The sequence below is a fragment of the Ictidomys tridecemlineatus genome, chromosome 6 (assembly GCF_052094955.1).
Source record: "Ictidomys tridecemlineatus isolate mIctTri1 chromosome 6, mIctTri1.hap1, whole genome shotgun sequence".
In the NCBI taxonomy this organism is placed as follows: domain Eukaryota; kingdom Metazoa; phylum Chordata; class Mammalia; order Rodentia; family Sciuridae; genus Ictidomys; species Ictidomys tridecemlineatus.
Window position 1 is genome coordinate 61,920,527 of NC_135482.1, and position 120,729 is coordinate 62,041,255.

At 46.8% G+C, this 120,729-nt stretch overlaps 6 protein-coding genes across 37 annotated transcripts; 3 read left to right on the forward strand and 3 right to left on the reverse strand.

Annotated features, from left to right (window-relative positions):
• Positions 1–2,901: 2,901 nt before the first annotated feature.
• Positions 2,902–25,343, forward strand: Rarg (retinoic acid receptor gamma). 4 transcript variants are annotated; one of them, XM_078014600.1, is made up of 10 exons: positions 2,902–3,165; positions 3,856–3,922; positions 8,761–9,086; positions 19,715–19,863; positions 20,047–20,188; positions 20,854–21,014; positions 21,210–21,386; positions 21,979–22,183; positions 22,646–22,804; positions 24,060–25,343. In XM_078014600.1, exons 3-10 carry the CDS (start codon positions 8,903–8,905, stop codon positions 24,257–24,259), a joined length of 1,377 nt encoding a protein of 458 aa, XP_077870726.1. In that variant the 5' UTR covers positions 2,902–3,165; positions 3,856–3,922; positions 8,761–8,902; the 3' UTR covers positions 24,260–25,343. The 4 variants fall into 4 exon arrangements, with proteins under 4 accessions (XP_077870726.1, XP_077870727.1, XP_077870728.1 ...); XM_078014601.1 differs by lacking the exon at positions 8,761–9,086 and having other exon boundaries at positions 2,903–3,165; XM_078014602.1 differs by lacking the exons at positions 2,902–3,165; positions 3,856–3,922; positions 8,761–9,086 and adding an exon at positions 9,176–9,546.
• A 153-nt stretch (positions 25,344–25,496) lies between these two features.
• Positions 25,497–49,948, forward strand: Itgb7 (integrin subunit beta 7). 5 transcript variants are annotated; one of them, XM_078014588.1, is made up of 17 exons: positions 25,497–27,246; positions 27,427–27,543; positions 33,420–33,467; positions 33,838–34,041; positions 36,102–36,303; positions 36,392–36,562; positions 37,240–37,481; positions 38,357–38,515; positions 38,841–38,936; positions 39,097–39,186; positions 40,788–40,934; positions 41,164–41,357; positions 41,650–41,873; positions 42,096–42,315; positions 42,459–42,667; positions 42,982–43,142; positions 49,482–49,948. In XM_078014588.1, the coding sequence occupies exons 4-17, from the start codon at positions 33,841–33,843 to the stop codon at positions 49,488–49,490; spliced, it is 2,325 nt and encodes a 774-aa protein (XP_077870714.1). In that variant the 5' UTR covers positions 25,497–27,246; positions 27,427–27,543; positions 33,420–33,467; positions 33,838–33,840; the 3' UTR covers positions 49,491–49,948. The 5 variants fall into 5 exon arrangements, with proteins under 5 accessions (XP_077870714.1, XP_077870712.1, XP_077870713.1 ...); XM_078014586.1 differs by lacking the exon at positions 49,482–49,948 and adding an exon at positions 43,383–43,704; XM_078014587.1 differs by lacking the exon at positions 49,482–49,948 and adding an exon at positions 43,383–43,704 and having other exon boundaries at positions 25,497–25,678.
• Znf740 (zinc finger protein 740) lies at positions 44,033–54,116 on the reverse strand. Of its 8 annotated transcripts, none has more exons than XM_005325016.5 (7): positions 53,836–53,974; positions 52,683–52,997; positions 49,571–49,720; positions 49,138–49,227; positions 48,546–48,669; positions 48,137–48,255; positions 46,921–47,152 (listed from the first exon to the last, which is right to left on the reverse strand). In XM_005325016.5, exons 2-7 carry the CDS (start codon positions 52,689–52,691, stop codon positions 47,063–47,065), a joined length of 582 nt encoding a protein of 193 aa, XP_005325073.1. In that variant the 5' UTR covers positions 52,692–52,997; positions 53,836–53,974; the 3' UTR covers positions 46,921–47,062. The 8 variants fall into 8 exon arrangements, with proteins under 8 accessions (XP_077870732.1, XP_077870730.1, XP_077870731.1 ...); XM_013358433.4 differs by having other exon boundaries at positions 52,485–52,997; XM_078014607.1 differs by having other exon boundaries at positions 47,089–47,864.
• Csad (cysteine sulfinic acid decarboxylase) lies at positions 53,295–80,751 on the forward strand. 15 transcript variants are annotated; one of them, XM_078014594.1, is made up of 18 exons: positions 53,295–53,453; positions 68,614–68,700; positions 69,439–69,489; positions 69,623–69,664; positions 69,744–69,879; positions 70,201–70,327; positions 70,413–70,503; positions 70,863–70,969; positions 71,400–71,515; positions 71,998–72,077; positions 72,371–72,425; positions 77,397–77,513; positions 77,596–77,660; positions 77,938–78,019; positions 78,412–78,611; positions 78,711–78,816; positions 78,956–79,045; positions 80,144–80,751. In XM_078014594.1, exons 5-18 carry the CDS (start codon positions 69,754–69,756, stop codon positions 80,315–80,317), a joined length of 1,536 nt encoding a protein of 511 aa, XP_077870720.1. In that variant the 5' UTR covers positions 53,295–53,453; positions 68,614–68,700; positions 69,439–69,489; positions 69,623–69,664; positions 69,744–69,753; the 3' UTR covers positions 80,318–80,751. The 15 variants fall into 15 exon arrangements, with proteins under 15 accessions (XP_077870720.1, XP_077870721.1, XP_013213881.1 ...); XM_078014595.1 differs by having other exon boundaries at positions 69,462–69,489; XM_078014598.1 differs by lacking the exon at positions 53,295–53,453 and adding an exon at positions 53,810–53,945 and having other exon boundaries at positions 68,618–68,700; positions 69,462–69,489.
• Positions 80,752–96,999: 16,248 nt separating this feature from the next.
• On the reverse strand, positions 97,000–108,332 carry Soat2 (sterol O-acyltransferase 2). Of its 4 annotated transcripts, none has more exons than XM_078014610.1 (16): positions 108,069–108,332; positions 107,301–107,907; positions 106,774–106,829; positions 105,759–105,895; positions 105,399–105,458; positions 104,973–105,080; positions 102,757–103,033; positions 102,243–102,312; positions 101,604–101,688; positions 101,111–101,156; positions 100,800–100,929; positions 99,332–99,429; positions 98,886–98,984; positions 98,231–98,366; positions 97,649–97,794; positions 97,000–97,460 (listed from the first exon to the last, which is right to left on the reverse strand). In XM_078014610.1, exons 2-16 carry the CDS (start codon positions 107,374–107,376, stop codon positions 97,410–97,412), a joined length of 1,575 nt encoding a protein of 524 aa, XP_077870736.1. In that variant the 5' UTR covers positions 107,377–107,907; positions 108,069–108,332; the 3' UTR covers positions 97,000–97,409. The 4 variants fall into 4 exon arrangements, with proteins under 4 accessions (XP_077870736.1, XP_077870737.1, XP_077870738.1 ...); XM_078014611.1 differs by having other exon boundaries at positions 107,301–107,910; XM_078014612.1 differs by having other exon boundaries at positions 107,301–107,511; positions 107,631–108,332.
• A 192-nt stretch (positions 108,333–108,524) lies between these two features.
• Positions 108,525–113,291, reverse strand: Igfbp6 (insulin like growth factor binding protein 6). Its single transcript, XM_005325010.5, has 4 exons — positions 112,795–113,291; positions 109,748–109,884; positions 109,480–109,599; positions 108,525–108,861 (listed from the first exon to the last, which is right to left on the reverse strand). The coding sequence occupies exons 1-4, from the start codon at positions 113,120–113,122 to the stop codon at positions 108,739–108,741; spliced, it is 708 nt and encodes a 235-aa protein (XP_005325067.1). The 5' UTR covers positions 113,123–113,291; the 3' UTR covers positions 108,525–108,738.
• Positions 113,292–120,729: the final 7,438 nt, after the last annotated feature.

Sequence of the window (120,729 nt, forward strand, 5' to 3'; positions counted from 1 at the left end):
AGGGAGGAGGGACATGGAGAGGCCACGTGCTGTACAAAACATGTTTTCATCTCACTCTCCCTGAGTGCCTTAGTCTCCAAGCCCCTGCAGCACTTCTGTGCCTTAATGATGTCCTTGGAGGTTATAACATAGCTCCCCCCACCCCCCAGACATCTGCCAGTCGCCTCTAAGCATGGCATGGGACATCTTGTAGGACCAGATTAGGCATGGGAAAATGACCTAGTCAGTGTCCTGATGTTGATGGGAAAGGGGCAAGGGTGAAAAGCAGGTGGGGCAATAGGGCAAAGTCAGGGCAGTGGGGCAGATTCCCTCTCCTTACAGTCTCTCCTTTTGCTCTTTACTCTGTGATGAGGGAAGCAAAGGAAGCCTGGTCCTAGGGTACCCAAGATATCATTTCTCCAAGTTGCCAGGGTGACAGAGTGGAGCAGCCACAAACATCAAAGCCTAGAAACAGGCATAACCCCAAGGAAAGAGAAATGCCGACAGCCCCATCCACCAGTTTCCAGAGTGGGAAGCTTCCTCTTCCCAAACCTCCTCCTGGAGTCCCTGGACAGAAAGCTGGTTCTTCTGCAAGATGCGGGTGGAGGGAGGGGAGAAAAATTTGAACCCCTCTTCCCTGCTCCCCGACCTGCTGTGGCTATTTGATTGACTGTCAAACTGCCACAGCACACAGACCCCACTTGTGGGTCTTGAGGAGGGGCGGCAGAACTGTCGGGACGGGGTGGAGCGTTGCGATCCCAAGGGAAGGGGCCCATATAGGGCGGGTCTTCCTGGGCATCGCCCCCTGGATGCTGTCATTGGCTGGGGACAAGGAGATCACCAGAAGGGAGGAGCTACAGTTACCCAGACGGATGGATGGACAAACGCTCATCGCTCATCAGAGACAAAGACAGAGGCAGACAAATTGACAAACCAAGACAAAGGAGAAGCCAGAGACAAATGGAATTCTACAACTCACTCTCCCCTTGGAATCTACACCAAGAGTTTTGTGCCCTGTTTTAGCTTCTCTGTCCCCATCTTTTACCCCAGTCACATAGTCTCAGCTCTAGTTCTTGGTATCTAGGACCAGTCTCTAAACTCCTCTAAAGAAGGGGAAAAGAAAAGTGAAGAGAGGTGATACCCAGTGGAGACTGTCATGGGGGTGGTGCCTGGGTTTGTGTCAGAATGCCCGTTCACGGAGGGAGTGGTGCATTTGCCTGGTTCATGAGGACAGGAGACTCATTCACTGCAAACCAAGTTCAGATGTACTGGGCAGGGATGGGGGTGGGGGGATTAGGGCCACATTCCCAAACCACAACTGGGCCCGCCCTCCTTCCCCCAGGCACCATCAGGACAAGGCAGGAGGGGTTAACTTTACAGTCTTTTGGCAGGATCCCTTCGACACAGGCAGGGTGCCATCCCACCCCAGCCTGGACACCAGGGTCCAACTCCCTGACAGCCGCCCTTCCCACATTGCTAAGAGCTGCTCCCAGGGTAACCAGCAAAGTCAACAGGAGCCAGGCCACCTGGGGACGGGACCCTGGAGTACCTATTCCCAGCTCTCCTCAGCTCTGGAGTGAAAGGGAGGGCTTGTCTTCACCCCTAATGACATCTCTGGTCTCCTGAGATAGACATAGCATGCTTCTTCTTTTCCTCTCTCCTTCACCTAACTCTGGCTACCAAAAGTGGCCTTTCCCAGGAGGGAGGATACTTGGTCCCCAAGGAAGAAGTGAGGACAGAGCAGAGTAATTCCTGTATGGAAAATGTGACGTGACCCAGGAGCCCATGCTCCAGGTGTTGGCCACCCTGGGAGTGTTGCTGGGGAAGGTTCCTTTGGGCTAGAACCTAGACTAGCCCCTTTAAAGTTTCCTTTCTCCTCTTCCTCTCTCCCAACCTCAGTCCCTGTGGGAGCCTTTAGGGTCTGTGCACAGACCTTGGGCTTCAGATCCCTTCTTTTCTCTGGTTCTGTGCTCAGCAGAATACAATGAAACTGCTGGGTTCCCACTCTAGGTGAAGAGTTAGTCTGTGATGGTCAGTTGAAGTCTCACGTGTGTCCCATCAGACACAGACACTGACTCTGGGCTTCCAGAGACCCAGAGTCAACAATATTCGTGGCGCATCTACCAGGCAGCCAGGCAGGCCTGGAGGGCTGAGGCAGACACGCCCTCAGCCTGGGCTTTCTCCCTCACACCCAACCCAAGGCTCCTCCCACTCCCAGCTACAGATCATCCTGCCTCTCTCCCACTGCTCCAAACCAAATCCTAAAGGTGGGGACAATATCAGCAGCAAGGGACCCAAGTGCTCCAACTTCTGAAGTTTATTTCAGGCAGGGTGAGAAGGAGGAGGTCTATGAACCCATGTCTCAGTACCCCTACAACCCTCACTAGTTAAACCAGTTCTCTCCTGGGGCAAAGGACTGCGGAGGCAAGGGGGAGACCTGCAGGTGGAGGATAAGCAAAGGGTAAGGATATCAGCTTCAGCTCCAGCATACTTCTGCCCCATCACTCACTCCACCCTTAGGAGGACGTGGACACGGTCCCCATTGCTTATCCTGGGAGGTACTAGACACTGGCCTTTCAGAACACAGCCCGGCCAAAGACAACTCATCTAGTCCCCCCAAATGGCAGAAGGGGGAAAAGCGCCAGAGAGAAAGGGCTGGCATCATGGGGTTGAGGACACCGACCTCCTCTGCCAGCCTTGCCCGGCCTCCTTGGGGATGGAGCCAGGGAAGCCCAGCAAATGGGAGGGGCACAGACCCAGGCGTCCAGGGCCGCCCCGCCCAGCCCCCTCACCCAACCCCCGCCCCCCAGCCCCAGGGCACCGAGGAGGGAGCTGGGCAAGGGCAGGCGGCAGGGGAGGGAGGAGCGAGGGCGGGAGGAGGAGGAGGGAGCCGGGCAGGGAGGGAGGTGGGGGGGCAGGGAGGGAGAAAAAGAAAGAAAATATTTTCCGTGTCCCCGCCTGCAGAGTCAGTGTGCGGTTTGGGAGAAAATGTGTCGGATATTTTGGGGCGGTCACGTGGGCGGGCGGGCTCCAAGAGGCCCCGGGACAGTCCCAGCCTAGAGCCGTGCCCCCCCTGGCGCCCCCCATTACTGCGAGCCCCTGACACCGCGACGCTCCTTCCCGGAGACCGCCCGACGCCGGGACCTCGGGGCTCCGCGGCCTCCCTTCCCCGCCCTCCCCCTCCAGGTGAGTCAGGCGGGGAAGCCGGCTCGCCCGCCCGCCCGCCCGCGGACGCCCGGGTCCTCCGCTGAGGTGGGCTGGGGGCGGCGGCGCTGCGCAGCCACGCTGGTCCCTTCCTTGCCGGGGCTGGCCAAGCTGTCTGTAGGACTTGCGGGGCCTTTCTGCCCCGACTGGGGTCAGCTGTGATGTGAGAAAGGAATGGGAAGATTTTAGAGAGGCTGGGGATGGGATGGGTTATCTGCCCTTGAATTGGGTGAGTAGTGCGGGGAGAGAGTTTGGGGAAGAGTCTGCAGGCAGAGGGGCATCTGCCCTTCTCTTGTGCTTGGAATGTGAGAGAAGACTGGGATTCCCTCCAGTGGGAAGAGACAGAGGCCCTCCGGGCTCTAAGGGGTGGATTTGATGGTTCAAGCTGGTGAGTTCCTCCTTCCCCAGTAGAATGGCACAGCTTGGACATCAGAAGGGCAAAGAAAGGTTGGCTTAGCAAGTGGTCTTGGCTGCCTGGGTCTAGGAGTTGGAGGGAGGAGAGGGGCCTGTGAAATTTCCTTGAACTGCCAGTGCAGGATTCCGTGTAACAAAGTGGGGGATCCTCTGCAGTAAGGGGAGCCCAAATGGAACAAAAGAAGAGCAGGAATACTGGAACAGGGAGCCAGGAGTCCTAGTCTTGGAGTCCCATTGACGCTGCCTTTCTGTCTTCAGCACTTACAGCCCAGTCCCCTCAACCTGACCCAATATGTAGGAGGGAATCTCTACAGGTGGCCAGAGGGTAAGAATATACACGCTTGGTGATGATGGTTGGGACTGGGCAGGGAAGCCTGAGGAGGGGTCTATATGGCAAGAAGCTGAAATATTTGTCCCATTTTAGGACTTATGTCCTGGGCAGCTGGGATACAGTCCTGAAATCTGAGGTAGCAGCCCTTAAGATCACTCCTTAAATGTTGGGTTGGGGTTGAGGACCACAGCCAGTGTCCCATATCCTTGAGGGAAGTAGAGAGAAGACAGGGGAAAAGGTGGGGTGGAAAGTGTGTGCAGGGTGCCTGGAACTTGGGTATCCCAAATAGACAGTCAGACACACACACACACACACACACACACACACACACACACACACACACAGTGGCTTAGAGCCTGGTAGGCAGTACAGGGCACTCCCCCCAAACCCGGCACACCCCCACCCCTGGCTCAGAAAGCCACCTAACTGGCACCTCCAGTTCCCCCCCTGCCCCACCCTGCCCGTGCCCTCCGATGCCCACACACATTCCACTGGCATTGCCTGCCTGCCTCCTAGGCACTGCCCCTCCCTGGGGCCAGTGGGGTGGAGGGAGGGCACCTGGGGATGAGAGGTGGAGACTCAAGGGTCTGGACTCCCCCAAGAGTGGCATAGGGCCAAGGAAACTAGGCCCACTGCTGCCTCCTGGTGAGTAGACAGAAGGCCCCAGCTAAAGCAAAGGATGCCTGGGTTCTTTGCCCAGCCTGGAGATGGGGTCATGGAAAAAGGTGGTCGTGTTTATACAGAGGGGAGGGGGGCAGCGGGTGGAGAGCAGCCGACAAGAGCAGCTTTGTTCCAGGCTCTGGAGCGGGCAGGGCAACAAGGAGACGCCCCCTTCCATCCGGCAGCCCCCTTCATCCATGCCCTCCCCTCAACTCCACCTCAGCCCTAAGAGGCAGCATTGTAAGAGCCCCTTTCTCCTAGTCAGTTGCCCCTCCCTCTATCTGAGGTGGCATCTGGAGAAGAGAAGTTTTCTCTCCTTTCCACAGGTCCCCCAAAGAACCAAGCATCTAGGGCCCTTGTTTAGGATTTCCTTTTACTTTGCACTGTCTTTAATTCCTTGCTGTCTTCCTCTACCCTAATTGAAGACCTTCCCTTCCCTTCCCAGCCTAGGTAGATAGACTGATGCTCAAAGAGGGGAGGATTCTCTGTCTCCTTCTTCTATTCAGTGGATTCCCAGGGCATTCTCTGAGGTAGTATAGGAGGAAGTCCAGGGAGAGTCGGCTTGTCCTTTGCTCTTTTATAGCCTCCTTCCTTGGTGAGAACTAGGAGTCTGAGCATCCCTCTGTGGGACCCCCTGCTGAAGTTTTCTATCCTACTTTTAAGGTCTGTTTCCAATCTCTAGGTGAGTGACAAAGATAATGGGAGTTGAAGCAGAGAGCCCCATCCCTAGTCTAAGCAGAGGCTGGGGCAGCTGGCAGAGGAGGGTGGGTGGGTGCTCTGCTAGCCTCTTACCCTTGGCATTGGAGGGGTTAATCCACCTGGAATGCGGCCCAGCCTGTTGAGCTATGGCCCAGGGGCCTCAGGGGCCCAGGACTCCTGGCTCCACCTGGGCTTAACCAGGGATGAGGACCTTATGGAATTGGGAAGGAAAAGGAGGGGGAGCCTAGGGGCTCAGAGCTCAGACTTTTAGGGCCTGATGAAACACTGGCTAAAGAGTTGAAGGGTCCTGGGGGTATGGGTCGTGCCTGGTGAGAAACAGGGTCTGCTTAAGCTGGATAGGATAATGGTGTTGGAGGCTGAGTTCCTGTAACCTCCATCACAATTTACTTAGGGCTTGAAGGCCAAGGTAGACAGAGAAGGAAAGAAAGAAAAAGAGCAGAGGTATAAACTAGAACTGAGATGTATTGGTACTAGAAGCAAATACAGATGGAAATAGATGCAGAAAAGCCTCTTGCCTACCTCTGTGCCTGCCACCCCATGGGCTCTGTGTGTTTCATTCTCTTGGTCCTTCTCTGTCTTTCTTCCTGTTATTCTATTATAGTTCTGGCTGGTAGAGTTACCTAGGCTGGGGTGACTCTCCCTCCCCAGCTCTTCAACTCCCTTGAGTAGTAGGTGGTTCTAGGGCTCCTGGGAAAGCCAGCCTTTCCCCTTCCAGAGCATCAGGAGAGGAACCACCTGCCAATCCTGAGATTCCCATTTCTCCCTCTCCCTGCTTTTCTTCCTATTTCCTGGGTTCAGGTTAAAAAACTTCTTGAGCTGGGCCAGAGTAACTAAAACGCCTGTAATCCCAACAACGGCTTAGAAGGCTGAGGCAGGAGGATCGGGAATGTGAGTTCAAAGTCAGCCTCAGCAGTTTAGCAAGGCTTTAAGCAACTCAGTGAGACCCTGTCTCTAAATAAAATACAAAAAGAGACTGGGGATGTGGCTCAGTGGTTAAGTGCGCTGAGTTCAATCCCGAGTACCAAAAAAAAAAAAAGAGAGAGAGAGAAAAAAAAAGTGTTGGGGATGTAACTCAGTGGCAAAGAACTTGTTTGGCATTAGCAAAGCCCAGGGTACAATCCCCAGTACTTCAAAACAAATAAACAAAAACAAAAAAATTTAGGTGAAAAGCTATGTTTGAGGGAGAAGGTGCAGAGAGAGCTTTCAGAAATAGGCAGCCCAGAGATAAGAATGAAAAGGAGGTGGAGCCGGGCTAGGTGGTACCCCCCTGTATTCCCAGCTGTAATCCCAGCGGCTCACTGGCTCACAGGCTGAAGCAGGAAGATCCCAAGTTCAAAGCCAGCTTCAGCAAAAGCCATGCACTAAGCAATTTAGTGAGACCCTGTCTCTAAATAAAAAAAAAGATACAAAATAGGGCTGGAAATGTGGCTTAGTGGTTGAGTGCCCCTCCTTGAGTTCAATCCCTGCTACCAAAAAAAAAAAAAGAGAGATGGAGAAGCAAAGTAAACTGAGGACAAGGAATTTTTTATTTTGTCTTGGCAGTGCTGGGGCCTTGTGCAAGCACTCTGTCCACTGAGCTATACCCAGGACAAGGAGTTTTGGGGCATCATAGTTGTCACATAGTTGTGGTCCTTCAATATCCATGATTTGAAGGAGAGTGTACAAGAGAAAGCTTAAGGATTGAGCAATGATTGGAGACAGAGAAAGATTTAGGAGAGGAAGGAAGAAGGAATATTGAGGAAGCTAGAGAAGGAAGGAAATGATTGAAAGAAAAGTATGGAGGAAGAGAAGATTCTAAGATAAATGATATATTTGCATAGCCCTTAGAATGTGCTCTGTATTATCCTAAGCATTCTATACATGTTAAATTGTTGAATCCTCACAATAACCTTATTGTGGCTGGCCTCTGTTTTTATTCCCAATGGCATATGAGGAAACTGAGGCAGAGAGATTAACTAACTCATCCAAAGCCCCACAGCTAGCAAGTGGTAGGGATGTCAGTTCAGTAGTCTGGCTCCAGAGTCTGGGCTCCTAGCCAGGCACAGTGGTACACAACTGTAATTCCAGTGACTATGGAGACTGAGGCAGGAGAATCACAAGTCTGAGGCCAGCCTCAGCAATTTACAGAGACCCTGCCTCAAAATAAAAAAATTAAAAAAAGGGCTGGAGATGTAGCTCAGTGCTAAAGGGTTCTATCCCCAGTACCAAAAAATAAAAATAATAATTTAAAAACAGAATTCAGGGGTTGTATAGCTCAGTGGTTGAGCGCTTGCTTTGTATGTGTAAGACACTGGTTTCCATTCTCAGCACCACATAAAAAAATAAATAAAACAAAGATATTATGTCCATCTACAATTTTAAAAAATTAAAAAATAAAAACAAAACAGAGTCTGTGTTTTATTGAACCCAGGGGTGCTTAACCACTAAACATATCCCCAGACTTTTTAATATAAAAAATATGGAATATTGAGGCTGGGTCTTACTGAGTTGCTGAGGCTGATCTCAAACTTGTGATCTCCCTTGTCTCAGGCTGCCCAAGTCACTGGGATTATAGGCATGCACCACCGTGCCCAGCTAAACTCAGTCATTTTTGGTGGGGGAGGTTCTAGGGATTGAACTCGGGGACATTCAACGACTGAGCCACATCCCCAGTCCTATTTTGTATTTATTTAGAGACAGGATCTCACTGAGTTGCCTAGCACCTCACTTTTTCTGAGGCTAGCTTTGAACTCGACATTCTCCTCAGCTTCCTGAATGGCTAGGATTATAGGTGTGTGCTACTGCACCCTGGCTAAGCCCAGCCATTTTTAAAAAATGATATTTCGGTTAGGTAACACAAGCCTGTAAACCCAACAATTCAGGAGGCTGAGGCGGGAGGATCACCATATTCTTCTCTAGAAAGGTGAGGTGTAGGGCCCCAAAGTTACAACAGAGATATGTTTGTGTGTTTTTTTGTTTGTTTGTTTGTTTTGTTGTGCTGGGGATGGAACCTAGAGTCTCATAGATACTAGGCAAGTACTGTACCTCTGATCTATAACTTCTGGCCTGAAAGTTTAAATCTCTGTGCCACCACTTATAGCCATGTGACCTTAAGCCAGTTATTTAACCTCAGTTTCTCATCTCTAAAATGGGAATCATAATTCCTACTTCATGGAATTAGTGTGGTATGAGGGTTAAGTCAGATGTCTAGCCCAGCTGTGTGTTTTATGATCACTTCTCAGTCAAGGAGGCCTCTTCACCAGAAGTCCTCAGACTGTCAATTCACCTTACAACCTGTTTACTCCTCCCTGGAACTAATCTGAAGAGTTTCTCAGAGCCTGTACAATTCCCTCCCTTCCCTCTCGACCACACAAAAGGGCCCTGAGCTAGGGCAGTGTAGGCACTGCACTGAGGGCGGGCCATGGGGCTTGGGACCTCAGAGTGATCACTCTCTCATCTTTCTTTCTCTTTAGGATCCTTGGAGACCCAGTGGGCAGGCCAGGCAGGGTGGGCACGGAGCCTCCCAGGCCAGGGCAGTGGGCATGGGCGGGGGCTGTGGCTGAAGACCACCCCCGCCCACTGCAGACCCCGGGGGATTCCCACATCGCAGCTGCCATGGCTACCAATAAGGAGCGACTCTTTGTGGCTGGTGCCTTGGGGCCTGGATCTGGCTACCCAGGGGCAGGCTTCCCCTTTGCCTTCCCAGGGGCACTCAGGGGGTCTCCACCATTCGAGATGCTGAGCCCTACTTTCCGGGGCCTGGGCCAGCCTGACCTCCCCAAGGAGATGGCCTCTCTGTGTGAGTCTCAGGGATGTGGGGGGATAAGGGCAAATGGAAACAAGAGGGTATCTGGAGGGTGGAAGATGTAGAACACTGGCATCCCTGTTAGGAAGGTGGGCGGGGACCTAGAGAGAGGGAGCTGGGTGAGAAGGTGGAGGTGTGGTCTAAAGCAGTAGTGGAAAGCAGTGAAGAGCAGTAGTGGTGGTGAGGAGGGAGTTTGGATGTGGACTGAAGGGAAATGTTTGCAAATGAGAGTTCTTCTGTTCAAACAGGATGGTGAAGTAGCAGGCCTAAAATCAAGAGGTCTAAACATGGCCCCTGTCTGTCATCTAGCAGACGGAGCACCTTTGTGTGGACAGCCCCTGGTGCAGTCTAGTGTAGTCTGAGGCTGCTGCCTGCATGCAGTTGGAAGGATGAGGGACCACACTGGGAAGTCAGGGGATCTGGGAGGCCAGTCAGTTGGCTCTGTGATCAAGAGGTAAGATTGTTTGGAGGCTGCAAAGGGAGGAAAGAAACCTAGTCACAGATGCCTAAAGATGTGTGGTATCAGGAGACTCTTCTGTTAGGTTCTGGAGAAATTAGAATCAGCCATGAAAAAAGGTGTACCATAAGCCATCCAGAGAGATGGAGGGGGTGTTCCAGAAGTATCCTCTCCTCCAGCCACATGGTTCTGGACTCCTCCTCTCCCTCCAGGTCTGGCATGGTGCCTGCGTGCTGTGCAGATCTCTACTTGTCCCCCAGGCTTGCCTTCTTTGGGTTAAGCCTTTGAGTGCTGACAGCAGGCAAGGCTTGGGCTTCCCCTGCTTCCTCAGGGACCCCTCTCTGCCCACTTGGTCATTGTTCCTCTTGGCCAGACCATTACAGGTGAAGGTGCCCATGAGCTGGAGGGTGGGCTACAGTTCTGAGGGGTAAAAAGTCAGCAGGTAAGCTAGTGAAGAGAAGACCTCAGTTGGAGAGAGGGGAAGGTGACTGGAGGAGAGAGAAAGAGAAAGGGAGGCAGGTGAGAAGAGACACAGCCTTTATAGCTGTATAAGCTTAATAAGCTCAGAGGCTGAAGTGGAAGAAAAAGGTCCTGCCCTCAGGAGGGGGCACTGAGAGGATTGTGTATGCACTAGACTGGACTGACAGCTCCTCTGGAGTGTGCTCATTTGGAGAAGATGTGTGTATCCCCAACCATATGTAGTTGTGTGTGTGCAGCATCTCCCTGAGACTCTGCTCATGTACAGAATTCCAGTATGTGCAACAAAGAGTCAGTGTGAGGAGAGAGGAGGTATTTAATATGGCCGCTGACGGTGTGTCTGGTGTTTGGTGAGGTCTGCCAGTGGCATGTCTGTAGTCCAACAGGGCTTATTGAGTAGCATGCAGGTGAATGAGAGAGCACAAAGCCTCCTTTTTGGAAACTTCAACTGGGCTTTCCCCTACCTTATTTTCACCCCATGAATCTGTCCTAGGGATTGGGGGAAGTGGAAAGAAACCACCCTCTCTCCCTGTGAATGTACTTGTAGAAAACCATAGAACTATATCTCTGGGGACTTGATTTTTCCACATTTTGGGAGAGGCAACTAAAGGAATTGAGGTAAAGGGGGAGAGGAGAAAGAAAAAGAGTGGGAAGAATGCTGAGAGTCAATGGCCAGTCCCCAGTGACGTTGACTGTTGACTTTTGTCTCTGTGTCCTGAACACATGGAGGCCAAGGTCAGGATATAAAGGGAGATCAAGGTAGGGGAAGGGGCACCAACCCCAAAGGCTTCTCTGAAGTAGTGGGGCTGAAGGGAGAAGTCTGAGGGAGGAGCCACAACCAGGGCAGGTAGCTGGGGAGGGTGCGGCCTGCAAGGAGGGACAGGCCTGGGCAGGGAGGTCGCAGGTGGGGTAGGGAAGAGAGGAAGGCTTGGGTCCAGACAGCTTGTGTGGGGGTGGAACACACAGATTCTAGTGCTAGTACAAGGGAGATGATGGTATTTGGGCTCTCATAAACCTCCCATGGGAGATTAACTGAAGGGCAAGAGTGCCATCTCTCATTTCTCTGACATGCTGTCCCTTTTGGCTAGGGCAATCTAATAGGGAGGGATTAGAATGCTAAATCTGATGCCCAAACCATCCTTACCTTGAGTCTGCCTCTCTCATCACTCTTTTACCCTCTGGACCACCCTCTCTCTCACATAGAATGAGGAAGGAGCCTGAAACTTCTCCCTAGGGCTGACTCTCAGATCTTTTTGTAGAATCTCCCTGCACCTCGGGACATCCTTGTTGAGTCTTGCTTCCCTTCTTGGGGCTCTCTTCTGGCCTCAGTGGGTGAAAGAGAACTTAGAACTGTACAGTGGAGGAGGGGAAAGGTGAGGGGAGCATGTACTGCTGAGATAGAGGCAAGCATGGGCCTGTGTGCATGGAAAACAGAAGGCTGTGTGTGCGCATGCGTACCATACATGCATATGCATGAAATGCATGGTGTCCATTCCCCGTGTATCTCTCTGTTTGTGGACATTGTGTGTTGTATATTTGCTTTATCAGGACTACAGGGAACAGAGTGTGCTAGGAGGGAAAGTAGGGAAGGGAAGCATTGCTCTCCTTCCTGTCTTGAGATAATTGTGGTACTGGGAACCTGGATATTTTTCCTTTGAACCTGGTGATAATTGCCCTAGCCATGGGATCACTATCCCTGGGGAAGGGTGCCCAGACTTCACCACATGTGGGGAAACTGAGGGCAAACTGGAACAGAGAGAAAAGGAGTCCTACTGAAAAAGGAACTGAAGAAGGACCCCCAGACCAAAACAAGATGAAGGGCAGCTACACAGGCAGAAAAGTTGAGGGTCAGAGAGAGCCAGGCACTTGGAGAAGGAGCAAGGAGAGCAAGCGGGTGGGTAAAGGTGGCGAGAGGCTAGGCGGCAGCAAGGCCTCCTCCAGGAAAAACCCCAGTGACTGCCTCCTTCCCCTCCCCTACTGGTCTCTCCTCCTCCGGCTCAGGCTCCAGCTTCAGGCCGACACAAACGGGGCTTTGATTGCAACAGGAAACCTCTCTGGCGGGGGGAGCTGGGCAAGCCGCCGCTGCTGGGGCCCAGGCTGCACCCCCCTCTCCTGGCCCCCTACCCAGTCCCAGCCCCCATCCTGCCCAGCGCTCCTCACATCCTTGCTTTGGGCCTCGTCCCTTATTCACACCTCCCTATCCCCTCCTTTTTCTGCTGCTCCCTCCTCCTTCAAAGACCCCTCCCATTGCCCTTCAGGTGGGACTCCACTGTTAGGACTTACCCTTCTGGGTGGAGCCTGCTTCCCTTTGAAATGCCCCTTCTTTGGTTTTTTGAGGGAGGATTTTGGAAGAAAAGGAAAATTTAGCATGAGGGATTCATAGCCAGTGATCCTCAAGCCTCAACCAGAAGGTGGCAGGGTGGGCAGGGGTAGGGATGTATATGGAGTTAGTTGTCCTGGGTTCTTCCCCAATCTTGGCCAAACTTGTCTTTCCCAGGGTGGTAGGGCTGATGGGGAGACCTTGCTAGGGTCTGAGTGCAAAGGGCCTTGTAAGTGTGTGAGGGGTATACTGTCTTTGCCTCTGGGGCAGGCCTTTGTGGGTATCTAGCTAGGAGTGGGGGTGCCCTGGTGGTGGGGATCATAGGAAAGGGGTGAGTCAGGCAGCAGCCCCCCCTCATACTTCCAACAGACTGGCGGAGAACATCTGGTTCCCATGAAATGCTAGAAGGCTAATGGGTCTAATTGCTGCAATAAGGGGCTGGGGAAACCATGGGGAAAAGAGGGGGCACTAGATCCCCCCATCTTGCCTTCTACCCAAGGCTATACTGCCTATCCAGAATAGGGGGTTGGGGTTGATGAGAAGAATGTGCCTGACACCCTAAATAGCCTAGATCTAAGGCCCCTTCTCCCTGCAATGTCTGGGTAGCACACACAGATGGGGTGGTGAGGAGTGGGTGCATTTGGTGAGGAAAAAGGGGGGCTGTAGAGGACTCATGGCTTCCAGGAGCCCTCCTCCCCCTCCTCCGGTGCCCTCCTCCCTCCCTCCCTCCCTCCCTGTGGCCTGGCCACTTCTGGTTCTAATTACCAACCAGGCAGGCCTGACTTAATTGGGACCTTTCAGATTTCTGAGGGGAAAAGGGGGGCGGGAGGGACAGCTGACAGCCTTAAGTTGACTAAGCAGGGCTCTTTCCCCTTGTTTTGGGGGTACCCCCCATTTTGCACTTTTTTTTTGCGCTGGCAATATCCTGATTCAGAAGCCCATCCCCTCTTTTTTCTTTTTCATTGTGGGGATGGACTCAGAAATGGGGTGTTTGAGGTTGAAGCATGAAGGGGGAAGCTCACCCTGGGTTGGAAGAGCCCCGCATTCCCTCTCCATTCCTGCTTCAAGCCGCGCCCCCCACCCTCGTCAGCCGTGCCATCTCAGCCCCCCCTCCACAATTCAGGCCCTACTTCACAGCCCTGCCCCCCTCAGTCCCTGGCAGCCACCCGGGCCCCTCCCCCGCTCCCGCCTTCCTTGCCTACTCTGGCACCCCTTCCTGTTCTTTATTCTTCCAACAGGCGCCCCACTCCTGCAGCACCCCAGTGCGTCCCCCCCACCCGGTACAACAGATTCTTGGAAAAACGTGCCCCGCCCTTGCCCAGCCACAGCCGCCAGGCGGGGGAAGGGGTCGGGCCGGGTGCCGCTCCCGCTCCCCCGGCGCTCCCCGTGTGAGCGGCGCTGACAGAGCCGGCTGGGCCGGCCCGCCGGGCGGCCGGGCGGCCGGCGGGCGGGGCGCGGGGGAGGGGGTGGTTTCCGGGAGTCGCCGCCGCTGGCGCTGTCCCGGGGCCAGGGTCCCCGATTCGGCCCGGCCCAGCAAGGGCAAACTTCTGACGTGGCCAAACCCCCGCCCCCTAGTCCCCTTCTCTGTCCGGCGGGAGCGCCCAGTGCCGGAAGGGGCGACTAAGGGAACAGTGAGGCGGCCCTTGAAACTCAGAAGGGCACTTAGTGTGGCGCTGAAGGGAGGAGGGGGCAGTTACTGTCTATGGTAGGGGAATAAATGACCCTGAAAATAATGATCAACAGCGTAGGGGGCATTGACCCTTTGGGCACCTGGCACGTTAGAAACTTGGGGGGATTGGCATTTAGGGGGCAGTTTCATCTAAGGCGCAGTTGGCCCGGTATGGACAATTTTGGGGTAGTTTTGGGCTCTGAAAGTGAAGTTAGATTCTAAAAGAGGGCATTGAGAGAGGCAGTGGAGGCGCTCAGGGAGTGTCAGTCGCGGGATGGGGCTTCGGGGACTTGAAGGGAGTCGGCCCAGGACGCAGCAGAGGGAGGACAGCTTAGGCTTGGAAGGGTGGACTCTCCGCTGTGCTGGAGGGGGCGGGGGGGGGGGGACTCCGCAGCGGCTCTGGCGACGGCCTGGGCGGGGCGGGGCGGGGCGGGGCCGGGTCAGAAGGAGGTGAGCGCGCCCGGCCACCCGCCCCGAGGGGGGTTCCCGGAGAGTTCACGGCGGGAGCGCGCTCCGGCCCTTGGACCGGGGGTGGGGTGAACGGGAAGGAAGGAGGAGGCAGCGCGCGCCGAGCCGCAGGAATGTACGGTTCGGCCCTGTAGTGCGCGCGCGGAGGGAGAGGGAGGAGCCAGGCCTGGGAATGAGGGGGGTGGAAGTAGTGCAGGTCCTCTGGAGAGCTGCAGCGCGCGGAGGATCTCCACGTTCTCCTCTCCCAGTCATCCTTAACACCCCTGCCTGTATTAACTTGTGTGAAAAAGGAAGGGTTGAGGAAAGCGGGAGAATCCTATGAAAGGAAATGCGTGTGCTTGGTTTCTCCACTCCTTCCCCCAACCCCGACCTGGGCACGCGTGCAAATGCGTGCAAATGCGTGCAAAGCTTCCAGGCTGTGGAGAAAGAATATTTACAAGCATTCTCCCGAGCCACATGGGTTTGCACAAACGTGTGCACCTATGAATTTGTGTGCGTGCAGACATGCATGTGAGCTATTGCATTTTTGCAAATGCGTGCTGCCTGCCAAGATAAATGCATGAGTGGATGGCTGTAGGTCTGAGCAAGGGCGCGCGCAGCGCAGCGAGTATAGTATGTGTATGTGTGAGCGCTCCTAGTTCTGCTCATCTTGGTGCCCGGCCCCCTTCGCTCTCCAAGCCCCACCCCCCACCCTTCCAGGCTTTGCTTTTACAAAAGGTCTCCCCAGTACTAGCTGCTGAGACGCCCAGAGTGAGCGGGACCCAGCTGAAGCGGCAGCCCGGGCTTTGTGCCCCGCCCAGTCCCTTACCCTTGCTGGGGATCCCCCTCTTCCCCGCCCTCCCCTTACCCCCCATGCAGCCCAGCGCCCTATGCTAGCCTTTCCCCCTCCCCCCCTCCAGGAGCGGGGCGCCGCCGGGGGAGGAGGGGGAATCGGCTGCGGGTCCTTGGTGTTCTAGCACCCAGCTTCCCTCCAAGCCGGGTCGCGATGTACGACTGCATGGAATCGTTTGCCCCGGGTCCGCGACGGCTGTATGGAGCGGCCGGGCCCGGGGCCGGCTTGCTGCGCAGAGCCACCGGCAGCTCCTGTTTCGCCGGACTTGAGTCTTTTGCCTGGCCGCAACCCGCCAGTCTGCAATGTAGGTACTCGAGCCCGGAGGTTGGGTTTGGGGTGCAAGAAAATTTGAGGCTTACCCTTTCCGTGTGTGAAGGTTGGAACTGGGGTGCAAGTGGAGATTCTGGTCCTTTCTATGTGAAGTACTGTCCCTTTAAATGCGGGGGCTTCAGCGTCTTCTTTGCGTGTGTGCAGTAGTGTTTAGAATGTGTGTGGTTTATATGGTGGGTGATTAGCTAGGACTTGTCGTTGATGCACTCCAGAGTTCCTGGAGATAGGGAGAGACCGAGGTGTGTTGGTAGTTTGTGCCTCCAGGTTCTGGTCCCGGTTGGATATGGCACCTAAAACCATGGATGGCATTTATAATGTCCATGTGCGAAGTTGGAAGTGTAAATAATATTACTTGCAGAGCGTGTGACTCCCTGGTGTGCGCCTTGCGTTGGTAATGTGGGTGTGGGAGTAGGGGGTCTCAGCGCACTGTCGCTCTCAGACTGTGTTGGCAGATCTGCATGGCCCTGTGTGGGGATGTTTGTGGCGTGAGGCTGGGAGGGTGTGTGCCCCTGTGTGGCTGCGGGGGCGGTTTTGGAAAGTGCTGTGTCCCAGAGTGCATCCTGTGTGCCCTGCGTGTGGAGTGCTAGGGGTTATGCACGTAAGAGGGTAGGAGGTGGGCTCTGCCCCCACACACACACATACACACACACACACACACACACACACACACACACAGCTTTTAAAAAGAAAAAAAGCTTGAAAACGTTTATTGGGTTGTATGAGAGAAATAACTTTTTCAATGACTCCAACACACAGCAGGAAGCGAAAAGTTTAAAGCAAAGTCTGGGTGTGTGATGGGGGGGTGGCCTGGAGATGACAGTAGCAGGAGAATGGCACGACTAGAGTCCCCAAATATCCACCTTCCCCCTCTGTGAAATGGAAGATGCCAGGCGTGGGGCCCTGGAACCCCTTTCCAGAGCGGTAATAAAAAGCTGGGGACTGAGAGGCAGTAAAAAATGAAGTCCAGATGAGAGGCGGCTTTGAAGCCTGGGCCGCAATGCCTGGCGGGGGTAGGGCGTGGAGAGGGGCCGGGAGGGGAGCCTGGAGCACCCCCCAATTTACCTGGGGCTGGGACTGCGCTCGCAGTCCGGGTGCGCTGGGCTGGGGGACCTGGGGCTTGGGGGCACGCTGGAAAGGGGCGGGCAGCAGGCGGGGCGGGGCGGCTGGCGCAGGGGGAGTGCGCACGCCGGGTCAACGAGCCCCCGCCAACGCGCCTCGCTCCTTGGCACTCGGCTGCGCTGTTTACAAGTTCAGATTTTTTTTTCTTTCGTCTTTTGGTTCCAGGGCAGAGCTGCTCAGATTTAGCAACTGGGAAACTGGAAGAGGGAGGTGGCAAACAGGAGACCGTACTTTGGGTGGGGCGGGGCAAGAATTAAAGAGTGCCATTTAAAGGGTGGAGAAAGCATGGAACTATTGCTTTGCACCAAAGCTTTGTGAATTCTTAATCTTCTCATTGTCCAATGGGATGGGGAATTGGGATATGTTGAGGGGAATGTTTTGAGGGGCAAAGAATCTTCCAGGAGGGATTTGGAGGGATGGGGGCTGGGCAGAGGACCCAATCCTTATTCAGGCCCCTGAAAGCCCCTTGGACTACGCAGGCAGGGTGTTGTTGCATTCAATTTGGACTAATAATTTTGACCTCTGGGATCCTGGTGGGCTTACAAAGCCAGTCTTAGGCCTGTCTCCACGCAACTTTCAGAGAGGGTTTAGAGAGGGGAGCACTGTGTCTTTGTGCAAGCTTCCAGGCTTTGGTGTCCTGGTGCTGTGCTGGCAGGCTGCTGTGTTTGGTGGTAGAGCTGTGCACTTGTAAATGTGTAGCCAAGTGCTGGGTGTTGTGTGTCAGCCTTGTGACTTGTCATCCACTCCACGGTATGACTGGAGTTAGTGCCTGAATGCGGGTTTGTGAGTTCCTCTGTGCCAGGATTGGGGCGGGGTTAAAGGAGCCTTTGTTAATATGTCTGCCTCTGTGCCCTGTGTGGTGTTGGCCTGTGAGAATGTGTATGTCTTCTAGGAGGTGTGTGCTAGATTGGGAGTCTAGGCTACTCAACTTTGGGCCTCGCAGCTGGGAGCATTTACAGCCGGTTATAAAGAGTTTGTTTGAAGCTCCGCTCAGCCTGGCCAGGAATTTCCTCAATTTCAGCAATTTGGGCTTTAAAAGGAGAAAAACACAGAGCCCACCCCTGCCTCCCCAGCAGGGGCCCCTGCCCAGCCTTAGAGCAGCATCCCTGGTGGGGTCTCAGCCCTGGGCAGAGAAGGGATAGACCTCATTTGCTTCCCAGCTCTCCACTTGCAGACTGACCTCAGAGCCACTGGACCGAACTTTAGGGTTGGGGGATATGATATGCTAGAGGGGTGTTGAGAGAATGGTGACAGTACCACTTAAATGGGAAAAGCTGCCCCGGGGTGGTGTCCCTGGGGCCCCCAGTCTTATAATTGGCTGGCGCTGCCCCATGCCAGTCTGACCGCACCCAGGCCCTTGCGCAAGAGGAAATGAGGCAGCGCTCTGCGGGCAGGGAGGGCGGCAGCACCGGAGAAAGCACCACCCCACATACAGGCTTGTGGGCAGGACACTTACCCCTGGAGGACACCCGGGTGGGCGGGGGTGGGGGTGGGGGGGGTAGGGGGTGAGGGGAGGTCCTGAAAGGCATTCCATCCCTCCCTACATCTTTCAGCACCAGTCTCTCCTAGAGTCCCCTGCCCCCAGTTTTGAATAGTCTTCTGACACTCTTCTCCCCCTCTCCTTTTTCTTTGGGGAATCTCACTCCAGCAGGATTCTTATGCTAATTGTGTGTGTGTGTGTGTGTGTGTGTGTGTGTGTGTTTTGGGGGGTGGGGAGGGCTTCCTGCCTGTGGGGCAGTTGTAGGTGGCCTGGAACCCCTGCTTAGGACAATTCTTCTGTTCTTCTGGCTGCACTGGGGCAAACTTGTGACCATTTGGGCTCAGATTGTTAGGAGAAAGGTGTTCATGAGGTGGGTTCATGTGATACTCCTTAGGGAGGGGCTTGAAATAATTTGGACCCTCCAGGTTTAGGTAATAGGTCCCATAGACTGAAAATATTACAGATATCATGAGCCTCTGCAGATCAAATCAGCCACATACTCAACAGGATTTACTCAGCAGCCTCCTGCACAGAGTGCATCCTCCAGCTTGTGAACTGCAATGGGGTACTTTCAGAGGCAGTTCTGGATGAAGACAGCTTGAGAGAGGGTCCAGAGATAGTTTCCCTCCCCCATTAGCTCTGTTTACCCACCGTCACCATACTCTCCCCAACAGCTTCTAGACCTGAGAAATTTGAGCAAATACCTCAGTCTCCTGCCTCAGTTTCTGCAGCTCATGGCCACTTAAGTCTAGTCAGAGCACCTGAGAGCCGTACCTGCACCATCAGCTGGTATTATGGCACTGAGCCCATTCTGTTGTCTCTCATGGCTTCAGTTCGTTTAGGTGTGAAATCAGGCCTGTCCTCTGACTTACTTTCCTGACACCTGTACTCTCGTGGTCCATGGTCTCAGGGACTTCTGGAGAAAAGGACTTTGGTAGTTATTTTGGGGGCTGAGGTTGAGGGGAAAGATCAAGAATCACCTGTACTACTTGAAAGAAGTGAGGTTCTGTTCTCATTTCGGAGTGTCCCAGCAGGTCATCCAGCCAGTGCCTGCTGTAGGTGGCCTGTTATTGTCTTACCTGCCCCCACATCAATTGCCATCACCCCCACCCCTCCAGAGGGAGGGTGGTAGGAAGCCAGCTACCTGAAAGGATCTTCCAGAGTGACAGAAAGTCATGAGCATTCAGAGTTGCAGGGCCCTAATTCTTCTACCCCACCCTTATTATAATAGGGGGAACCAGAGGCCCCAAAAAGATAACTTCTAGGACGGCTTTGGTCTGGAATTTGGAGAATTGAACAGCATCATATAGGGCTAGGGCTGGCATTATTGTGGAGGAGTTGTGCAGGGGTGGGTTGGTGATGGCTATCACCAGTGGGCCAGAGGGAGGAGTGGGCATGGGGGTGGTGGTGATAGGGAGGCTTGGAGGTCTGGGGGGCCCTCCCCTGACCCTCCCATCACTGCCCCCACAGCGGTGGAGACACAGAGCACTAGCTCAGAGGAGATGGTGCCCAGCTCGCCCTCACCCCCACCACCTCCTCGGGTCTACAAGCCCTGCTTCGTGTGCAATGACAAGTCCTCTGGCTACCACTATGGGGTCAGCTCATGTGAAGGCTGCAAGGTGTGTACATATGGGGTGAGCTGATTGGGGATCCATAGTTACCTGGGACCCAGGTGCTGTATGTGAGTAAGCGTGTGTTGGGAGAGGGGCTATTTTGCATATAGGTGGTTAATAGATTGGGGCAGGCCTGGGGTATTCCCAGCACCCTGCTTCATTGACAGTCTTCTTTTCCCCCAACTCCAGGGCTTCTTTCGACGCAGCATCCAGAAGAACATGGTGTATACATGTCACCGTGACAAAAACTGTATCATCAACAAGGTGACCAGGAATCGCTGCCAGTACTGTAGGCTACAAAAGTGCTTTGAAGTGGGCATGTCCAAGGAAGGTAGGCTCCTATCACTCACTGGTCTGGACAGAAGCAGTCCTGTCCTGCCCTGTGGTTTCTTGTCTTCCCTCTGGCCACCCGCACTTCCCTGACCTCCTTTGTCTCCTCTCAGACCAGTCCTATTTGATTAGCTCCATTTACCCAAGAGGTTCTACCCTTTCCCATTCTCCTCTCTTCTTAACCCTTCCTTTGAATTAGTCAGTGGGTATTGGGGTTTCACATTCTCCCTGCTTCTTGGGGCAGGGGAGTGGGCTTCCCTCTGATGGTTCACTCTTTTCTGCTGTTCCCAGGACTGAACCTGAGATGGATCTGGGGTGGCCCCTCCTTTCCATCCCCCCCCCATTGTGCTGCCAAGGCTATAAGTGGATATCCTGCCGCCTGCATATCCTGCCCCCCCTCCCCAGCTCCTGCAGGGTGACAGGAAGGGCAGGATGGAGCCGAAAGGCCTGGAGAGAGAGCAGGGGCTGCAGGCCCTGGGTGGGGCTAGGGAGAGCCAGCCTGGGAATAGGAACTAACATATGAGATAGGGCAACTGAGGCACTAATTAGGGTGCCAGCGAATAGCTATTCATGGTAGGGACTGAGTACATTAAGTTAGGGTGAGGGAGGACATCTAAAAGGAGTCCCTGAGTGTTCTGACCCTCTCCTTGTGCCTCCACCCCTAAGCTGTGCGGAATGACCGGAACAAGAAAAAGAAAGAGGTCAAGGAAGAAGGGTCTCCTGACAGCTATGAGCTGAGCCCCCAGTTAGAAGAGCTCATCACCAAGGTCAGCAAAGCCCATCAGGAGACCTTCCCCTCACTCTGCCAGCTGGGCAAGTACACCACGGTGAGGAATGAGCAGAGCCCCAATGAGGGCAGGGACTGTGCCTTTTGGGAATGGTTAAGGGATGTGTAGGAGGCCATGGTTTGGTACTAGGGACAAGGAGGGCTACAGTAAGCAGAGGAGAGAGCTTGGGGTATTGGCAGAGAGAAGGGAACTTTCAGGGTAGCCTTTGCATCCTAACCTTCTCTTCCCACGCAGAACTCCAGTGCAGACCACCGGGTGCAGCTGGATCTGGGACTGTGGGACAAGTTCAGTGAGCTGGCCACCAAGTGCATCATTAAGATAGTGGAGTTTGCCAAGAGGTTGCCTGGCTTTACAGGACTCAGCATTGCTGACCAGATCACTCTGCTCAAGGCTGCCTGCCTGGACATCTTGGTAATTTAGGCCTATGGTTCTTGCCTTAGCCTGACCCTCATTTGTAACTTTCAATGATTCCTTGCTTCAAAAAGATTACTTTATCTCCCCCAAAACCATTTGGGACTCCCCATATCTCCTCTACCCAAGCTCACGCTTTCCTTTACTTGACTTGGGGCCTTGCACATGCTACACAAGCAATCTACTACTGAACTATAGTAGTAGACTTTTATTTTGAGATACGATCTTGCCACATTGCCTTGTTGGCCTTGAACTTGTGATCCTTCTGCCTCAGTATCTTGATTCCCTGGAATTATAGACATGTGTCACCATACCTGGCAACCCAAGCTCTTTTTGTCTTAGGCCCTGCCCCTAGGACCTATTCCTAGATTTCTGGATGCTCTGCCTTCTCCTGCCTTCTGGGGGGCTCCCTCAGATCCTCCTCCTCTCTGCTTTCCTTCCCATGCCTGTTTCAGGTTGCATTTTTTGGGGATCTAACTTCTTCATTTTCCATTCATTCCCTCTTTCCCTGTCCTGTATGAACTCCCCCCCCCCCGCCCCCACCCATCCACTTTTGCTACAGCACTAACTCTCCTTCTGCCCCCACCTGCAGATGCTACGAATCTGCACAAGGTACACCCCGGAGCAGGACACCATGACCTTCTCTGATGGGCTGACCCTGAACCGGACCCAAATGCACAACGCTGGCTTTGGGCCCCTCACAGACCTTGTCTTTGCCTTTGCTGGGCAGCTCCTGCCACTGGAGATGGATGACACCGAGACAGGACTGCTTAGCGCGATCTGCCTCATCTGTGGAGGTGCGGAGGCGCCCCCTGGCGTCTGCTCAGGCTCCTTTCCCACCATATTCCACACCTGATCTCTGGCCAGGTGGGAGGTCTTGGTGGTCTCTTCTTTTGGAATTGTTGTCCTTGGCCCCAGACACAGACTTAGATCCTGTAAAACTTCCTAGCAGCCTCAAACATAGGACATAAAAAGGGAGAAGAGCCAGGGGGAGCTAAGGAGCCCCTAAATACTGGTGTTGAGATAGTGATCTGGCTGGATGGATTTATCAGAGAAAGCCCCTTGCTAAACAGGAGAAGGCATAGGGCTTAGAGCAGGAGAGAGATCCTGGTAGGGCTCAGGAACAACAGGAGACAGACTGATGGGACAGTTTGGGACCTAGAAGCAGCAGGGCAGGACTGATTGGGGATTAGAAATGTGTCACTTTATACTCATTCTCTCTTCCTTTCTCTCTCACTCCATTGTGTTTGTCCTCATAGACCGCATGGACCTGGAGGAACCTGAAAAAGTAGACAAGCTGCAGGAGCCATTGCTGGAAGCCCTGAGGCTATATGCCCGGCGCCGGAGGCCCAGCCAGCCCTATATGTTCCCAAGGATGCTTATGAAAATCACCGACCTCCGGGGCATCAGCACCAAGGGTTAGTCATGAGTGAGCCCTCCCTGTCTGTGTTCCTAGAGCTGCAGGTCTTCTAGGTCACACAGCTGGACAGGCAGAGACAGGAACAGAGTGATTGAGAATCAGGTGACCTACATTAGAGTCTTAGTTTGGCCACATACATCCTAGTGAGAAGACTTTAGGCAATTTTAAAAATTTGTTTTTGCAGTGCTGGGGATCAACCCACAGTCTCGTGTATGTTAGGCAAATGTTTTACCACTGAGCTATACCCCTAGCATCTCCTTTACTTTTTGTACCTTGTTTTGATGTTTGTAAACTGGATTATGCTTACTATATAAACTAACTGTGAGGACTAAATGATTTGGTTCCCAATGTGTTTAAAAATGTGAACTAAAAATTCACTACTGAACTGGGCACAGTGGCACACACCTGTAATCCCATTGACTTCAGATGCTGAGGCAGGAGGATCACAAGTTTGAGGTCAACATCAGCAACTTAGAAAGATTCTGACTTGAACTAAATTAAAAAATATATATATTGGAATGTAGTTCAGTGGTAAAGTATCCCTGGGTTTATCCCCAGTACAAAACAAGGGGAAAAAAAAAAAGAAAGAAAGAAAAGGAAAATACAGTTCAATAGCTTCCAGTACAGCCGGATGTAATCCCAGAGGCTCGGGAGACTGAGGCAGGAGGATTGAGAGTTCAAAGCCAGCCTCAGAAACAGTGAGGCACTAAGCAATTCAGTAAGATCCTGTATCTAAATAAAATACAGAATAGGGCTGGGGATGTGGCTCAGTGGTTGAGTTCAATGAGTTCAATCCCCATACCAAAAAAAAAAAAAAAATTAGCTCCCAGTACAAAAAAAGTAAAGAAAAGAAAAATATAGTTCTGTAGTGGGTCAAAGCATTACATAACCTGTAATCTCAGCAACTCAAAAGGCTAAGGCAGGAGGATCACAAATTCCAAGCCAGGCTCAGAAACTGTCCCAAAATAAAAAGAGTTGGGGATGTGTGCCCTTGGGATTAATCTCCAGTACTGCCAAAAAAAAAAAAAAGAGAGAGAGAGAGAGAGAGAGAGAAAGAAGGAAGAGAAAAAGAAGACATCCTGAAAGAATGAGACAAATGGGCAGTAGGTATGGCAGAGAAGACCAGGTAGGAGTTCCCAGACCGGGCTGCGCATGCCCAAAGGAGAGTCATGGGCCAGTTGAGAAAGTTTAAGGAGGCAGCCCCAAGCACCATGTACTTCTACCTCTCTGAGCCTCTTTGCTTCTCCCTGTAGGAGCAGAAAGGGCCATTACCCTGAAGATGGAGATTCCAGGTCCGATGCCCCCACTGATCCGAGAGATGCTGGAGAACCCCGAAATGTTTGAGGACGATTCTTCGCAGCCTGGTCCCCAGCCCAAGGCTTCCAGCGAGGATGAGACTCCCAGGGGCCAGGGCAAAGGAGACCAAAGTCCCCAGCCTGACCAGGGCCCCTGACCTCCCCCTCTGTGGGGTTGGGCTCCAGGCAGCAGACTGACCATCTCCCAGACACCACCAGTGACTGGGGGAGGACCTGCTCTGCCCTCTCCCCACCCTTCCAATGAGCTCCTTGTTTTGCCAAAGTTTCCAGGGGTGCCTCTGTGTTCATCCCTTTTCCGCTCTAACTGGCTCCCTCTCCAATCCTGGGGGGCTGCCCTGCTCCCAACCAGGAGAGAGGACGGAGGGGGTGAGCCTGGGTCTGGACTCTAAAATCTCAGCACTGCCCCTCAGATGCCAGTGTCCTAGGCTCTCCAGGGCAGGAGGAAGACCCTGCCATACCATAGCCCCTTCCTCTGCCAGGTGCTTGGGTTCTGGGAGCAAAAAAGGAACACTAGAGACCAAAAGAAGGGCAATGGGGGGATGGGCTGAGCCCATCCTTCTCGCCCCTATCCTTGGTGCCTAATGCTGTGTGATGCACCTGCTGGTGCACGCTGATGCCCCATCCTTTTGTCAGGTCAGGATGGGGGCAGGCTGGGCCCTGCATTTCTGGGACAGGACCCGAGGGTGAAAGGGACAGATGCAGGTCTATTCTGCACCTCTTTGCTGGGGTGCAATGTTTACCCCATGTCCTCCGTTATAAGCCCCTCCTCCAGCCCCATCATGTGCCTTGGGCTCCTCCTGCCCCCATCTCAGCCATCGGGCAGGGGCCCTCCTACACTACAGAGGAGCCAGGGATCCCTCTCCTAGTGCCTTCCACCCTTGATCCCCAGAGCAGCTTGGCCCAGGGAGAGGAGATGCTGCTTAGCTGATCCCACCCTGACCCAGAGGAAGCCTCTATTTATTTATTAGCTTTTGTTTACACCCTGGTATGACCCCTTCCTCCAGGGGTCTTGGGAGGGGGAGCCCAGGGCCTCTGTGACCCCTCCCTTCCTCCAATCCCCAGTTTGTATTTAGCTGCCAAATAAGATTCCCGCTGGCTCTCCTTTTACTCTGGGGGGGTCAGGGTGCTGTCCCCTCCCCTCTGTTTACATCTCCCCTCTACCCCGCTGTATTGCATATTGCTGAGTTTTCTATTTTTGCAAAATAAAGTGATGGAAACTCATGGGATGTTGCTCCCTGGAGGTATAGCAGAGTGGTGAGAGAGAACTCCTAATCTGCTGGACTTTGCGACTATCTTAGGGGTGCAAAAGAAATAGGATGAAGTATGCTGGATAGGACTGGTGAGGCGGGGGAGGGCTTTTACAGGGTCCACCCTGAGGCACAGGCCTCCCAAAACCCCCACTTGTGCTCTTACTTATCTCTATGGGCCTCACTTTATATATTTAAAAGTGCCTATTTGCCCTTCTCTGGTTCATTTGCATGGTTGTCTCTGGCCTCAGAAGAGAACCATAACCCCACCTTGAAGCTGCAGTGTTTCTGTTTGACACCAGCCCATCGGTGAGCTCTCCCACCCTCTGTGACAGGCTGACACCCTATCCTCCACCCCTCCTGAGCCAACTTTTCCTCCATGACCTCCACTTACTGCACGGCCCCAGTTACCCTCTCTGCTTATAGCCCTTCCTCCCCCCATAGGCCTTACCTCTACAACACCTCTTTTTCAAAGGCTTTTGGCCTTTAGTCTGTCCTTCCTGTTATCTTCTTGCCTCTGTGACTCCCTTGTATCTCTCCTACTGTGCCCACTTCTTCCCAGGACAGTGCTTTGCCTACCTTGTTCCTTGCTTTCTCCACTGGTGACTTGTGCCTGTGGGAAAGGAGTTGAGGATGTGGGAAAGGGGGAGGAGAGAGGAGTGGAGGAAAAGCAGAAGAGGAAAGTGAAAGAAGACTTAAAGGAAACCACAGGGCTTGTGGGTAAGGAGGTTCATTGCCATGGTAACCCATGGTTATGGGGGAAGGGTAGAAGGTCCTGGCTGACCCATAGCTTGGTGCTAGCAGGAGCCCACCCAGAGAAGGAGCCCCTCTTCTCCAGTTGCCTCCTCCTGCCATGCTCCTAGGATCCACCTGACATTATGGAGCACCTGCTAGAAGATGGGCACTTGGCTATGTTTAGTGGCTTCAGCAGGGATCCTAAGAGCCAGTCCCTGCTGCCAAGGGGTGCCTCTTCTGGTATGGAGCACAGCTCTTATGAACACAGACCTAATGTCCAGGTTCCTCTCAAAGCTCCCTATGTTCAAGTGTGGGCCAGTGACCAATCCTATTTATATTTTCCACAGCCCATTCTTACAGGCTTCATCCTGCTTGGCCTCCAGCTGCTGTTACTACTGTGTTCTGCTTCTTTGCTCTCCTCTCTCCACTCTTTCCCAGTCTCTACTACTGTCTTGGCTCCTCCGCCCTCCGTTGCATTCTCCAAGCCTGGCTCCGTGCCTCTCTCTCCAGCTTTCCAACTGTCTGAACCTTGCACTTCTCAAAGCCATTCCACCTGCCTCCATTACTTTTTACTCCTAGTGATTTTTTTTTTAAATTTTAAAAATACCATTATTTTATTAATTTTTATGTGGTGCTGAGGTTCGAACCCAGTGCTTTGACATGTGAGACGAGCACTGTACCACTGAGCCACAACCCAGTTCCTACTCCTAGTAATTCTTTATCGTATACTTTTTATGTGCCACGTACTCTTGTAAGCAATTGATATGAATTATTTAATTCTCACCATGATCCTAGAGTCCCACTTGACAGATGAGAAAGCTGCCATAGGGAGGGTTAAGGAACTTAGCTAAGGGAATTTCTACGTACTAGTAAGGGAGAACAGGACAGTTTGGTTCCAGAGCCCATGGAGTTAAGCTCACTAAGATACTGTGGTCCCTGGGTTTTCAAAATGATCAACAGTCTCTAACTTCCTCCTCTCTACAGTACTTTCTGCCCCCATAGTCCTTCCCATTTTATTCCTTCCCATATGAGGAAGTGAAGAGATCATCAATTGTGGAGGAAGGCTGGGCAACCACTTACTAGTTGCCTGCTCTTGAGCAAAGTTCTTTACTTCTTGCCTCCAGGCCTCAATCTCTGCATCTGTAAGATTGGTGTGTGGGGTGGGGTAGGGGTACTAACACCTAGCTAATGAGGTTGCTGTGATCATTAACTCTAACTTGGTGGTCCAGCACCTGACAATAGATGAGCTTTCTTTTTCCAGATCTCTGCCTCATTCATGCTCTTGGCCCAGCCCTAACCCTGTCTGCTCCACCTTCTTCTAGATCAGCCATCCCTAAGACTCCCCCACCCCAGGGCGTGTCACTTCCTCCTCTGCAGCCTCCAGATCAGTACACAAAGGCTGCTGCTGCCATCAAAGGAAGGCTGCTCTGCACGCACCTGTGAGTACTTGGGCACAGCCCCTTCCCCATCTCCTCTCTTGACAAGCCCAGGCCCACCTGGTCCCAAATGCTTAGCAAGACAATTCTAACCTGGACACTCAGGGTTCTGTCTAGTCTTGAGAAAGCTGTGAATTCCTTTCTACATTCCCTAAGAATCCCTTGCCCCTGTTCCCTCCTCTAGCATCACCACTCACCTCTTTCATCATTTTCCCCAAGAATTGGGCTAGATGGGGGTTGATGTATGAGTGCTGTTCCTGAATGTCTGCCATGTGCCAAAGGCTAGACCAGGCAGGGTAGCTTCTCCCCACATTTCCCCCAGCTGCCATCCCTGCTGCCTCATGCTTTGGCCCAGCTCTGGCTTCTTCCTATTTGGCACCTTGGCCTCCAATTCCACACTCCTTGGAAACGGTGGCCCAGCAGTTCAGTTCTGTTCCCACCTCAAGACTCGCAGCAGGCAGCAGAGGGGGCTCTCCTTGACTTGGGCGGTGTGCATGGGTTGGGAAGAGGTTGTTTCTCAGCTGCTAAAGGGCATTCTCATTGAAACATTCAGTGTGGCCTGGTTCCCCAATATCGTACACTTTTTATGTTCCACGTACTCTTGTAAGCAATTGATATGAATTATTTAATTCTCACCATGATCCTAGAGTCCCACTTGACAGATGAGAAAGCTGCCATAGGGAGGGTTAAGGAACTTAGGTAAGGGAATTTCTTCGTACTAGTAAGGGACAATTTCACCTCAAGGATTATGTTTTCTCCAAGAGGGGCAGGTTCTTTTATCTTTAAATCAAGTGTCAAACCACATGAAGCAAAGATAGTTTCTGAAAGTCTTTTTATTGTAAGGTATACAAAACAGGATAAAGCAAAAATAAGAAAAGGAATATTGTGAAAAAGTAGGCAAAAGTAGTTATAAGAAAATGACGCCAACTTAAACTACTAGTAATGAACTGAACACCATGCATCCATGGAAGAAACTGTCCAAACGGTCCCAGAAACTGGTCCCCTCAAGGTGGTACTCATGCAGGCCTGAGATGCTGTCAAGCTGCTAACAGTGAAATCAAAGAAAGGGCAGGGCCTATTCACTGTTCACTCGGGCAGGGCCTCCTGTGGCCCATGCTTTTTCAGAACAAATCCATGCCAAGGGTAAAGTTATAGTGAGATATGTCTTAAATGGCAGTCTGAAAGCATTGTTATTTATAGTTCCAGAGTTCCAGAAGGTGTATTAACTTAGCTTCTAGATGTCAATTTTTGGAGGAAAGGTCTTGGATGTCAACTATCTCCTTTGCAAATTGGCACACAGTTATCAATATAGCTGTCAGTCAGCAGTTGTTAGGGTCGACTGTCAGTAGTCACTTCTTGTATTACAAGAGAAAACTCAAAATGTAGTGAGTGCAGTCAAAGCATAGTCAAAAGACCAATTTATAGGCTGGGTGGGGGTAGGAAGCTCAGTGGTAGAGTGCTGTCTAGCATTCATAAGGCCCTTTTATTTAGATTCAGAATCATAACACAGTAAAACACACATCAAACAGGGCAATGGGATGTGTATTGGAGTCAGAATCAAGTCCAGGAAAATGGGACAAGCATGTGGTCCCAGGGAGAGAAGGGAAGACTGAAGGAGATCCAAGGCAAAAGAGAAATGGGATTAGGTCAGACTTGCTGGGGCTAGTAGGGAGAAGACAATTTGTGATGGTGCTGCTGCCAGGGTTGGAGGGGAGGAAACAGCAAGACGAAGTGCCAAGAGGCCTGTCTCTGTCCCTGCTCTTCTTCCTGTTCATTGTGTGACCTTAGCTTACCCTTCTGGGGTATAGTTTCCTTTTGCAAAATAAAGGGATTGATGTAGAAGAGTCTTCTATTAGAGTCTAAAAGGAAGTAAAACAACTATAAAGAAACAAAGAAAAGCCATAGAGAGATGTAATTGAATTTTTGAATAGGAAGAGCAAAGAGCATGAGTTCTCAAGGAGCAGAGAAGGGGGAACAATTGAGAGGAAAGGGAGGGGAGGGTGACTAGAGTCCAGGTTCCTATTTAAGAGAGATGAGTGAGCTTGAGGTCTCCTCTGGGTTTGCCGTATCCTGGGAACGTGTGGCAGTGAGGGCCACACCTGTGAGATGAGTCAAAGCTGGGCTTTGTGCAGCAGCATCTTCAGCCTCTCTGACCACAGCACATGCAGTGAACAGGGCTGAGGTTACACTGAGGCTGAGCCTGGGCTGGTCTCTCCCAGAGGGTGGAGGCTCTATCATATATTGCACCCACCTGAGGTTCTGGGGTGAGGAGCAGGATGGGGGTGTTCAAGGCCTCAGCACCCCATTCTTCCCCCACACTCCCTGCAGAGCATCTGGATCTGAATTGGCCCAGGCTAAGGAGGATGCACATGCTTCATGGCAAGGCATTAGGTGACCTTTCTCATATGCTGCTGAAAGCAATGTGAACTGGTCCAACCCCCAGGGAACTTATTTATACTTATCAATATTGGCAAGTACTCACCAATATAATACTGCAAATCATATTGAATTTGTATTGAACCTGTACATCCTCTTCTATTTTTTTAAATAGTTTTTGGTTGTCAATGGAACTTAATTTTATTAACTTACATGTGGTGCTGAGAATCAAACCCAGTGCCTCACACATGCTAGGCAAGCGCTCTACCACTGAGCCACAACCCCAGCCCCCATCTTCTTCTATTAAACCTGTACATCCTCTTCCAGGGATTTATCCTACAGATTAACTTGCACAAATGTGAAATGATAAGTACATGATTTTTCCTTGCAGCATTGTTTGTAATAGTGAACAATTAGAAACTATTTAATTAATTAATTAATTTAGGGCTGGAGATGTGGCCCAGGGGTAGAGAACTTGCCTAGCATGTGTGAGGCCCTGGGTTTCATTCTAGTTACCAAAAGAATAAATAATTAATTAATTTATGTGTATGTGTTTGTGGTACTGGGGATGGAACCCAGGGCCTCACACATGCTAGGCAAGTACTCTACCACTGAACCACATCCCTGCCTCCAAAACAATTTCAATGTCTGTTGCTGAGATTAATTAACTATGGTGTACCCATGCAATGGAAATTTATGTAGTGTAAAAAGAAATAGATTCATCATTTAACTATTTTAAATGTATAACTTGTGTAACCATCACCATTAATTTCAAAACTTTTTCACCACTCTCAGAAGAAACTGTGCTCAGTTAAGCAGTCACTCCCCATCCTGCCTCTCTTCTGACTCTGGTAACCACTAATCTACTTTCTGTCTCGATAGATTTTCCTCATTTACATATTTCATTTAAAGAACTCATACAATAAGTGGTTCACTTAGCATAATATTTTCAAGATTCATTCATGTTGTACATGTCACATCCTTTTTGGCTTTTTTATAGCAAAATAATAGTCCATTATGTGGATATACCACCTTTTGGTTATCAATGCATTAATTGATGTACAAATGAGTTTTTTTCCCTGCCTATTGTGAATAATGCTGCTATGAATATCAATGTTCAAGTTTTTCTTTGCACATCCATTTTCAGTTCTTTCAGATATATACCTAGGAATGGAATTGACAGGTCATAGGGTAATTCTATGTTTAACTTGTTGAGGAATGAAACTGTTTTCCACTGTGGTTATGTTCGTTTACATTCTTACCAGTAATATACAAAGATCCAAATCCTTATCAACATGTTATTATTTTTAAAAATATTCTTAATTTTTGTATGAGGTAGTGGTCTAACTTCATTCTTCTTTATGTGAATATCCAGTGATCCCAGCACCAGTTGTTGAAGGCTATTCTTTTCCCATTGAATAATTTGTAATCCTTGTCAAAAATCAATCGTTCATAGATGGGTGGGCTTATTTCTGGACTCTTGATTCTGTTCTATTGGTTTATATATCTGTCTTTATGCCATAACCACACTGTCTTGAATAATGTAGCTTTAAAATAAGTTTTGAAATTGAGAAATGTGAGTCTTTTAGTTTGTTCTTCTTTTTCAAGATTGTTTTGGCTATTTGGGGTCCCATGAAATTCCATATGAATTTTAGGATTAGCATTCCCATTTCACGTGGGGGAAGGAAGGTACAATGGGATTTTAACTTTTTTAAAAAATTAGAACATTGTAGTTATACATAGTAGTTGAATTTATTTTGGCAAAATCATACATGCAAGGACTTTGATTTAAATCCTCATTTCCCACATTTTCCCCTCCTCCTCCCTCACCATGGATTTAACTTTTTGATTTTTGAACATGGTAATGAATTGTCTTTTTTTTTTTTTTTTTGGAGATGGAACCCAGGGCTTCCTGCATGCTAATCATGTAATCACACGCTCTACAACTGACTTACACCCCCCAACACTTCAATTTTTTTATATTTATTTTTTTAGTTGTAAGTGGACACAATATCTTTATTTTACATGTATGTGGTGCTGAAGATCAAACCCAGTGCTTCAAGCATGCTAAGTGAGCACTCTACCACTGAGCACAACCTAGCCCCAACCCTTCAATCTTTTAAATAGGTATTTTTTTATTTCTTTTGGTAGTGGGGATTGAACTCAGGGGCACTCGACCACAGAGCCACATCCCCAGCCCTATTTTGTATTTTATTTAGAGACTGAGTCTCACTGAGTTGCTTAGTGCCTAGCCATTGCTGAGGCTGGCTTTGAACTCATGATCCTCCTGCTTCAGCCTCCCCAACTTCTGGGATTACAGGCGTGTGCCACTGTGTCTGGCTTAAATAGCTTTTTTTTTTTTTTTAATTTTATCAGTTATTGATGGACCTTTATTTATTTATTTGTTTATATGTGGTGCTGAGAATCAACCCAGTGCCTCACACTTTAGGCAAGCGCTCTACCACTGAGCCCCAAACCCAGCCCCAAATGGGTTTATTTATTTATTTATTTATTTTTTTTTTTTTGAGAGAGAGAGAGAGAGAGAGAGAGAGAGAGAGAGAGAGAGAATTTTTAATATTTTTTAGTTCTCAGCAGACACAACATCTTTGTTGGTATGTGGTGCTGAGGATCGAACCTGGGCCGCACGCATGCCAGGCGAGCGCGCTACCGCTTGAGCCACATCCCCAGCCCCCCAAATAGGTTTTTTTAAAACAGAAATTTGCCTAGTTTTCCTAGAGTTCATTCCAGGAATTTCCAGGAATCACCTTACAACCAGGCTTTTCCACCAGTCTAGATTCCCTTTGTGCAAATCACAGAAAAGAGAAAAAAAAATTTGTGTGTATGTGGTACTAAGGATCAAACTCAAGAGCCTCATACAAGTGCTTTACCATCAGGCAGGTGTTCTGCCATCAGGTGAGAGCTCTAACACTGGGGTGACACTCCCTGCTCCCTCCCCCTTTTTATTGGTACTGGAGACTGAACCCTGAAGCTCTTTACCAGTGAGCCACACCCCAGCCCTTTTTGGTTTTTAGTTATTTATTTTTGGTATTGGGGATTGAACCCAGGTGCTCTTTACTACTGAACGAATTCTTAGCCCTTTTTATTTTTTGTTTTAAGACAGGGTCTGGCTAAGTTGCTTAGGGCTTCACTAAGTTGCTGAAGCTGGCTTTGGACTTGGGATCCTCTTGTCTCATCTATCCAAGACGCTGGTATTATAGATGTGCACCACTGTGCCTGGCTAAAGAGAGAAAAAATTTTAATCAACACTTTACCTATTCTTCCTCTTTTATCCCAGACCTTCAGAAAGTTCTTGTGGTCTACTCATTCCTCTTGCTACTATGTCAACCAAGTGAAACTGCTCTCCCTCTCTCTCACCCTCCCTAATCTGTTCCAGCCTTCTTTCTTCTCATTCCCACTCAATAATCCTCTTCCCTTGTTTGAATTCAAAATTGTGGACTCTGCAAGTGCTATCAGATTATTTATTGAACTCTCTCACTTTACAGATGTGGAAACTGAGGCCCAGAGAGAAAGCCTGACGTGCCATACAGCCAGTGAGTGACCAAGACTGGTGTGCTTATTATTAGTTTTTATCTCCACCATAGTTTGAAATCTTGGTGAAAAGACCTGGGTACAGTCCTCAGTGCCCCTAGGCGCATTCCCAGACTCTTTTGTGGGCCTGTTTGTCCCCCTCTGCCCACAAGAAGGACAGGTCTTCTCTGATGCCCCCAGCCTAGCCTTGTATATACTTCTTCTTGTGATGTCTAAAGACACTGCTGAATCCACAGGGAAATATGAAACAATGAGGAGAGATGAAGAGTTGGGATAGTTTTGAGAGTGGCAACCCACAAGCTAAGTTTAGAGGACTAACAGCTTGGGAGTCTTCACTGAGGACCCATGTCTCCCACTTTACATCCAATACAGGCCATGGTGGTTTTGTCGGTGGCCCTTGTTTTCCTACTGGCCCTGGGCAGAGGTGAAAGTGAAGTGGACATCAAGAGCCCATTCTCAAGGGAAGCCACAAAATTGGGGGATCCTGACCTGTCTCTGCCAGGGTCTTGCCAGCCAGCCCCCTCCTGCAAGAAGTGCATCTTCTCACACCCTAGCTGTGCATGGTGCAAGCAACTGGTAAAGATAGGCCTGTGGCCTTTGAACCATGTGTATTGTATGTACAGGTTGGATATATGTATGTGATTGTGTGGGCACATGTGTGATTTTACTGGCTATACCCTGAAGTCTCATGTGTGACTGAGTTTATGCACATAGAACTTCTGTGTGAGACGGTGTGAGTGTACATCCACATGCATGTGCATTTTCTGTGCACAATTATGTCTGAATATGTTTATTTGTGTTTATTTAGAGAGGACTTGTGACCATGCATTCAAGAAGATGTGCTTGTGGGACTTCATCTTGTGTATAGGTAGAAGGGCCTGCTGTGCACACACACATATAAGAAAGCATATTGCCAATTTGGCTGACATAACAAAATACCATAGACTTGGTGACTTAAGCAACAGGAATTTATTTCTTATATTTTGGGAGACTGGGAAGTTCAGAATCAAAAGGCTGGTTGATTTGATTCTCATTCAAGTGCACTCTTCCTGGTTCGCAGAGAGACCACCTTTTTGTTATATCCTCACCTGACTTGGTAGAAAGATAGAGGAAATGGGTTCTCTGGTGTCTCTTTTATAAAGGCACTAATTCCACTATGAGGATACTGCCCTCATGACCTCACCTAAACCTAACTATCTCCCAGAGGCCTGGTCTGCAAATACAATTGCATTGAGGATGAGGGCTTCAACACAAAAATGTGGGGGAAGAGTTCAGTCCATAGCAGAAAATCTGGGCCTGAGTTTCTGAATCTGAGTCTGGGTGGGGTTTATTATGTTCTGGGATATGTGGCAGGGCAAGAGGATGGGAAGACTTCCAAAAGGTTTTGAGGTGGGTGAGGGGGAGAGAGTGGACAGGAAGGCTTGAGCTTCCTAAGCGGCCAAGGAGGATGCTGGGGAGTAAGTATGTGTTCCTTGCTGGTCAAACAAGTCTGTTCTTTGGAGGATTTTTGGTCCTGTGATTAAACCCAGGGGTACTTTATTGCTGAGCTGCATCCCCAGTCCTTTTTATTTCTTATTTTGAAACAAGGTCACACTAAATTGCCGAGGCTGGCCTTAAACTTGCAATCTTTCTGCCTCAACCTCCTGAGTCACTGGGATTACAGGCATCTGCCAATGGGCCCAGAGGACAAAGCTGTTCTTTAGAATTCCCATTTTGTTCTAATCATGCAGGGATATTGAATTAGATGGTCCTTTTTGTATGGTAGCAAAGTCCCTGAGATCTCAACAGGATTTTAAAGAGGTGGGGGACTCACAGGAGAGCACTGAGGGTGACCCCAGGTGGGGGTAGGAGCAGAACTGTCTCTCAGAGGAAGATGGAGAGTTAGAACAGTGTAGGCCCTAGGTAAAAGATGAAGGAAAATCATGGGAGTTAGCTACAGATGTGGAGGGCCCAGGCGAAAGGCACATGAGTATGGGAGGACAGAAAGAGTAGACATAGAGTCAGACAGAGTCTGTGGGAGCAGAGGCAGAGGTGCCAGGCTGTGGCTGTGGAGATGGGGCCCTTGGGACAGCAGGGTCTGTGTCTGCCTCCTCCAACCCCCAGGCCTGACACCCCTGACAGCTGAGAAGCCGCCCTAACCATTTCCTTCCCCTGCGGCTGCCCAGCTGGTGCAGGGGTACCAGATACACTGGAGGAAGGATATCTCTTCTTCTGTGCCTATCCTCCTCCTTCCCAAAACTGTGGGTCTTAGCCTGACCCCCTTTCCATTTTGATCTAAGCATGCAGGGACATTGAACTAGGAGGTCCTTTTTTGTATGGTAGCAAAGTCCCTGAGATCTCAACAGGAAGTCTGTGGCTCTGGGGGGGGGGTTGGTTACTGGGGGAAGGGGGAGTCCAGATAAGGGGAGGGGAGGGAGAACTGCTATAGGAAGTGGGTCTGATAAAGAAGAAAGGGCCGCAGTTCAAGGGTAACTGTGGAGGGTCTGAGGAGGGGAGGGCTCATGGAGTTGACAGAGCGGAGTGGACGAGTGACTAGAGGCGATCGGATTTGTAGGGTAGTTCTGGGAGAGGGGTTCAAAGGCCCTACGGCCCTTTGGGGGCCCTTCAGGGTCCCCAAAGCCTTCCTTGTGACACAGAACTTCACCGCCTCGGGCGAGGCTGAGTCGCGACGCTGTGCTCGGCGAGAGGAGCTGCTGGCTCGGGGCTGCCCGCCGGAGGAGCTGGAGGAGCCCCGTGGCCGGCAGGAGGTGCTACAGGACAAGCCGCTCAGCCAGGGCAACCGCGGCGAGGGGGCCACCCAGCTGGCGCCGCAGCGGGTCCGGGTCGTGCTGCGGCCGGGTGAGTCCGGGCGGCGCGGCCGAGGCACCTAACTGGGCTCGGGTTCGAGTGCGTTCGGCTGACCTGCGCCCCTTCTTCTCCTGCCCAGGGGAGCCCCAGCGACTTCGGGTCCGCTTCCTCCGGGCCGCGGGTTATCCGGTGGACCTGTACTATCTCATGGACTTGAGCTACTCGATGAAGGACGACCTGGAACGCGTGCGCCAACTCGGGCACGCCCTGCTGGTCCGGCTGCAGGAGGTCACCCATTCGGTCCGCATAGGTGAGCCAGTGGCCGGCCTCCACCCTGCCAGCCCTTGCCTTTGCGTCCAGCTTCAACTACCACTCTAGTCTCTGCCAAAGTCCTGGATTCAGAAGGGCCATCACCTGCCCTCTTCAAGTGTTTAACAAACCTAGCCAGGCCACAGGATCCTGACATCTGTACTGAGACACCTATCTTCTAGGTCAGAGCTGGAGGGGACTTAAGGTTGACTTCTCACTAGAACCCCTCACTTCACAGGAGGGCTGACCGAATCCCAGAGTCTGGAGACTGTTCAGACAGCTGCCCTGGATTTACCAACCCAGTCACTGTTCTGATGTCACTGTCTCAGACCAGTAACTCTTGGATAAGGCTTAGATGTCACTGTTTCAGCTCCACATTCTTTGTTCAAGAGCCCCTCTGCTTCCTGCGCTTCTACACCCTCCTTCCTGACCTTCCTCAGCCTTCAGGAAGACTCAGTCTGCCCCTGTTTTGTCCCCCTCTTAGTTTCCTGTGCTTCCCTGAGGTAATGGTCCCACCCCTTCACCCTTGCCAGGGTGAAGTCCTCCCTCCTAGGAGCATCGGCCCATCATGTCTTCTAGGACCATCCCTTCTTTTCGCTCCCTTCTGAGTTCTCAGCAGTGACCTCTTCCAGTGATTCCCAGTGACCTCCCTCAGCCTTTGTGTTTACTGCCTCCCAGGTTTCGGCTCCTTTGTGGACAAAACAGTGCTTCCCTTTGTGAGCACTGTGCCCTCCAAGCTGCGCCACCCCTGCCCCAGCCGAATGGAGCGCTGCCAGCCACCTTTCAGTTTTCACCATGTGCTGTCCCTGACAGGGGATGCTCAAGCCTTTGAGCGGGAGGTGGGGAGACAGAATGTGTCTGGCAACCTGGACTCACCTGAAGGTGGCTTTGATGCCATTCTTCAGGCTGCCCTCTGCCAGGTGAGAAAGTGGGACCAGGTCTGAGTCTTGAAGGACTGCTTGGGCCAGGCTGCCTTCTGTGGTTAGTTTTTGTTGTTATGGTGTTGGGGGTGGAACTCAGAACCTTGCTAGTTCTAGGCAAGCACTCTACCACTGAACTACACCCCCCAATATACCCCAATGGTTGTGTAGTGCACAACTTAAGGGGGTACCATTTATTTTATTTTATTTTTTTTGAGAGAGAGAGAGAGAGAGAGAGAGAGAGAGAGAGAGAGAGAATTTTAATATTTTATTTTTTAGTTTTCGGTGGACACAACATCTTTGTATGTGGGGCTGAGGATCGAACCCGGGCCGCACGCATGCCAGGCGAGCGCGCTACTGCTTGAACCACATCCCCAGTCCCCTCAGGGGGTGCCATTTATATTGTCATTGTAGTTTGCTTATTTATATTTGCAGAACTGGGGGTTGAACCCAGAGATGCTCTACTGCTGAACTACATCTCCAGTCCTTTTTATTTTGTTTTTTGAGACAGGATCTTGCTAAATTGCTGAGGCTGGCCTTGAACTTGTGATCCTCCTGCCTCAGCCTCCCAAGTAGCTGGGATTACAGGCATGTGCCACCATTTCTGGCTGTATATTTATTTTTACAATAACCTAGTAAAATTACTTGGTAAAATATCTTGAGGAAGAGGCACATTTTTTTCTAATACACAGAAAGGCCTCCACTAGCAGTAGCCCTGTTTGGGGAGCTGGGATGAAGGGAGAAGCAGGGAACTGGAAGCAGGAAGGTGGACATCAGATGCAGAGGGAGGCAGGCCATATCCTTGGCTCACAGGACTGGCTAGGGTGGCTGAGGGCCATACCCAGGTGCATAGCCCCCTCCCTCCCACATCCTAGGAGCAGATTGGCTGGAGAAATGTGTCCCGGCTCTTGGTGTTCACTTCAGATGACACATTTCACACAGCTGGGGATGGAAAGTTAGGTGGAATTTTCATGCCCAGTGATGGACACTGCCACTTGGACAGCAATGGCCTCTACAGTCGCAGCCCAGAATTTGTGAGTACCCTCTAACCTCTCTACCTGAGCCACAACTCCTCTCTTTCCAGGTACCTTCATCGCCACCCCACCTCACATTCTTCTTTGCTGGTGACCATCCTATAGATACCCTGCGGTCTTCCCCAGCAGGGAATTCCTCCTCTCCAGCCCAACTGCTCAGATAGGAAACCTGTGCCCTTTACTCCTTCCTTCCTTCCTGCCTTGCCAAGCCTCCAAGCTCCTTTAGTTGGTGGCACCCTAGGTCCTGGATTCCTTGGGATGAGGGTACCTAGCATGTTTTGTGGGAGACCTGTGGTGCTCACCTTGTCCCTACTTCCTGTCCCAGGACTACCCTTCTGTGGGTCAGGTAGCTCAGGCCCTTTCTGCAGCAAACATACAGCCCATCTTTGCTGTCACCAGTGCGACACTGCCCATCTACCAGGTGAGAGTTGTCTGAATGCAGACCACCCATCCCTACCCTAATCTTTTTCAATTCTCCCAAAGACCCATTCTCGGTTCCCCATATGCCTCCTTTCAGACCTCTAGGAGCCCATTTTCTTAAAGCTGTGTCCAACCATTTTCTTCAAATCCTCCTAACTCAGGAGCTGAGTCAGCTGATTCCCAAGTCTGCAGTGGGCGAGCTGAGTGAGGACTCCAGCAATGTGGTGCAGCTCATCATGGATGCTTATGATGTGAGCACCAGGGTGGGAGGGAGAATGTCGAGGGTGGGCACAAGGGAAAGATGGAAAGGAGTTCTCAAGGTGCAGTGGCAGAACTAAGTGGCCATGCTCATTTTTTAGTTCTAACATTCTATAGCTCTTATCTACAGTTTACACATGGCTGTCATTGTCCCTCACTCTCACATTCACAAATCTTTTTTTGATATTTATTTTTTAGTTGTAGTTGGACACAATACTTTTATTTTATTTATTCATTTTATGTGGTGCTGAGGATCAAACCCAGGGCTTCGCATGTGCTAGGCGAGTGCTCTACCACTGAGCCACAACCCCAGCCCACATTCACAAATCTTAAGTGTCTGAAATGGCCTTGAGATCCCGTCCCAAGCTCCTGAAAAGCTGAGCCCTACTCTGGGCAAGGAAGGACAGTCACATTCCCTGAATTTTTATTTCATGCCAAGTCTGTCCTAGTGCACATACTGTTTGCCACCTAGTTTAACCCCACCTGCTTTCTGACTATTTTACAGATGAGGAAACAGAGGCTAAGTGCCTTGCCCAAGTTCACATGGATAACAATGAAAGGGCTATACATACAGAATGTAAGATGAGAGCCTGTGTTCACTGTTCATAAACAATTCAGACAGCTGGATGTGGTAGTGCACATCTGTAATCCAAGCTACAGGAGAGACTGAAGCAGAAGGATCACAAGTTAAACCCCAGCCTCAGCAAGTTAATGAAACCTCTTCTCAAAAATAAAAAGGGCTGGGGCTGTAGTGATAAAATACTCCTAGGTTCAATCCATAGCACTAACAAATAAATTTAATAAACAAAATTAAAAAATAAACAATTTAGAACCAGACTTTTTGGTCTGGGGTTGTAGCTCAGTGATAGAGCGTTTGCCTAGCACATGTTAGGAACTGGGTTTGATTCTTAGCACCACATAAAAAAATAAACAAATAATGTTATTGTGTCCATCTACAACTAAAAATATTTTAGAAAAGAATCATAAACTTTTGCAGGTAGAAGGAACCATTGAAAGATATTTTTTAAAATTTATTTTTAGTTGTGGATGGACACAGTACCTTTATTTTATTTATTTATTTTTATGTAGTGCTGGGGATTGAACCCAGTGCCTCACATATGCTAGACACATGCTCTACCACTGAGCCATAACCCCAGGCCCCACTGAAAGTCTTAAGTGTCTTTTCAGCTTAGGTTGTAGCTCTACATCTAGATTGTCAGCCTCTTGATGAAAGGGACTATGTCTTAAACCATGGTGAGAAAATTTTTGAGATAGTGTCAGATTTCTCAGGACAAACTCAGTCTCACATGCACACTGGTTATGTGTCCTGCTTTGGACAAACAGGGTCACTGCATGTTCATGGCACTTGGCCAGCCCCTGTGGTTGCCATACTGTGGTAGGGATCTCTGGATCCTGGATAGTTTACTTAGGGTTCTCATAGCTCCTTCCTCCAGAAAGGTCTCCTTTTGGGGCAGAAGGGAAGGAGCCCCAGGGTGGCAGAGGGCAGGGTTCTGATACAACTGGGTATGGCCAGAGAGGGCAGAGGCTGGGATTCCTGCCTTCATCTGGTTGCTCGCTTCCTCTCTTCCCATAGAGCCTGTCATCCACTGTGACCCTGGAACACTTTTCACTCCCTCCTGGGGTCAATATCTCTTATGAATCCCAGTGTGGAGGTTCTGAGAAGAGTGAAGTTGAGGCTGGGGACCGTGGACAGTGCAACAATGTCCGAATTAACCAGATGGTAAGAGCCGGCCAGGACAGGCAAAACCAAGGTAGTCTTCCACCTGTCCTTTCTGAGGGGGGTTCAGTGAGTGGCTTCCCCAAGTGAGTTTCTAGGAGATAGTGTTAGCATGATCCCGTCCTTTAATTTACTAAGGAATAGAGTCCTGCATGATTGGCGGGCTTGAGGTGTGTGTGTACACACATGCATGTGTGTATAACAGTCTGGTTCCTTCCTGCCCTGTCCTCAGGTGAATTTCTGGGTTACCCTCCAAGCTAATAACTGCCTCCCAGAGCCCCAGTTCCTGAGGCTCCGAGCACTTGGCTTCTCTGAGGAGCTGACTATGGAGCTGCACACGCTGTGTGACTGTAACTGCAGTGATACCCAGCCCCAGGCTCCCCACTGCAGCGATGGCCAGGGAGACCTTCAGTGTGGAATATGCAGGTGAGTCTCTTGGTCCCTTTACCCATCTGGTTCCTACAAGTGACCACTCCTCGTGTTCCTCTTTGCTTCCTTCTCTCCCACTGGGATCTCCTGAACATCCCAAAGCTCCACTGAATGCCATGTGTCTGTGCTTTCTCCCCTCAACAGAACCCCTCCATTCTTCCCTCCTTCCATGCTTGGTGCTCCACTGTACCCTGGTATCTCTCTCCAACTTTTAAGGACTTGGGTTTAGAGGATCCTAGGAAAAAAGTCAGGAATGGTCCAACTCTCCCTTCTTGACTTCCCCTTCCAGCTGTGCCTCTGGCCGCCTGGGTCGACTCTGTGAGTGTTCTGAGGCTGAGCTGTCCTCCCCGGATCTGGAATCTGGGTGCCGGGCCCCCAATGGGACAGGACCCCTATGCAGTGGGAAGGGTCGGTGCCAATGTGGACGATGCAGCTGTAGTGGACAGAGTTCTGGGCGTCTGTGCGAGTGTGATGATGCCAGCTGTGAGCGACATGAGGGCATCCTTTGTGGAGGTACCTGGAGATTTTGGCAGAGGGTGGGGTCAAAGGGGCCCTCCCAAGAACACTTAGACTCTGGGAGTCTTATGGCACTGAAGGCAAGTGCCAAATATTCTGGTGTATGAATTGGAGGATGTGTCAGGCACACTTGAGAGGAAATGAGTGCATGTGGTGGTGGTGTGTGATAACCATTTGTGTGCGAGGATGGTTATCGCCCTGTGCATGGCTCTACCCCAGGCTTTGGCCGCTGCCAATGTGGAGTATGTCACTGTCATGCCAATCGCACGGGCAGAGCATGTGAGTGCAGTGGGGACATGGACAGTTGTGTCAGTCCTGAGGGAGAGCTCTGCAGTGGGCATGGACACTGCAAATGCAATCGCTGCCAGTGCTTGGATGGCTACTATGGTGCTCTGTGTGACCAGTGCCCAGGCTGCAAGACACCATGTGAGAGATACAGGTGAGGCTTCAGTTCTTGCATCCTGAGAACAGGGACACAGTGGGTTTGCTTAGCACTCACACTTGCCTGCTCTTCCTGCGCGGGGTGTAGGTGAGAGCTGGTAAGTAACAAGTGCTCAGCTGCTAACTTATTGGTATCCACAGGGACTGTGCAGAGTGTGGGGCCTTTGGGACAGGCCCCCTGGCTGCCAACTGCAGCATGGCTTGTGCCCATGCCAACGTGACTCTGGCTTTGACCCCTATCTTGGATGATGGCTGGTGCAAAGAAAGGACACTAGACAACCAGCTGTTCTTCTTCCTGGTGGAGGATGAAGCTGGAGGCAAAGTGACGCTTAGAGTGAAACCCCAAGAGAGTAAGTGGGTAGAGAGGCCATGGACATGCTAAATAGATCTGGAAATTTGATGTGCAGGGTCTCAGAGCTGGGCATGTGATATGATAATAATGGGAAACCAGGCTGGATTTGATGCAGAGCTGTAAATAAATATAGTGCAAAGGCAGAAAAAAGTGATAAGTCTAAGGTCTCAGGCAGAGAGGATAAACTTGGACACTTCTGGATTCCTTTTGCTTTCAGTGACAGAGTTTCGGAGGCAGGACTCATTGTGGGCAACTGCTGATCTGTCCCTGTGCCTTATCCCTCAGAAGTCTGTATTGTTTCTTTCCTCACAGAGGGAGCAGACCAAACTCAGACCATTGTGCTGGGCTGTGTAGGGGGCATCGTGGCAGTGGGACTGGGGCTGGTCCTGGCTTATCGGCTTTCAGTGGAAATCTATGACCGTCGGGAATATAGTCGCTTTGAGAAGGAGCGGCAGCAACTCAACTGGAAGGAGGTGAGGAGACAGCCTCTTATTCCACTGGCTGGGTCCCTTTCTTGCTGTCAGCTTCTCCACCACACAACCAGCCCTCAATTCTCATCTAGGAGCATCCTCTGCAGACTTAACCAATCCCTCTGCTGTCTTCCTTCAGCTCCTATGATCTTGCGCTAGTTCTAGGTTGGGCTCTTAGGACTAGGTAAATGGGAAGAGGAATCCTAAGATTTTCCCCTCATAATTTGCAACCTTTTCCCACAGGACAACAATCCTCTCTACAAAAGTGCCATCACAACTACTATCAATCCCCGCTTCGAAGGGGCTGATGGTCCCATTCTCTGAGGGGGAAGGAGTCTCACCCAGGGCTCTTGTCTCTGGGATAACAGTGGGAATTGGGGAAGGGGGTAGCTATCAGGCAGCAATCTAAGGAACTAATCCGCTGGTGAGGAGTGGTCGCCACCCAACTTCATTTTCAGAGTGATACTCAGAGGGCTGCTCCTACTGCTGTGACTTTGTTTTCCACCTCAAAAAAAGCAACCATACCCAACCTAAGTATACAATAAAGTCTTACCTCAGACTGTAACTGTCACTTTGCTTCAGCCCACCAAGGCCAAAATAGGCTGTTCAGCCCAAGCCTACAAAAGCTAAAGTCCATTTCTCCTCTGGCCACTTGAGGGCAGGAAGTAGCTTGGAAACAATTGGCTCCACCTCCCTGGGCCAGAGGGGCCTGGATTCTCAGGTAACTGATGATCACAAATAAGGAAACAATCACACTGGGACACTGCTTCTACTGGTGTCTGACATTCTGTCCTGCTGTCAGAACACATGCAGTTTTTGCTTCTACTCTTTGCTTCTCTGCAGGAAAAAAAGGTTTCCCCAAAAGACAGTCTTCCCAAAGAGGAGATGAAATGTAGAAAAGCCCCACTATTTTTATTTAAATATCCGAAATATATCACGAAGGAACATACACTGCACTTTAATGGTAAAAAGATACAAGTTTATAACATCTTATAAAAACTACCATTTAAAAGTGATCTTGTTCATTTGATAGTCCCCACCCCCATAGCAAAATAAGTATATTAAAAAAAAAAAGTGGAGAGGAAAGATAGGAGGGGGATTGTTGAAGATAAAAGCCCTAGGGCCACAGTAGAGGCAAAGAGCATCTGGGAAGAGGGCTAAAAGTTGTGTTGGGACTCCACTCCTTTAACCCTCCAATGTCAAGCTGTGGGGCACAATCAGTAGCTAAGTGATGAAAAGAGGCTGCTGGGGTTGGACGGAAAAGATGAGAAGGGCAGGGTTGATATGGCCTGGTGCAGGAGCTTACCCAGGAACTGGCACTACTCTTTCCTAGGCCCTCCAACTCCATATCCTGGTCTCTGAGAGCCTGCCCTATCTCCATTTCCCCTCACTCCAAACACACCTGAGGCATCTTTCCAGTGCTTAGCCCCGCCCCTGCAGAGGAGGGGTGGGGTATTGGGCCCAGGAGCCTTTGCAGCAGTCCCAATTCTATGGATTCCCTGGGGTAGAAGCAGGGCTCCTGTGCCTGTGGGTGCTCACTCCTTTCATCCCTTTGCTCATCTCTTCACACATCAATTGCCCCACATCAGCACGTGAACTGGACTAATCACCATTCCCAACCCTCAGCAGGAATGGTTCTGGTATGGCCATCTGCACTGCTCAGAAATTCTCTTACTTCCACCTACCAAGGCAGGTGGCCAGATCTGAGGTGTGTCAAGGGACATTCTGACTAGCACAAGCATTTGAACATAAAGAAGCACACATCAATCATGTGATTCTCTCTACATTTCAAACAGATCAGCTCCAAGTGGCAGGGAGCGAGTTCCCACTTTCAAAGGGACAGCTTTCTCAAGGTATCTTCCTTCCCAGAGTTAAATTTAATAGAAAAATCCCAGCTACAGCAAAGCCCTGTAATAGGTAGGGGGCTGGCCCTTTCCTTGCAGGGACCACGGCAAGGGTCTGAGGACCAAGATTTAGGTCAAATGGGAGTGTCAGCATAAAGCTAGGGCAACACATGGTGGGAAACATTTCTCCTCAAAACCTCAGATGCTGTCCTCCAAAAGCTAAGGGGTGCCACGTCTTTTTTTTTCCCTGAAATACCCCTACCTCAGGGAAATGGAGGACCCCTGTCCCCAACCCTCTTGAAGATTGCTGCCATTGTTTATTCCCTACAAGAATTTTCTGGGCAATGAAACCATACTTCCTGAAAGTTTCATCCTAGGTCCCCACCGACAGCTTGGTGCTCTAGTTCACCTTGTTTTCAATGATTACACCTGACAGTGCCCTACTTCCAAAGGTCAATGCAGGCCACATGGAGTCAAATCCCAGAACCTTCCATAAGGATCCTTTTGTTAGCATAAGGAGAGTTTTGTTTGTTTTTATTTCACCTTAGAAAATTCATGTTTACAAGCCCTGGCTTGGGTTAGAAACATCCTAACCACCATCCTGTTGAATCAGTCTAAAAAACCTCCTCTGGAACAAAAGCCTTTTTGTTCCCCAAGTAAGAGTTCCTCAGCTCCTGCTGGGACCCCAGCACCCTTCAGTTCTGGGCAGGAGGCTATTTTATGCACATCCTCCTCTAAGTTGAGGGTGATAGAAGGGTTTGGCTCAACAATATGCCATCTTCTCCAAGCACACAAACGTGAGCACTCACATACCACACACTCATCTGATCACTTTCTTGAAGGTGAAGAATGGTGGAGCAGAAAGGAGCAAGAAGTATGGTTAAGAATGAAACCTAATTAGGTTTCTTCCTGCAGTCCTTCCTCTGCAGCATCCCTCTCTCCCCATCTTTGTTGGGTAGGAATGGCCATCAAGAAGGGAGCCAAATTCTTGTTCTTTGGGACACAAGGCCAGGCTCCTATCTCCTCTACCCGAATACAGGACTTGGGCAGGGATAACTGCTCCTCCTGCACAACAGTCATGTCAGGGCTCCAATTCCTGTTTCTCTAAGTACTGTTAGCCAATTTGGGACTAGTCTTGGGTTTTCCTTAGAGGACACAAGAAGAGAACCCACTTTAACATCCTTGACTCCCTGCTCAACACCTCTGTCTGGCTTTAGGAGTCAATGACAGTGAGGTAGCCATAAACCATATACAAGACCAATTGCCCAGAGAGAAGGAAAGGGCTTCTCATGGACCACTGTCACCCAAGTTTCCTCCAGAAGGCACTTGAGCTGATCTCATCACGAATGGTGCAACATGGGCCATTACAACACCCATGGGCACATTCTTGCTCTTGAGGAGGTAAGCAGTACTCTTCACTCTTCCTGGACCCAGCCCTTGTCTGCTCCTCCCACTGTCTTCATTTTTGTCCTTACAGTGTATAAGAAAGTCAAAGTAAGCTCAGCTGCCATCCCTGATCCTATTCTCCTTCAAATAGGAGGTGAGGTGCAGGACTGTGGAACGTTCAGGATCCACTATAACTCAATCTTGGGATAGGGCTGGACTAGCCACAGTCCTTGCTTCTGGATCAGGACTTTAAGCCTCCAGATTACCTGTGTCCATAGTTTACCTGCTGAAATTGCTTTTGGATAAACAAAAATAAGAACACAACAAACAAATCCCCTTTCCCAATCTTTTCCATTTCAGCTGCCAGCTGGAGTCCAAGGTTGTGGGAGCCACACTTCAGTCTTGGTCCTGTACCTTGAGTCCTCACTTATGACCTCAGTCAAGGGTCCAGGGACTAGCTCCCCTACCCAGGAATGCTGTAGGAACTTCCCCGAGATACTCATAGTCTCAGATTATTTACAGAGCTGAGGCTCTGAAGCCACTGTCCCGATGCATTCTTCTGGTCTCCTGGGTCCACTCCTCCAGGAGGGGGACAGATTCAGATGGGGTGGTGGTGGGACCATCAGACCAGAAAGGGTGTGCACTCTTCTGTAGATTCTTCTGATCACTCCCACCACCCAGGACCCCTTGCGCCTAAAGAGAAAACTGCCCATCAGAAGTCTTCGACTGGCACCCTTGGCACATCCGTTTGTGTCTGAGTAATCGATCTGTCCGAGAAAAACACTGAGAAAAAAGGGAGGAAAAACTCAGTGGCCCATTAACAAGCTCCTTCACCACATAGAAGGCATATGTCATATTCTACTTCCTCTCAACATGTGCAGATGACACAAGCACAGTGGTTAAGAAAGCAGTTGTTGGAGCCAGAGCCCCTGGCACCGAATCCTGACTCTACCACTTAGGAGCTGTGTGACCCTGGCAAGTTATTTCACAGCCCTGCATCTGCATACTCTTCTATCTGTAAGATGAGGCTAAGTGTTCCTAATCACACCATAGCTGCTTTGTTTATCAAATATTACTGAGCATCTATCTCAAGGCAGGTACAGTTCTTGGGGCTGAGGACAGGGTAGAGAGTAAGAAGGACAGTCACTGCCCTCATGGGACTTTCACTCTAGCATTCGGAAGATTCCATGTAAGAGTACAGAACAAAGCTCGAGACCTAGCAAAGCATCCAGGAAGTGTTACTACTATCATTCTCATCTCTTGTTCTTGTCTTGTTTTGGTCCTGGCATTGACATTCTCATCAGATCAGATGCTGACCTCAGGGCAAAGATTACATCTCTTCCTCCAAAGTGCAGGAGCTCTCAAGTCGGACTGAATCCAGGCTCTGCCCTTGATCTGCTGTGTCCCTGGAAAACTTAACTTCTCTGAATCTCAATTTCCCCATAATTGAAATGAGGACGACACAGCTACTTTATGGAGTTAATGTGAAGATTTACTAAAAAACAAACAAAAAATATCTATGTAAAGTATGTTCTCACAGTACCTACAGATTAAGTGCTCAAGAAAGGCTATTATTATTTTAATATTCTAACCCTTCCCCCTAAGCAGCTGCATGAGGCCAGAGGGATGAACCTCATCCTGAGGTTCATCTTTTATGGCAAGGAACACTGGGTGGCCCCTTTGTTAGGCAGGAGTGGGCATGGCCCTGGTTCTTGGGTAAGGAAGTTTATGGGGCCGTAATGGGGCTGGATGATGTGTGAGCCTTACCTGATGACACCGTTCACACTGGTAAGGCTTTTCACCACTGTGTACACGCTTGTGGCGTTCCAGGTGGTACTTCTGAATGAATCGCATATCACATATATCACACTCAAATGGTTTCTCACCTAACCCAGGTGGAGACAGAAGTGAATGTCAAGAGGTGTATGTGGTAGGGACATGGTTCCAGCTATCTTCTTAGTCATCTAAGCTATAACATAGTGGAGAGATCCCCAAAACTGCTGGTCTCAGTGACACCAGAAACAGAGCTATGCACTCTTTATACCTCATTTACTTATCCATTTCCTCCATTTCTAATGCTTCCCCTGGAAGGTAAACCCAACTAAACAAGTATATCTCTTCACAGAACAAAAGTTATAGACTATTCTCCCCCTGTGAATATAAACAAGAGACTTACCAGTATGAATAAGGATGTGCCTCTTGAGGTGGTAACTGCTCCTAAAGGCTCCAAAGCAGTGTTCACAAATAAAATTTTTTGGAATCTTTACTTGAAAAGAACCGTTTTGTTCCACTACCACCACCTGGGGGCAACAATCAGGCATGTCATGAGGCTATTCCTCTGCCCTCTTCCTAGAGACCATTCTACTCTGGGTCCATTTTCAGCTGCTGGATGAAGAACCTCTCTAATGATATCTAAAGATGCCAACATCTCCCACATTCCTCAGGGTTAAGAGTTCCTCTGGGAAAGGAGGTGGAGTGGGTAAGATGCCTGTCTTGTTACACTCAACAGTCTGAGCATGACCTGAGCTGGAGTTAGTCTGTCCCTGCCCTAGGGAACAGTATAAATCATGTTCCCTGACCTGTACCAAAGATGTTTCAGCAAGGGTAGGTATTAACTACTAAAGTGGACTCTGGATGAAATCAAGGGATACACACTGGCTATGAAGGATGAAAGCATTTAGGGAAAGTTCCAGGGAGAATCACAGTGGAAAGAAAAGATTACCCCATTACTAAACTGTACTGGTTTGGGGGATTACCCCATTACCTGCCTTTTTAACAGTCTTTTTTGAGTGAGAAGCCTCAGCCAAGCTGTCATCATCTTTCCGGTTCCGGGACTTATCACTGTCTTTTCGGTGGCCCTTTGAAGACAAATCAAACCTAAACTCACAGTCCATCTCAGAACACAATATAAGAGACCAGATACTACTTTCTGACAATTTTTAAGTGACAGGTAACCACCTGCTCCAAAGGCTTAGAAAAAGTACTCTTCTGTTTCTCTCCATGTACCTTGGTCTCAAGGGGTTGTTGTATAAAAAGACCTTCCTCAATTCTCTAAAATATCTATATTCATTCATTCCCCAGCTGTACTCCCTTTTCCCACTTTCCTAAACAGAAGCGCTGAGGAATCAAAGCTTGATGTCTCCTGGCACAAAGCTTGGGCCACCCGAACCCCAAGCACCACAGTGGACTCAAGTGCTGTACCTGACTCGAGCACCTCAGCACATCAGGGCTACCTGCCCGCTCGCCATTCTCGGCCTGCTTGCTGGCAATCTGGCTCAGCATCATCTTCTTGCTGGCTGCAGTGGGAACCAAACTCACACCTGCTAGGCCTTCACAAGCCAGGAGACTTGCCTAAGTTGAAAGGAGAGGAGGTGTCAGATCACCTGGCAAGGCAGGGCAAAAACAGGCTGCCATCTTCTATAGAACTGCCTTTTACACCCAGCTACAGACAAATTGCTTCTCTCCAGGGAGCAGCCCTCCTCACTGCCAAACCCTCCTTCCTTCAAGATCCTCCCCAACTCATCTCACCAGTTCCTTTTCTGTTGTTCTTCAGCATTAAAACACACATGAAATTAATAATCAAGCAGTATCAACACTTTTGTCAGCAGTACTGTGCTAGGTACAGTGTATGTGGCTACAAATTACTTTGAAAGTATTTCTAGGCCTTAACATTGAGTGGATACGAGATGTGTCAAGATTACCTACAGAAATGGGAAATGCCTAGAGGACTTTTCTCCTCTCTCAAAAGCTCTCAATTTGGGGCTGGGGATGTGGCTCAAGCGGTAGCGCGCTCGCCTGGCATGCGTGCAGCCCGGGTTCGATCCTCAGCACCACATACCAACAAAGATGTTGTGTCCACCGAAAACTAAAATAAATATTTAAAAAAAAAAAGCTCTCAATTTCAGAGCCCAGAATTGTTGGTACCAGCTATATATCCTAGGAGGTTTGTGAGAGACCAACCTTACATGTGACTGAGTTACACTCCCCGGCTGGGTGCTGAGGCGCTCAGTCGCAGAAATGTCGCAGAGCTTTCCCCACTCTTCTTGGGTCTGAGGGTTGATGTCTTGTGCATGGGTGTGTCTTGCTACAGCCCCAGGAGTGAAGCTATGCTCATTTGTTCCTTTGTAATATAACCCCTTGCCCGGTTTAGGATAGAATCTTCCATGGAAGTGCCTTGTATGTGTCCCCTTCTCTTACTGTGCCCTTGGGTGTGGCCTACCCAGGTGTCAGTCAACCTGCTAACAGCGGACATCATGAAGATACTCAGCCCCCTGAAATCTGACCCCTTGCCTCATTTGAATAGCTTATCCTCAATAAAAGGGGTCAGCACGTGCTCTCACTCTCTCTCTTTCTGTGGATCCTTAAGGTCAGAGGAGGTGTCACAGTGACTCCAAAGAAAAAGGTATTGTGTCTTCTGTGTAGTTATTTCATGCAGCCCAGTTAGCCCAGTTTAACTGGAGTGACCCCTGAGCCTTTAGTCGCGAGATCAGAAACCCAGCAGAGGTTATTTCTCTTTAAATATTAATAAGTGTTGTCAGTTACAGCAGATGTAAAAATTAAACTACTTGGAAGGATTCTGAAGTTGAATAAACAATTTCTTTTGACTCCTTAGGCCATTTATACGTATGCATATCTACATTTTTTCATATTCTCTGTTCCACATAAAGTTGACAAGTTACTTAAACAAGATATATTTAAGCAAATAACCCATTTTCACTGCTGTATTCTTCAAACTGACTTTGTTTGGTATCACTCGATATATGTTTCTTTTACTGATAAAAAAAACTTAAATAGTTGGTCAGTAAACTCCCAAATTTATAAAAAAATTCCTTTCTTTATAAATGATCAGTGTATCTTGGGATCCCTTCTCCCACCTTCAGGGACACTTTGGAGTGAAAGGTCCAGAGTCAAAAATCTTATCACTGCTGTTTGTACTGTAATCTTGGGCAAGTTATTCCACTTTTTAAGCTAAATAAATAGTGCCTATTCTCATAGGGTCGATGAGAACTAAACTAAAATGTAAAATGCTTGGCAGTGCTTAGCACAGAGTTAGTGTTTAGTGAAAGGCAATCTTTTAAAAATAAGAATGAACTTAATGTGTAGAATGGGCCCCAAACAGACAAAGGAAGAAGAAACCAAAGGGTTTCTACTCTGCAGGGAAAGGAGGAAGCTGTGCATGCAGAAGCAGCTGGAAGAAAGCCAATTATAGTATAATCAGGCTGCCATCCTGGTGAGACTGGTAGGGGAGGTTCCCTGGAAGAAAGCTAGAAGCAGCTCTGGGAATGTGTGCACAAAGCTTTTCTACCTAGATGACTACAACAGGCTATCTGGTCATCCTGTCCCTCCAATCCATCTCCACTTACACAATGACAATTACCTTCTAAACACAGTGATTTCATGTTATTCTGTTGCTTAACACTATTTAGGGAGGCCTCTTTCCCTATAAATAAGATCTAATTCCTCAGGAAGGCATAAAAGGCCCTGGGATCATACTCTGCTTACTTCTCCAGGAAAACACCCCCCCACCATCATTATCTACTCTATCTCCCAAATTATACCCATTTAAATCCTTTGCTTTGTAACTACCAAACTACCTGCACACCTTGTACCTCCTCACATTCTCTTTTAGTCAAAGCTTCTGTCTACATAGTACCCCTTGTCTGATTGTCCTTCTGTTTGTTAATCTAGCAAAATCCTTTGCATTCTTCAAGCTTCATCTTCTTCCATCTAGGCAGCAGTATCACTCTGCGGTATATATGTCTATTTTTTGTACATTCCTTCAATCAACAGTTTCAGTCTCTACTACTAGTCAGCCACTATGCATTGTGAATATAAAAATAATAGACTGTCTTTCCCTCCCTTCCCCCCAAACCCAAGTAGCCTGGAAGCTTACTGGGGACAAGAACAATCTTATTCATCTTTGTATTTCCAGCACAATGCCTTACATGTAACAGGAGCTCAATAAATTCCTGTTGGAAAAAAAACAACAACAAACGAAGCATTCACCAGACTATGTACTCTTTTATGCCCCTCAGCACTTAATGTACCAAATGCACACTGAGTACATGTTGCTTTGCAAAAGTTTCATTAGTGCCTGTGATGCAGTATAGCCTACCTCCTTCATTTGACTGGAAGCTCCCTGAAGGCAGGGGCTGTGGCCTGTCTCCTTTCCTTCCTCTAGATCTCCCCCTGGTGTTTAATACAGAGCTTGGCTCACTGGGTTGGTCAATATTGTTGACTAGGGCAGCATTCAAGAGTGTAACTGCAAAGAGGCTTCCCAGTGATCTTGAAGGAGGACTTTAGAGCTTTTTACCTGAGCCATGCTGACTTTTCACTTAATGCAACCCAAAGTTCAGGAGTTCCTTGATCCAGCTTTCCTTAAGACACTGCCTTTTGAAGAACTGTCACCAAATCACAACAATGGCTCCCTCATGTCCTCTCAGTCCTGCTGCCATACTGAACTGCCTTTGTCTTCCAAAAGAACTTTGTGTCCTCCAAAGGGAAAACAGGTGTTCCAAGAATCCCTGGTCTCTCTGGCTTCTGCCTGTTGTCTGAAGAAAAGAGAGTCTGCTAGTCTTGGTTTTCCAGTTGAATTCTCTTGATTTAGCTCTTGATTTGTTCCAGAAACCTGAAACCAAAGAGGGAGATGGGGCCCTTAAGTGCAACATCCTCAGGCCATAGAGTGACATGAACTTTTTTTTTTTTTTTTTTTTTTGCTGGGCGCACTCTGAAGCTCAGAAAGAGGACATAAGTCAAGAGAGCGTTCTTTCTAGGTCAGTAGAAGAAATTGGTCTCGTAGGCAAGGAGGGGCAGCCAACAGAAGCAAAAGTAACAGGGACCTCTTAGGGAGTAACTCTGTCAACAGGGTTACTGCTTGGATTTGCCCTCTTAGGAATGGAAGAAGGGGGCGGAGGCCTTTCAGGGCTTTTGGGCCAAGTGGGCCGGCCCGCAAAGCTGGCACTCTACAGAGGCTGAGAGACCCGGGGTGGAGGAAAGCTCGGGGGCCATCGCTGGGCGCTGAGGCGACGGGCAGAAACCACACTGGCAGTGCCCACACGTGTATGTTCTCTGAGTCTGCCCCAAGGTACGTAAACTCGTTGCGGAGGTGGAGGGCGGGCAGGCAAAGCTAGGCATAGCGCGTTCCCTCCCTCCAGCCACCCAGACAGGCAGCCGCAGCGTCCGCCGCACCAACCGAGCCGAAAAGACGAGAGCGCGGAGCATAGCGCGAGGTGCGTGCTCGCGCCCGCGTCCCTTACAAGCGAGCCTCCGTCTCCAGGGCCGGGGACGCGGCGGCAGGCGCCGGCGGGGGGCGGTGCGCGCGCGGCCCTCCCCCAGACCCCCTCCTTTCGCCACGCGCCCCTCCTCCCCTCCCCTCCCCCTTCCCGCGCGGCGTCCCACGGCCTGCGAGCTGCTGAAGCGCTGCCGTCCGCCTGGACGACGCTGCGCACCTTGGGGCGTGCGCCTACCTGCCAGGCACGACTTCCCGCTGCCTCCCCAGCCGCGCGGCGCCTCCTCCAGGCCCCAGCACTCCGTGCCAACCCTGCGGCCGCCGCTGTCCCCGCCGGGACCGAGGCAAGTTTACAAACACCAACCTGGGGCCCGTTTCCCCGGAAGCACTTCCCCCTCCCCCTCGTTCTCTCCGCCGAGCGGCAACATCCACTTCCGGGCTCGGGAGTCTGGACAGGCGGGGACAGCCAGAAAAGGGGTGAGGCTGGGGACGCGCGGAGTGCTGCAGCTGGCGAGCCGGCGATGAGGCGCGCGGGAGGATGGGAGGAGGGCGGGCCGGAGGGCTGGCGCGTGCGCCGTGGCGAATGCGAGCCCGGGACGCCATCTTGACTGAGGGCAGGAATAGGATCTGTAAAATCTCCAGGCGCTGGTTGAGAGGGCTTCTTGGGAGAGCTGGCTTGGACTCTTTGAAACAGTGCCATTTCTTTCTCTTCCGTCGCTTCTGGGCTCGGAGTCCTAAGTAGAAGCCAGATAGTTCACACTTCCGATCTTTTCCTTTAACTCGGTCAGGTTTGTCTTTTCCTGAGTTTGCTATCGGGCCCAGATCCGCAGATTTTAGGGTCAGCTGGGAGGAGTTAACTTTCTTTGCACAGCCCTGCCTTGTAAACCCAACCATAATCTGAAAATAAGTGTCTCAAGGAGTTCCTTGAGTAGCCCGAGGCTGCCATGCTCCTGTCCTCGCAGAAGTCAGAGGACACCCTAGTTACCTTTTATTTTTATTCCAGGCTGTCTAGCTCTGAATTCGCTGGAATAGGACATAGAACTTACCTTAGTTTCCAACAAAACTAATTGGACAGTTGGACATGCATTTTGGTCCTTAGGCCGGGCTGAATTAGAAAAATGGAAAAATTGAACCCATCTTCAAATTCTACTCCAAACTTTAGCTGTTAGGGAGGGGTCTTGCTAAAGATGCACTTTACTGAAGGAAATGTTGATTCCATTTAAGACCTAATTTCTGCTGTAGGTGCTATCAGGTTGTGAGCTTAGGAAAATTGATGGCTCTATTAAAGAAAAAATGCTTATGATGAAACAAAACAAAAATTCCCAATCAACTTTTGTACACAAATTTTATTTCCCCAACCTGTCAACATTTTGGGCCATTGAAAGCAAGTTCTTTGTGCTTTTAGTATCATCCCAAAATTGAATAAGATTGAGAGAGCAAAACATTTCCAGAAATATATCTTTAATTACAAAAAAAAAAAAAAAGGGTTGGGGGAGTGTAGCTTAGCGGTACAACAGTTGCATAGCAACTGGGTTTAGCCCCTCTGAGCTACATCCCTGGCCTGGGTTCAATCCCCAGTACCAAAAAAAACAAAACAAAAAAAAACTCTTATTGCATTTTGACCATTTTAATTGTTTTTGTAAATTGCCTATTCATATCCTTTGCCCATTAAAAAAATTATCTTTTTCTTATTGACAATTATTTGAAACATTCCTATCAACAAGAGAAACAAGTCAAGAATGTTTACCATTAACACTAATAATCTATTGTATATCAATTAAAAATGAGGGCACCGAAAAGTCTCATTATGTTGGGCTGGGGATGTGGCTCAAGCAGTAGTTCAAGAGTGTGGCCCCGGTTGGATCCTCAGCACCACATACAAACAAAGATGTTGTGTCCGCCGAAAACTAAAAAATAAATATTAAAAAATTCTCTCTGTCTCTCCCTCTCTCTCTCTCTCTTTAAAAAAAAAATCTTAAAAAAAAGTCTCATTATGTTAATATATTCATTTATAAAGAGAAACAGTTGACGAAATAGTAAAATTAATATTAGAGTTCGGCAACATAGCCAGATGTAAGATTAACAAATAAAGATTATATAAAATCAAAAATAAAAAGGACTGGAAATGAGCAGGGCATGGTGGTGCAGGCCTGGAATCCCAGCAGGTTGGGAGGCTGAGGCAGGAGGATCCTGAGTTCAAAGCCAGTGTCCACAATGGGGAAGTGCTAAGCAACTCAGTGAGATACTGTCTCTAAATAAAATACAAAATATGGCTGCCAGTGTGGTTCCGTGGTTGAATGCCCCTGAGTTCAATCCCTGATACAAAAAAAAAAAAAAAGGACTGGAAGTGTAGCTCAGTAGTAAAGCACCCAAGTTCAACCTCCAGCATGAGAACAAATTATATAAGTAAAATATAAAAACAATAACCATGAAATGTCATAGAATAGTCTCATTTACAGTAAAACTATTACATTTCTAGAAAAAATTTTAATAGGGAACTGGAAGTCAGATTTATTTATTTTTTGGTAGTAGGGATTGAACCAAGGGGTGTTTTACCAGGGACTTATATCCTCATTCCTTTATACTTTTTGAGGCAGGGTCTTACTAAATTGTTGGAGGTCTGAGTTGCTGAGGCTGGCCTCCAGCTTGTAATCCTACTGCCTCTGGCTCCTGCCACAGTCATATGTTAAGAAAACCAACCTGGGTGCTATGGCTCATGCCTGTAGTCCTAGCAACATGGGAGGCTGAGGCAGGAGGATTGAGAGCTCTATGCCAGTATGGGCAACATAGTGAAACCCTGTCTTGAGGGTGCTCAAGCCGTAGCGCGCTCGCCTGGCATGCGTGTGGCCCAGGTTCGATCCTCAGCACCACATACAAACAAAGATGTTGTGTCCGCCAAAAACTAAAAAAATAAATATTAAAAAAAATCATTCTCTTAAAAAAAAAAAAAAAAAAGAAACCCTGTCTTGAAAAAGAAAAAACAAACAAAACAAAACAGGCTATTTTAATGAAATCATAAAGGCCTAATTAGATGACATTTTATTATGTCCATTAGTAGGAAGACATAGTAGTCTTGTAGTTTTGTAGTAGTCATAGTTTTATAGGGACATCAATTCTTGCTGTAGATTAAGGTAAACTAAATTCTAGTTAAGACACGATTTTGCATGGAATTTTTAAAAATATTTTTTAGTTGTAGTTGGAAACAATATCTTTATTTTATTTATTTATTTTTATGTGGTACTGAGGATCAAACCCAGGGCCTTGCACGTGCCAGGTGAGTGCTAAATTAAGTAGTACTTTATTGCTGGACCACAACCCCAGCCCCTTTGCATGGAATTTAAACTAATTGTTTTACTTTTTTTTTTTTTGGTGGGGGTAGTGGGAATTATTATTTAGCTCTACTGCTAAACTATATCCCAGCTCTTAAGCTGATTTTTAAATTGATATGGAGGGCTGGGGTTGTAGCTTAGTGCTAGAGCGCTTGCCTAACATGTGTGAGACACTGGGTTCAATCCACAGCACCACGTAAATACAAATAAATAAAATAAAGGTATTATGTCCATCTGCAGCTAAAATGTTTTTTAAAATTGACATGAAAAAGAATAATTGCAAAAAGAGCAAAGAACATTCTTTTTTTTTTTTTTTTGGCTGCTGTTGTTTTGGTACTGGGGATTGAACCCAGGGGCACAACTGTGCCTCTGAGCTATACCCCCAAACCTTTTTTTTTTTTTTTTTTAGTTGTAGATGGGCACAATATTTTTATTTCATTTTTATGTGGTGCTAAGGTTTGAACCCAGTGCCTCATGTGTGCTAGGCAAGTGCTCTGCCACTGAGGCACAAACCCAGGCCCCAAAACCTTTTTATTTTATTTTTGAGACAGGGTCTATTACTGAGATTGGCCTTGAATTTGAAATTCTCCTGCCTCAGCCTCCTGAGTCTCTGGGTTTCTAGGTGCTCGCTTCACTGGCACAAAGAATATTTTGAGGGGCTGGGGATGTGGCTCAAGCGGTAGCGCGCTCGCCTGGCATGCGTGCATCCCGGGTTCGATCCTCAGCACCACATACCAACAAAGATCTTGTGTCCGCCGAGAGCTAAAAAATAAATGTTAAAAATTCTCTCTCTCTCTCACTCTCTCAGCCTCAGTCTTCGTTTAAAAAAAAAAAAAAAAGAATATTTTGAAAACATTTGAGTGGTTAAAATTATGAGTGAGAAATAGAAAGCTGTGAATAAGCTTTCATCACTTTAATGGTGTCTCTTTACACAAAATTTTTAAAGTTTCACATTGTTAAATCTGTCTGTGGTGGGCTGGGGATGTGGCTCAAGTGGTATCATGCTCGCCTTCAATGTGTAAGGCACTGGGTTCGATTCTCAGCACCACATAAAAATAAAATAAAGATATTGTGTCCACCTAAAACTAAAAAATAAATATTAAAAAAATAAATTAAAAAATCTGTGGCTTTTGAATTTTTGTGTCATGCTACCTCAATATTATTAAACTATTTTCCTGTACTTTCTTCTGGTATTCTGGTTGTTGTATATTTTCACAAATATTTGTATATTGGCTGCAGTTCTTGTGTGTGTGTATGGGAAGAAATAATGAGACCAGACCTAATGTAGACAGACTAGCCTAGAAATTAGCAAAAATTGGTTATACCGCCTTTGTAATTTGGACAAATTAATTCACTCTTTCCAGCCCAAGAGTCCTCATTTTGAAGACAAGAATGAATGAATACCTATCTAATTTCTAGTACCGTTATGAGTATCAATGAGATAATGGATTAGAGGGCTTTCAGTAGGGGGAAAAAAAAAAACTTTGCAAATCAAGTTACCATCAGTACAGATTCCTGGATGATGGGAATCAAATATAAGTGGAATGCAGTGGTATTTTCAGTACCTATAAATAGTTGATGAATTCAGCAAATGTTTATTGATAGCCTTTGTGCAAGACTCTAGTTGAAAGCACTTTAAGAGGCACTGCCAGCCGGCCATGGATGTGTACACCTGTAATCCTAGTTGTAATCAGTCTGTAATCCTAGTTTAGGCTGGAGGATTGAAGTTCAAGGCTAGCCTGGGCAATTTAGTGAGACCCTATCTCAAAATAAAAAGGGCTAGGGGTGTAGCTCACTGGTAGAGTACCCCTGGGATCAGTCTCCAATACCAAAAAAAAAAAAAAAAAGAGGGGAAGGCAACTGCAATTGTCAGATCCTTTTTCCCCCAGGCAGGACTCCTGCTCTGTGACTTTCCCCAACTCAGGCCCACCCCATCCTTTTACCAAATCGAAGTATAAGATTCCTGAGTAGTCTTTTCTGGCTCCTGTTCTCTATCATCTCATGAGCCTGAGTATTTGCTCCTGGAAGCCTGGGTTGGGCCAGTAGAGCAGAATGAAGCAGTCCTACCTTTTCTTGGTGAGCACACTACTCTGTGGTGGTAATCATGTCTTCAGTTTGCATCCCAAGCTCCCTTGCTGGCTTGCTGGTTGGAGTCCACAGCACATACACAGCAAGCACCTGGGGCAGTGCCAACCAGGCGGCAGAAGTAGACAGTCGATGTTTGCTGAACAAGCTGAACCCTTTCCCCTCTGTGAACCAGCATGGGTTGCATAATCAAAATGAGCAGTGTCTGTCTCCCTTTGCCACCTGCTAGACCTTTGATGATAGTGGATAGAGAAGTTGGGAAACCAAACAAGGGACATTCCTTGATTCTAGCAATGTGTATGTTTTAGGGAAAAAACTTTTTTCTTTTTGGTACTGGGGATTGGTACCAGGGACACTTTACCATAGAGCTATACACCTAGTACCCCACCTCCTTTTTTTTTTTTTTTTTAATTTTGAGACAGGGTCTCAATAAGTTGCTTAGGACCTGGCTAAGTTGCTGAGGCTGGCCTCCTATCTTAGTCTGCTGAGCCACTGAGATTACAGGTGTATGCCACAGCTATCAGCTGTTTTAGAATTCTTATGACCCCTTAATTCCTTCTTAATTTTTAAAATTGTTTTGAAATATCTTTATTTTAGTTGCATAAGTAATATGAAATTTTTATATAAAATTATAAAAATATGGAAGTTTATAAATAAGAAAATTTAAATCATCCATAATTCTAGTGCCCGATAATAACTGTATATATACATATATGTGTATATACGTATACATATGTATATATAAATATATAGTATGGGGCATTGGGAATCGAACACATGGTTGGTTTACTACTGAGCTACATCCCCAGTCCTTTTTATTTTTAATTTTGAGACAGGATCTCACTAATTTGTTTAGGGCCTCACTAAATTGCTGAGACTGGCCTGAAAACTTGTGATCCTTCTGTCTTAGCCTCCTGAGTAGCTGGGATTACAAGTGTATGCCACCATGTCTGGTTTCCCTGTTCTGTTTTTTATGTGTGTGGAGCTGGGGATCCAACCCAGGGCCTCACACATGCCAGGCAGACATTTTACCACTGAGCCACATCTGCAGCCCCCAGTGGATTTATTAAAAGACTCAAAAAGACATTAAAATATTAACTAGCTAGACAGGGTAGCATTTACCTGTAAAGCTACTCAAAAGGCTGAGGCAGGAGAATCACAAGTTTGAGGCTAGTTTGGGCAACTTAAGGATACTCTATCTCAAAAAATTAAAAAATGCCCCTGTGCTCAGTCCCCAGTATTGCAAACAAACTACAAGAAGTGAATGCTAATGGGTGTAGGTTTCTTTTGCGGGTAATGAAAATGTTCTGGAATTAAATAGTGGTGACCCATGTACTATTTTGGGAAAATACAAAAACAAAAACACTAAATTACTTCAGAAGAATGATCTTTATTGGGCTGGGGATGTAACAGTGGTAGAGAGTTTCTCTGGTATGTGTGAAGCCCTAGCATCACAAAAAAAAAAAAAAAAAAGAAAAAGAATTTTGGGCTGGGGTTGTGGCTCAGTGGCAGAGTGCTTGCCTAGCATGTGTGAGGCACTGGGTTCAATTCTTAGCACCGCATATATATAAATGAATAAAATAAAGGTTCAGCAGCATCTAAAAAATAATGAATTTTATGGTATATGAATCATATCTCAATAAACTGTTATTTTTTAAAATGCCTGTATATGCATATACACAGTATTGTCTTTTTCTGAACTGTCTGAAAATTGCAGACACCATGCCTCTTTATTATTGAATGTTTCAGCATATTTTCTAACAAGAATGTTTTCTTACATAGTCTAATACAATTATCAATGCAGGAAAGTTAATACTGATTTAATACTAATATTTATGGTACTACCCATAGTCAGATTATACCAGTTGTGCCAATAATATTTTTTCCTCCCTGTGAGACAGTCTCAGTTTGGTTTTGAACCTGTGAACTCATGTGGTTTTTCTACTTCAGCCTCTCAAGTGCTGGGACTGTTGGCACATGCCTCCATGTACACCCCCAATAATGTTCTTTAATTTTTTTTTTTTTTTTAGTTGTAGATAGAAACAATGTCTTTATTTATTTTATGTGGTGCTAAGGATCGAACTCAGGGCCTCACATGTTCGAGGCAAGCGCTCTACCACTTAGCTACAACCCCAGCCCCAATAATGTTCTTTTATTTTTATCTTTATTTTTATTTTGTTTTTATTTTTATGTGGTGCTGAGGATCAAACCCAGCACCTCGAAGGTGCTAGCTAGGGAAGCGTTCTACGACTGAGCCACAACCTCAGCCCCTCAATAATGTTCTTTATAACATTTTTTTTCCCTTCCTTATCCAGGAGCCAAACTCAGATTGTATGTTGCTTTTGTTTGTAATACCTTAGTCGTTTTCAATCCAGAGCAGGTCCTCAGCCTTTTTTTGATTTTCATGACATTAACTTTGTTTTGTGGTACTAGGGATTTGAACCCAGGGCCTCTCACATGCTCTACCACTGAGCTATAGACTCAGCCCCCAACACTGACATTTTGAGTATAGGCTAGTTATTTTGTAGAATGACTCTTAACTTAGATATATTTATTGCCTCATGGTTAGATTTGGTTATACTTTTTTTTTAAACATTTATTTTTTGGTTGTAGTTGGACACAATTTTTTTTTTTTTTTTGTACCAAGGATTGAACCCAGAGGGACTTAACCACTGAAACCTTTTTTCTTTAAAAATTACATTTATTTTATTAATTATTTTTATGTGGTGCTGAGGATCGAATTCAGGGCCTCGCACATGCTAGACGAGTGCTCTACTGCTGAGCCACATCCCCAGTCCTGGTTATACATTTTGGGTAGAAATTTTATACAGGTGGTGTTGAGTGTTTCTCAGTGCCTCACATCAGAAAGTGCCTGGTGTTAATCTGTTCCATTATTGGTGATGTCAGCTTAATTGTTTGGGCAAAGTGGTGCCCAGCAGGTTTCTCCACTGTAAAGTTACTATTTTCCTTTTGAAGTTGTGTACGTGAGTGATCAGTACTGGATTGAATTTAGGTGTGCTGTGCCAATGAGCTACATCCTCAGTCCTTTTTTATTCTTTATTTTAAGAGAGGAACTTGCTGAGTTGTTGAGGCTGGCTTTGAATTTTTTAAAGATATTTATTTTCATACTTTTTTAAAAAAAAATATGTATTTTTTTTAGTTGTAAGTTAAAATAAAATACCTTTATTTTATCTTTATGTGGTGCTGAGGATGGAATCCAGTGCCTCACAAGTGCCAGGTGAGCGCTCTGCTACTGAGCCCTACCCCCAGTCCCTGACCTTGAATTTGTGATCCTGCCTCAACCTCCTAAATTGCTGGGATTACATGCATGAGCCACTGTGCATGGCCTTTTTTTTTGTACCAGGGATTGAACCCAGAGGGACTTAACCACTGAACCATTTACCCAACCCTTTTTATTTTTTATTTTAAGACAGTGTCTCACTAAGTTGTGTATAGTCTCACTAAGTTGCTGCAGCTGGCTTTGAACCTGAGATCCTCCTGCCTCCACCTCCTGAGCTGTTGGAATTACAGGCATATGCCACCACATCTGACTCCTTAAGGAACTATTTTTAAGGGGAAAAAAATTACAGCATAGCCCAACTCAGAGGAAAAAAGTGAAGCTTTATCCAGGTTTTAGTGTTGTGTTGAGGGAGAGAGAAAAAAAGGTGCAACAGCCTTTGAAGATTCAATAAAAAAGATCAGGGACTGGGAGTGTAACTGAGCAGTAGAGTGCAAGCCTGAGGCCCTGGGCTCCATCCCCAGTACTGCAGAAAAAAGGTCTGCTGTGAAGAGGAGGTGGCTGGAAGGGGGCATGTAGTGAGAGATTTTTTTTGGGGGGGGTGCTGTGAGGAAGAGTTAGAGGATGAGGATTAAAGAAGTGAGCAGGAATAATTGAGAGTTGTCCCTGAGGGGGAAGGAGAGGAAACCTTTAGACCTCTGTAGAGCACTTGCTTAGCACACATGAGGCACTGGGTTTGATTCTCAGCACCATGTAAAAAAAAAAAAAAAAAAAAAAGATATCTTGTCTATATACAACTAAGAATATTAAAAAAAAAACCCAAAAACATAAATGAGTGCACAGAAGCAGTGGAGACTGAGGTGGAACAGAATGTGAAACTGCCACAGGCCAGTGTACAGCCATCTTGTGGAGGTTTATCTCACCCACTGCTCTGAGCTATGCAGTGTCCTCCCCTGGGAGGGACACACTTTTCTCACCCCCTGCCCGGGGCTCCATGTACAACTTAGTTTGGACAGTGGGGTGTGAAGAAATGCGCCACATGCCAGGTTTGAGGAGAAGTTTTTAAGAGTTTGTGGTTTTCTCTACCTTTGTTCTTTACTCTCTGCCATGAGAACAGTGTGTCCCAGATAGTTCTTTCAGTCTGGGTTTTAGAATAAAATCACATAAATCAGAACTAGAGCCAACACCACCATCAGAACTAGAACCATTAGAGAGGAATAAACCTCTGTTGTTAAGCCAGGTGCGTTGGAGGGCACCTGTAGTTCAGCATTCTGGAGGCTAAGCAGGAGGATTACTTGAGCCCAGAAATTCAAGATCAGCCTGGGAAACAGTGAGATCTCATCTCAAAAACAAAACAAAAGCTTATGTTGTCATGGGCAGGTGAGATTTTGAAGCCCTTGTCACTACAGCAAAATTGACTAATAAAGACATTCAAATAAATTACAATTATACTGAGATTTTTTTTTTTTTTTTTTTTGCTGTGTTAGAGACTGAACCGAGGGCCTTACACATACCAGTGAGCCATACCTTCAGCCCTGAGATCATTTTTTACTCCTCATTTCAAATGCTCAACAGCATACTCTCTTGCTGAGGCTGAGTACACAGGCATTTTCATATATGATACCTTTGTGGATATTGGCAATCCCTATCCAACTCAACCCTGCAGATGGCTATAATGTAAAGAAGACAGAGCTGGGGATACAGCTCAGTTGGTAGAGTGCTTGTCTCCCGCATGCACAAGGCCCTGCATTCAGTCCCCAGCACCACATACACACACACACACATACACAAAAGAAGAAGATAATAACATATTAGCGAGGATGTGAAGAAACTGGAACTCTCATACATTACTGGTGGAAACTATGAGGTGGTACAGCCATTTTGAAAAACAGTTTGGTAATTCCTCAAAAACGTTAACTATAGTTACTATATGACTCAGCAATTTCACTACCAGATTTGTATCCAGTAGAACTGAAAACATATCCATTCAAAAACTTGCAAACAAATGTTCCTAGCAGCATTATTTATAATAGCCCAAAGGTGGAAACAATTGAAATATGCAAGAACTGGTAAAAGGATAAATTAAATGTTGTAGCAGGGCATGGGGGCATACACCTATAATCCTAGCAGCTCAGGAGTCTGAGGCAGGAGGATCATGACTTCAAAGCCAGCCTCAGCAACTTAGTAAGGCCCTAAGCAATTTAGCAAGGCCCTGTCTCAAAATAAAAAAAAAGGACTGGGGATGTGAGTCAGTGGTTAAGTGCCCCTGGGTTTAATCTCAGTATCCCCCCCCCCAAAAAAAAAAAGAAAGAAAGAAAAAAAGAAAAAAGATGGATATGATTCAGTCATAAAAAAACAATGAAGTACTGATACATGCTATGATGTGGATGAACCTTGACTACATTATGCTAAGTAAAGCTCCTTGCAAAAGGACCACATAATGCCAGACACAGTAGTGAAAGCCTGTAATCGCAGCAGCTCGGGAGGCTGATGCAGGAGGAACGTGACTTCAAAGCCAGCCTCAGCAATTTAGCCAGGCCCTAAGCAACTCAGTGAGACCCTATTTCTAAATAGAGTATAAAAAAGGGCGGGGCGGGGGGGGTGCACAGATACCGTTCAGTGGTTAGGTACTCCTGAGTTCAATCCATGGTATCAAAAACAACAAAACAAAACAAAAACCCCCACATAGTGTATGATTTCTTTTATGTGAAATGTCCAGACCAGGCAAAGCTGTAGAGATGAAAAGTAGATAAGTAGTTGCCAGAGGTTGGGGTAGGAGGAACAGGGAGTGACTATTATTGAATTTTTCTTATTGAGATGAGGAAAATGTCCTGGAGTTAGTGGTGATGGTTGCACAAGTTTGTGAATATATGAAAACCACTGAATTGTGTACTTTAAAGAAATATTTTTTGTGGTAGGTAAGTTATATCTTAATAAAGTCATAATATTAAAAAATGAGAAAGTTCTAAATGTACTCATATGATAAGAGCACCCATATTTTATTAACTGAAAAAAGCAAGGTACAGAAGAATGATTATGTACTAACTTTTGTATGAAGAGAGAGAAAATAAGAATATATATTTACATTTGTTAGTATTTGCCTTAAAAATGCTAGTGATTTCCTGTGTGAGTGGGAGTGAGACTGGGTCACATAGAATGAGATAGGAATTAGATTTTTCGTTAAACTAGGTGGCTGGGATTACAGGCATGCGCCATGCCCTGCCGAAAGCAACCTGTCTTTCGTCTACCCTCTATATTTCTGTGCTTCCATCATATGTACCTCTTTTTTTTTTTTTTGTCAGTTTTTAATCTCTTTGGTTTGTTTGTTGATTTATATGTGGTTGCTGAGGATCAACCTGCTGCCTCACACATATTAGGCAAGCACTCTACCACTGAGCCACAATCTCAGCCCTCTTTGTGGTTCTTTTTTTTTTTGGTACCAGGGATTGAACTCAGGGGCACTTGACACTGAGCCACATCCCCAGCCCTATTTTTTTTTAAATATTTATTTTTTAGGTGTAGATGGACACAATACAATGCCTTTATTTTTATGTGGTGCTGAGGATTGAACCCAAGTTCTGCCCATGCTAGGTGAGCACTCTACCGCTGAGCCACAATCCCAGTCCTATCCCAGCCCTATTTTGTATTTTATTTAAAGACAGCATCTCACTGAGTTATTTAGCATCTTGCGGTTGCTGAGGCTGGCTTTGAACTCACAATTCTCCTGCCTCAGCCTCCTGAGCCACTGGGATTACAGGCATGCACCACAGCACCTGGCTGTCTGTGGTTCTTGTTAGGAACTTTCTTCAAATATCTGGTTATCCTTGGTTGTCTGCTCACATTTGAGGGCAAGGCACTAAGACATATTGGCAGGTCCGAGTCCCTGGATAGGCTGTACTGACTGGTGGCATTGCTGACAGGTGATTGGGTGAGGACTAAAATGAGCCAATAGGCTTTTCTCTGGGTCTTGTTCAGTTTCTAAAAAGAAGACTCCTCTCGTCTCTGGCCCTGCAGAGTTTGCCCCTGGTCACTAATTATGAGTGATGATTGGGAAAGGGGCTGATTTGATATGTAGCTTCCTCTTAATCCTCCAGTGTTCAGTATAGTGCCTTGTCCCCAACTTCTGGTGTCTTTCAGTCTTGGGCTCTGTCTCTATTTCTCCGGGCTGCAAACCTTCATCTTCTTTGGAAGAAAGAAGTTGGAGGAAAGTTGCTGGCTGAATGGGCAGCAACTCCCCTTTAGCAGAATATGATTCTAACTGTCCTTATACAGGTTTCCATCTAATCTTGAGAAGCAAAGAAACATGAATAGAGTTAGGAGCAGCACTCTGGCCCCTGGCTGAGAAGATGCTGATAGGACTAAGCAGGGTTTATTTAAAAATACACACCTGTTTTTCTGATTTCATAGGATCTCTAGTTCATCAATTATCTAACCGTCAACTCCTTTATCTTATTCCTAAATGACATGGTCCCTTGTTTTAACTCCTTTCTTTCCAAGATCCTCAATTCCCCAGCCCTATTATCTTTCCACCAAATCCACTGGGGAAAATCCCAATCCAGCTGGCTTGTCCTCTTAGGAAATCCAACAGGCCTGCTAGATTCCGCTAGTCAAAATCACACAGTGTTGCAAACTGGTGGCCTGTGCACTCCTTCTAATTAAACACAGCAGATTAAACACATAGGTTTGCCACCCCTCCTTCCTGGAACTCCACTAAAATTACATCAGTAGAATTTTAAATCTGGAAATATAACAAGAAAATGGACAGGAGGCAAGAGTTATCAATAATTGTAGAACTAGAAGGCAGAGGAGAAGTGTAGCCAATGTCAGAAAGTCAAAGCCAGTATGTCTGCAGGGGCCCAACGGGAAACAAGCTGGTTCTTGGGGCAGAAGCCCAGAAAGGCTCAGGAATGAAAAAACGCCAGCTCTCTTGGGAGGCCAGAGGAGGGCACAGCCTAAAACATGCTGGAGAACAGGGCAGTTAGGGGCTTAACCTGGCTTAACCATACACTGGCTCTGTGTCCTGGAAAAGTTACACAGTATCTCTGAAACTGTTTCCTCCTTTAAATGTGATTAGTTAAGTTTACCCTGAATGGTCATGAAGGTTAGCACACAAAGCATTGTAAGTACATGGTATCTGGTTAAGTATTAAAATGGGGCCTATTTTTTGTTTATATTTGAGATACTAGGGATTGAACCCAGGGCCTTGCATATGTTAGGCAAGCTCTCTACCACCGAGCTCTATCCCTCGCCTCAGGGCTTATTTTTATTAGCCTCTCAACCTCCATACTCCATGCTGCCACTGTCAGGAGCTGACAGGAGAGCTGGTGAAGGACCGTGTCCTCCATTCTCCAGGTCTGTGCTAGCTCTCTGGTTTTCTCCAAACCCAGTCTACTTAGGAAATGTGTAAGAGTTGGACCACCTGCTCCCTTGACCCTCTGTTAACCAGTGTGAGTTTCCGTGGCTGTTGACAGCCAAGTACATCAGAGCAGCCCACATTAAGGAAGTAGGCCTGATTCCAGATTCTCTTCTTGTTCATGTCCTTTCATCTGGAAATTTCCTCCAGGCCTTGGTGTTTGTTCCTCTCTCCCTAGCCATCTCTCTGAACATCTCTTTCTTGGGGAATGGAGCCTTTCACAAGGCTTCATCTATCCCAACTCCTAAATTGCCTTTTAGTTCTTGCATCTCATCGGAATTCTAGATCTGACCATCTACCTATGCATATCTGTAGTCCCAGGAAGTCTCCACTTGGCTGAGTACTTCTAAGAAATCACTGTTTTAATTTTCATCCAGTTTCTTTTTTCTGCATCCATATTTGTTTTCAGGGTGCCATTTTCTCTGTCACGCAGACATGAACATCCAGGTTCATCTTTGACTTTTCCAATGTACATTCTCTGAGTGTTGAATTAACTGTACTCCAGGGAATGACTGAGGCTGCAATTTCTTCTCTCTTCCCTTTCTTATTCATCCCACCCTTATTCAAGTGTGGATCACTTCTTGCCTGGCTTACTGCAACACCCTGTCAATTCTTCTGCATTGTGCTGCTATAAACTGGTCTACTAGTCTTCTGAGAGTATCAATTTTTTCACATCCCTTGCCAAAGAATCTTTCACATCTCATTTTCTATAGGATGAAGCTTACATTTTCTGGCCTGACTGGCAGGAAAGACTTGCCATGGTCTCACCCAACTCTGCCTACTCTGCCTGCTCTGCCTTTGCTCCCATATTCCAGCCAGCAGTGCCTTCACTGACCTCAAGACTGGCCCTGCTCACTGCCCACGCAAGCTCTGGCATTCCTCTCCCTGCCCCAGTGCTCCTCTCTCCCTCCCTTTCTCCCTCTCCCCCATCTCTCTCTTTGTTTTTTCCAGACAGGATCTTGCCTTGTTGCCCAGGCTGGCCTCAAACTCCTGGCTCAAGTGATCCTCCGGCTTCAGCGTCTTTGAGTAGCTGGGACTGTATGTACCTGCCACCAAGCCCAACTCTTTCTCCTCCCTTTTGCCCATCCCATTTCTCCTGCCCACTCTCAAGATGTAGCTCCCATCTGCTATGAGCCTTCCCCAGTCTTCGGCCTCCTGGGTTTCCTTTCCTGATTCTGAGGACACTTGGGGTTAGGACCCAGCTGCACCCTGAGCTGTAACTATTGCGTGTGTGTCTCTGTGCTCCTGTAGGGTCAGAGTCTGAGGATTATACTCAAGTAATGAAATTCTCCCTCAGTGGGACCTCCTTTCCTTCCTGCTGTAGGAGAGGGCTTCAGGAATCAGGACAGTTCAGAGAAGACGGCATTAGGGTGCAAAAGAGATTGTCCTCTGAGGCCTGCCTAAACCATTTTGCCTCCATGGCTGAGGCCCCCTCCCTTCTGCTCTGTCCCCTACCCTGCCCACTGCTCTCTTCCCCCTTCAGACGTCCCCCACACCACCTGTCTGTCCTCTTGAATTCCTGGTGGGAATCCCCCCTTCAATACATTCAGGCTCTGTGCCCCTCAGTCAGTTAATGTGCCACCTGTTTTTGCCCTTCTCCCCACCGCCCCCCCCCTCTGTCAGCTAATGATTATTCAGGGAACTTAACCTGCTGTCCCTGTCCCAAATCTGTGAAAGTTCTCTTTCGGGCAAGGGTCATGAGAGTTGTGCCATGGCCATGTGACTGCTGGTTTCATCCCACTCCCTCTGTTGTCTTGGTCCTACTATTCTGAAAAGCTAATTGTGTACCTTGTGGCCAGCTCACCTGAACAGAGACTTGAGCAGAAGGTAAGCTTTTCCTCTTTGCTTTTGGTGGACAGTGGCCACTGATTCCGCTGACTCAGCATTAATTGCCTTTTCTCTCCCTCCTGTGTCCCCTGAATTTCTCCCTGGATGCTGCCACTTACTTTGTACGTTGGAGGCCGGGACTGGGCACCAGTGCTTGGAGGGTCTTGCTGGTTAGGTCTGGAGGGTCTTGCTGGTTAGGTCTGGGTGGGGTGTAGCACAGGCTGAATGGAGAATGACTCCTACTCTGCTCACAGAACTTACCTGATGGCTGATTCAAAACTACTCCCTTCCCCTGGTGGGGACCCTGTGGCTGTGGAAACCTTGCTCCAGGACGTATTTGGGATTGTTGTGGATGAGGCCATTCGGAAAGGGACCAGTGCTTCTGAGAAGGTGGGTTAGTGGAGGTTGGTCAGCAGCTTAGCAAGGCCCTGAGCAACTTATCGAGACCCAGTCTCAAAGTATAACAAAAGTATAACATTACAAGATCTGGGGAGATAGCTGTGTGGTAAGGGCCCCTGGATTCAATCCTCTGTACCAAAAAATAAGAAAAGAAATTTGCATAGTGGGTCTTAGGTTTATTTACCCTTGTTCATGTATCATTTTGAAACTATTCTTGAATTGTTTTAAGGGCACATTGGTAATGTCCTATGTCTTCTGGAGCAGTGAGTTCTCAGGGGCTGAGGTCCCTGCATCCCTGGTTTCTCCTCCCAGGTCTGTGATTGGAAGGAGCCTGAGGAGCTTAAGCAGCTGCTGGATCTGGAGCTGCAGAGCCAGGGCGAGTCACAGGAACAGATCCTGGAGCGTTGCCGAGCTGTGATTCGCTACAGTGTCAAGACTGGTGGGCCTGGGTTCTGAAGGGAGGAGTCTCCAGCATTTGTACCCAGCTGCACGCTGAGTCCCCTCCCCTGCTCCCCTCTTTCCAGGTCACCCCCGGTTCTTCAACCAGCTCTTCTCAGGGTTGGATCCCCATTCTCTGGCTGGGCGCATTATCACTGAGAGCCTCAACACCAGCCCGTGAGCCATCCCACACTCCTCCCTCCAGCCCACAGAGGACTCAGATTTGCTGGGGAGGTGCCTTAGAGATAGGGGAGAAGAGTGGGTTTTGCCCCTGTATACCATTTTCTGGGAATGCCTGTTGGCAGAGTTTTTTTCCTTCTGTCCTTTCGGCTCCAATTCCCCCAAGCTTTCTCATGTGTCCTGACTCTAGTTTTTTCTCATCAGTGCTTTGCTGGTTCTTAGTCACCAACTCTTTCTCCCTGGGGACCCTTGCTTGGTTATCTCACCATCTTCTCTCTCTGACTCTTGTAATTTAAGAGCCTGAACTGGCAGTCCCTCCTGTTTCTTCCCCTTTCTCATCATTGCTCTTCTGGCAGGTACACATATGAGATCGCCCCCGTGTTTGTACTCATGGAAGAGGAGGTGCTGAAGAAACTCCGGGCCCTGGTGGGCTGGAGCTCTGGGGATGGGGTCTTCTGCCCTGGTATGTGAGGAGGAGGGGAACTCTAGGGTTCCTCCTCCCACACCATTCTCTTGCTCTAATCTGTTGTCTGGGAGGGGTGATTCCTCTTTGTTTCGTTTCCAGCTGGGCCAGGGCCAGACCAGCAAGGAAGCTGCCCAGTCCCCTTTACCCTGGTGTTTGCCAACAGTCCCTGGGATGCCTGCTCTGGGGCAGGGGGTGAGGGACTGTCTCCAGGGGCAGTCTTGGGTGTGGAGGGGGTGGTCAGGAGAATCTGCTGAGTCCGGGTCTGTTCTGGGTTCTTGTGCCATTTGTAGATTCCTGGGAATTTGTGGCCTGAGAGCCAGTCACACCTGTTGCTTTGGTCAGTTATTCTGGGTGGAAAGTTCTGGGGAAGCAAGCTCCATCTGACTCACCATCCCTCCCTCTTGCCACCACTCCCTCCTTATGACAGGTGGTTCCATCTCCAACATGTATGCCATAAACCTGGCCCGCTATCAGCGCTACCCAGACTGCAAGCAGAGGGGCCTCCGGGCACTGCCACCATTGGCCCTCTTCACATCAAAGGAGGTGGGGAAGAGTATAGACCCAGCCCTGGGCTTCTGATTCTAATCTCTAGCCACCTCAATCAGAGCCCCTTCAGATTCTTTTCCTGCCCTACCCTGTCCCTAAGAGGATGTGCTTCTTTCCAATCAAGGGGGCCATGTTCATTTTTTCTTTTGGTAGGAGAGTAGGAAAGGAGCAACAAGTGCAGTGGGCACGGTTCACACATTTACTCAAGAGTATGGTCATGGGCCAGAAGCATTGACATCACCTGGGAGCTTATTAGAGAAGCTGAAGCTCAGGCCTACCCATATCTACTGAATCTGAATCTGTGTTTCAACCAGACACCCAGGCAATTCGTACATATAAAAATTTGGAAAGCTCTGGCCTCTGGGGTCCCATCTATTGCAGCTCATACTTGACATTTTCCAACTCTCTTCTCCCCATCCACCCTGTCTCCTGGTCCCTAGCCCAGGTCATGCTAACCTGCCATCTACATTCTTCAACAGTGTCATTACTCCATCAACAAGGGAGCTGCTTTTCTGGGACTTGGCACTGACAGTGTCCGAGTGGTCAAGGCTGATGAGAGGTGAAGGTCCTGCCGACATGGCCCTGACCCAGCTTGGCATAGTGTACCTTCCTGCTGCCAGAAAGCTCTGGCCTCAGGCTTGTATCCCTGGTGGATTTCTCTCCCCTCACTCTTCCTGTAGAATTGCTGCTCCTGCTTCCCAGTCCTGCCAAAGTTTCCTGCCCTGTGCCCTGAGACCTGTAGAGTAGTATGGCTTCTGCATTGCCAACCTTACCTTATCATTCTTCAACAGAGTAATGCCTCCTAGCCTAGAGGACCTATAACTTCTCCACTCACTCATTTTTCTTTTTCAGAGGGAAAATGATCCCTGAGGATTTGGAGAGGCAGATCAGTCTGGCTGAAGCTGAGGTGAGTGGAATGGTACCACTCTGTCCTATCTGTGGATGATTATTTGGGCTCCCCCTGTTCAAGGCACCCTTCATGCCTCTCCTCATCTCCATGCCCATTTTGCAGTGGGCTGAAGGCTGATGGTCAAGAACACCACGTTGCTGTTGGGGACTCTGCCGAAACATGAAGGCAGGGTGGGATTCTCAGAGATGGGACTGGATGGCTGAGGCAGCACTACAGGCAGGTGTTAGCAGCCTGGAACGTAGTGTGGAAGGTTTCTGTGTGCTGGGGGTCAGGGCTGGGAGAAGCTGAGGAGGATGTGCTAGCCATGCTCATGGGTACAGGCCAGGGTGTCCACTTAGGGTGGACTGCTGAAGCCACCAGGGACAGTGTAGCTGTACATTGGGGACAGCATTTGGGTATGAGCTATATGATTTTTAAATGTATCTGCTGATTCAGAGTTCCAATGCTTAGAATTTGTGCTGTCAACCATCATCACAAGTGTATAGAATTCTGTGCATGAGAATGTTTCCTGGATCGAAGTATACATCAGTAGATAAATTATTGTATTATCTGTTTCTTATTTTTGTAAAATGGAAATACTTACAGAACTTACCACATAGGGTAGTTGTAAGGGTTAAATGAATTAGTATGTCAATGTAGCCATTTTAAAGAATAAGGTAGGATTGGGCTGAGGTGTAGCTTACTTGCCTAGTATGCATGAGACCTTGGGTATGATTACCAGCATTGCAAAAAATAAAAATAAATTGGGTTTGGTGGGTATGGTGGCATACACCTGTAATCCCTGCAGTTTAGAAGACTGGGACAGGAGAATTGCAAGTTCAAAGCCAGCCGTAGCAACTTAGCAAGGCCCTAAGCAATTTAGCAAGAACTTGCCTCAAAAAAAAAAAAAAAAAAAAGAAAAGAAAAGAAAGAAAAGAAAACAAAAATTAAAAAGGGAAAAGAAAAAGGGCTGGGGATGTGGCTCAGTGGTTAAGTTACCCTGGGTTCAATCTCTGGTACCACAAAAAAAAAGAAAGAAAAAGAAAAGAAAATAGGCCAGGTGCAGTGGCGCACACCTGTAATCTCAGCTACTCAGGAGGCTATGGCAAGATGATTGCAAGTTTTGAGTTCAGCCTGGGCAGCTCAGTGAGACACTGTCTCAAAATAAGAAGTTAACTATGACAGGATGTAGCTCAGTAATAGGAACATCCTTGGGCTTGATGCACAGTACTGCAATCAATCCATTAATCATCAATCAATAAAAATAAGAGAATAAAGTAGGAAAAACATATATATTAACATGAAAATACCTCCACTATATATATAAAATATATATTGCAAGCTTAGTATACGTGAACACTCTAGGGCTATTTTTGTTATTCAGAACAGTATGTATTTACCCTGTTGTCACAATACCAATTATTTCATTTCTTTTTGTGACCAAATAACATTCCATTGTAAGGATATATTACATTTTATGTATTCATTCGTCAGTTGATGAATGGTTGACTTATTTCCATTTTTTGGCCTATAATGAATAACACTGCCATGAACATTTACATATAGACTTTTTTTTTGATGAGTGTAATGCTTTATTAAAAGTCAACATAAAATTTTCACCTTTGTGACAGCTGTAATATTCACTTCTAATATTATTAACAATAACACTTTTTTATTTTTATTTATTTTTTCTTTTTTTTATTGGTTGTTCAAAACATTACATAGTTCTTGATATATCATATTTCACACTTTGATTCAAGTGGGTTATGAACTCCCATTTTTACCCCGTATACAGATTGCAGAATCACATCAGTTACACTTCCATTGATTTACACATTGACATACTCATGTCTACATATAGACTTTTATGTGAACATGTTTTTCATTTCTCTTAGTTATATAACTAGGAATGGAATTGCTGTGTCATATGGTAACTATATTTAACCTTTAAGGAACTGCTAAACTGATTTTTTTATATTTATTTTTTAGTTTTAGGTGGACACAATATCTTTATTTCATTTTTATGTGGTGCTGAGAATCGAACCCAGTGCCTCATGCATGCTAGGTGAACGCACTACCACTTGAGCCACATCTCCAGCCCTGCTAAACTGTTTTCCAAAGTAACTATCCCAGTTTGCAATTCCAGCAGTAGTATGAAAGTTCCAATTCCTCCATATACTCACCAGCATTTGGTATTATTTCTTTTTGATTATAGTTACTTGGTGTGAAGTATCTCACTGTAGTTTTGATTTGCATTTCCTTGGTGATTAATAATGTTGAGAATCTTGTCATGTTTTATTGGGCATTTGCACATTTTTAGAGAAGTGTCTCTTTAGATCTTTTGCCTATTTAATTTTCATAGAGCATTTATTTCAATAGGGAAGTATGACATTCATATGTATGTAACAGCTGCACATGTGCTGTTAACATGAAGTGCATAGTGCTCTTTGAAGCTATAATACAGGAGAGTTGACAGAATCAGGTGGTGAGGGAGTCAGAAAGGCATTCCTCAGAAGTGATGGTTGAGCTGGCACCCGCTTGTGATCCCAGTGACTCGGAAGGCTGAGGCAAGAGGATTCATGTGCTGAGGCAGGAGGATTGCAAGTTCAAAGCCAGCCTCAGCAACTTAGCAAGGCCCTTAAGCAACTTAGTGACACCCTGTCTCAAAATTAAAATAAATAAACAAAGGGGCTGAGAATATGGCTCAGTGGTTAAGTACCTCTGGGTTCAATCCCTGGTACCAAAAAAGAAGTATGATTGTGCTGATACTGGGAGGAAGAAGAATTAACTATATGGTGGATATTGTGGATGGACAAGAACACTCTATGCTTGTGCAGAAGCCATGGGATGTGTCTTCCAAGACAGCTTCCTCTGTTTGCCTGGAGTGTTTCCACCCGCTACCTGTAGCCATCCCTATCCAAGAGTACTTGCTTGGGGCTGGTGCTGCCTCCACCCCTACTCTCCCTGCTGTTGAGGGAATATTTGAAAGTGTGTGGTGCTGTTTTATTTTGCTTTGTTCTGTGACAGTAACCCAGGGGGCATTATTACATTTACTGAGAAGAAACCAAGGTATTATGTTTTGGATATGGTTTGAATGTGTTCCCTGCTGGTTCATGTGCTGAAATTTAATCCCTATTATATATATTTACCACATTTTGCTTATCCATTTATCCATCAGCGAAAACTTGGGTTGCACCTATGATTTAGCAGTTGTGAATAATGCTGAAATGAATACAGATGTACAAAATATCTCCTTAAGACCCTATGCATGGGCTGGGGATGTGGCTCAAGCGGTAGCACACTTGCCTGGCATGCACGCGGCCTGGGTTCGATCCTCAGCACCACATACAAACAAAGATGTTGTGTCCGCCGTAAACTAAAAAAAAAAAATTTTTTTAAAAATTTAAAAAAAAGACCCTGTGCAGGTGGGCATGGTGGTGCATGCCTCTAATTCCAGCAGTTTGAGAGGCTGAGACAGAAGGATTATAAGTTTAAAGCCAGCCTCGGCAAATTAGCAAGGCCCTGTCTCTAAATAAAAAATAAAAAACCAGGCTGGGGATGTGAATCTGTGGTTAAGCACCTCTAGGTTCAATCCTTGCCGCCCCCCAAAAAAGACCCTGTGTGTTAGTCCATTTTTCTTTACTATAATGAAATACCTGAAACTGAGTAACTTTATAAAGAGGTTTATTTTGGCTCTCAATTCTAGTCTAAAGTTCAAGGCTCAAATTGGGTGATGATTTTTTTTGCTGGCAAAACACCAAGGCAGTATAGGGCATCACATGATGAGAGCCAGGAGCATGTTTTTGTTTCTTCCAGTCTCCCTCTTATAAAACCATCGGGATTCAATCATGGGGCTGTACCTTGATAACGTTATCTAATCCTAATCATCTCTAGAGACCCCCACCTCTGAACACCATAGGTTCAACGTCTACCATTTTAATATCTTACAATGGGCATTACTTGTCAACACATGAATCCTAGGCGGAGGGGAGGGGGTGTGTTCAAACCATAGTGTATCCACACTGTAACGCTTTACTTTAAATTTGGTAGGAGCACATACCCAGAAGTGGAACTGCCCTGCTGCTTTCTGCAGCAGCTGTACCATTTCACATTCCCACCAATATTTTACAAGGTTTTAGTTCCTCCACATCCTCTCTAACACTTGTTATTCTCTTTCCTTCCTCCTTCCCCTTCCTCCGCTCTCTCCTTTTCCTTCCCTTCATTCCTTCCTGTCTCCCCTCCTTCCTTCTCAGGGCTTTGTACATACTATTTAGCAACTATCCTATTGGGTGTGAAGTGCTACACTCTTTTTTAAATTGTTTTCTTTTTGGTACTGGGAATTAAACCCACGGGGCTTCTACCACAGAGCTACATCTAAAGTCTTTTTACTTTTTTAAAAAAAATTTTTTTAGTTGTAATTGGACACAATACCTTTATTTTATTTATTTATTATTATGTGGTGCTAAGGATCAAACCCAGTGCCTTGCACATGCTAGGCAAGTGCTCTACCACAGAGCCACAACCCCAGCCCCTCAAGTCTTTTTCCTTTTTATTTTGAGACAGGTCTCCCTAAATTGCCCAAGATGACCTCAAACTTGAGATCCTCCTGCCTTAAGTTCCTGAGTAGCTGTGATTACAGGTGTACACCACTGTGCTTGACTCAGAAGTTATACATTTTGATGAAGTTCAGTTGATCTATTTTTTCTTTGGTTGCTTGTTCTTTTGGAATCATAGCTAACCTAACTCATACACACAAATGTTGCTCCTATATTTTCTTCTAAGAGTTTTGTTGTTTTAGTTATTATATTTAGGACTTTGATCTGTTGTGTGTTAATTTGGGGGGATGATGTGAGAAAGACATTCCTGTCTACAAATTAAAGAGGACAGTAATGCAGTGTTGTAAAGTTGAAATGGGCCAGGTCGGGTATGGGAAGAATTTAGCACTGGGTCCCAGAACTAGGCTAAATCCTCTAAATCCTCTTTTCACAGGGTGCTGTGCCGTTCCTGGTCAGTGCCACATCTGGCACCACTGTGTTGGGAGCCTTTGACCCGCTGGATGCAATTGCCGATGTGTGCCAGCGTCACGGACTGTGGTTACACGTGGATGTGAGTGAGACTTGGATCTTGTGGGTGGGGTGGGGTGAGCTGAGCTGAGGCCAAGACCCACATTGTTCCTCCTGCTCCACAGGCTGCCTGGGGTGGGAGCGTCCTGCTGTCACAGACACACAGGCATCTCCTGGATGGGATCCAGAGGTGCATATGGCTCCCTTCTGCCCGAACCCCAGCTTTCCAATCCTTGATCCTCAGAATAGTCATGGAGTGGGAACTTGGGGTGGAGTAGGGGAAAGAGGGTACTGGGATACAGAAGGAGATGGGAATGGTTGATCTGGGTTGGAAAGTCAGACATGGGAATTCTTCCTGACTGCTGGGTTGGGGGTGAGACCCCTCTACTGGTGGTCTGGAAGAGAATGGCTCTGGCTAGGCAACTTGAGGAGGAGCCACTGACCTGGCTTTGCTCTGCTTCACCCAGGGCTGACTCCGTGGCCTGGAACCCCCACAAGCTCCTTGCTGCAGGACTGCAGTGCTCTGCTCTTCTTCTCCAGGATACCTCGGTGGGTCTTCCCCAGTCCTTGGCCTGGCCCTGGCCTATGTCCTTTCTGGAGTCCTGACTTCTTCTCTATCCCACTTTAGAGGGGGACCAGGCCTTACTTTGTCCCCTTTACCATCTCACCTGCCACCACCCTACCCCTACATTGGGAGCCCTCATGCAAAGAAGAAGATAGCCAGCTTAAAGTTGCAGTCCAAGGGATCCTGGGAAAGTTTGGGAAGAGCTCTGCATACTGGAGAAAGCCCAGAGAAACGGGTCCAGTTAGCTGGCAGTTGTCCCATGATGCTGCCTGGTTCCAGCGCAGGCATGGGTAGACTGAGCTAAAGACCCTTAGTGTTGCACTAGGGGAGAGCCTGGGTGGAGCCACGGGGATCTGACAACCTCTTCCCCACACAGAACCTGCTCAAGCGCTGCCATGGATTCCAGGCCAACTACCTTTTCCAGCAGGACAAGTTCTACGATGTGGCTCTGGACACGGGTGACAAGGTGGTGCAGTGTGGCCGCCGTGTAGACTGTCTGAAGCTGTGGCTCATGTGGAAAGCACAGGGTGGGCAAGGGCTGGAGCAGCGTATCGACCAGGCCTTTGCTCTTGCCCGGTAGGCAAGGGGGTCCCAGATCTCCTCCCAAGGTCTACCCTTCCTCCATTTCTGCCCTCAGAATTACTTTCCTCTCCCTGTCTCTGTGGTTCTCTTCAGTTTATATGGCTGTCTTCTCCTCTCCACCTGCAATTTGTCACCCTCTGTTCCCAGGTACCTGGTGGAGGAAATAAAGAAGAGGGAAGGGTTTGAGTTGGTCATGGAGGTATGATCCCATGTTCTTTTGCATCCATCTATCCCAGACTATCCCACGCAGCAAGCTCACATGGAGGAAGAGTGGCGGTGAAAGGGAAAATGAGTCCCCCTTTCTCAGCTCATACCTTCCCCTTCCTTATTCCCCTCAGCCTGAGTTTGTCAACGTATGCTTCTGGTTCGTGCCTCCCAGCTTGCGGGGAAAGCAAGCCAGTCCACATTACAGCCAAAGGCTGTCTCAGGTAGGCTTTCTCTGGCTCTGGGTAGCCCTGCTAAGGGAACTGATGCAGCTGGTGCACTTCTGCCCCCTGCTGGCCATTCCTGATATGGGCGGTCCCCCTATTGGTCTCTTGCTCCTGAGGGGCTAGGTAACTGGAAGACAACACAAGCTTGTCCTTTTTGGGGGGGCTGGGGGAGAAGGGGATAGGAATAAGATATGTTTTGGGGAAATAAGATGACAGAAAGGAGCATCACAGGAGAACCCAAAAAAGTTAGTGTGCAGCACACAGACCCCTGTGCTAGGGTCTGTGCTGGGAACTCAGGCCCAGGTCAGAGATATAAGGTAGAAATAACAGGAAGAGTCTTTTCAATGATGCTGGGGAAATACAGAAAGGCCAATTTGATATGCCTTGTAGAGGCAAGGAAGTATGTTCTGCCTGGTCCCTAATAATGGGTTAGTACTAGGTGCTACAGATGATCTGAAAGGACAAGAATCTTCTTGCCCTCATGAAGTTGTTATTGTGGAAAGCAAGAGTTACTGTTTGAAGCCAATATTTCAAGGTGGTTTTGTAAATTACATGCTAGGTCACATGGCGCAGATCAGATATTACAGGATCCAGGAGTGGTGGCACACACTTATAATTGGTGTCTCTGAAGGCTGAAGCAGGAGGATTACAAGTTTAAGGCCAGCTTCAGCAACTTAGCAAGACTCTGTCTCAAATTAAAAAATAAAAAGTACAAAAGGACTAGGATGTAGCTCAGTGGTAAAGTACCCTTGGGTAATCCCTGGGAAATAAAAAAGACAGGAACCAGGAAAGAGGAGAAGAAGACATTCAGGATGACTAAAGTTTGAAGTCAGGATTTAGCATAAGAGACTGTCTGACAGCTATCTTGTAGGTAGGAGAAATGAGGAATAAAGCAGAAGGTAGAGGAGGCCAACCAAGTTGGATGTGGTGGAAAAAGTAATGTGGGGCCAAGGTGAGGGTCTAAGCAGTGAAGGTAATTTCAGAAGATGGCTGGGTGGGAGGGAAAAACAGCTCTGAGAGCCAGGTAGTCCAGGTAGCTGGCCCATCTCCTCACCTGACCCCACGCTGCAGCTGGACTCTTTACTGCTCCCATAGGTAGCCCCTGTGCTCAAGGAGCGCATGGTAAAGGAAGGCTCCATGATGATTGGCTACCAGCCCCATGGGACCCATGGCAACTTCTTCCGAATGGTGGTGGCTAACCCCACTCTGACCTGTGCTGATATAGACTTCCTCCTCAACGAGCTGGAGCGGCTAGGCCAGGACCTGTGAGCCTTCTTCCTCTAGAGGCCTCAGTGCCACCCCTCACCCCACTGAGTCTCTCTGCATTGCCTCCTGTGTTCTCAAAATAGCCTCTCTAGGAAACAAAGTAGGCTTAAGCTATTAGGAGAATGTTTAAATAACTATATCCATAGGATGCAAGGTTATTCTTTCATTAAAATTATATTTACAAAGAATTTTTATTAATTGAGAAAAATAATATAATGTTATGTTGAAAAAGCTGGATATAGGACTATATAGTAATGAGCAATGTTCTGAAATACATAGGAAAAGGCTGATGAATGAACAATGCCAGAGTTTGTTTTCCCTGAGATAATAGGCAATTTTAAAATTGACCCCTTTATACTTTTGTGCCTTCTCCTTTTACTGTGTAATGAATATGCATTATGTAATAGGAACATAATAAAATTAAAATTTCAAGTATATTACTGATATGTTTTGAAGTTTATTCTAACCAAATAATGGAGAACTTTAAACAAAAGGCAGGGGGCTGGGGTTATGGCTCAGTGGTAGAGCGCTTGCCTAGTATATGTGGGCACTGGGTTCAATCCTTAGCACCACATAAAAATAAATAAATAAAATAAAGGTGTGTGTTCATCTCCAACTTAAAAAAAAAATCAAAACGTAAGAAAGACTAATAAAGGAACACTTATTCCCCTCCCCAATTTTTTTTTTTTTGGCACTGGGGGTTGAACCCAGGCATATTTAATCACTAAGCCACATCCCCAGCTCTTTTTATTTATTTTTTTATTTCTCTTTATTTTCATTTTTTGGTACTGGAGATTTAATCCAGAGGCACTTTACTACTGAGCTATTTCCCCAGTCCTTTTGTTTTTTGTTTTGAGACAGGATCTCACTGATTTGCTTAAGGTCTCACTAAATAGCTAAGGCTGTCTTTGAATTTGTAATCCTCATGTCTCAGCTTTCCAAGGCGCTGGGATTATAGGTGCACCACCACACCCCACTCCCCCAAAATCTTTAGAGGAAAAGTCTAATTGTTCTTTGGTGACATTAAAGACAAAATGGGCACTGATTATGTTTTGAGACCAGAGCCTTGTCCACTTCCCACTCTTGAAATAGCCTTACCCTAAAGAAAATTCTGTAATTTAAACAATGTAAAGGAAATTTAAAAGAATAACACCTGGGGCTGGAGATGTGGCTCAGTGGTAAAGTGCTTGCCTGGCATGCATGAGGTACTGGGTTTATTCCCCAAGCACCAAAAAAAAAAAAAAAAAAAAGGATAACAAGCTGGATGTGGTAGCTCACACCTATAATCTCAGATGCTGGGAAAGCTGAGGTAGAAGGATCAGAAGTTCCAGACTGGTCCTGGCAGTTTAGCAAGATCCTCAGCAACTTAGCAAGACCCTGTCTCAAAATTAATACAAAGGGCTAGGGATGTAGCTCAGTGGTGAAATGGCCCTGGGTTCAATCCCTAGTACTGTAAAAAAACAAAACAAGAAACAAAAATAACAGCAACAACCAACCAGTAACCAAACCACTGTTCTGTCCTCTGGGATTGCCACTATTTGGCATAGAAACATCCATTTAAGGTCCAGGGGTGTAGAATACTTGCCTAATCTGCCTGTGACCCAGGTTCCATCCTCAGCACTGCAAAGAAACAGAAGAAAATATCCCCCTCCCCATTAAACACTTAAAATCCTGGCTGGTGTTGTTTCTCAGTTACTTATTGGGAAAGAATTGAGCTACACAAATTATTAAGGACAAGTGGTTGGGGCTGGGGTGGTGGCCCAGTGGTAGAGTGCTCATCTAGCATGCATGACGTACTGGGTTTGATCCTCAGCACCAGATAAATGTAAAATAAAAATATTGTATCCACCTAAAACTAAAAAATAAATGTTAAAAAAAAAGGACACATGGCAAGACTACCAGAACTTTTTGTTATTTCCAATCCCTAAAAATATCATTTATGAAAACAATAATGTGGTCATGTAGAAGTCATCCAGAATTACTTGAAGAGGCAGGTACAAACTGTACTAACCATAGCAAAGGACAAGCAAATCAGACCTGATTCTCTTGACCATGTGGAGAAAAAAAAGTCTTTCTATTAATAAATTACTAGTAACTCCCCTATAAACTTGTTATTTTTATATAAATGATATTTTACTTCCAAATAATAAAATTATTTTAAGAATATTAATGTGAATTTCAAATCCTAATCTTTAAAAAAAATTTTATTGTCAAACCCTAATCTAAAAGGATTCTGCATATCTCAAAAATGTCTCAAAATATATTTTTTTTAAAAAGGGGGGAGAGGGATCCTAATTTTTAATAAAGCAAAAACAAAAACATTTTTTAATTCTTTGAATTATCTTCATTTGAGAAACATTTTAAAGAGAAGTTCAGGGGGCTGGGGATGTGGCTCAAGCGGTAGCGCACTCGCCTGGCATGCGTGCGGCCTGGGTTCAATCCTCAGCACCACATACCAACAAAGATGTTGTGTCCGCCGAGAACTAAAAAAATAAATAAATATTAAAAATTCTCTCTCTCTCTCTCTCTCTCTCTCTCCTCTCTCACTCTCTCTTTAAAAAAAAATAAAATAAAGAGAAGTTCAGAAGTACAGGACATAAAAAAGGTAATCACCTATTTTTCTTCAACTTTATGACACTAGTGCTTCTTTTCTCTTCCCAAAATCCAACCTCAAAGTATCTCTTTCTCTCCCTCTTCCTCTCTCCCGCTCCCTTTGAGTGCCTGGTATGTATAACAACCTTTCCTGCCATTGAAGAGCTGATTCCAGCCAGACACAGTGGTGCACGCCTGTAATCCAGTGGCTCAGGAGGCTGAGATAGGAGGATAGTGAGTTCAAAGCCAGCCTCAGCAACAGTGAGATGCTAAGCATCTTATTTAGAGACCCTGTCTCTAAATAAGATACAAAATAGGGCTGGGGATGTGGCTCAGTGGTTGAGGACCACTGAGTTCAATCCCCGGTCACCCCCCCCCAAAAAAAGGGGCTAGATATGTGGCTCAGTGGTTAAGTGCCTATGAGTTCAATCCCTGGTATCAAAAATAAATAAATAAATAAATAGATAAGTAATAAGAAGGGCTGATTCCATCTTAGTCATTCTTCACCTGAGGCATATCTCTGCTCTGGTGCTTTTGAACATATTGTCCCTTTTGCTTCAGTGTTCCTCTATCTACATTATGACCTTAAATGTTCATTTAGATGTCACTTCTCTAGTAAAGCCTTCTTGAGTGTATAAAATTACATTTCCGTCTCCTATTCTTGCTGGTCCTATCCCCTGTGTGCCCTATTTTTCTCTAGAACACGATAGGCATTTAGCATATTATTTAAGTATTTCTTTTTTTTATGGGAGGTACCAGGTATTGAACTCAGGAGCACTCAACCTCTGAGCACATCCCCAGACCTGTTTTGTATTTTATTTAGAGACAGGGACTCACTGGATTGCTTAGTGCCTCACTGTTGCTGAGGCTGGCTTTGAACTTGCAATCCTCCTGCCTGAGCCTCCTGAGCCTCTGGGATTTCAGGTGTATGCCACCACTCCCAGCTCTTCATAAGTATTTATTTAAAAATTTTCTGTCTCACCCAACTAGAATGCAAGCTATCAGAGCAGATGCCTCCAGAAATGATATCTGGTACTTTCTAGTTGGGTACTAGGGCTGACAATGGTTGGTGAACTTCAGGTACTGGTTAACTTAACTCTCAGTCATATGACTTTTTTCTTTTTTTTTCCCCCAGTACTGGAGATTTAACCCAGAAGTGCTCCATCACTAAGCTACACTTCCATCCCTCTTTTATTTGTATTTTGAGAGAGGGTCTTTATAAGTTACCAAGCCTGGCCTGGAACTTGCAGTCCTCCTGCCTCAACCTCCTGAGTCTCTATGAGATTATAGATATGTGCTTTAGTCATACAACTTTTAAGTTGTAGAATCAAAAACTAGGACCATCTCACTTGGTTGTTAACCATGGATCTAACCTGCTTCTATTGACAAGTGTATTTCATTCAAAGGTGATATATATCATTCATAGGTGTGGTTATTAGATCTGTTTTATTAATCATGTACTGTGTATCTAGTGCTTATGGGAAGGATGAGGCCATGAAGGTTTAGTTATCCGTCTTGCCCTTGGTCTGGGGAAATTGAATTTCCAGCAAACAGGAAAACAAAAGACATTGGGCCAAGAGTGGTAGTGCAAGCCTGTAATTCCAGCAATTTGGGAGGCTGAGGCAGTAGGATCCCAATTAGAGGGTAGCCTTAGTAATGTAGGAAGACCCTGTCTTGAAATTTAAAATAAAAAGGGTTGGGGATGTAACTCAGTGGTAATTGAACCTCTGGGTTAAATTCCCAATGCCAAAAACCAAACAAACAAAACAAAACAAAAGCAAGGAAGGGGGTCAAAGTCTACAGAGGCAGAAGGAAGATGGTGCCCTTCTCAGGGAAGCCAGCCATGCTGGGAAGTTAAAAAGCTGGGGGATGGGGAGATGGGGGGATGATGTGGCAGCTGGGTATCAGCCTTTTTTTTTTTTTTTTTTTTGAGGAAAGTAGATGAAAGCAAACAAGCTACAGTCAAGTCAGTATTTAAATGGATTCTTGGAACTGTTTTTATGCATGTTAGGTCCTCATTTGGCTATTCTTCTGTTTATGTACCTTTAAAAATATTTTTATTTTGAAATAATTTCAAACTTATTTAAAGTTGCAAAAGTAGTTACAGAGACCATCCCATATGTGTGCTTTTTGTCCAGATTTATTTAATTTTTTCAGTGTTGGGGACTGCACCTGGGGCATCACATATGCTTGACAAGTGCTCTACCACTGAGCCATATCCCCAGCCCTCAGACTTATTAATTTTTAATATTTTGACATTTGTTTTATTATGCTCTCTCTATATGTACTATATTCATTTTTCTCTAAACTACTTGAGAGTTAGTTGCATGTATTATGTCTCTTTGTCTTTTAATACTCTAATGCATACTTCCTAAGAACAAGAATATTCTCTTAAAATAACCATGGGGGCTGGGGATTTGGCTCAAGCAGTAGCGCGCTCGCCTGGCATGCGTGCGGCAGCACCACATACCAACAAAGATGTTGTGTCTGCCGAGAACTAAAAAGTAAATATTAAAAAATTCTCTCTCTCCCTCTCTCCTCTCTCACTCTCTCTTAAAAAAAAATTAAAATAACCATGGTACAGTTATCAAATTCAGGAAATTTAACATTGGTACTCTAAAGTCCGTATTCCAAAATTGTCAATTGTCCCAATAACTCCCTTTATAGTATTTTTACCCTCACACAAGATCCAGTCCAGGATCATGTAGTTCATTTTGTTTTATTTGAGATTATTCCTTTAATATGAAATAGTGGGGCTGGGGATGTGGCTTAAGCGGTAGCACGCTCGCCTGGCATGCGTGTGGCCCAGGTTCGATCCTCAGCACCACATACAAACAAAAATGTTGTGTCCACTGATAACTAAAAAATAAATATTAAAAATTCTCTCACTCTCTCTTTAAAAAAATAATAATATGAAATAGTTCCTCAGACTTTATTATTTAGTGACAACGACATTAAAAACAATATAGTCTTGTTATAGGTTATATTATAGAATATTATAAAATGCTCCTTTATATATATATATATATATATATATATATATATATATATATATATATATTGGTTATAGGGATGCTTAACCACTGAGCCATATCTCCAGCCCCTCCCCCTTTTTAAAAAATATTTTTTTAGTTGTTGATGGACCTTTATTCATTCGTTTATTTACATGTAGTACTGAGAATTGAACCCAGTGCCTTATATATGGCGAGGCAAATACTCTACCACTGAGCCACAACCCTAGCCTTCCAGCCCTTTTTTATTTTTTATTTTGAAGCAGGTTCTCAAAAAGTTGCTGAGGACCTTGCTAAGTTGCTGAGGCTGGCCTCAAATTTGTGATTCTCCTGCCTCAGCCTCCTGAGCCACTGGAATTACAGGTGAGTACTACCACACCTGGCTTGGAGATTAGATTTTGCATAAAGATGGCAATGTCCTTACATTGATTTAGTGTTACAGGTTTCATAGGATTATAGCTCTTGGAGGTAAAAGGCCAGCATAAGTACTCCTTTGTTATAACCTTGGCCTTTAGTCAGACTTTTAATCCTGTATTTCATAAAGAAGCCTGTTGAGTCTGGGCAAAGCTAAGGTTCTTGACAGGATCACAAAAGTATCTGTCTCTTAAGCAGAAGATGTATCTTATTGTAAAGTAGAAAATCATTTGTTTGTATGAGTCACCATTTCTTTAATTTTATCCCACAAATACAATAATTCTGTGCCTTCTTTCCTAGACTAATATTTTGCCAGCTCTTGAGATCCAGTTTCCACATGTTAGAGAGATGCATGGGGTTAGTTCTGATGGCCTAGTTTTGAAAATATTCCTGGAGTTCATTTTTAGTAAATTGTTGTAGTGCTGACATAATTAGCTTGCACATTTTCTTAATTTGTAGCATGTTATTTTTAGCTTTTTCTAATAACATACATTACAGTTAGCTCATGGATTTAAATGTTTTTAATATCAATTGGAAGATGGTGTTGCTGCTTCTTCACTTTGCCTGTATAGAGATTTGAGGATAATGTTCACTGAGTATTGACACTGGGATTTTCTTCGGTGGAAGATTTTTAAACTGCAAATTTAATTTATATAATAGAAAAGGGCTATACAGAACTATTTCCTCTTGAGTAATTTGGTAGTTTTTGTCTTTCAAGAAATTTGTTTAAGCCTGGAGCAACATGATTTTAAGACAATATAAAGTGATAATATATCAGTGTGGTATCAGCATAATGATAGACAAATAGATCAATAGACCAAATGAAAGTCCATCAATAGGTGCACATGTATATAATCCATTCATTTTTAGCACAGGTGCAAAGATAATTCAATGGAGAAATAGTATTTCAATGAATAGTGGTAGAACAACTGGCCATATGCAAAATGGGATATCTCATGCTCTGAGAATATGAGTAAGTGGCTAGCCAGACACAGTGGGGCACCCCTGAAATCCCAGTGACTTGGGAGGCTGAGGTGGGAGGAATTGCGAGTTCAAAGCCAGCCTCAGCAAAAGCAAGGCGCTAAGCAATCAGTGAGCCCTGTCTCCAAATAAAATACAAAATAGGGCCGGGGGTGTGACTTAGTGGCTGAGTGCCCCTGAGTTAAATATCAGGTAACCCAGAAAACAAAACAAAACAAAATCTTCCCTTAAGTAAACAAACAAACAAACAAATAAAGAATATGAGTAAGTAGGAACCTCATGTATGCACTTATGGTGAGACTGCAAATGGTCCCAGGCTTAGCCATTCTGGAGAACATCTGGCAGTTCTTAGTGAAATTAAATATACCTTAAGAAGCAGCTCCTGGGAAATCTCGCAGAAAACCCCTCTCCCCTCAGGCTCATACTAAATGCCCACTGCCAAATGGAGGCATGTATAAAACATGGTGCATATGATAAAATCCTTCACAAGTTATCAGCAGAAATGAGCTAAATTTATATGTAGCACTATTAATACACCTTCTGAACTGGTGATGAATGAAATGGGATGAATATTATAGTATAAATGATTTTCTATTAATTAAAAAGGTACAGAAAAGCACTGTATTTTACAAGAATACGTACAGATTTTTCATTAGAGTGGGTTCCTATGATGAGAAGGGCAATAACAGGAGGGACGGGTACTAGAGTTGATAATTATACCAAAACAGGAGAGTCCCTGTAGGCCCATGAGTTGTGCAGTAGTGAATGGGATATGAGCCACTAGCCCGAGTGATCACAGACCACTCTTTGAAGAAATTTTTTTCTTTAACAGGGAGCTGAGAAGTGGGACAGCTGCTTCACCAGGATGAGGGTGAGGAGAAGGGGAGGTTAGAGATGAGAGACAGGGGGACAGCATACCTGGGTCTTTTTAGAAGCAATTTGATAGAAAGGAGAAGGGAGGATGGTACCTGGAGTCTATCAATGGGATGGATGACATGGCCAGAGGTAAACAATTAACTTTCTTTCTTTTGGCAGGGGCAATGTAAAAGAGTAGGATTTTTTCAAGTGAGAAGAAAAGAGATAGAGCTTTCCTAGGGCCAAAGGGGACCCAATGTAGGTTGCCTAGCAATTAACCTTGGGTGAAAGGAACTGATTTCTCCAGTTAAGAGGAAGGAACCAGAGGAGAGGCCTAGTGGGAGAACCTGTACACTTGGAACTGGGTGAAAGGAGGAAAGAGAAAGAAGGATCGTTGGACATTGGTGAAATCCCATTCAAGGTCTCTCTTGCTGAACAGTGGAGCTTATGTCTTGGAGGGGGGGACTCCAAACAATAGAAGAAAGAAGGAAGAGCACCAAATAATGGAGTGTGCGTGTGTGAGAGAAGTCACGGACTGCTGGAGCAACGCAGATCCAGAGAGGACCGCCCAACCGTGGAGGGGTGTCATATTGGTCCCAGGACAAGCAAGAAGATTTAGAGAAAAGACTGAACAAAATTGAAGGGCAGTCTGGGAGACACAGATGGGGCTGTAGCAAGGAGAGAGACTTGCAGACTCAAGATGGGAAGACAGGTGCTCCCTAGCCAGGGAGGAGGACCAAGAGTCCTCCCAACCAGGTACATCCATCCTGGCTCCAGGTGCTTCCCACCCACATTTCCTTTGGAAGAACATGGGGAAGAGGTGCCATCTGGGCAAAGCAGCTAACACCCTATGGGCACAAAGATAATAATCCAAAGAGGCAAAAAGTTGAGAAGTCCTGCAGCTGTGCCAAGGTGATGCTTTCTGGTCCCACCCACCTCAACTCATCTTTCTTTGGGATAGATGCAATCCTGCCCCAAGTGCCTTTGGCCCTCTGCCAGAGCCCTTTTTTCAGACTAAGAGCCCGGGCCTGCCAGGCATGATGGCACACCCCACTAATCATCTGGCTTGGGAGGCTGAGGCAGGAGGATTGCAAGTTCAAAGCCAGCCTCAGCAGCTTAACCATAGGGTTAATGAGTGGGGAAGACCTAGTGTGGTGGATTGAGGAGGAGCTTTGTCACTCTCACTGCATGGAGACTATCTTTGGAGAGCCCCTGAGCAGAGGTTAGGGCTATGGGGATAATGGAAGAGTGTGACTCAGAGTCTTGGTTCTGCAAGGATGAGGTTATAGCTAGTTCTCTGGCCACCAGAAAGCACAGGAACCACTGACAGAGGTGTATGACAGTTTATGACACCATTAGAAGCACTTAAAGATATTCAAGTAATAACTGGACATGGTGGCACAGGCCTGTAATCCCAGTGACTAAGGAGGCTAAGGCAGGAATATCGCAGTTTGAGACCCTGTCTCAAAATAAAAAAATAAAAATATGAGGACTGGGGATATAACTCAGTGGTAGTGTGCCCCTGGGTTTAATCCCCAATACAAAAAGAAAAAGAAAAAAATTCAAGTAGAATACAAAAACTCTCATAACTTTCTGAAACTAAAAAAACATTTTCAAAAAAATCAGTATATGTATTGAAAGCATGGTCACTGCAGAGACTCAAATTAGTGGTTTGGAAGAACAAGTGGAAAAAGTATTTCAAAACAGAGCAAATAATATGAAGAGATGGAAATAATGAGAAAAATATGAGACTTGGAGAGTAGATCTAGTAGTCCTAACATTCAAATACATTAGTTTCAAAAGGCAAAAAGGCATGAGTGGAGGAGAGGCAATAATTAGAGAGTAAAGATATCTTGCTGACCTGAAGAAAGATCTGAGCTTACATAATGAAAATACAAGACAAACACATACGCATGAAATTCCTGAATTCTGAGGTTAAAGAAAAACATTTTCAAGTTTCTAGAAAGAGTTATCTACAAAGGGAAATGGATCAGGCTGGCGTAGGACTTCTCATTTGTGACATTGGACAGTAGGAAAACTAGCCAAGTGGTGCCACACACAGTAATTCCAGCAACTTAGGAGGCTGAAGCAGGAGGATTGCAAGTTTGAGGCCAGCCTGGGCACTTAGTGAGACCTTGTCTCAAAAAAGGGGGCAGGGTTGGGAGGTATATATACAGTTCAGTGGTAGGAGCACTTGCCTATCATTCAAAAGGCCCTGAGTTCAAATCCCAGTACCACATACACACACACACACACACACACACACAAAATCAATGAACCACTTTTTCCACTAGTGGAATCATAATTAATACAAAAGAAACCTTTAAAGAGGAGGATAAGAACAAAAAAATCAGACAAATAGCATTAGAAAAATTATAGATTTTAAACCATACCAATAATTATATTAAATGTAAATTATCTCAACCATTTAAATACCCAATTTAAAAGCAGCTATTATTGGTTAAGATTTTTTTTTTTTAAAAAAAAGCAAGATTCAATTATCTTCTGCTTACAAGAAATTCACTTTAAGGTCAGGAATGGTGACTCACGCCTATAATCCCAGAGGCTTAGGAGGCTGAGGCAGGAGGATAGAGAGTTCAAAGCCAGCCTCAGCAACTTAGCAAGGCCCTGAGCAGCTAAGCAAGACCTTGTCTCAAAATAGAAAAACTGGCTGGGAGGGCTGGGATTGTGGCTCAGCGGTAGAATGCTCACCTAGCACATGTGAGACCCTGGGTTTGATCCTCAGCACCACATAAGAATAAATAAGTGAAATAAAGAGATTGTTTCCAATTACCATGAAAAAATAAATATTAAAAAATTAAAACAAAACAAAACAAAACAAAAAAACTGGCTGGGGTTGTGACTCAGAGGTTAAGTGCCCTTGGGTTCAATTCCTGGTACGGAACAAACAAAACAGAAAGACAAAACTTAAAAATGAAACAATGGAAAAAGATATAACATGCTAACATTAATCAGAAGAAAGGTGGAGGCCATTTCTAGCAGAGTGCTGGGCTGGCTGTGTCATGTGGCCTCAGTCCATGGCCGCCCCTTGGGCCTGGTGCAATCCTGGAGTAGGGTGAGTATTCCTCGGGGTGGGAGCTGAGCCTCCTCCTCCTCACCAGGAACTGCATCCCTTGCTTATTGGCCCAACATGGTTGGCCTCCTTCCAGAACCAGTTGTATTTGTTTTTTGTCTAAATTCTCCTTGGTTCTTACTTCTCTCAGTGGTGACGTCTTGAGGCAGGCAGGAAGATAATAAATCTTTTTCTTTGCCAACAATAAGCTTTCATCTCCTCTCTCTCTCCTGCCCTTCTGTGTCACACCCTGCGATTTATTTTGTTTTGTTTTGTTATGACTCGAGTATTTGCATAATTAATGGCCATGGTAGCAGGTAGCAGCCTCGGCTTGTTATGATGCCATCTCCTCCTAACCTGGCTACTGGAATCCCCAGGAGTGAAGAACTCAGGCTCTCCAGCACAGAACACAGCTGCATTGACCTTCAGAAGAAACTAACTGCCCAAGCCAGCAAATTGTGGGAATCCAACTTCTTTCCTAATGTCATGAGATTCAATTTATTCAAGTTTAAGAAAAGTCCTCCTAAGATTCTGTTAGCAGAGGACACAATTGCTGGCCACGGGGAGAGGCTGGGCTCTACCACTGGCTGCTCCACAAATATTCAGAGTCGAAATGGTAGGAAAATAGTTTTATTAAAAGACAGTTTTAAGGAGGATAGAAGAAATTTTGTGTTTCAAAAATCCCATCTTCAGGAGGCTCTAGGATGAGAAAAGCTTTTTTTCAGGTGCTGGGATTGAGCCCAGGGATAACCTACTGCTGAGCTGTATCTCCAACCCCTTTATTTTTTATTTTGAGACTAAATTGCCCAGGCTTCCTTCAAACTTGCCATCCTCGATAGGAAAGGTAGCAGAATACAACAGTCACTAATATGGCATTATGTAAAAATGTGGATGTAACTGACCTGATTCTGCAATCTGCATTTGGGGTAAAAATTGGGAGTTCATAACCCACTTGAATCTAATGTATGAAATATGATATGTCAAGAGCTTTGTAATGTTGTGAACAACCAATTAAAAAAATTTAAAAAAAACAAAAAACTTGCCATCCTCCTATCTTTGTCTCCTAAATTGCCACTGCCCCAGAGGAAAGCTTTCAAAAGAGAAGAGGTGGCAAAGTGAGACAAAAGGCAGAAAATAGACACATGAAGATTTAGTTAGTATGTACTGCAGGGGCCAAAAGAGTGGGTGATCGACAATCTCAGCTTCCTTGGCCACCTGTCAGGCCAGGGGCTTGCAGCCCTCTCAGCCTTTACTCTCAACATGAAGAATTTCTCAACATTAGAAGGGCCCTTAATTTCAGTCTGTTTCAATCCCTCATAAGGCTGTTACATGTACCACTGTGCTGGGTTTTTTTGTTTGTGTTTCTTGGTGGTGAGGATTGAATCCCAGGGTGCTTTACTATTGAACCACATCCCAAGCCCTATTTTATGTTTTATTTAGAGACAGGGTCTCCTTGAATTGCTTAATGCCTCACCATTGCTGAGGCTGGCTTTGAATTCGCAATCCTCCTATCTCAACCTCCCAAACCGCAGGGATTACAGGCATGCACCACTATGCCTGGCCCCAGATCTTTCTCTTTTAATACAGGGTTTTACTAAATTGCTGAGGCTGGCCTTGAATTTGCAATTCTCCTGCCTCAACCTCCTGAGTCACTGGGATTGCAGGCATGGGCACAGGTCACTATACTATTTTTGATTGACACCTTTCTCTCTTTTTTAAAAATATATTTTTTAGTTATCAATGGACCTTCATTTTATTTATATATATGCGGTGCTAAAGATGGAACCCAGGGCCTCACACATGCCAGGCAAGTGCTCTACCACTGAGCCACAACCCCAGTTGATATCTTTCTCTTTATCACAGGCTCCATTCTTTTGTCAGCCTATGTCAGCAAACTGAAGGAGGGTTGGGGGCAGGCCTGACAGGGCTGTTCTTGTCCTGATCATTGCCATCCTGGCATTACTGCTAGGATTTTACCATCATTGTGCATTGCCTACTATGGTAAAATAGCCTGTTCCCAGCTATAAGATTTTGAGCAGGAACTATAGAGAAGGGTTGAGGAACTCTGCAGTTCTTAAATGTTTTAACAAAACAATGGCTAGATCTTTTGGGTCCATTCCAAAAATGTACACAAAGCTTACAAACTAGCTAATTATGACACTGTTCTTCATGTCCTGGATCTGGCAAAAGCTCAACAGTTTTTCCACATGAATAGCTATCATGAAAGAATAGTGATGTTAATTGTGTGGGAAAGCAGAGGTTACCCTGTAGTAGAAAGTCTTACTGTTACCACGCTCTGTAGAGTGAGCATTGTTTTAAAATAATATTAATTGTCAGCTTGTTCTTGTAACAAATGGAAGAATGCAGTATGTCTGATTTCTTATTACTAAATAATTTATTTTTAAGTTATTTAAGTATCTTATCCCCTACACTTATCTCTATCTTCAAGTTCTGGTGGAAGATGTCGAAAAAAATCAAACATCAGTGTGGGATGACCTGTAATATTTTTCATTTATTATTGACAGCAACCGGGAAATTTTTTCTTTTAATTATATTTATTATTTTAATTTGTTCTACTTAGTTGTACATGGTAGGAGAATGCATTTCAATTCATTGTACACAAATGGAGTGCAACATTTCCATTCTCTGGTTGTACGTGGTGTAGAGATGCACCATGTGGGCAATCATATACATGTACCTAGGGTAAGGATGTCCATCTCATTCCACCATCTTTCTTACCCCCATAACCTCCCCCCATCCTCCCCTTTGGCCAATCCAAAGATCCTCCAACCTAGATGCCCATCAATAGATGAATGGATAAAGAAAGTGTGGTATATAACAGGGAACTTTTAAAGCCAGGTAGTGAGTTTTCAAAATGTAAACACTTTGACAAGCAATCCTTGGCTAGCTCTGATCTCGTTTTCCAATAGATTGGACTGCATGTAATTTGTGTCATTCTATCCATCCTTTGTAGGTGAGGATGTTCGGTATATCATGCTGGATGTGGTGGCACACACCTCTAATTACAGCAACTCAAGGGGGCTGAGGCAGGAAGATGGCATGTGGGAGCCAACTCAGCAATTTATCAAGACCCTGTCTCAAAATAAAACAGCCACAAAACAAACCAAAACAAAAGGCTGGGAATGTAGCCCAGTGGTAGAGCAGCCCTGGGCTTGATTCCCAGTACTGAAAAAAAAAATTCCATATATCATGCCTTTAAGGACTGGACTTTTGGCTGTTTACTAATGAAAACTGTAGATAAGTGGTTATTATTTAGAGTTTATAACCTTATTGCTAGCACCTGCTACAATAATTATATTTTGCTAAAGATCTTAAGACTTGGCCTGGATCCCTAGAGGACTAGTGTCCTTAGGTTGATTCCATTTCCTAGCTTGCTTACAAAAAGTAACTTTAATTCAAAATAAATTAAAATATCAAAAAAGGTGGGAGAAGCATTGTTAATACTAAAATAGATTTCAAAGCTAAGTATCTTATAAAGGTAAAGCTCACCTTTAATAATGGCAAAGAGGTCCTTTGGTCAAAAGGACATAACAATGCTAAATGTTCGTGCACCTTAAATAGTGCTTCAAAAATATGTGAAAACAGTACATGGCTATAATTCCAGTGACTCAGGAGTCTGAGACAGGAGGATGGCAAGTTCAAGGCCAGCGTCAGCAACTTAGCGAGGCCTTAAGCAACTTAGACACTGTCTCAAAATGAAAAATAAAAAGGGCTGTGGCTGGGGCTGTAGCTCAGTGGCAGAGCACTTGCCTAACATGTGTGAGGCACTGGGTTTGATCTATCCCTTTCTCAAAATAAATAAATTTTTAAAAGGCTAGGGAAGTAGTCAGTGGTTAAGCGCCCTTGGCTCAATTCCTTGTATCAAAATAAGTAAATTAATTAATTAATTACTAATTATGATGCAAAAGAAAAACAATAGATATAATTTTCTGTTTATGAGATTGGCCAATATTAAAAAGTGAAAAAACCCAGTATCGGCAGTGGAATGAGGAAATGGGTAACATCATATAACTGTAAGTTCATATAAGGTCTCTAGAGGGCAGTTTGGTAGTGTGAGCAACTTTTTAATTTAGCTTGCTCAATGTTCCAGTAATTCTGCTGCTAGAAAATTCCCTTAAGAAAAAATATATGGAGCCAGGCACAATGGTACAAGCCTGCAATCGCAGAGGCTTGGGAGGCTCAGACAGGAGAATCATGAGTTCAAAGCCAGCCTCAGAAACTTTGTGAAGTCCTGAGCAATTCAGTGAGACCCTGACTCTATTTTTAAAAAGGGCTGAGAATGTGACTCAGTACTCCTGGGTTCAATCCCTAGTACCACACACACACCAAAAAAAATGTACAGTGAGGTATGTATATGTGAGAATTGTTTCTAAGAACAAATATTGTAAATAATTGAAACATGTAATTAATTAGAGAAGATAATACAATATATTATCATGGAGTCATTAGAAAAGATGAAATATATCTATTTTTAAATTTTTTTGGTTGGGGGGTCATGGGATTGAACTCAGGGGCATTCGACCACTAAGCCATTTCCCCAGCCCTATTTTGTATTTTATTTAGACAGCGTTTCACTGAATTGCTTAGCGCCTCACCATTGCTGAGACTGGCTTTGAACTCGCGATCCTCCTGCCTCAGCCTCCTGAGCCACTGGGATTATTATTTTTTTTTCAAGTTGTAGATAGACACAATACCTGTATTTTATTTATTTTTATGTGGTGCTGAGGATCAAACCCAGTGCCTCACACATGTGCCTCTACCACTGAGCTACAACTCCAGCCCCTACTGGGACTATTTTTTAATTTTATTTGTTTATTTTTTTAGATCTATATTTGACATGAAAAGATGACATACACACTGTTGAAATGTGAAAAACAAAAACAAAAACAGTGTTCCATCTCTCTTAGGGACTCTGCTTTTCGGTTCTCACTTGCTAACTCATCCTGGGGTTAATGTTCCCTCCCTTCCACACCCAGAAGTCCCCAGAACCAGGATAGCAGGATAGGTGGAGAATCCCTGTGGAGAAGACAGACCACAGAGTCTGGTTTCTGGAATTTTTTTGGGGTGTGTGTTGGGGGGGGGTGGCTGGGAATTGAACCCAGAGGCATTTTATCACTAAGCTACACCCCCAGCCCTTTTTATTTTTTATTTTGAGACAGGGTCTCGCTAAGTTGCTTAGGGCCTTGCTAAATTGCTAAGCTGGCTTGGAACTTGCCATCCTTCTGCCTCAGCCTTCAGAATCACTGGGATCACAGGCATGCACCACCATGCCTGGCTTGGTTTCTGAAGCATATTTGCATGCAAATGTTTTGAACTTCTGTCCCCATACAATCAGCCCATTCCCTAATTTGATTTCCATTTTATAGTTGTGAAAACAGGCTCTTCAAATTAAAAGACTTGCCTCATGTCTATCAGAAGTTTCCTCTCCTGGTCTGCTAAAGGAAAGGAGGCCGGCTGTATGCACTCTCAAAAGAGTGTGCCAGATGTTGCCAGGAGTGGAAGAATTAATGGAATATGGACACATGCACTGGAGAAGGAGCAGAAGTGGCAGAGGTGTTGAGTCAGGGTTTGCGGGGGCGGGGGGGGGGGTTGACATAGAGGAGGTAAACCAGAGTGTCACCTCAGATTCTCAGTCCTTCCTGCAACAAGGTCTTTCTTCTGCAAATACAACACTTCAATAGTGCCTGGCACAAAAGTAAAAATTCAACAAATGATGAATGAATAAATAAACACATGAATGGATAAAAAGGGAGACAAAGAATTTATTGTTGTTTTGAGAAGTATATAAAATCAAAAACCAAACCCTTCTCAAATCGTGGTGGCTCCTGTTGCTCTGAGTCCCTCCACATTCACCAAATCTGTAAGGTTCCCTCAAGTCTCCCTAAGTCTATCAAGCCACCAGTTATGAGGGGAACTTGTGCCCAATTCATGGAAATGGGTATTGAAGAGTCTCCCCCTATGCAGAATCTGTGCTCGGCTGCCTGCAGGGCCACAGACCCAAGTCCCTGCAACTCCTTGGTGAGACCCTACATGCAAGTCCCCTGACTCAGAGCCAGGTATGAGGGTGTAGAGAAGAGCCTCAGTCTCAGACTTTGCAGGTAGAGAAGAGCTTGATGGTGTCATCTGGATGGAGCAAGAGTCCTGACCTCTAGGCATGGCAGGACCAAGATCGAGGTGTCAGCAGCCCCCAGAAGGTTGTCTGTACCAGAGAAGGATGGATTGTGAATGAAGTCATTTCTGGTGACCCACCTTGGTGCATCCAAGACATGAGAACCACAGGCCTTGGCCCCTAACTTTGGGTGTTGAATTGAGAACCACTGTGGCTGGCTATTGGGTGTGTCCGGCTGGGGATGGGGAACCAACCGGGTGAGGGTTGTGTTCTCTTACCTGGGGCAGGGGACAATGCCGTCGTGCATACCATTCCTGGCAGTACAGGCTGACTTGGATGCCCTGGCCCAGAAAGAGTAAGGTCCACATCAACACATTCCACGCGGGGCCCGTGTGCCTGTCATTCATTGTGAAGTTCAGTAGCCCTGGTGTAGGAGAAAAAGTTGTCACTCTAGATCCCTGTGCATTGTCTCCCTGGCTTCCCCCGCCCCATTTGAAGGGTACTGGGAAGTGGTGGGGCAGGAAGGCCTCATTGGGGAAGACCTTGAACCCAGCTTCAGAAATTCTTGGAGATCTCAAGTGACTCATGTGAACCAGGATTCCTCAGCTTCCACCTCACTATCCTGGATCTCACACTGAACCTTCCAACCACATTCCAGTTTTTTCCCCTTGTCTACATCTATGTCCCCTGTTCAAATACTCTCCAACCAGAAAACTTCTCCCACATCCCTCAAGACACCCCTGTGGCCTCCTTCCCTGTTCCCAAGTCCCTTCCCAACCCACCCGCAAACCCAGCAGCTTCTGGGATCCCCAGAAGCAGGAGGAAGACCTCCTCTCCAGTGGCACAGAGGCCAAGCTCACCCCCAATGACAAGGAAGAGCATCAGCATGACGGGGTAGAAGAATCCGAGGACAAAGCAGAAGATGTACTCATGCACCACTGCAGAGACCAGGAACACGCCCAGCATGGCTGCCCCTCGGCCCCGGCCACCAAGGAGCTGGCAGAGCAAGAAGGGGAGTGGGGAGTGAGTCTCCCTGCACCCCTCCACTAAGAGCCTCCTTTTAAGGAAGCCAGGAGGGAATGTGGAGTGATGGAAAGAATATGGGATCTGGGGTCCAAAGGGTTTAACATCAGTCTTGTTCAACAGCATTGAATTATCTTATTGGGCCTTGGCAGCAATTTTAAAAAGGGGTATAATAGTCCTTATTTTTCAGGATTAACTGTGCTAATGAAATGCACGTGAAAACTCTTGGTAACTGAAAATTGCTCGACGCATGTTCCTTCAAAGGCTAAGAAGGAAAGAAATATCTTGTGGAGAGGGTGAAATTAGGAGTAAAGAAGGAAGGAAGTTAGGTTGTAAGGAAGACTTTCTGCCTATTGGGTGGGGTAGAATGGAGAAAGGTTGTCTCCAGGGCCCTCAGGTTTGATAAGGAACTGATGGTGCAGCGGGACGGTCGGAGAGGGTGCTCTGGAGAGCCTCTCCTATAGGACATGAAGGGGTCTGCAGGGCCCGTACCCACAGCCCATCCTGATACACGTAGCTGTACAGCCAGTCGTGGACCACCACGTTCCAAGTGCGGTAGTAGTTGGAGAAGGATGTTGAGTTCCACCAGTCCTGGGGAGGGGGTAGAGTTTGGTGAGGAAAGGAGATAAGCATCCCAGGCCCCAGCTCCTTCCCACTGCCCCCTCTGCCTATACTCTCTCCCCTGTCACCCCAGCTCCCTTCTGCCCTCTTTCCTACCCCACCATCTTAAGAAGATTCCATGGTACCATCCCCACAAAAGCAACTAGCCCTGGATGGTCAGATAGTGGAGGGGACACATCATTCCTACACCTAAAAACTCCATTGCTTCTGTGGGAGCTTAATAGCACAGCTAGGTGACACCCAATCGCCATCATCGCCCCAACCCTTCCTAACTCTTCCTGCCTCCAGTTTTCAGGTAGCTCAGGTCCAGGACCCACCCTGTAGAACATCCTGTCTCCAAACCGCAGCATCTCTGCAAAAGCATTGAGCCAGCAGTGCAGGAAGGCGAAGAAGATGAGCAGCAACATGAAGATGCCTGGCAGTGAGGACAAGGGCTGCTGTCCAACCAGCCTGGACCTCCAGGCCGCCCTGCCCAACAACCAGGGCCCAACTCTTTCCAAGCATTCATTAACTGTTCATATATTCATGCATTTGTTAATTCACCCATTTTTTCATGATTATGTTCTTGACATCTACTCCATGCCAGATGTTGGAAACACAAAAATTATTTGCAGGTCTGGGGATACAGCTCAGTTGGTAGAGTGCTTGCCTTGCATCCACAAGGCCCTGGGTTCAATCCTCAGAACCACCAAAAAAAAAAAAAAAAAAAAAAAGATCCTCAAAGCCCTGGTCTTTGGGAGTTCTCAGAGTAGTTGGAGAGACACAAAGAGACAGACATGTCCAACCATGTATCAAGGTCAAATGTAATGGCAGCTAATTATGGTGGCCATGGATGTGCTTGGAAGTGCAGAGCAAGGGGTGGATCACTATAAATGATGGCTGAAAAAGAAAGGCTTAGCAAGGTGATGTGAGATGTCTGTAGTCCCAACTATTTGGGAGACTGAGGCAGGAGGATCACTTGAGCCAAGAATCCAAGACCAGCCTGGGTAACATAGTGAGACATCAATAAATAAATAAATAAAATAAAGGAAGACTAGGATCACATAGGAAGGGGCCTTGAGTACCAGGCTAAAGGTTTATTTGTTTGTTTATTTATTTTATGGTGCTGGGGATTAAAACCAGGAACGTGCTACCACTGAGCTATATTCTTAGCCCTTTCTATTTTTTTTTTTTTATTTTAAGAAAAAGTCTTGCCAAGTTGCTAAGGCCTCAAACTTGTAATCCTCCTGCCTCAGCCTCCTGAGTAGCTAGGATTACAGCGTGGTGTGCCACCAAGCCTGAACAGATCAATGGTTTAAATCTCATGTCAACAATGGGAATCAGGTTTTTTGTCTTGTTTTGTTTTGAAAAGAAAGTCTGAAACAGGGGCTGGAGTTGTGGCTCAAGATACAGTGCTCATCTAGCACGTGTGAGGCACTGTGTTCGATCCTCAGTACCACATAAAAATAAATAAAATAAAGGCATTTTGTCCAACTACAACTAAAAAAAAAAAAAAAGAAAAGAAAAAAAAAGAAAGTCTGAAACAGGCCTTATTTAGTGCCAGAATAGTGATATTTTTGAAGCAAGGGAGGGTATATACAGAAGTTCACCAGGGAATCCATCAGTCCACAGATGGGAGAGGAAAGGGGGGTAGGGAGACAGTTGAGGAGGCTGAATGGAGACAATGGCAATGAGCATGGACAGGCGGGAGAGATGTGAGAGGATCTGGCAAAAGCAAAGAGCGAGGCCTTCCCTGCTAAGCCTTCTCCAGGGCCCACCTTCTCCTGCCCACCCTGGATGACTTACCTGGCAGAGTGGCATGCATGATAGAAAGCAGCAGGGCCCGCGTGCTGAAGGGCTCCCGGCTCATGTTGGCAAAGATAGGAACACAGAGGCGGCCCAGGATGAAGCAGGCATAGAGCACACAGCCCAGGGCCTACAGAGAGAGTGGGGACATACACTATGAGGAGGTGCTGGCGCTGGCTCTTTGCCTTGGAATTGAACCTCTGGCCCAGCCTCTCCTCTCTCTTCCCTTGGTACCACCCTCTCCCTCCTCCCCAGGTCTCCCCCAGCCACCATGAATCACAGTTGGCCACCCTTCTCTACCATCTTCTGACCTGGGCAAAGTTCTTGGCCACGTAATTCCACCTGACGCTGGGTGTCCTGTAGCAGCAAAAAGAATAATATGCTTCTTGTCCTTTTGTGTCATTTCTTGCTCAGGCCTGTGGCCCTCTCTCTGCAGCTCCCTCAGTTGCTCAGGCCTGGGTGGATTATCCGGAGGGATAGGGGTCTAGAACATTTTAGACTTTTCATAACAATGACATCAAGTGAAGTTATAGCTTGGGTCTCAACATTGGGAGTTTTCTGGGATGTGTAGAATTTTCAGTATGAAAATCAGAACGGACGGAACTGGGAAAACCAGGACAGTTAATCATCTTAGAGTCAATGATAGGTTGCACAAGGAAAAGGGCTAGTCTACCTCCCATTTATTTCCCATCTTTATTATGGGATGCCTCCTGAGCAAGTGGCCAGTGCCCGGGGTGAGGGATGAGTTAAAGGTCAAGGTGCCTGATGGGCCTGGGCACTTGGGGAGGGGTTGTAGGGTCTTACCTGGGGTAAGTCTCCCGGTAGATGAGTGTGGGGCAGAAAAGGAAGTAGAGGTAGCTGGAGAAACTGGGAGCCCAGATGCCCTCACCTGGGGAGGAATGAGAAGGATCAGGAGGGGGGAAGGCAGAGAACAGAGGTGAATGGGCTGCTGGGGAAGGGGATGGGATTGGAGAATAGAGAGACACATAGCAAGGGTAGATGGGTGAGAGGCTGGATATGGGGTCCAGATTCAGGCAGGAGGAATAGTTAGGGGGTCAGGAGCTGAATTTTCTATTTCATACCCCCTCTTTTGCTCCCATTCCAGGCACCCCATTTTCTAGCACAGGACCTGCTGTGGCCAGAGCTGCATTTGGCAGCCACAAATTCCCAGGCTCCTTCCCCTTCTATTCTGACTTTCTCATAGAAAGTTCTCAACGCCAGGTCTAAACTCCAGAAATCTTGGGTAACAAAGTGTGGTCTCTCAGAGGTGGGGCCTGAGAACTCTAATGACTAAGGCCTTAGAGCCCAGCTGGAGGCCAGAGCTGTGTCTGCTGGCCAAGACCAGCTTGGGAGCGCAGAGTTTTATGAGCATCCTGTAACTGCTGGCTTCCTTCAACCAGCCAAGAAGACCAAGTTCATGACAAGGTCAGAGAAAGGCCTCACGTCCTCTGGCACGAAGGGTCCCAGGCACAGCCTCTCTCAGGAAGGAGTAACTTTTCATCAGGAGCCTGACCTGGGGTGGAGTTAAAGGGAGGTCAAGTTGCCTTGTGGTTCTGAGCAAATCACTTAACCTCTCTGCTCTCATTTACCACCGAGGCAGACCCCACCCTAGCCTCTCCTGTCCCACTTTACCCCTCCCTCCCAGAAGCCTTCCGTGTTTGACTATCAGATGATCAGACAAAAAGAAAAATATGTCCTCTAAACAGATCAGTCTGCCTCTGTGGTTTGCCCCTTGCCCCTTTAGTTTACTTTTGTTGGGAGCCTGCGGATTCCACAAATCCTTCTAGCTGACTATGCCCATATTAACTAGCTCCGCTTCCTCCAGCACCATCAAACGCCTCCTTCACATGGGCCACGCCCCTCTTCCAGGCTCACCCTCTGCAGAAATGGCCCTGCTTTTGGCTTATACCCCTTCCCCCTGCACGCTGGGCTTGCCAGCCGTGGGGCTTGTCCTCACCTGCTCAAAGACTAGGATGCAACGCGAGGCTGGCGGGAGCTCATGCTTCACTGCCACGTGGATTGGGAGCACACAGAGCACCGCAGCGTGGGCAGCCAGCAGCACACAGCCCAGGACCGCCCTCAGCATCCAGGCGCCCCCTGCCCTGGGCCTGGCCCACAGCCGCAGGGCCTGGTAGGGCGCCAGCAGAGTGGCCAGGAACATAGGGACCCAGGTCACCAGCGCCAGGGGCAGCTGTCCGAAGCTGAAGATCAGCAGATCAAACTCCAGCACCAGCCTTGGGGGAAGGAGAGACTGTAGACAAAAGTGTAGCCCATCCTGATCCCCGTGCTCTTGAGTCAGAACTCTTGGAGGATAAGCTGCCGGGGCTTTTGTTGTTGTTTGTTGGTTGGTGCTGGGGATTGAACCCAGGGCCTTAAACATACTAGGCAAGGGCCCTACACTGAGCTATATCCCCAGCCCTTTTTACTTTTTTAAATTTTGAAACAGAATCTCACTAAATTGCCCAGGCTGACCTTGAACTTGTGATTGCCCTGGCTCAGTCTCCCTCCTGGCTGGGATTACAGGTGTGTGCCACCACAGCAACAGAGGTGCCTTGGGAAGGCTGTGCATGCCCCATCAGGGAAGGTGGTCAAGACGTCTCTGCTGCCTGGCAAATCTAGCCAGGGCATTGCCTCAGGAGACCCAGCCATGGAATGGATTGATTCTAAATGATTCTTGGAGGCCTTTGTGAATTTTGTGGTGTTCAGTACTCTGTATATCCCAAATGTTTTAGTATGAGGTATTTAGCATTCAACTTTGATTTTCAATAGTTTTGTTTCTTTAGAGTGTCTGCAGTTGTAGACCCATGCTAAAAGAATGTAAATTGTTCAGTGTGTTGCTTCCCTAGGTTAACAGAACATGGTTTATGAGCTGAGATGTGGCTCAGTAGAGCCCTTACCCAGCATGAAGGAAGTCCTGGGTTCCATCCTCAGCATGGGAGATGAGGGAAGGGATATGGTTTATAAAGGTGAAAAATGAGAAACAATCTAAATATCTGTTAATAAAGGACTAAATGAACAAAATCTGGTACCTCCATACTCTGAAATCATTAAAAATCAGTGGATTGACATGGAAAAATTCCTAAGAAAGTTGTTCAGTGTAAAAACAAATTGCAAAACAATAGATATAAAACAAGAGTTTATAAAAACTCCCACAACAGGCCTGAGGATGTGGCTCAGCAGTAGCGCACTTGCTTGGCATGTGTGAGGCACTGGGTTCAATTCTCAGCACCGCATATAAATAAATAAAATAAAGGTCTGTCAACAACTAAAACTAACTAACTAAGTAAATAATAAAACAAACTCTCACAACATACATCTCTTTGAAGTGTGTGTATGTGTGTGTGTGTACGTGCGCATGCATGAAAAATGGTCAAGAAGGACTATCACTTTACAATAAAAAGTGTATTTGAAGTTTGTTTGTGTGTATTTGTGGCACAGGAATCTAACTCAGGGCATGCTAGGTGAGCATAATAGATCCTCTTTCTTTTACTTCTTTCTAAGCCTAAGTTAAGGTGAGGTCAGGGGAAAGGTGGAGGTCTTGAAAATTCAGACCCCAGGAATATGCAGCACTCTGAGGCTCATCATCAGAATAGGGAGGGGATGCTCTGTGGAAAAACAACTAAGACATTGCACATGTCTGTCTTCCCCACAAGATCAGCAATGGCTCATGGGAGCCAGTAGGTACTCCATGATGATGAAGGTTACTTGAACAGACCTACTTGGAAAGGAGTGTTTGAGGGTACATGTATAAAAGCACACACCTACATTTGCCTCCAGGCAAGATTACTATTGAGAAGCTGCATGCAGTGGCCACACCTGTAATCCCAGTAGCTCAGAAGGCTGAGGTAGCAGGATCACGAGTTCAAAGCCAGGGCTGGGGATGTGGCTCAGTGGTTAAGTGCCCCTGAGTTCAATCCCTGATATCCCCCAAAAGAAAGAAAGAGAAAAAAGTGGGGGCATGGTATCCCCAGAATGACTGGCCCCGGGAAGAGAGCTCAAGGGCCATCCAAGGCCAGGGAGGGCAGGAGTATAAAAGTGTTTTATGTGAGAAGTTGGCTGGTGAATGTCCTCAATCAGAGCATATGCCCTTTGGGGTCAGGGGCACATGGAGTACTGGGAGCTAGAGGGTCTGATCTGATTGACGTGCCTATCCCAGGCAGGAGGGGGGCCTACCTGCCCTCATCAATGAAGTCGATGGCCAGGGTGCTAATGATGAAGACACACAGGCCGGCAATAAACATGTGGTAGATGGTACGGAAATGCTGCACCTCCATCAGCTCACTGGAGAGACAGGGACCTAAGGTCAGTATGGGACAGCCCTCGGGGTCATATGGACTAGATCAAGTACTGTACACAGAAGGACATGGGGTCTACTGATCCAGAACTTCCAGCTAAGTTCTGAGATATGGCTGAGACTTCTCGTCCAGGTCTCCTTTCTTCTACAAGCACATCCAGGGCAAACAGTGGGAACTGAGCCTTAGAAACCCTCTCCCATTCTCCCCACAAACCACCTAGAGCCTAGGAATAAGAAACAAGGTATCCTTGATCCCCAGTTGAAGCCTTTTCTTTTCCTCCTGGTCCTATTTCCCCCTGACTTACTCAAGCAAGGATTTGCGGACGACGAAAACTTTCCGTCTCCCAAAGGATGGCTTCTGGGTCCTGAATTAAAACATTTGGTTAGGGTCAGGCTCCAAAGGAAGAAGGCAGTGCGCAGAGGACAGCTTCATGCAGAAGGTCAGTACGTGTGAGCCCAGGGTAGTATCAGGTGAAGATCAGGATCAGGGCAGAGCAAGGCCCAGAAGGTGGAGGTTAGTATCAGGGAGTCAGGGCAATGGGGGGAGAAGTGGGGAGCCTGAGGTCAAGGCCATGCCAAAGCTGGCAAAAGGTACACGTTTGTGGCTCAGGGTCCTTCTGAGCACCCTGCAGTCATTCCCCAGTCTTCTGGATCCTCAGACTCACTTGCTTAAGGGAGCTGGGTGAGGGGAGGACAGAGGTCTGTCTTGTGGCGGGTGGGATTGTATGGCCTCCCATATGGCCCGATCCAGCAGCTCCACCAGCTTTTCCTGTGCTTGCTCCAACAATTGCATCTTCACTGCCTACAGGACAAAAGTCCACTGTTCCTCCAGCCAGCCAGATTTCTTTTCACTTACCAGACATTTACCTAGCTTCTCTCTATGCCAAGTGATAGGGGTAGAAAGATGACAAGCCATGCCCAGAGATTCCCCAGCCATTTGCCTCCTGGCTTCCTGTGACATCAGTGAAAATCAAGAATGACCACAGAGCTGGGCGGGGTAGTACACTCCTGTAATCCCAGTGGCTCAGGAGGCTGAGGCAGGAGGATCACAAGTTCAGAGCCAGCCTCAACAATGGTGAGGCACTAAGCAACTCCATAAGACCCTGTCTCTAAATAAAATACAAAATAGGCCTGGGTTGTGGCTCAGTGACTGAGTGCCCCTGAGTTCAGTCCCTGGTATCCCCCTTTCCCCCAAAAAAGGGAATGACCAGAGGAGCAATGCTCCTCCCACTTCCTGGGTCCGAATTTCTATCAGGTCATTTCCAATCCTTATTTGCTTACCTCTGACCTCTAACCTCACTAACACTCTATATGCTGACTTTTGTCCCATCCTTGAGAACCTGTATTTCAAAGTCTGCTATCTTAACCCTTAATTCCAACCTAATGTTTGTTGTTTGCAGTACTGGGGATTAAACACAGGGGCACTCTACCACTAAGCCCTTTTAAGTTTTTAAGACAGAGTCTCACTAAGTTGCCCAGCTGGCCTCAAACTTGTAATCCTCCTGCCTCAGCCTCCCAAGTCACTGAGACTACAGGTGTGAGTCACTGTGCTGGGCTCTAATCTGAACTTTGCACTTGAGAACAAATCATCTTTATCACCAAGCCAGTCCTCATCCTTCCTTGCCTCCTGCCACCCCAAGGACCTGTCCATCTTGACCCCAGGTCTCTGAGGTCCCTCACCTCCATATGTCGGGTCCATTGCAGCAAGTCTGGGGCTCTGTGCGTCTCAGTGTTTCCTAGGAGGAGGGGGTCAAAGGGAACACTCAAGGGGGAGGAGTTAGGGTTGTGTAGACCCAGGGGTATTCTTTGTACAGGAAACACCTCTGTAGCTTAGCAGCCTCCCCTCTGCCCAATCAATCAATATCTAGTATCTCTGGTGGGGCAACTAGAAGAGGAAGTTATTTTTGTAGATGAAGAGGCCATTGGCAAGAGGAATATAATGACATTATTGGAAACAGGAACCCCAGGGAATACGAAGCTATTCCATTACCCTCTCTGGTTAAAGGGTCAGAAAGATAAGAGAAGACCACCTTTCTGCATGCCCCTTTTCTCCTCCACATCTAGGCTGAGCCGGGTGGGACAGACACCAGCATCTGCCTTCCCTTCCTCCCAGTACAAGGGGAAGGGTTGAAGTTAGCCGGTAGGAGGCCCCGCTCAACAGTGCATCCCCGCCCCTGAGCTTTGTGCCCTCCCTGAGGGTGGCTCACCTTCTCCAGAGGGTCGCTCCTCCGGTTCCCCTCCCAGCCCTTCTCTCCTCCGCAAATGAGTCCCCATTGGTTCCATATGCCAGTCTGAGTGGGCAGCAAGTGGCTGTGGCCTGTGCTCCCTCCTTTCCTTCACAGCCCGCCTGCCGAGCTCTTGTCCCACTCAGCTCAGCTGGCAGCTCCAGAGGCTAAAGTCCTTTCAGGTGGAGGGGACCTCCAGGACACAATAGGTTATCTCAAGACAGGGCTTCTCATAGCCAGTTCTGCCCTGCTGGCTGTCACCGAGAGGGCCTCATCCCCCCAACGCCACCACCCAGTCACTCAGCTCCAAACCTGCTATCCCTCCCACAGGAGTGGTGGCTCTGTGTGAGGCTGGAAGGGGGACTTTGCCTCTCTGAGGCTTATCACTTATCACAGTTTGCTTTCCAGTCATTCTCCCACAGGCTTGAAGGTCAGGGAGGAGTTAAAACATCTTCCTGTATCAGTGCATTCAGCTTCCTGAGCCCGTGAGACGAGGTGGGCAATAATATTCTGATGGCCGGTGGTACGTGTGACCACCTCTGGGAAATGTTGGGTGCTAGGGCCCCTGATTGTCAGCTCTGTCCTACACCTGCTTGGGTTAACAGGCAGAAGGGAAACCAAACAAGTTTTTACTTGACACTGAAGAACCAGATGTAAACCTCTCTCTATTATTTACTAGCCCGGTAATTCCAGGCAAATGACTCAAACTATTTAAGCTTCCTTTGAAAAATGGAGGCAAAAACTCCCTACCTCACGAGGTTATTGGAAGCCCAAAATAAGTAGTCCAAGTCAAAATCACACAGCTCAGTCCTGATCCATGGAAATGGGCTCAATAAATATTTTCCTTCCTCTTTTTGTAGTAACAAATGGGTGTTTTGAGAATTTTTCTTTGATGAGTTCCTGTTGGGGATTAACTATTAATCCTTCCCCTCCCCCATGTCCAAAGATCATTGTTGGAAATTAGGTCACGACCTCTGATGGAGGCCATGATTTCAGTGTCTCCCTTCTCTCTACCTCCCAGTGGAGAGCTGAAGGAGACTTGACAGCGCCATGCGGTGCTACTTGCTGTGTCCTGCACGTCCTCCCAAGTGCAGTGCGAGGGACTGAAGATAGTACATAGCGAAGGGGGACATGGTATGAGTGGACTGCTGTGGGAGACAGGGCCTGGGACTTTAGAATAGTGAGAGGTGGACACAGAGACACAGGCCGGAGACCCCCAATTCAGCTTTATTAACCTCCCAGGCTGATACCAACAATTATTTCAACTTGATGTGAAATAGGACCCAGGAGTGAGGGGGACAATGACACAGGGCCTGAAGGTGTATGGCGGGACTCAAAGCCCCTGAGTTACTTATCACTTAATAACCCAAGATGACAGCCCCACGCTCCTGCCACTGGCCCTGCTGCTCCCCACCCTGCTTTAGCCACTGCCCCCTGTGTGACAGAGGGAGCTTCCATTGCCATCTGGAGACCCAGGTAGAGGCTGGCCCATCCGATCCACACACCAGCAGGGGCCTCGGCGCTGTCCCTGGGAGGAACGACACTGGGGAGAGAGGCACACAGATGAAGGGTGAGGCCCAAGGTGGGACGGAACTCTGCAGCCTGAGTATTCAGAAATACCTCAGGTTCCTCAGGACAGTAGGGCCCTGGTTTCCCTTCCCCCTCTTCACCCATTAAGTTGTGCCCATTCTGCTAGGACAGAAAATAGTTTTTAAGTATGACTCCCAAACCAACAGCATCAATAGCACTAGGGTATGTATTAGATATATAAATTCTCAGACCCTATCCCAGACCTACTGAGTCCGAACTCTGCAGGTAGGGCTTAGCCATCTGTGTTCCCAAGCCTTCCAGATGATTCTGGGCCTCAAGTTTGAGAGCTACTGAGAGGCCACTCCTTGGGGACTTTAAGTCCTCTACCACAATGTATAGTTAGATATTATTATTATTTTTTTTCTTCAGTGCTGGGGATTAAACCCAGGACCTTGTGCATGCTGGGCAAGAGCTCTACCACTGAAGCACAATCCTCAGCCCTAATTATTCTTTGTGTTTGTGTGGGTGCTAAAGTTGGAAATCCTGATAGGCAGGGACAGTGTCTTATTTAGGCAACTCTGTAAGTGCCCCTCCCCATTCCTTGTACTGGGGAGGAAAGGCCTCATCTTACCTGCCGCTTCCGATAGAAGCCTCGATGGTCACAATTTGGTACATAGAGGGTGTGAGACCCTCTGAAGACTTCAGTCTGGAGTTGCTGTAGCACTGAGTCCAGGTGTCTGCGGCAGGGGCCCTAGGGGAGGGAGAGCGGTGGCTCAGGGCCCCACAAGCCAGGATCCCCCAGACCAATACTGGAGACTTAGCCAAGCCACCAGAAGCAGTCTGAGATAGAAGTCTCCAGGGTTCCCCACCTCTCCTGCTCCTACCAGCCCCAGACGCACCATCTCAGTTTCTTGGACACCCCCAGGATTGTGCCGAGCAGGAGTGGTGGAGGTCCCTGGATTCTTCTGGTGGTCTCTGCGGTTCACGTCCTGTGGATGAGTGGTGCCTCCTTGGGGTTTACTCTCCTTCGGATTCTCTATGGCCATAGGAAGAACAAAGAGGCAAAAGATCAGCTAGGTGCCATGCAGAGAAGAGTCCTGTCCACCCCTACCCACTGGAATGGAGGATCAGAGGGCCTTAAGGTGTAGGAGAAAAAACCATGGGAGGTTAGAAGCTGGCTCCTCTGCCTCATCCTAGCCAGTTTCTTTCTCTGAAAACAGTTATATTACTTTTCCTGACATTATTCCCCAAAGTAATTTTATTATTTATGTATTTATTTATTTGGGGGCCGGTGATTAAACCTAGGAGTGCTCAACTACTGAGTCACATCCCCAGCCGTTTTTATTTTTCATGTTTTTTTTAAAGAGAGAGAGAGAATTTTAATATTTATTTTTTAGTTTTCGGCAGACACAACATCTTTGTTTGTATGTGGTGCTGAGGATCGAACCCGGGCCACACACATGCCAGGCGAATGCACTACCGCTTGAGCCACATCCCCAGCCCCTATTTTTCATTTTTAAAAAATATTTTTTTAGTTGTAGATTGACACAATATCTTTTATTTGTTTGTTTGTTTGTTTGTTTGTTTATTTATTTATTTAACATGGTACTGGGAATCAAACCCAGGGCCTCACCCGTGTGAGACAAGTGCTCTACCACTAAGCTACAACCCCAACCTTTTATTTTTCATTTTGAGACAGGGTATTGCTAAGTTGCTTAGGGCTTTGCTAAATTGCTGAGGCTGGCTTTGAACTTGTGATTTTTTTCTGTCTCAACTCAACCCCTAAAGTCACTGGGATTATAGGTGTATGCCACTGCACCTGGCTTCCCAGGGTAATTTTTTTTTTTTTTTTTTTTTTTGGTACCAGGGATTGAACTCAGGAGCACGTGACCACTGAGCCACAACCCCAGCCCTGTTTTTTGTATTTTATTTAGAAACAGGATTTCGGGCTGGGGATGTAGCTCAGCTGGTAGAGTGCTTGCCTTGTATTCACTAAGGCCCTGATTCAATTACCAGCACCACACACACACAAAAGAATATGAATCTAGAGACAGGGTTTCACTGAGTTGCTTAGTACCTTGATCTTGCTAAGGCTAGCTTTTAACTCGCAATCCTCCTGCCTCAGCCTCCCCAGCCACTGGGATTACAGGCATGTGCCACTGTGCCCGGCTCCCAGAGTAATTTTTTATTTTATTTTATTATTATTTTTTAGGTGTAGATGGACACAACACAATGCTTTTATTTTTATGTGTTGCTGAGGATCGAACCCGGGTCCCGCCCATGCTATGTGAGCACTCTACCGCTGAGCCACAATCCCAGCCCCCAGAGTAATTTTAAGGCTTATAAAGAAGAGGCATTTTGAAAAACAAAAATTGAAAACAAATTTTGCACTACTGATTTTTTTGAGGCTTTTAAGCTATAGGTGAAAAGACCTGGCTGTTCCATCAGAAGCCACAAGGGGGTGCACCAAGACAGGAAGATGGGGCAGGAAAGCAATGATGTAGGAGGGGATCAACTGGGACCCAAATGGAATGTATGTCCTGGCTGTGACCCTGCTGTGACTCAACCTACCCCTCCCAAGTTTGACATGTGATTTCTTTGGGGGCACTGCAGTGGATACCTCTCCCTTCTGTTCCCCTGTGGCTCAGTTCAGCTCAACCTTATTAGTCCCAGGAGCATGTGGATTCATCCCTTAGCCATGATGCGAAGAAGGTTACAAAGGTACAAGGAATGAGGGGTTTCCAACCTGTGGGTTGCTCTTACTCTAGAGAAAGTTTCTGATGAGAGAGGTGGTCCTGTGGAGCGTCCAGGAATAGAAAAATGTAAGAAATAATCCAGGGCTAGATTAAGGCAGGGAAGGGAGAATGCACAGCTTGAAATTTGCCCCAGCTATAAATAAAATTAGATATTGGAAGGAATGCAGGGATGGTCTTTCCTTCTCCATGCCCAGGGACAAGCTCTCATCTGCCTTCACTACCAGCGACCCAATCCGACTCTAACCCTTCTTTCTCTGGTTTCCCTATCTTTTTAAGACCCAGCATTTAGTACCTCAAACTGCCTTCTTTGACCCACTCTAATCGCCCCTTCCAGGAGGACCTCTGGAAGCCTGGACTCAGGCACTTGGGATTGAAAGAGACTCCAATTTCATGTCTCATCCCTCCCATGAAAGAAATCAGGAACTCAGATGCTCTGGGATGGGGGCACTTGCATTTCCTGCTTCCTCCCATCTCCCTGTTGCCCCCCATCTTTTGAGTGCTGACTCATTTTGGTCCCACCCACCCAATGACTCAGCCTCCTTTGCTCTTCCCTGGGGTAGAGCTGGGTGGGGAGCTCCAGTGGAGGGTTTTGAGCAGGTTTAAATCATAAGCCTGGTTTGGCAAATTCCTTCTTTTCCCACCTCCTTCTTTCTCCCCGGGCTCTCCAGGGCCTACCCACTCTCCCCGGTGTAGTCTAGTACAGCTCTGATCATCTTCTCCTCTAGACCTCAAGTTCAGGTGCTTCCAATTCTGACACTAGGAGGAAGCAACTATTGCTCAATGTGCAGAATTTGAGTGTCTGGGGTTCCCTTCCCTCCTCCGAAAGGAAGGAAGCTGGGTCCTGTCTCCAGCTTGGGCATCCAGGGTTGAAGGAGCTGGGGCCCGTGGGATGGCTCTAAAACCTTCTATCCTCCTCCCCAGCCCTTTCCTTCAAGGGAGAATAAATAGAGCAAAAAGGAAAGTTAGGAGTTCATTTCCTACTATATTCCTAGATCCCCTAGCCACATCCCAGCCTTCTGTTCCCTGCACTTGCCCCTTACCCCCAGAGTGTGCCCCTCTCCTAAGGTCAGGGAGGAAGAAGCAGCACCGGCCAGGATCTACCTCGCAGGGCTGTTCGCTGCATCTCTAGATGGGCGCGGGGAGAAGTGCGGGTCTCAGGTGGGCGGGGCAGGGGCGGAGCGCGGACTCACCAGCGGCTGCCCGGGCCGGGCTGCAGCGGCCCCTGCCCAGGAGCAACGCTCGCAAAGGCGCCTCCTCATCCTTGTGCGGCTGGCACTGTAGTCCCGCGGCGCAGTTAGGGGTGTAGACCCCACACTGCTGCCCCTCTCTCCTGAGACAGCCCCCGGTTTCTTCACAGCCCTCCGCCGGCTGTCCCTCATCCTCTTGCGCGCAGCCCCCAGAACATCCCGCCTGCATCCCCTGCCCGCAGCCTGGGCACTGCGCCAAGGCGCCTGTTGGGCGGGCAGCAAGCAGCAGAGTTAGCAGCAGCAGTGGTGGCAGTAGCCTGTAGGGGGTCATCGTCAGGATTTTTGCCCCGTCCACTCCTTTCAGAGCAGTCGTAGAGCAGCTGCTGCCCGTTGCCGCCCCTCTGCCTTAAGTAGCCGTGGGTCAGGGGCCGGCCCTTTAAGAGCCAGGTGAAGGGGGGGGGGTGGGGGAGAAGGCAGAGGCTTTCCCTAAACTGGGTGGGACTGGAGAGCCCCCCCCACCACCTGGGTCCTCCCCACTCTTCTCTCCCCGCTCCCTTCCCAGTTTCTGTTTACTTCCCAAATTGCTCTGGTTTTTCTTGCTTTGTTCCTGGGAATCTCGCCCGGAATTTGGGAGCTGTACAGCTGGCTGGAGGGACTGGAGGGTGGGGAGGAGTGGAAGAAGGGAAAGACTGGAGTGAGATGAGGGGGAAACCTGAAATCCAGTTTGTGTGTATGTGTAGGAGTATGAAAGGCACGAGGGGACTCGGGTTTGGAGTGAGAAGATGGGGGCCTTAAAAAACGAACCGACAAGGGGGGGGGCGGGGGGCCGTGGAGTCATGAGAGGCATGGGGACAAATGCAAAGAAAGAAGATGGAGATGATGGATCATGGGGTGTTGGGAGAACCTACTGCTGATGGAAGAGACCCAAAGTGAGAAGAGGAAAAGCAAAATTGGGGAAGGGGAAGAGTAAGTCTCCCTGAGTAGTGTCTATGGGGAGAATAGGTTTAGGGAGAGTAGGACTGGGGTAAGATGATAGAAGGGGTTCTGGGGAGCTAGGGATAAAATGGGGGAGAAGGTGGAGAGGAATACACCTGGAGTAAGCTGCAGGAAGCCCTAGCATTGTGGAGTAGACACCACGTTGAGTCTAGAAGGACTGAAAAGGGGCTGAGTGTTCAAAGTGAAAATTAGCCAAACACCTGGGAGTTAGGGAAAGGGGGTATTATCCAGTTGAAACTCTGGAGTGTGTGGGCAAATTTAGATGAACTCATATTCTGGATGTTCTTGGGGGACAGTGGACAGAGAGCAGACCCCACCCCACCTCCCAACTCTTTAGGTTATCCTTCTTCATTCCTCTCCTTTCCCTAAACCTGTCCTCCTCCTCACAAGCATGCCACGGGGTTTCTAGATTTCTCAGGTTATGCTTTTGTGCCCAGGAGGCTTTGGAGAGGGTCTGAGTGTTTGCATCCAGACACTTGCCTGCCCTTTCTCGGCTGGTCTGTCTTAGCTGCTCCTGACCAGCCCTTCCTTCCCCAGGCAGTGCCTGGCCAACCCCTAGAACTCCAGCATCACAGGATAAAGGAAGAGGAAATGTTTCCTTCTGCAACCCACACCCGCCCAGCTCTGGGTTATGCAACAACCAACTCACTCTTTCCTAAAACAAGGACTTCAGGCAGTGACTAAGTTTAAATTCTGGGCCCCCAAGCAAGAGTTTCAGCAAGGACTTTCTGAACTTTGGGACAAATACAATATAAAAAGAGCCTCATTTGCAGCCCCGCCTTCCAGGGATACTCTGGGATCCTAGCATCTGCATTTGGGAAGTAGTGATTTCCCGTTGCCCTGAGATACTCAGGGCAGATTGGACAGTCGGGGAAGAGAAGGAGTGGGTAACAGCTCTCCTCCACCAAGGGCTCTGTGACCTCCTACTCCCAAGCTCTGACCCCAGGGTGGGGAACTTGGCTCCTGGGCCTAAACTCTTATCAGTCTTTTGTTTCTTTTTTGGTGGTACTGGGGATTGAATCCAGGCCCCCATTCTTTTCTTTTTCTTGTGCCTGCTAGGCCAGTGCTCCACCACTGAAGTACATCCTCAGTCCTTGCCCTCACCATACACACACACACACTCACACACACACACACACACACACACACACATATGCCTTTATTTTTATGTGGTGCTGAGGATGGAACCCAGTGCCTCACACATGCTAGGCAAGCGCTCTACCACTGAACTACAACCCCAGTCCCCCCCAGACCCTTTTATTTTTAAAGATTTTTAATAATATTTATTTTTTAGTTTTAGGAGGACACAATATCTTTATTTTATTTTTATGTGGTGCTGAGAATCGAACCCAGCACCTCATGCATGCTAGGCGAGCTACCACTTGAGCCACATCCCCAGCCCCCCTTTTTATTTTTTATTTTGAGACAAGGTCTCACTAAATTGCTTAGGGCCTCACTAAATTGCTAAGGCTGGCCTTGAATTTGAGATCCTCCTGCCTTAGTCTCCAGAGTATCTGGGATTATAGCTGTGAGCCACTGAACCCAGCATGGTTTGCTTTGTTTTGTTTTTGTTCTGCATGTGTTTCTTTCTAGGGTCTTTCTCCTGGATTTCCGTTTGTTACTCCTGAATGAGATGGAAAAATCTATAGGAAGTTGAACAGGGGGGAGAAATGGTAACTTGCAGGGTCCCAATGTGCCTTTTGGGATATTTGTACTTCTCACTGGTAGTTTATTTTGCCTAGCAATCCCGGCACCCTGCTAATTTCTAACATCCACCACTCCCTCCTCATCTGCCTTCCTGCCCATTATCCCTGCTTTTGGTTCCCACTGCCCCCTTGGTGTCTTCCTACAGTCTAAGCAGGATTGCACAATCCAGAATAGCTCATGGCACTGCACTTCTCCTTTCCTCCATCCTTCCAGTATGAATATCCAGAGTTGTATGCCCAGCTATGCTGGGGGTCTCACAAGTCTCCTTGCAGACAGGGGCCAACTGAAGTCTTAACTTCCTCTGAATTCATCCATATTATTGTGTTGCTATTTTATATTTCTTATTACATTTTTTTTTTTTTTTTTTTGCAGTAGAAGTAGTGTTCTGCTACTGTATTCCCAGCCCTCCATTCTTTTTTTTTTTTGGTACCAGGGATTGAACTCAGGGGCGCCAAACCACTGAACCATATCCCTGGCCCCCCCTTTACATTTTTTTAAAAAAATGATGATATACCTTTATTTTATTAATTTATTTATATGTGATGTTGAGAATTGATCCCAGTGCCTCACACATGCTAGGCAAGCGCTGTACCACTGATCCACAACCTCCCCAGCCTTTTAAAATTTTTTTATTTTGAGGCAAGTCCTCATCAAGTTGCCTAGGGCCTCACTAAATTGCTGAGGCTGGCCTTGAACTTGTAATTCTCCTGCCTCAACCTTGGAAGTCTTTGGGATTACAAATGGTCACCATGTAATTACAGGTGATACCATAGTGTGTCACCTTGCCAGGCTATTCAGTTTAGGTCATGGGCTAGGACTGTAGCTCAATGGTAGAGTGCTTGCCTTGCATGTGTGAAGCACTGGGTTCTATTCTCAGCACCACATAAAAATAAACAAATAGGGCCCGGGGTTGTGGCTCAGTGGTAGAACTCTTGCCTAACACATGCATGAGGCTCTGGGTTCATTCCCCAGCACCTCATAAAAATAAACAAATAAAATAAAGTTATTGTGTACATCTACAACTAAAAAGATATTTTAAAAACAAGAGTATAGGGGCTGGGGATGTGGCTCAAGCGGTAGCGCGCTCGTCTGGCATGCGTGCGGCCCGGGTTTGATCCTCAGCACCACATACCAACAAAGATGTTGTGTCCGCCAAGAACTAGAAAATAAATATTAATAAATTGTCTCTCTCTCTGTCTTTCTCTCTCTTAAAAAAAAAAAAAACAAGAGTATAGGTCAGTTGTTTTGTATGATATTTCTCAGTTTTATTTTGTCTGATGTTTGTTCTTTTTGTGTGTGTGGTGGGTGGGGGTGGTGGAGATAGAGCACAAGGCCTCTCACATGCTAAGTGGGTGCTCTACACTGAGCCAAACCCCAGCCTTAGACTACAATTTTGAAAGCCAAGGCCCTGTCTTATTTATTTCTAAATCCTCAGGGTATGAGATATATAGTTTTTGTTTGTTCAAAAGTGAGGCTAAATAATTACTCCCCCACCACTTTTTTTTTTTTTTTGATGGTACTAGGGGTGCTCTACCACTGAGCTGCATTCCCTGCCCTTTTTATTTTTTAATTTTGAGACATAAGCTCACTAAGCACTAAGTTATCAAGGCTGGCTTCAAATTTGTGATCCTCCTGCCTTAGCCTCTTGAGTAGTTGGGATTTACCTCTCAACCCCCTCTCCTGGGACTGCCTTTGCTCTCACCAAAAAAGGCTAATATTTACTTGTGTCAATTCCAAAATCCTTCCAGAAGGATTTTGGATGCACTGGAAGCTAGGGGTCCAGAAAAAAAAAGGTATGGGGGGATATTCTCAAATCACTTACAATCTAACTAGAAATTTAAGACACACACACAAAAAATAAACATAGCTAACTGTGGTGTTTCATGCCTGTAATCTCTGAAGAGACTGAGGCAAGAGGATCAGAAGTTTGAGGCCAGTCTCAGCAACTTAGTGAGACCCTGTCTCATAACAAAAAATAAAAAGGGCTGAGGATGTGGCTCAGTGGTAGAGTGTCCCTGGGTTCGATCCCCAGTAGAAAAAGAAAAAAAGAATAATACAAACTAAAAAACTATTCTAAACTGAGGGGAATAAAGAGGTATAAGTAAATGTAATGTGGAATCCTAGACTGAATCTTGTGAAAGAAAAAAGACATTAATTGAAAAATTGGTGACATTTGAATAGGGTCTATAAATAATTGTACCAACATTAATATATTAGTTTCAATGACTGCACTATGGTTACATAAAATGTTGATATTCAAGAATACTAGGTGAAGGGCATATGGAACTCCATGTAATATTTTTGCAAGTGTAAAATCATTTAAAATTAAAAAACATTTTAAATGAATTATAGACAAATTAAAACCTATAATGTACCTTTTTTTTTTTTTTTTGGGTACTGGGAATTAAACTCAGGGGCACTTTACCTCTGAGCTGCATCCCCAGCCCTTTTTGAGACAGTGTCTCTCTAAGTTGCTTAGGGCCTCACTAAGTTGCTAAGGCTGGCTTCAAACTTGGAATCCTCCTGCCTCAGTCTCCCAATTCACTGGGATTACAGGTGTGTGCCATTGCTACTGGCTACATTTTTTTTAAACATAACACCAAAAATGTGATCCATAAGATAAAACTTGATAAGTCATACCATCTTTACAATTAAGAACCTCTGCTCTTTGAATGACACCGTTAACCAGCTACACTGGAGGTTAGCTTGAACAACTAGTGAGACCCTGTCTCAAAAAAAAAAAAAAAAAGGGCTGAGAATGTACCTCAGTGGTAAAGTAAATACCCCTGGAATCAATCCGCATTACTATACATACACACATAAACACACACACACACACACACACACACACACACACACTGCTAAAATTAAAGGAATGACCACAGTCAAGTATGGGCAAGGATGTGCAACAGCTCAAATACTGATACAGGGGGCTGGGATTGTGGCTCGGCGGTAGAACACTCGCCTAGCACATGTAAGGCCCTGGGTTCAATCCTCAGCACCACATAAAGATAAATAAATAAAATAAAGGTATAAAAAAAACAGTATTTATATGAATTTAAAATGGTGCAACCACTTTGAAAAACAAATTGGAAGCTTCTCAAAAAGTTAGCCATGGGGCTAGGGTTGTGGCTCAGTGGAAGAGTGCCTGCCTAGCATGTGTGAGGCACTGGGTTACATTCTCAGCACCGCATATAAATAAATGAATAAAATAAAGGTCTATCAACTAAAAACTATATATAATTTTTTTAAAGTTAGCCATGCTTCTATTGGGTAATCCAGGCAATCATTCCTAGATATATCCCCAGAGAGAATGAAACACATGTTCTGCTGTTTGGAAAAGTAGCCCCAAAGGCTTATGTGCTAAGTACTTGTTACCAGCCTCTGAATCTATTGGGAGGTGACATGTGACCCCTTTAAAGTTGAAGCCTATTTAGAAATGTCCCAGTTTACTTGGGGGTGTGCTCTTGAAGGGGGTATTGGTAACTTAGTCCCCTCCTTTTTCTTTCCATTTAAGAGCAAAGTAAGAGGATTTATTTAAGAAATAGGAAGTGGAGCTCCTGCAAGAAGGGGTCCAAAGAGAGGGTTGCCTTCCTTTATGCCTCTTTAATGCTAGGTCATGAGGTGAGCAGGCCTCCTCTGCTCACTATGATGGACTGTGTTTCTGCAGTCCCAAAGCAATGGGGCCAGTCAGTTATTGAATGAAATCTTCAAAAATGGGCCAAAATAAACCTTTCCTCTTGTTAAGTTGACTTATATTATTACAGTAACTGAAAGCTAATACATGTCCGAACAAAGAATATTGTATATAAATATTTATAATAGCTTTATTTATTTTTTAATATTTATTTTTTAGTTGCAGCTGGACACAACACCTTTATTTTATTTATTGTTACATGGTGCTGAGGATGGAACCTAAGGCCTTGCACTGCTAGGCGAGTGTTCTACCACTGAGCCACAACCCCAGCCCAATATAATACCTTTATTTGTAATAGCCCAAACCTGGAAACAACCAAATGTTCATCAACAGATAAATGGATAAACAAATTGTGCTATATCCAAACAATGGCATACTATTCTGCAATAAAAGGAATAAACTATTGGTGCAAGAAACATGGATGAATCTCAAGATAATTACACTAAATAAAGAAATCAGACACACACTCCAAATACCATTTCCGTGTAATTCCTCTTATATATAACATTTTAGAGAATGTAAATAAACTGCTATCAAAAAAGCAGGTGAGTGGTGTCCTAGAGATGGGAGGGTGGAAGGGAAGCATCATAAAGGAGCATGAAGAAACTTTTGGAACTGATGATATAGTCACTATTGTGATTGTGGAGCCATATTCATGGGTGTATATACAACCTAATAATTGTACACCTTAAATATGTATGGGTTATTGTTTGTCAGTTATACCTCAATAAGGCTATTTAATCAATTACATGTAGATGCCAAGCATAAATTACCAATTAGGTCCTGAAAATACCAATGGACCAGTCCTATATCTGGAATTTGAAGATGAGGAAATTCCTAGTGCCATCAGCCATTCTGGAAACAACTTCTGTTGCCAATTCCCTCCATGTCAGGACCTAGTTAGCTAGGTAGTTTATGAAAGGAGACCCATGTGGGCTGGATAGGACTCTGGCAGCCACTCATACATCACACACTCTTGGGACTTGATGTATTTTCCTAACTCCGAAAGAGGAGTGGAGGAGAAATGATGCAGGATCCAGGAGCTGGAGATGAGTTGGGTTGAGTAGGGTAGCCATTCAAGACTGTGTACTCCAGCGGCAAGAATGGAGCTAAGAAGACACATGCTTCAATAATTCTTGCTTGTGGATGAGAACAAGACCTGACCTTTCCGTCACACAGAACTGAAGCTTTAATCCAAGTTTCCCTGTTTTCTATTCACCTCTTTTCTGCCATCCATTTTCATTATGCCAAGTGGCCACTGTTTGTGTATGATATGTGAAAGGCTCTATCCTTTTGGATTCAACACTTTAGAGTACCTAGTTAGGATAAGATTGAAATAGACCTGAGGTCTGAAGGAGCAGAGACAAGTCTACATACGCAATCGAAATAAGACTGTTATAAGTGTAAATAAATAAGGTGCTACAGAGGAAGGAGAAATCTTTCTGTATGGAAAAAAAAAGATATGGTGATAGCAGGAAACAGGCGAACTCCTCATTCAAGAGTGCGAACTCCCCACAATGGCAATAAGGTTTTCAATA

Coding starts and splice junctions, on each gene's coding strand:
- Igfbp6 (XM_005325010.5), bottom strand. CDS start 113,122: ATGACCCCCTACAGGCTACTGCCACCACTGCTGCTGCTAACTCTGCTG. Junction 109,885..112,794: donor CCCGGCCCGGGCAGCCGCTG/GTGAGTCCGCGC, acceptor CTATGGCCATAG/AGAATCCGAAGGAGAGTAAA. Junction 108,862..109,479: donor GCTTCTATCGGAAGCGGCAG/GTAAGATGAGGC, acceptor CTCTCTCCCCAG/TGTCGTTCCTCCCAGGGACA.
- Znf740 (XM_078014606.1), bottom strand. Junction 49,228..49,570: donor TGCTGAGGTGCTCGAGTCAG/GTACAGCACTTG, acceptor TTGTCTTCAAAG/GGCCACCGAAAAGACAGTGA. Junction 48,256..49,137: donor CAAAAAAGACTGTTAAAAAG/GCAGGTAATGGG, acceptor CACCTGGGTTAG/GTGAGAAACCATTTGAGTGT.
- Itgb7 (XM_078014586.1), top strand. CDS start 33,841: ATGGTGGTTTTGTCGGTGGCCCTTGTTTTCCTACTGGCCCTGGGCAGA. Junction 36,304..36,391: donor CCGGGTCGTGCTGCGGCCGG/GTGAGTCCGGGC, acceptor TCTCCTGCCCAG/GGGAGCCCCAGCGACTTCGG. Junction 39,187..40,787: donor TCATCATGGATGCTTATGAT/GTGAGCACCAGG, acceptor CTCTTCCCATAG/AGCCTGTCATCCACTGTGAC.
- Csad (XM_013358425.4), top strand. CDS start 53,431: ATGTTCTCTGAGTCTGCCCCAAG. Junction 53,454..69,743: donor TTCTCTGAGTCTGCCCCAAG/GTACGTAAACTC, acceptor CTCTGCTCACAG/AACTTACCTGATGGCTGATT. Junction 78,020..78,411: donor TTCTTCTCCAGGATACCTCG/GTGGGTCTTCCC, acceptor TTCCCCACACAG/AACCTGCTCAAGCGCTGCCA.
- Rarg (XM_078014600.1), top strand. CDS start 8,903: ATGGCTACCAATAAGGAGCGACTCTTTGTGGCTGGTGCCTTGGGGCCT. Junction 21,387..21,978: donor CTGCCTGCCTGGACATCTTG/GTAATTTAGGCC, acceptor CCCCACCTGCAG/ATGCTACGAATCTGCACAAG. Junction 22,184..22,645: donor GATCTGCCTCATCTGTGGAG/GTGCGGAGGCGC, acceptor TTGTCCTCATAG/ACCGCATGGACCTGGAGGAA.
- Soat2 (XM_078014610.1), bottom strand. CDS start 107,376: ATGGAACCAATGGGGACTCATTTGCGGAGGAGAGAAGGGCTGGGAGGG. Junction 105,081..105,398: donor GTCCGCAAATCCTTGCTTGA/GTAAGTCAGGGG, acceptor CTGTCTCTCCAG/TGAGCTGATGGAGGTGCAGC. Junction 101,689..102,242: donor GACCCTTCGTGCCAGAGGAC/GTGAGGCCTTTC, acceptor ATTCCTCCCCAG/GTGAGGGCATCTGGGCTCCC.